This window comes from Pezoporus flaviventris, unplaced genomic scaffold, assembly GCF_033815535.1.
Source record: "Pezoporus flaviventris isolate CSIRO_AGI_PZ_B2104156 unplaced genomic scaffold, CSIRO_AGI_Pfla_v1 ptg000037l, whole genome shotgun sequence".
NCBI lineage: Eukaryota > Metazoa > Chordata > Aves > Psittaciformes > Psittacidae > Pezoporus > Pezoporus flaviventris.
The window spans coordinates 591,827-728,119 of NW_026892585.1; the positions used below are offsets into that span (position 1 = coordinate 591,827).

Consider the following 136,293-nt stretch of genomic DNA (forward strand, 5'->3'; position numbering starts at 1 on the left):
AGAGGCATTGCTGTGGGTACGTTTCCAAGGGAAAATGTTTCTCTTGGATGGGAGAGTGAATACCAGGTCCCACCACTTCCTTGTCACTCCATACAGGAACCCGCACATCACAGCTCAGGATGGAGGCGCATCCATTGCGTGGAAGGCATGGGCCTTGGCACAAGGCTGATGCTAGAAATCACGCCTGTTAGCTCTGCTCCTTTCTCACAGACGGGAAAGCCTCCCTCTGTGGGGAAGAACATCCTTTGGAACACATCCATGACACGTGTCTCAAGCCATGCTGAGCTTGTGCGAGCTACTCCACCTAAAGCTCTTGCTTTCCTGGGCAGCCATCATCTTCTCCTGGCTCCTGAGAGTACAGCACCAAACCTGGGTCAGATACTGCTGCATCTTACTGCGGACCTGCGTCTAACGGGGTGCAGACTCGGCTCCAAACTGAAGGCACCATGTACGTTGTGATGCCAACATGCACCTGACACTGACATGCGGCAAACACGTCCTCCTCTGTCCCTTGAGGACCCAAGCAAGCTATACCGCATGTCAGGGCCCTGGAGAAACCAACTAGCCTCAAGGGCCTGACCAACCTCACCTGGATCACCCCATCCCATGGACCTGGCGTTCTAGGGGCTGTGTTTGACCCTGGTTCTCCTCCCCGGGCCTTATCCTGACTCTCCCCACACGACAGAGTAAGTAAAAGAAATGACACTGGCCATAAATGATGTCTGCAGCTATCACAGGTGTCAGGGCAGAGGTTTGTGGTGTAGGTGTGGTTTCGTGGAGGTACTGGAGCTGCAGTTTCTATCAGGATGATTATAGCAGGATGTTTGCTTGACTTCACAAGCGTACCTCCAAACTGACGTAGTAATGCTGGTGATGGGCTCCTGTTTACCACAGTTTCTTTCTGAGGTCAACAAACAGGTCCCAGAGAAATCAGGTGCTTCAGAATAAGAGCTTTAAAAGAATGTTTAATGGAATCTTCAGCCCATAGGAAGTAAAGGGTAATGCAACATGACTAATGGCATTCTTTATACGCTTAAACCACTTGTGGCACAGCGTGTCCCGAGCAGGGGCTGGAGCCCTGTGACAGCAAGCACTGTGTACGTTGTTAGGAAGGCAATGTAATCTTTTACACCTCCACAAGGCCTGTAGTGCATGGAAAGACTGCTCTAGGGATGTCTCTGAGCTAGACTTTAACCCAGCTATTGACAGCAGCATTAAAGCTGCAGAGGCATGGAACTCATTTAGTATCGCCCAAGTAGTTACCTTCCTTTGCCATCTCCTTTTATGGCTCCTAAACAACTCGGAGTAACTCAGCCAGTTCAAGACTGTTTGCATGAAGTGCAGTCACTGCTGTGAGAGCAGCTCAGTCTTACAGGAGGCAGGGGCTGAGCCAAGCCAGTGATGAAGAATGGGCTGGGAAAGCAACAGGCGCGACCAGGGTAAAGAGACGTACGTGCTCCTTCTGCACCCACCATCTCAACCTGTTTGTTCTGGAGGCAAAACAGCTGAGTGAGGAGGAGTGGGGACAAAGGAAGGAGGAGGAAGGTGAAGAACAATAACTGAACAGTTCTGTATTTAGTAAAATGTGGCTTCATTTATTTCACCTTAGAAAGCTGAGGAATGTAGAGGTCATTGGCTCCAGGCTCAGATGTCCCCCAAGAGCCACCTCATCTACAAAAGGAAAGGTTAAGGTATTGAAACTCCAGCATATGTATCTTGCCATTCTTGTAAGGCCCAATCACGCAATAATCTCAGAAACGTAGTAGAGCCCGGGTTGGAAAGAGCCTCCAAGCATCCTCCTGTGATCCTCTGGTCCAACCTTTGGTGGGAAAGGGAGCCTAGAGAAGATCATCTTGGAAACCTCCAGGGATGGGGGCTTTAGCGCATCCCTGAGGAGCTTTTTGCAGGGGTTGATTGTTCTCACTGCAGAAGATTTCTTTATTACGTATCAAGCTGAGGACAACTGTATATAATTTCAAGTGTTTATTCTTCAGTTTACGTCTATGAGTACATAATAACTCTCTGCAGCTAATAAAGTACCTTTAAGTTTGTCTTAAGCTTTGGCTAACTGAGACTGTGCCAAAAGAACCGGTCTTTCGGAACATACTAAATCCCAGGGGAAAACCCACAGTGACAGATACAAGCAATGCCCTGCACTAGTATTACACCATCATACAGGAGTTACCAGCCAGAGCTCACAGGATGGTTTATAAGGATAAGTCTTACATTCTGCAGAATACACAGTCACACAGGTCACAAAAATGAAGGAGAAAAGGAGGGCTTTTGTGTCACGCTTCCCAACCGGCCAAGAAGGGGTTTTTGTTCCGAAGGGAAAGATAAGCAGACTGTCAGAAAAACCAGCATCACTGGGAACAGGAGCTTGGAAAACTCCGAACGCTGCGGGATAATGACGCAGTTACTGGAAACGGGGAGAAGAAAGAAGTTGGCATAAATTCGATCTCATAAATTCCATCTTTGTATCATTTTGGGAACACGGAGAATGCTGCCTCCGCACCAACGTGTGACTCATTTACATGAGCGTTCTGCTTGTGACAGGTTTTTATGGCAAATGAGAAGAAGACATAACAAGTAAGGCTGTGGTAGGTTTGCAAAGGATGACTATGAATGCCTCACCTACGGCAGTGCCTCCCTAAGAACCAGGGCTTAGTCTGCAGCCAAGTAAAGACCATTTTCACACTGCAAGTGAAAGGCTGAAGGGCTTGCAGTAGCTTGACAATGCAGGGTCTTGTCTGGGTTCTGCTGGCCTAAGGTGATTTGGCCTTATTTTACCAGTGATAGTAATTATCTAGAGGTTAGGCTGGGTTTAGATTAGCCTTAGTTTATAGTGACAAGATGTAACTGTATCTTTGTTGACTGTGGTGCTATCCTAGAACAGAATGGGAGCCACAACACTCAAAAATAGGATGGTACCAGAGGCCCCGGGACATAAACACAAACCACAGTGGTCATCACAGGAGGATAAGCTTGTTCAACCAGCTCAGGCAGGAAAGAAAGAACAGATTACTGTGCCAGTGAGAACCAAAGAAGAGCAAGTTCCCATACACAGGTTGCATTAAGGGAATATGTAAGTATATAGGCGGGCAGTCCCCAAGACCAAGAAGGAAAGGACCCCCACTCCAGCATCCCTGGAGCGTAGCAAGTCTTCACCTTGTACAGCAATTTACTTATTTTTTCCCTAGGAAATGCAACTATGGGCATTTTAAGGTCCATATAAATAAATGCTTGCATTTTAGGCAGACAAGTGATGTTATGGTTAACATACTGGCAAGAAGAATGAACTCTGGTTCCAAATTCTACTAGGTATGCCCTGCAGGGCCTTGCACCAACCCCCTGCTCATCTAGGTGCCCCAGGGTCCTATAAAGTCGACTTAATTCCTTACTTGACAGTGCTGCACACGCAGGGTATGATGAGGGGATATAAATACCTAGCACATGGACTTCAAAGTGATTTTCTCTTCCTGAGCTTTCAGAACCTGCTTTCCTTCAGAACTCATAAAAATGCACTATAAATTAGGGAGAAGAATCTCAATTGGGGCAATATTTTCTAGCAAAACCTCCTCTTGCCATCTGTACCTGCCTGAGGCTGTGTATGTGTGACACGTAGTCTTGAGCAGCTCTTCTACTTGCAGAAGCACATTTTCACCTAGCCCTGGACTGTGAGATACTGACTCAGAGTATAACTACTGCAGCTTCACAAGTGACCCTGTGGCAGGTGAGCAGCAGTAACTGTCTTGAATTATAGATCATATCACATATATATATATATATCTATGATTCTATCATAGAATCATAAAATAGTTATGCTTGGAAAGGACCTTAAGATCATCCAGTTCCACCCCCCCTGCCATGGGCAGGGACACCTCACACTAGACCATGTCACCCAAGGCTCTGCCCAACCTGGCCTTGAACACTGCCAGGGATGGAGCATTCACCACTTCCTTGGGCAGCCTTTTCCAATGTCTCAGCACCCTCACAGTAAAGAACTTCTTCCTCATATCTAACCTGAACTTCCCCTGTTTCAGTTTGAACCCATCACCCCTTGTCCTATCGCTACAGCCCCTGATGAAGAGTCCCTTTCCAGCATCCTTGTAGGCCCCCTTCAGATATGGCATACTTTGATTTCACTGGAACATCAATCCAAAGTTTTTCTGTCTTGGGATAGGAGGCTTTGTGTCATTTTGTTTTTTTCTTTAGGTAGACACTGCATTAACTTAAAGCAGCTTCTTCTCTCTAAGTAAGTTTAGTAATGCATCAGTACCAGCAGTGCTATTGCTTCTGCTGCTGATACACAGCCAGCCACTGAAGCACAGATTTTGTGTTAGTGTTTTCTCCAGCATCCTAAAGCTGCGTGAAATCCACTGCAAGACGAGTGGGGTCTGCACTCAGCCATGCTAAGGGTTCCAAGAACTGCACAGACACTGGGGGTGCTTGCCAGGACAAGCTGAAAACAGCAGAGATCTGTGGATCAAGGTTCTGTGGTCTGCATTCTTGCAGTTATCTCCTTCTAACCAACTGGAGACAGCTTGGAGAAGCTGTCCTAAACTTTGCTGCAGTAAAAACTGTAAGAAGGGTGAAAGATACCATTTCCCATTAACATGCATATCAAGGAGACTTATTTAAGGGTAAATGAGGAGGCCTTTGCAGAGACTGCTGTATCAGCTATGAAAATGCTTTTTCTTACAAAGAGGTCTATAAAGGTACCAGGGTAGGAAAAAACCCAGTTACGTACTGGAATGCTGCTTAGCTTGCTTCTCCTTAAAAACAAACAGAAAATACAGGCTCTTGTTCTCAAGCAATCCCCACCTTTTGAACTCCTATTCTGCTGGAGCTGCAGCCTGAAACCCCAGCAATTTAAACCCTCTGAAGTGATTTCCTCACTCTTCAGTATTTTCCTCCTTGTAGCAGGTCTTTGCCTTTTTGTAGCCTTGCCTCATGTTAGAGGGCATGGTCTCTGCTTCTTGTTTTCTAAAGGAAACTGTCCACCTTCCGGTGATTTCTTAAGCCTTATTTACTATTTCTAAATACCCTCTTTTTAATTGCTCAAGCCAAATAAAGCGATTGTTGACTTTGAATGGGTCACTGACACATTACAACTAAGTTTAAACACTGCTCCATGGGCTTAATACTTTCGAGTTGGAACAGTAAGTACATGCCGCAGATAAGCAGACTTGAAGCTGGTATTCAGGAGAGTAGGTTATCAGACCCCAAACTAAGCAGATCTTTGCATTAAAAAGATCCAAGGATTATAAAACCCAAAGAATTCAAAACTCCTTTACTGGCACTTGGGGCATCTCCTCTCAGCAGCGAGGAGTTTGGTAAGACCGCGGTTCCGCTGCCTTCTCTTCTATTTCTTTTTAATTAACTGGTCCTCAATGTCTCCAAGGGAAAACCTCACCACATTCCTGTGTATTTCCCATGACACCTATGGCCCTGGGGAATTATTTCTAGGGATTAAATCGTTCCTGGTGTTTCCCTTCTTCAACAGATCGTCACCCAAACCAACTCAGTTTAAAACTGAGTGTGTCAGAGCAAAGGAGCAACTAGGAGAGTCTGCTGGTGGCTCTCTGCAGCCGAACAGAGAAACAGACTTATTCACATCAGCTTCAACAGGGAAATGAGGAGCTGGGCACAGATCATGTATGATTTTAAAGCTGCGTGCACCCAGTACGATGAACCCATCTGCGTGACACAAACTGTAACGCAGGTAGAAATGCTGAAAGGTGGAAATTTCCCCCCTGATGCTGGCAGTGCACGCAGGTGTCAGCGGCAACACGGACGAGGAAGAGACGGAACGTGTTCTGTCCCAGGCTGCGTGCTGAGATCCAGCAGATGCCTTCTGCTTTCCCACTCCGGTCACCAGCTGCTCGTGGCAGAGTGCCCAAGGCCACTGAAACCGCATCCCTCCCCAGAGCTCAGATCCTGGGCCAGACCCGGATCCATCTGCTCTGGGACTCCCCATGCTCCTGATGCTCCCCAGGTGGGTGCACAGTCCCTCGCCCCCTCTTTGGGCCTATTAACCCTTTGCTACCTGCCCCGCTCATGCTAACACGGGGACTTGTATCAGGATCCTGAACCTTTCCTGCTGAGGCAAAGCAAACGCACGCAATGGCTCCTGGGTTGTTACTGCAGCCTGGTGCAGGAAGATGGGGCTGGTGAGGAGATTCTCTCCTGCTCTGAGGAGACCCCCCCTGCAGTCCTGATCCAGCATCAGAGGGACGTGGAGCTGTTGGAGCGAGGCCAGAGGAGGCCATGGAGGTGCTGCGAGGGCTGGAGCAGCTCTGCTCTGGAGCCAGGCTGAGAGAGCTGGGCTGGGTCAGCCTGGAGAAGAGAAGGCTCCTGAAGGGGAGACCTGAGAGCAGCTCCAGTGCCTGAAGGGGCTGCAGGAAACCTGGAGAGGGGCTTGGGACAAGGGATGTAGGGACAGGCCAAGGGGAATGGCTTTAACCTGCCCGAGGGGAGACTGAGCTGAGCTCTTAGGCAGAAGCTCTTCCCTGTGAGGGTGCTGAGGCGCTGGCACAGGGTGCCCAGAGAAGCTGTGGCTGCCCCATCCCTGGCAGTGTTCAAGGGCAGGTTGGACACAGGGGCTTGGAGCAAGCTGCTCCAGTGGAAGGGGTCCCTGCCTGTGGCAGGGGTTGGAGCTGGAGGAGCTTTGAGGTCCCCTCCCGCACCACGGAGGCTGTGAGTCCCTGATAACTCTGGCAACGGGAAGTGCCCACAGGAGCCGCCTCGCTCCCGAGTTTTCCCTCAACCCGTGGAGCGCCGCAGCAGTTCCCTTCCCTCCGGACACAGCTCGGCGGCTGCACGGCCCCTCAGGGTTCCCGCCCCCGCCCCATTTAACCCGTTAAGCGGAGCTGCCGCCCCATTTAACTCCTCAGACCCCCCCCCCGCCCCGCTCGGTGGTGGCGGCGGCCGACGGTCCTCCGGCCCGGCAGGGGGCCGCACGCGCGGTCAGCTGACAGCTGCCCGGAACCCCCGCCTCATCCGGGACACGGGGGGGAGGAGGGGGGGGGGGCGGTGCGGCCCCGGTTTCGATTCCCCGCGCTCCCGCGATGACGCGGCGGGGGCGCGCGCGCAGGGGGGCGGAGCCCGGCTGGGCCGTGTGGAGGGGCAGCGGCAGGGGCGGCGGCGGCGGCGGCGGGCAGGTGGGTGCGCGCGCGGCCGGTGGCAGCGACCCGCGGGAGCGCGCGTGGCGAGCGCGGGGGTTGGGGTCTGCGCGAGTCGCGGTCGCGGTGTTTGCAGCAGCCTCCCCCCAACCCCCCCCAACCCTCCCCCCCCCCCCCTCCGTCCGCGGCGGCGGGAGCTGCCCGGGCTGCGCGGGTCCCTGCGCGGGTCTGCGCGGCTCTGTGCGCGGGTCTGCACATCTGTACAGCTCTGTGTGCGGGTCTGCACATCTGCGCGGTTCTGTGCGCGGGTCTGCACATCTGTGCGGTTCTGTGTGCGGGTCTGCACATCTGCGCGGTTCTGTGTGCGGGTCTGCACATCTGTGCGGTTCTGTGCGCGGGTCTGTGCGGTTCTGTGTGCGGGTCTGCACATCTGCACAGCTCTGTGCGCGGGTCTGCACATCTGTGCGGTTCTGTGTGCGGGTCTGCACATCTGTACGGTTCTGTGTGCGGGTCTGCACATCTGCACAGCTCTGTGCGCGGGTCTGCACATCTGCACAGCTCTGTGTGCGGGTCTGCACATCTGTACGGTTCTGTGCGCGGGTCTGCACATCTGCGCGGTTCTGTGTGCGGGTCTGCACATCTGCGCGGTTCTGTGTGCGGGTCTGCACATCTGCGCAGTTCTGTGTGTGGGTCTGCACATCTGTGCGGTTCTGTGTGCGGGTCTGCACATCTGCACAGCTCTGTGTGCGGGTCTGCACATCTGTACAGTTCTGCTTACAGTTCTGCACATCTGCACAGATCTATGGTGCGGGTCTGCACATCTGTGTGCCTGGTTCTGCACACCTGTGTGGTTCTGTGTCCAGTTCTGCAGATCTGCACATCTCTGTGTGTGGTTCTGCGCATCTGCGTGGTTCTGTGTGCGGTTCTGCACATCTGTGTGCGTGGTTCTGCACATCTGCACTGCTCTGCCGTGAGAGATTTGGCCTCTTGGGGTGGTTTCCCACCTGGGGGGAACTCTCCCCATCTCCCTGTGTGCAGGAGCAGGAGGTTCCCTGGAAAGGAACCCGTCAGGAGTGTTGGTTTCGGGGTGCAGGGTGTTTGGTGCTGAGGGTGGCTGTGCTGGCTGGGAAGCTGCCAGGGAAGTTGAGGGAGGAGCAGCAGAGTGCATTCCTGCTCTGCCAGGCAGCTGGGAGCGTGCGTTGCCCTGGTACGGTTTGCACGGGGGAGCTGGGGTTGGAAGAGCGCTTGTGGAGAAGAAAGAGAAACTCCTTTGGCACAGCGCCGAGCTGAGCGGTGTCTGCAGCGGGGCTTGGATCCCTTCCCTGGAAACCAGACCTCTTGTGCGAGGTCGTGGAGTGGTCACTTACCAAAACAGGGCATTCGGAAATGAGCTTGGGCGCAGCTTCAGGAGGAGGAAAGGCAAAAAGAGCTCTCGGCACCCATCGGGTCTTATTCCAGTTCACGTAAATAAGCTCCAGGCTGGTGGGGTTTGTTGCAGAGGGGAAGAGGCTTTGCTTCCCCATGAACACATGCGAGAGGGAGTGTTTCCTCCCCGTGTTTTTATCAACACGCAGTTAATCTTGTCAAGCGCTGGCTGCCAACTGCGCAACCTTGAAAGCCTTCCTGGTCTGGGGTTGTTTGCGTTGTTGTGTTTCAGATGCAAGAACCATCTTGAGCTCATCTCTACAGTAAAGGAAGTACCGAGGCAGTTTGTTGGCATGGTCTTCCTACCCGGCCAGCCCTCTCTGATGACAAGGCTGAGCAAACAACTGCAGCAGTGTAAACATCTTCCTCGAGCTGAGCCAGCTCTTGTATGGCTGAGCTGGACAGGGATTTGCAGATGGTGGTTGGTTCAGAGGAAACAAGGTTAACCTTTTTCTGCTCTTTTATGAGGTTTTGGGTTGGGATTTTTGAGTTGTAAAGCAGTGATGACTCTGGAGATGGAACATTGGACTTGGGTTTGCATCATATATAACATGGGACATGCAAGTCCTGTCTTAGTTTACTGGAAATCATAAGTATATGTGTCAGGGAATCATAGACTTGCAGGTTGGAAGGGATCTCGGGGATCATCTTTGTAGGCAAAACATGATCTAGATCTTAGAGGTATCCAATGTTGGAGCCCACCACTTCCGTGGGGAGATTATTCCAATGGCTGATTGTTACCACTGGGAAAAAAATCCCTTTTGTGTCCAGTCAGGGTCTCCCCAGGAGGAGCTTGTGCCCATCACCCCTTGTCTTCTCCATGTGCCTCCTTGTAAGAAGAGTCTCTATCTTCTTTGTAGCCACCCTTTAAATACTGGCACATGGTGATAAGGCCTCCTCCCCTGCGCCTCCTTTTCTCCAGGCTGGACAAACCCAGTCCTGGGGCTTATCCCACCACGTTTCAGATATTGCTATGGTACCACAGCTTTCTGACTGGGCACAGAGCCTCTTTGTGTCCAGTTGCATTAGTACGCATAGAGTTGGGGTGACTGGCCTTCTGGCTTTCATCTTGGGAGGCAGTTACGGAGCATTTGTGGCTGCCCTGGCTTGTTCCCCAGTTAGTTGCAATGGTGGAAGCAAGGCCACTTTGGATCTCACCCCGCAAGCCCTCCAGTTTAAAGCCACCTCATCAAGTTGGCCAGCCTGCTGCCAAAGATTCCCTTGCCCCTCTAGAGAAGGGAAGGTGGATCCCGTCCCTCCCTAACAGGCTATAGTCATCAAAGAATGTCCTGGTATAAAAGCCAAAACCCTCATGATGGCACCAGCCCTGAAGCCAGTAGTTCATTTGCAAAATATGCCTATTTCTGGCTGCACCCTTCTCTCTAACTGATAAAAAAGAGGAAAAGATCACTTTGGCACCAGTATTTTTCACTTGCACCCCCAGTGCTTTATAGTCTTCCTTGATTTGCCCAGGTTCTGGCATGTGGTATCAGTTGTGCCCATATGAATATGGACCCCACTGGTCCTCCCAGGGGAGGCCACGGGGGTGCTGTAAGGGCTGGATCCAGGCTGAGAGAGCTGGGCTGGGTCAGCCTGGAGAAGAGAAGGCTCCTGAAGGGGAGACCTTGGAGCAGCTCCAGTGCCTGAAGGGGCTGCAGGAAACCTGGAAAGGGGCTTGGGACAAGGGATGTAGGGACAGGTCAAGGGGAATGGCTTTAACCTGCCAGAGGGGAGACTGAGGTGGGACATTAGGAACTGGATGAGCTTTAAGGTCCCATCCAGCAGAAACCATTCCGTGATTCCATGGTGAAAGAGTAGCAGCGGGCAGTAGCAATCTGTGCTCTTGACAAGCTGCAGAACCCTCTTGGCAGCATCTCGGACCGTAGCTCCAGGGAGGCAGCGCTCCCTGTCAGGCTCCTCAGTGCTCCTTAGCAGGGAGTCACCCAGTGTGAGCACTCATCTTTTTGCAGTGTCCACTGTGTGCTGCTGGGGTGGTTCCCCCATGCAGAGCTTGCTCGTAGGTGAATACAGCTGTATTCATGTGCGTAATGCTTCCTGTCTGGTTTGGTTGCAATACCGGAGGGTTGGGATGCAAGTGGCACTCGTGCGACTCCACGCTTGCCTTAACCATCTTATGTGTACCCTGTTAACTGGTAGGTTACAAAGGAAGGTTTGAAACTGAAAGCAGAAAAGGCTGTTTGGTTTCTTAGGAAAACAGGATGTGCTGGGGAAGGAGGCCATAGGTGTCACCGGTGCAAGCTGTGAGGCAGCCTCCAACAAGAGCTTTTGTTGAGCAGCAGTGTAAGTTCAGCTGGCGAGGGGAGGAAGAAAGGTGTTCTGAGATGCCACCTGTCCTGCTTCCAGCTGGGATGGAGTTAATGCTCTTCTCAGCAGCTGGTGCAGTGCCGTGTCTTGGCTTTAGCCTGAGAACAGCGCTGATAACGCACTGTGGGTTTGATGTTGCTAAGCAGTGTTTACACAAAGTCAAGGACTTCGAGGAGCTGGGAGTGATGGGGAGGGAAATGAGGGGAGGCACAGCCAGGAGACCTGACCCAAACTGGCCACAGGGCTATTCCTCAGGGCGAGAGGAATCAACACTTAGCTTTTTAAGCCTCCAAAACCGCTCTGCTTCCGAGGATGCTCTGACTGGAACAGTCCAGTGGGACGCTGACCATCGCAGTAACGTAAGAGTTGGCAACATGTGGAGGAAATGGGAATGTTGCCCACTGGCAGCAGTAGGGGTTGGATCCGATTGTTTCTGACCTAACTGTATCATGTTTTGTTTTAATTCTTGGAGTAGGCGTAAATGTGCTTCATTCTGCTGTCATGGTCATGCTGGTGGCTTTAGGAACCATAAACCATGAGCAGAGGACACCATCCTGTCTTTGGTTTTCTTTGTTGTGGTATCTGTGAAGGACAAGGTCTCAGCAGTGCACTGGGAAGGGTCTGCTCGACCTTAGGGTTACCCCCACGCGTTTGTGTGTTTCCTGGACTCTATCACTCTCCACTGTGTGAGGAGAACATCTCTTTACTGTGCGTGGCTGGGATGGAGCTTGGGAGCTTGGCCTGCATGTGGGACATGGTGGATGTTGCCTTTGCACCTCTTGTTTTCTTTCTCTCTTCTTCCACTTCTCTCTCGCTTATGAAACAGTTCTTATCTTTACACACAAGTTTGCTTGCTTTTACGCTTCCTCTTTCCCTATCCTGCAGGGAGTAGGGGTTAACACACAGCACTCATCACAACCTTCAGCTATATTCAGATGCGGTTGTGACCCACTAGAAGTAACCGACAACAGCATTGTTTAATGCTCACCGTGCTCAGTAGACTTTGTGTATCTCCAGTTAATGCCCTGGTTTGGAGTTAAAGCTGTTTACTCTTCAGGAGGATGTTGGGCAATAGCAAGGCGCGCTGAGCTGAGTCAGCACGGCGGTTTCTCTTGGATCACGAACTTAGATTTGCATGCCTGTGCATCTCCTGGGTCTCCAGACTTGGGTGTAGTTGCTAAAGCTTGCAGCAGGCATCCCAGTTGTTTAAGTGACCTATAGCTTGGAGTTTTGGATGGGAAACTGCAGTGCTGGGAAAGGGTAGGGATCTGTGTTCTGCTCCCTGGAGCGGGAGGGGGATGCCACCTCCTGAGCACAAACAGGGGGTTCAGTTCCAGCATCTCTCAACACAGGACATGTTTGAAAGCCCCTTTAAAACTTACGTTGTAAGTGGGGTCCTTTTGCTCTATCATCCGTCAAATGCCTTGTAAATACCTTTTATTTGTAGTTGTGCTTTCAGCAGAGTCCAAGGAAAAGTGAGGTAAATGCGGTTCTGGGTAACAGTGTCACCTTAAGTGGAAGCATAGCCATCTTAGCAGAAGGAAAAAGCTCAGAGTTCAGCTGTGATGTAGAAAACCACAGGTTCACGTGCATTCCCACCTGAAGAAGCTCCTGCGTAGTTGAACTGGTTGGGTGTTATTCTTGGTGGAAATCATTCATCAAACCTGCTGAAGCCACAAAGTTGAAAGCTGGGAGAATTACAGAACTATGAGGTTGGAACTGTCTCTTAGCACCTGCTTTTTATTCTTTGCTTTGTTGCTCTGTTTTATCCTTTCCTTCTCCTCACTAGTGCTCATACTATGCAGTGTAAGAGCTTACGCGGTGAGTACACTTGATTTGCTGCCTGGAGAAGCAGTGTTTTTAAGGCACATAGTGTACGCACACTGCTCAGTGAAGCGATGATTTAATTTGCCTGGGGTAGACATCATAATTACTCCTCGAATGTGACTGATCGTTGAACTTCGCCGTGTAGGTGGGAGCTATTTTCATTCGGTTTAGTTCGTAGCCTGGAATTCCATCTGGATTTGGCGCTTCCCTGGAATGAGCGAGGTGATGTTTGGGTTGCAGACTTCACCGGGGTGTCTGTTTGTTTAATTGAAGAAGATACAACTTCCGACAGGCCTTTTCCCAGCCAGCCTGAAGCAGTTGGGATGCGAGTGCCTGGTTCTGCTGTTGCCTCTTCACGGTTGTGGGCTGCTGCTTTCCTCTGTGCTTGGTGCAGGTGTCCCTGGATAAAGGAGGGAGGCACTGTGCCATCCATAGCGTGCCTCTTCATACCTCTGTGGTCACAATGCAATCCTGATTCTCAGTGTTTCAGGTTCATTGTGGGGAATACTACACAGTAAGTGCATCAGTAATACTTCTTGGTTCGTCTGGAGGTTCATAGACTTAAAAATATCTAATGTGCTCTGTTGTGAAGTGGTCCTGGGCTGGGATAGAGTTAATGTTCTTCCTGTACTGGACCTAGTAGCTGGTACAGTGCTGTGTTTTATCTTTAAGATGACAATACCCTTGATGACACACTGGTTTAGCTGCCTGCCAGGTTAAACCGTGATGTTCTGTTGGCAGGTTGTAAAGTTTACAGGTCGTTCCTGGCTTTGTTCCAGCCCTACTAATACCAGGATAATGAGTAAATCTGTGCATTCCTTTTGGGCAACTTACCCTCACTTAATAGTACTGAGATTTGTGAGATTCGTGCAGGTTTTTGCAGGTAATGGAAATAGGTTTTGATCATAAAAACCCATCTGGGAAGAGTAATTCTATGCAAGGCTTTAGCAGTGAGTTTCTTTCTCCTTTGTGATTTTGATGTGCTGTTTCTCAACATACATGTAGCTGGGTTTTCCTCTTGTGTTTGTTCCCTTTATCTAACTGCTTCACCAGGTGATTTGTTTGATGTAACAAACCTGATATCACAATTTCAGTGATGAAATATTTCTATTCTTCAAATCTGTTTCAGTCAATGCCTCTTTTCACCTCTGTTTTCTTATGTTCGTTTTCATAGCTGTCCGAAATCTGGTTCAGCGTCTCATGCACTGCTAACATACTTAGGTTGCACTATTGTCATGCAGGAATCAAGTTTCAGAGGTGCTTTGTGTCCACTGGATTCTTGAATGTCCAGGCAGACAGGCTGGGCAAAAGAAGTCATAAATAAAAAGCAAGTTTTGGGTTGGATTAGTTAATAGCTTCATGTATTTCTTAAGCATCATGTATTTCTTTGTTCCCTCTGATATTTCCCTGTGCATTTATTGTGTGTGCATGCCTTTAAATCGTTTGGGATCTTAATTAAAAGGTTTAAGACTTGAGGAAGAAAACTGGGAAAAAAAGCATAGCGGTGGTAGGTCTGGTTCATTAAAACATAGCTGGGAAGTTGGGGCATCAACAGCAAAGATGAGGCTTTCACCTGAGGTGTGTTTTACTGTTCCAACAATAAAAAGAGTGCTTCTTTTGTCCTCCTTTTCAAAGATGCAAAAACTGAGGTGAAAATTTGAGTGGATTTTAGGGAAAGAAGTGTCTCAGAAATCACTGCTTTTGTTTGATTAATGGATTTTTCCCCCCCCTCTTCATTAGCATGGATGCCATGGAATATGCACAGTTCATGAGGCAAGCTGGGAATCAGGATTTCAAAAATGGGAATTACTCTATGGCCATCAGAAAGTATGATCAAGCTCTGCATATGCTCGGTTGTTTAATGCAGTGGGTCCCGTAAGTACTCTTGAATTACAAGATGTAAACCAGTTGTTACATGGGTCGTCTAATTTGCTTTAAAATGATTCATGCAAGTTACTTTGTTCACTTTTGGGGGTCTTTTTTAGTATTCTTTGATTTGTTAAAAATAATTCTTTAGCAAAAATGTTTTTTTTTGTCTTTTCTTTCTAAATGTTAAGTGCTTGATTTCATCAGTTAACAGCTGTTGCTGATGCTACTAATGATTAAATGGTTGGGTATTGTACTAACTGTTAAACATTCCTTACTACCATGTATTAAAACTGCTGTTAACCTAATTTCACATCAGCTATCAGTTTATTTTCCCTCTTAGCCATTTATACCAAGTAGTAAAGCAAGTCTGGAGTATGTGCAGGGAGTGGGAAGGAGCGAGGGCAGATGTCAGAAGGCTACATCCAGTGCCTGCCCCTTGCCTGATCCCTTCATCGTATTGCAGGGATCTGCTCCTGAGCATCAATTTGCCCCTTGCTGTCAGTTGCTTCATCAGGATTTGCTTGCATGCAAGAGAGTGCTCTGAGCATATTCACTGTAGTTGAAACAGCTTTCTTGAGTGTAAGGAGGAGGTAGGAATAAGGTGAAGGATGCAGTGCTGTGGTGTGTGCTGTTTGTTCGAGTGCAGGCAAGACAGGCTGTGCAGGCTCCCCAGTAAAATCCCCCAGCAGATGGTTGGACACTGGAGGAAGAGTTTTCACAATGAGAACAACCAGCCATTGGAATAATCTCCCCAGGTGGACTTCCCCACGCTGGATACTTCTAAGGTGCAGCTGGACAGGATGCTGGGCCATCTAGTCTAGGTCACGATTGCCTGGGAAGGTTGGACCAGATGATCTTTGAGGTCCCTTCCAACCTGGGATTCTGTGATTCACTGCCCTGTGGACTGTAGTTTGTAATTTGTGTGCAGCTCTATCCACAACCTTTCGAGATCCAGCAGCTGCATTATATACTCAGTATGTTCTGTTACGTAAAAGACATTTCTCTGTTTCTTAGCTGATGTAAATGTGGATCATTCTGTTCACTTCATCAACTGGTGATACAGTAAAATGCATTTAAGTTGTTTATTGGTGACTAGAATGTGTTTAGCATTCTTTCCATCTAGTAGCTTCCATTTTTGTGCCTATTTTCTCCCATTATTGGCCACTGGCTTTCGCCAAGCCTTATCTAGGTGTGTTGAGGGGGTCTTAACTCTTTCTAAATCCTCATACTGAGTTATTCCAGTGAGTTGGCTTTCTGCTTCAGAAAAGACCAGGATATCACTAAGATAATAACATTTACAGTGTCTTTGAAGCTGATGTTCAAATGGTCTTTATTTTCTACAGCTCCATTTCTACCTCTAACTTTGTTAAGTGGGTGATGTAGACTTTATTTCTTGTTTCTAAGTATAAAGTACAATGTGTCCTTCTTCAAGTGAATAAACAGTTATGCTAAAAATGTATATTTAGGTGTACCAGGGACATTGCTGTGCTGTACTGCAACAGATCGACTGCCTTGTACAACCTTGGCAAATGGAGGGAAGCAGTGTTTTCAGCCTACCAGAGCTTACACTGGGATCCACAGTACGTTAAGGTATCGAGATGTTTAAGATGGCAGTTTTTGCATGACTGACTTTGTAAAACAAGCATCAATATCTGCTTTTTGTTGTGTTTTAGTTTTGAGGCCCGATAAGCAAATAGAGCAGAAAAGTCCAGAATCAGTGTCTAACTGCACAAAAGCATCAGAATTACTGTTGTGGTAGTACTTCGAATAAAATGAAGTCACTCTCTTTGGCACCAGGAGATGCTGGGTCTTTCTGGCTCCCAACAAGAGAGGCACCAATGCTTTCAAGAAAGAGAACTGTTTTGTTAATATCCCAGACAAGGTGACAGTAATAACATCTTATGTGCCCTTGTGATGCTGGAGACCCAGGGATGATGCAGGTCCCTGGCCAGGCCATGGCACCGTCCGTGGTGAGGTTCACCAGCTCTGTCTTACAGAGCCTGGCTCCCAGTACAGATTCAGCAGTCACTGGCAGCAGTCAGCTCTGGGATGGGGACTTAGCTTTGAAGTCTCCCTTGGGCAGTGTGCCCTGATATTCTTTACATGTTAATAAGCCTGAGGTTCCTGAGAACAGTGTGTGGTGATCGAGGTCATATTGTATTTCCAGTGGACAGAACAATGCACTACGCATACTCTTGTGATTAAATACGCATGGATTAAGTTACACTAAGTTACACATTGACCCAAATATTCATCTGTTAGGAGTAAGCAGTGGTTATACAGTGTTTATGATACAGAAGCATACACTTGGGTTGGCTTTTATGTGCAGTAGTCTTCTGGACCAACAACTACAGCATCCCAGAGACTTCAGGAGAAGGTATTTGGTTTAAACACAGTAAAATAGCATGCAAATGCCAATTTAACTTGTGCTGTATTGCAGCATGTGAGTTATTGGAGCAAGTGGACTCCCCTTGACTCAGGCAGTTCAGTGGCTCAGACTCAGCCGAATTCAGTGGTGACTAGAAACATGTTCAGGTGCCACTGACTGAAGAATAGATGCATTGTGGTAAATACTGCAAACTGCAGTGCCATGGGGACATAAATGTATATTCTAGACTTTGTGAGGGGGTTAAGTTATAGTTACTAATGGTATGTCTTCCAGCTTGTAGTTATTTTCCAGATTTTATGTGTCAGGATTTACCACTTATAGTAGCTGTGATCACATCGGTAGCATACTGTGAATGTCACGGGGTGTTGTAGAACTGTGTGTAAGAAGCTGCAAAACCAGTCCATGTCGTTTTTCTAACATAGAGAATTTAGGAAAGAATTGCAGTGTTTTGTGATAAAGATCTCTGAACGTTTTCTCAGCAGTGGTCTTTTTTGTTCTGTTCTTTTTTTCCTCAGGCTTACTACAGAGCTGGCCACTCACTGATCATGTTGGCAGACTCTTACGAGGCAATTTCTATGTTTCATAAAGGTTTGATTCTCCTGAGTACTTCTGCAGATCGCACTCAGATCGCTGATTTCATAGCAGGAATCTTCATCAGTGTCAACGGTAAACTCAGCTCGAGAGCTTGGTTTGTCTGCTTTCAGTAGCGATCACGAGTCCTTGGGCATCCTTCATGAGATCATTCATTTAGTCCTTAGTGCCTCAGGTCCGTTTGAAGATGATGAACATGGCGAGCGGCCTGACCAAAATCAGTGCGGTCCAGTTTGTGTACGTCAGATGCCAGCCATCACAGAGCACTGTGCAGGGGAGTGTGTTGCCCCATAAGAACACATCAGTTGTGGAATAGGTAGAAGAGGTTAAAATTCAGAGCTAGGGAGGCAGGATTGCATATTTGGAGCTCCAGACCCAAGAGACTTTTCATTGTTTTTTGCCCAAGTGGCTCTGCTTCTCTTTAGCTCGATAGATTTAAAACTAATGAGAAAATACTCAGCTTAAACATGATTTTACAGCCCAGTGTATTGCGGCGTGGGGTTCTCCCTCAGCTACTGATGGCCAGCACAAAAAGGGGGAATTTGGCTTTTCTTTACCATTGTGTGGTGGGTTTTTTTGAGCAATAACCATCTTACCTCTCCCTGGCCTCTCCTCAGTTCCCCTTTCTATTTGCCTGTTTGTCCAGTTCGCAGGCTTTGTATGATGGGGCCTGCAGCCATGCCAGGAGATTCTGGGTTGTGCCCCTGGTGCATTTACTTGCACTTGTAGCCCTGTGTTAAGGACCTTGCTTCACTTTAGCAGTGTCTGTAGCTGGGCTCGCCCACAAGTGGAAGAGCTGCCACAAGCTGCACAACATCTTGGGACTTAGAGGTGTTTCTTGAGGGCAGGGATTAATACCTTTTCACCTTGTTGAAGGAAGACTGGCCATGGGTAACAAGGTGCTGTATCAGTGGGGTGGGAAGGGATGCTTAACCCTCCATTTGGCATTCCTCTGGGTGTAAATCACTGCTAAGTTTGTCACTGTGCAATGAAGTCGTTTAGTTGGAGCCCCCAGCTTTAAAGGGCTGCGTATACTGACTGGTTTTCTCAATTGCTTATTCTTGCAGATGAAAGGGACTTTCCACCAACTTTCCGCCCTGCTTATGATTATATTTTCAGTGCAAGGTTTGATGCACTGATTTGGCAAGGAGTGATAGAAAGGGTGGCCCAGAAAGGGAAGTGGCGGGTAAGTGTTGCTGCATTGCCTACAATGAACCTGAAATCCCACTTGTCTCTTGCTGTTATCTCTCTTGTAATTGTGGTGCCATCTAGAGCCAGTATGGTTAACAGAAATCGCAGGGGAAAACAATACATGTTTATTTGTGGTCCCTTCTGCTTTTTGCTTCTGTGTGCAAGCTGGATTTTTGAAGCTGTCTGTGAAAGATACCCAAATAAAAGAGCATCTCAGGCATCACCTTCCCTTAAGCTCATCAACTGCACCACACAGGTTGGTGCTCTCCGCAGACTTGCCGAGTACAATCCCACTTTTATGTCAGTGATGAAGATATTAAATAGTACTGGTGCCAGGACGGACCCTTGAGAGACAGCACTCATTACTGGTTTCCACTTGAATACGGAGCTGTTGTCTGTAACTCTTTGGATGCAGCCATCCAGCCAATTCCTTGTCCATTCATCAAACCCGTATCTTTCCAAACTGGAGCTAAGAATGTTGGTGGGGACTGTATCAAAGGCCTTACAGAAGTCCAGATAGCTGATATCTGTGTTCTTCCCTTGTCCCCTGGTTAAGCTGTGTGAGTTTTCAAGGAGCAAAGTCGAGTTTTTAAGGAAACTGAAACCACAGAAAGATAGGATGTGCATTCCTAGCTTTCTGCTCAGGATATCAGTGTAGCTGGGGAGTCTCATCCCCGTGAATGCAAAGGTCCATTCCTAAAGCGAAGGGTCACTTCCCAGGTGTATTGGAGGGCCTGACCTTTCTACATGGTTTTTATTTCGGAGGGAACTTCCATCAGTCATATCTTCCCACAGCCCGGTGTTTATTACAGTCATTCAGTTGGAAAGTGGAAAGGGAGGCTCAGTATTTTGTTACAGTCTCAAGCAGAGATCTGTGATGTTGTTGGCCCTCGTTTGCTTTCCTACAAGGTCTTCTGAGGCAGTGAAAAACAAAGTTTCTGAGTGAAACTTGGGGTTTTAGGAATTATGATTTTATTTTTATCAGTTTTCTGAGTGATGCTTAGAAGATCACCATCGTTTTGGGTTTTTTTCCTAGTCTTGTCTCTTGCTGTTGTCTGAGAAGAAAGCATTGCCCCCCAATCTCACGGTCAGCCAGGTCTCACTGAAGAACCTCTTTGAGGTAAAGTAGCATCCTTCTTTTTTGTTTGTCTTGTGTCTGTTGCTTCCTGTTCCCTTTCATGAGAGGGATTTTGCCATCTTGTGTTCAAGGCTAAAACAGACAACAAAAACTGAAATGGAAGATAATACATGAACTTTGTGTGGTTCTGTTAAATCAGCTGCTCTGTGCCTTTTAATGGGAAATTGAAACATCCCAATTCTGCAGAATTTCTGCTTGTAATTTAAGATTTCCTTTAATTTGATCAAAAGAAGACATCTTCCTCTCATGTGTCCATGTCACACTTGTAACCAGGCAATTTAATGCTGAAAAATGACTGACATCAGTTAAGCTGGATATATTCTCCAGCCAGGAGAACTTACGATGTACATAGGATGCAGTATTTCTATACTTTACTAGCACGTCTCTGGACTGCTTTCTGGTGCTGAGCATGATTATAAGGAGCTGAGCTGGACGCAGTGTTGGCATTTTCCCTTCCCTCGGTGCCCCACATTTTTGGTAGGTTACTTTATACCTGGGCAGCAACTGCTAAACTTTCTCCCTAAAGGCTTTGACACCTTCCAAATGACAGAGAGGATTTTAGCAAGATGCAAACAGGCAGTTGTAGACCAAGGAGCCACAGGTCCTAATGCCTTTCACGGAGATGATGGCATCTGCAGACAGCAGATCTTCATGGTGTTCTTCTGCAACTTGCTCTCTTCTTCTCCTTCCCCTGCTGCCACTGCGTTCTCCCTGTAATCTGTTGTATTTCGAGTCTGGAGCTGTGCGCAAACAGTAGTCCTTGCCAGTCAAAATCTGGCACGAGGTGTTAGAATAAAGAGTGTATTTGTGGATGCTGGAAGCGTGTGTGAAGGCTGCTATTTAAAAAGATGACTGGCACAAATGGAGGAATTATGTCTGAACGCTGCTTCCGACCACCCCCTCATGTCCTGATCCTTCTGGCATATTGTCTCAATTTCCTTCTGAGCTTCCTCTGCCCACCTCCCGTTACCCAGACTGCGGTACCCCTTGCAGGCTGTGCTTCGTGTTCATTAAGTCCTCATTAGAACATCCTTTTTCAGTTCAGCTGCTTTCTGCTCAGGTTGCGTGCTTTTAAAGCGGGTCTGTAAACTTCCCCGTGAATGACCTGCTTTTATCTGATCACCTGCTAGGAATTTATCTGCCCAGAAATCTGTCTCCCAAGGTTTGACACCTTTACTTCATGTGAGCAGTTGTATTATCATTGTTGTCTTGATTATGACAGATGTTTTCTTAGCTGGATGAGAGTAGGGCTTTGCCCTTCTCTCCACTCTGGCTTCCTGACTGGTTGCCCGAGTTCCCTATACCTCTTTCTTTCAGTCTCTAACCCCCTTTTCCCAGTTTCAAGTATTTTGCCAGTCTTTTCTTACTTTGAGGCAGCTGCCTGCAAAAGCTGCCTCATCAAAGCTTAATAGGCACAGCATCCAGCCACAGCAGTATGTTCACTCAGATGCAGTACATTTAATAGGCAACTCTAAGGCAGAAAGTTGCAGTCAGTTACAGCAAAGAACTATAGAAATGTGTATTGTAAAATAGACTTTAGGTTCAGTGCTCTTCAGAACCGGCCAAGATGGGTTTTTTTACTCATAGAAGAGTATTTTGTTTTGAGTTTCTATTGGAATTGTTAGATATATAAGTGTTCCATTTTACAGTGGACATGACTGTTACTGTTCCACTGATTCTTGTCATGAAAGACATGAAAATAGGATTAAAAAAGCAATGCCCTTTATGTGTGTAATGTGTTATAATTGTTCTCTTTGTTCTCAGACTTCTGAATTGTATGGCCATGGGGAGAAGATGCAAGAAGTAGCGGAATTAGTCAAGTGGCTAATCTCCATGGGGGCAAAAGTGGAAACCATTGGCACGTGTCTACTTCATGCTGTTATCAGACTGTGTATCAAAGCAAGTGAGTGACATCCACAGCTAAAAAACCCAATGGTGGCCTTCATCAAAGAAGGAAAAAACGAACCAGAGTATTTTGAGAAACTGAGATGAGCTCTTAGGCAGAAGCTGTTCCCTGTGAGGGTGCTGAGGCGCTGGCACAGGGTGCCCAGAGAAGCTGTGGCTGCCCCATCCCTGGCAGTGTTCAAGGGCAGGTTGGACACAGGGGCTTGGAGCAAGCTGCTCTAGTGGAAGGGGTCCCTGCCTGTGGCAGGGGTTGGAACTGGATGAGCTTTAAATTCCCTTCAATCCCAAACCAGGCTGGGATTTTATGATTCTGTCTGTATGTGCTAAGGAGTCATGAGTCAACCTCAAATTTGTGCTTGCTGGTAGTCAGCAAGGACGTAGCATCCTGTCTCCCACAATGCGGCTGGCTCTTACCATCGCTTCGTTCTTCTCCTCCTCACTGTCTTACAGAAGAGGTTTCATACAGATGCATCTTGCCACTCCATAGGGGAGAAACCCAGGATCTGTTTCTGCTGTATCTCTGCTTACCCTTTATAACAAGTGGGGGTTTTATTGTTTCAGGAAAGAACCATCTCTTCAGGTGGTTACTGACTCAGAGGCCAGACTTGAAGGACCGCATCAACCAGAAGGACAGAGATGGATGCACCCTCTTGCATGTTGTGGCATCTTCCAGTGAATATTCCCAGAAACGCAGTAAATACAATGATTATTTTCTTCTCTGCGTGTGCTGGTTTGTTTTCATATAGAAAAATGAGTAATGGAAGAAAGTTTGAAGCCCCGGTGTTTACTACTTCCTGTGCTTCCATTTCCTAATGAATTACAATGAAGAGAAGTGTTTTAATGTTTTGAAGGGGTTTCTTCTGGGGGAAGAACACCCAATAATTCCTCCTCCTTCTGAGACATTAGAAAAATTTAGATTTATATTAAAATTATGCTAGAGAATGTGCCAGGAAATTAAAAAATCAAAGGGAAAACAGAACAAAACCCCTGAACAATGAGAACTCTTCTTCCTCTGATGTTTATTCGTGCAATGTTTTAGGCCAAACAGAAGACGTGATAATGCTCCTGAATTTTGGGGCTGATCCCACTGTTCCAGATGCACGCTCAAGATACGTCTTAGATATCTTGAAGAAGAACAAAAACTTTGATGCTGTAAAAGCGGTCAGCAATCACATTGAGAAACGCACTTCCTCTGAGAAACAGACAGGTACTACATGGATACACGACATGGACTGTGTGGTTTTACTGGTTTAAAATGACATCCTTTAGATGCAAAATTACTTGGGGAATAGTTTTGTGTAACATTTCTTATGTTGTCACCCTGATGTCCTATTACTCAGTGATGAAGACTTTGTCTGTGCCTGAGGGTGACTGTTGTCCAACTGATGATCTTAGTATATCAGCCAATAAGTAACTACAAGTTGCTTAAGGTTACTATAAGCCACTGGTTTTTATTCCTTACCCTTAATATGAGGCTCCTCCTGCCATAGAAACTGCTTCTTTTTGATGCTTTTTCAGTCTTAAGTATTTATCTTCATGGGTTTTGTAAAATGAATGTTAAAATGTTGGTGGCATATTTAGAATATTTTATAACAAAAAATATTGACAAAAAAAGGAGAAGCTCTGAAATGGTGAAAACGTGAGTGAAAGGTTGCTGACACTTGGAAAAACCAAATTGTAGTCAGAGCTCTTTGCTCACAAGGGTTTAGCCATCTTTGATCTATGTCCCTGCCCATGGCAAGGAGTTGGAACTGGATGAGCTTTAACATCCCTTCCAACCCAGACTATTCCAGGATTATGATCACTGCGAGGCAGCAGTGTCCTGCCTGTGTGCAGATCAACTTGTGAACTATTACAGTTTCCAACCTAGTGTATTTCAGTCGAGTGTATTTGATGAGGGTTCCCAGTATCCTGTAGGATTTGAAATCCATCACAGGTCTAGCTATTGCACTGTGAGTTTCAGCCCTCTGATTTTAACTGCCGCTGCACATTTCTTAGAGGCCTGAGATGTGACATCTTCCAGTCGTGCCCTGGAAACATACCAGCGAGGAGCTGGATTTTCAATCTCTAAACTGTTTTGCAGGGGGGAGTGAGAGCAGAGCCGTAGCTGACACAGATTCTCTCCTGGATGTTCTTGAACAGTTTGTCCAGTTCTACAGGTCAGAAGATGGAGCACATCATAAGAATGTATTGAAGGAGGATGCAGTTAAGCGGTTTCTGAAACTGCTGTCTTCTGTGAAAGGTACAGTGAGTTCCCGTTTCTCCTCTTCACAAAACCTAATTGCTGAGAAAGGTGTGTTTGATGCTACCAGACATGTTTTGCCCTTCCTTCTCTTCCCTGTTTCTGCAGCTGGTATTACTGGAACAGAATGGGCTTTCACTTATTTTTCTGTTCTGTTCTGCACTTAGAACCACCACAATAGGCACAAAAATTCAGTGTGATGAACCAAAGTGTTCAGGCTTGTTTAGTGGCCAGCATAAGGACAGAAAGATGCAAGTGTTGCGTTTTGTACTTTGAGTTTAATGGGCTCATTACTCTGAAAGCGGTTTACAGTGTGATGGGTTTTATGATATGGCTTTGAGTGAGTGGTGTTGTCTTCACTGTCTTGCAGAAATCCCTGAAGGGGTGGTTTGCAACATCTCCCAGGCCTGTGCTAGCAGCTTCATAAAGCAGTTGCTGGAGAAGCAAATGTGGCATAAAGTTTTGCTGCTGCTAACAGGGAAAGCCAGTGGGGAAGAGCCATCAGGGGAAGGACTCTTCAGGAGCTGCAGTCTTGCAGATGTTGACATTGGCGACGTTATCCAGCGGTGCGACAGATGGGATAAGCAAGTGCATCTCATAAGATGCTTGATCGAGCGAGGAGGTGAAAAACTGTGGGATATGAATCTGTTATAAGAGATCCAGTGTTTTGTTTGGCATGTTTGGAGCAACGTAGTTTCAGAGATACCATCACATGGCTTTTGTGGTTCTCTGTATGTGCAGCAGCTTGTTGGAGTGCATTGGCTCCGATGCCTGCATCCGTCGTGTGGGACATGGGGAAGCCAATAAGGCTATATGGGATAGAAGATGTTTTCTCAACTGGAATTTGGCTGTTAGGGTTGAAAGGCCAAAGAACCAAAGAATATTGTTGCTCCTTTGTTTGTAGTTTCCTTGGGTTTTAATTCCTCTGTCTTTAGGCACAGTGTTATCCCGATAGAAACTGCAAGCCACAGTCTTTGGGTTTAGTCTGTTACAAGTCATTGACTGCTTCAGTGATCTTAAAGGCATGACCACATGTCTTTGTTTTTTCAGCTAGTACAGACACCATCCTTTTTCTTGGTTTGCATGAGGTTTATTTCTAGGATTACTCTGTCAATGTGCATTTCAGTTTATAACTTGGTGTTCACTATAAATTACGGGCACACAGTCTTCCTCTAGCCTTGTGGGTGCCAGAAATGCAGGGAGGCTCCTTGGGTTGGTCAGTGACTGACTGACTTGAAGAAGGTATGTTCTGGCCTTTCCTATCACAACAGCAGGACTGCTTGCTCAGCTTTATGGGAGAGAGCAGGAGACTTTGAAGATTTTCTTAGTCAAAAGTTCTTCAATGTGTAAAAAGCTGTCAGAAAGATGTTACCTGCTCAGCAATCAGCCTGTGCCTTCATCTGTTTGCAGCTTTCTCTAGTTTGCAGGTCTGATGTATCAGATTTAACCCCTGTACTTTCGTGTTCTTCACCCCAGCTCTGCCGGATGGGATTGGAACCAGCTCTGAAATACCACTGCAGATATGCCTCAAAAAGAATTATTTTGAACTGGTATATTTGCTGCTGACCAAAGGTGCAGATCCTCAAAATGTCTCCATTGCAGGTGGAGATACCCCTCTGCATGCTGCAGTTGCCATCTATTTAGATAATAAAGGTAAGGCTCTTGTGTGCCTGGGCTTGGGGGACATAGAAGCTCCAGCAGATGTGCACTGTTCATTCAACTGTTGGAAACATCCTCATTTCTTACCTGTCCATCCAGCTGCCCCTTCTCCTGCTGTGCAGGTGACCAGAGGGAATCAAGCAGCTGGAATGTCTCCACTAGTTACTGTGTCGTGGATATTTAGAATCACCGAATGGTTTGGGTTGGAAAGGACCTTAAGATCATCCAGTTCCAACCCCCCTGCAGTGGGCAGGGGCAGCTCACGCTATTCTTTACAATGATTTTGGTGTGCCACTGTTTCACCATTAGGAAGGAAACATTTCACATACATTAACCAGTTTAAATCTCATCTCTTACCTGTGTCTATGGAATGTCTTTTCTCTTTTTTTTCCCCCCAAAGAGGTATTGGACTGATCTTATTTTGTAGGAAGTTGCTTTAGGGACAGTTGCAGCGCTAGGCATTTCTAAAGCTTTGCTGCTGTAGTGTTGTTTTCCCTGAGTACTACAACAGCTCAGTTTTGAACCATTTCAAATGAGCAAGTTCTACAAATCTAAAATGGTATTTTTTGTTCTTAGGGAAGCAAATTGATTTTCATTTAATAGCTGCAGGAAATAAAAGCAGTCTTGTAACACAAGTGATGATTTTGGTTGTTCTCTCGCTTTCAGATGGCACTGGTTTGAACATCCTGAACTACCTCCTTGACCTCTTCGCTTCAAGACCTTCCGACTTCCCATGTCTTAATCCAAACATACAAGATGAGAATGGAAATACAGTGATGCATGTTGTTTTTCAGAGAGGCTTTTCAAAACAGACTAAGAGAATAATGGAGTCGTTGGCAAAATTTGACATTAACTTCAATATAAAGAACAAATTAGGAAGAGATGTGAGGCACAGAATTAAAAAAAATGACCCACTGCTGCTTGCCTGGAATAATGCTGTACTGGAGAAGAAGAAGCACCGTCAGGATATAGCAGGGCAATCGGTTAAAGCATCCAAGCTTGTTCCAGCCTCTGAGATTTCACAGCCGAAGAGCACAGGGCGTTCTTCATCTGGGTCCTCAATAAAGGCACCATCTGGCAACATGGTGCATAATGATTTAAAAACCCCGTGTTCTGTGAAGGCAAAAAAAGATCAGCTGGCAAAGCAGGAAACAGAAAGAATAAATAGCCCTTTAACACTCCAGGAGAGTCTAGTGCAGGCAATCACAGCTCTGATTCAGCAGCTGAAATGGGGTGACACCCTGAGAAAGGATCATCCTCTGGTGCAAAAGCCATCTTCAGCCCAAACTAATTTGGAAGAGGGAAGAAGTAAGTTCTTGCAACCTTGTGGTAACATAGCTTATCCTGAAGGAAAAGGGAATGACTGGGAGAAAAAGAAGGGAGTAGGGGATTTTACTACAGCCCTGCCTGATGGAGAGAAGGAGGAACCAGAGGAAGAGAAGGGGAAGATCATGGATATTGAAGCGTATGTGCAGGAGTTTGACAACATGACCTGGGAAATAGAGTGCACTCCTGAGATGCTGAAGACATTGGGCAGCAAAGCTGTGCCTCATTATCTGAAAACTAAAACTATCATGACAATTAAGCAGCTCGGCAATGGGGAATGGACCAGGGGACTTCAGAAGCCACTGAAACACTTGAAAGCTGATATCCAGCTGTATGAAGCCAAGTTGGGTAAAGGTGCAAGGATGCTGTGGGAACTTGCAATTGACTTTTCTCCTCGTTGCAGCGAGAGTGCGGAAAAGATCATGGAGACAGAGCAGGCCAAGAGTCTTCCAGAAAAATCGGGCAGAGTTTACACAGAAATAATCAGAATTTGGGCCATTGTTCTTGACCACTGCAAGCTGAACCGCGTCTTGGATAATATCTGTATTTCCTACAATCGTGGCTTATCCTGCATCTTGAGGAAGAAGCTCAAGGGCATCAACGAAGGGCATCAGAACCACAGTGTGACAACGCAGAGGCGTGTCCCGCGTTGTTACATTGAAGACCTAGAGGCAGAAAGGTCCAAAGAACATACCATACCTGAGTATTTCCCTCCAGCCAGCGCAGCAGAACTGGAATACAATATCATGAAATTCCACAGCTTCAGTACTAACATGGCCCTTAACATTATAAACGATGTCCATTCTTCTGTTGAATACCCTTTCCGAGTTGGGGAGTTGGAGTACGCAGTGATTGATCTCAATCCAAAGCCCATGGAGCCAATCATTTTAATTGGGCGAAGTGGGACAGGGAAGACGACTTGCTGCTTATATAGGCTTTGGAAGAAGTTCTATTCGTACTGGGAAAAATCCGCCTTGGCAAATGGTCCTCTGCTGGAGAGGCAAACATGGCAGCAAAGACAGTGCAGCGAGGCTGAGAAAGCGAGGTTAGAGAAGGAAGAAAGTGAGCTAAAACAGGACAGCGATGATTCAAGTGAGGAGCAGGTGAGCGACGAGCAAGACCAGGACAGCGAGGATGAAGCTGTTCCTGCAGGCACAGCTGGGGCAGAGGTGAACTCCTGCGGTGACCACGAAGAAGACCAAATGTGTAGCGCAGAAGCATCGAACAGGCTGGAGCACCTGCACCAGATCTTTGTGACGAAAAACCCTGTCTTGTGCCAGGAGGTTCAGAAGAATTTCATTGAGCTTAGCAAGTCTTCCAAGGTCACCAGTCACTTCAGGCCTCTGGAGCCAAGTGTGCACAAGCTACAGGATGTTAAAGATGAGAATTTCCCGCTGTTCGTCACCTCCAAGCAGTTGTTGCTGTTACTGGATGCATCCATGCCTGACCCGTTTTTCCCAAGGAACGAAGACGGGAGCCTGAAGAGAATCATTGTTGGCTGGAGTCCTCAGGAAGACGTGGTTGTACCAAATTGGCAAGAGGAGGATGAAGAAGGGAATGTCGAAGCAGAACGTGGTCATGAGGAAGGAGCTGCAGATGCGTACTCTAAGGAGAGCGATCCTCGGACTTTTGTGACTTATGATGTATTTGCGAATGAAATGTGGCCCAAAATGATAAAAGGTAAAAGCTTGTACAATCCAGCGCTGGTCTGGAAGGAGATCAAATCATTTCTGAAAGGGTCTTTTGAGGCCCTGAGCTGCTTTGGGGGTAAACTTACGGAGGAGCAGTACAAAAAGCTAGGCCGAAAGAGATCACCGAACTTCACGGAAGACAGGAGTGAGATCTATCACCTCTTCTGTCTTTACCAGCAGATACGATCGCAGAGAGGTTACTTCGATGAAGAAGATCTGCTGTATAATATATCTCAAAGACTCTCAAAGCTCAGGGAGCTGCCTTGGTCCATCCATGAGTTTTATGGTGATGAGATACAAGATTTCACCCAAGCTGAGCTAGCCCTGTTAATGAAATGTATCAATGACCCTAATGCCATGTTTCTAACTGGTGACACTGCCCAGAGCATCATGAAAGGAGTTGCTTTTCGCTTCAGCGATCTGAGGTCCCTGTTCCATTACGCAAGCAAGAACTCCATCAGCAAGAAGCAGCGTGTTAGAAAACCAAAAAGGATCTACCAGTTGTACCAGAACTACAGGTCCCATTCAGGTAGAGTAACAAATCATAGAATCATAGAATAGTTAGGGTTGGAAAGGACCTTAAGATCATCCAGTTCCAACCCCCCTGCCATGGGCAGGGACACCTCACACTAAACCATCTCACCCAAGGCTCTGTCCAACCTGGTTCTGAACGCTGCCAGGGATGGAGCATTCACAAACCTCCCTGGGCAACCCATTCCAGTGCCTCACCACCCTAACAGGAAAGAATTTCCTCCTTAGATCCAATCTAAACTCCTGTTTAAGTTTTAACCCGTTACCCCTTGTCCTGTCACTACAGTCCCTAATGAAGAGTCCCTCCCCAGCATCCCTATAGGCCCCCTTCAGACACTGGAAGCTGCTCTGAGGTCTCCATGCAGCTTCTCTTCTCCAGGCTGAACAGCCCCAACTTCCTCAGCCTGTCTTCATACAGGAGGTGCTCCAGTCCCTGCTCATCCTCGTGGCCTCCTCTGGACTTGTTCCAACAGTTCCATGTCCTTTTTATGTTGAGGACACCAGAACTGCACACAGTGCTCCAGGTGAGGTCTCACAAGAGCAGAGCAGAGGGGCAGGATCACCTCCTTCGACCTGCTGGTCACGCTCCTTTTGATGCAGCCCAGGACACAGTTGGTTTCTGGGCTGTGAGCGCACACTGAAGCCGGCTCATGTTCATTTTCTCATTGACCAGCACCCCCAAGTCCTTCTCCTTGGGCTGCTCTGAATCTCTTCTCTGCCCAACCTGTAGCTGTGCCTGGGTTTGTTCCCACCCAGGTGTAGGACCTTGCACTTGGCATGGTTAAACTTCATGAGGTTGGCATCAGCCCACCTCACAAGCGTGTCGAGGTCCCTCTGGATGGCATTCCTTCCCTCCTGCATATCAACCAAACCACACAGCTCGGTGTCATCAGCAAACTTGCTGATGTATTTATGATCTGAGTCTTTGCTCTTCAGGTCACTAATGATTGAGGGTTTCTACTGGCCAATTCCAACCATCTTCAGGCAGCCTGTTTTGTTAAAGAGATCAGCTTTGTCACATGCAAATTCTGACAAGATGTGTCTTGTTTCCAGGCTTCTAACAAAGTCTTTTAAAAGTGTGTTTGTGAGAGAGTATGCGACAGACTGAGGTTTAAAACCTGTGTTCTGCTCATGGCAGGTATTCTCCGTTTAGCATCTGGAGTGGTGGATTTGCTGCAGCATTATTTCCCGGAGTCTTTTGATCGGCTTCCTAAGGACTGCGGTCTCTTCGATGGACCAAAGCCTACGGTGTTGGAGTCCTGCAGCGTCAGTGACCTGGCAATTCTGCTGAGGGGCAACAAAAGGAAAACACAGCCCATTGAATTTGGAGCACATCAGGTTTGCTTTCCTTAGGTATACGGGTTTTTGCAGATTCTCCCAGCTCTGATGCCGGGTTATCATTTATGGACTGCCGCAGTTTGAGCCCTTTTATCTCACTGATAAATTATGCTTTTTGAACTTAGAAACCTTTATTGTGTTGGTTTCTGTTTCTTCTTAATATGTCTGGCTTCTGTTATGTTTTTTGCATCAGGGGTTGCCTGTCCTGTTCCTTTCTAATTCCACATTTTCTTACACCAGATCTACAACTGCCTGCACATACCATGCATCTGTCAGTCTTCTAGTGGCAGCTTTGTGAGCTTGTGCTTGAATGTCTGTGTTAAATGTTGCCTGGCTTTGAGAAGGCTCTTGCATTGTCATGGCATGTCTGTGTGCTTTCTCTATGCAGCTGCTACCTATTTTATGTTTCCTTACTAATATGTTCTTTTTTTGTTACTGTATTTTATGGCAGGTGGTTTTAGTGGCAAATGAGACTGCAAAGGAGAAGATACCTGAGGAGCTTAGTTTAGCACTTGTGCTGACAGTTTATGAAGCAAAGGGCTTGGAATTTGATGACGTTCTTCTTTACAACTTTTTCACCGATTCAGAGGTATTTAATTCTTACCCATTTCCTGCATTTTTAGTTAACTCTTCATTTTGCACATGGTCCAATTGGCTTTCCAGCCGGGGAAGGACTCCCTCTCACCTCTGAAGATGGGTGGTTTCACCGCAGCAGAAAATGGGCTTAGGAATTGAGACCATTTTCCCTTGGTGCTGCATTTTCCTTCAGATTGACTGTTGGAATTCAAGGGCGAGCTCTGGGGTTAGCACAGCACAGCAGTGCGTGCATACACACGCTTCTGCTGCATATCAAGAGTGCTCTGCTAGCTGACAGCATGCCCCTTCAGGCTGCTCCCTGTTCAGGTCAGAGGAGGTGGTGAAGGGACACTCTATCACCCGCTCATACTCTTTATCTTATACTGGAGTTCTGGGTCCCCCAGAAGCACCTGAGATCCCCCGCTTTGCATCACCACAGAACTGAAAAACAACTATGTGTAGAATCAAATAGTGTGTGTATGTGTTTGAGGGTGGCAGGAAGAGGGATGCTTTGTAGCCATCCACGGCTTAGCTCCGGAAAACTCAGTCTGGTTTAGCTCAGGAGTTGTCCAGAAACTTAGGAATGTTTCACAGTCTGTAGTGGAGACCATTGCCCATAGAATGGCCTCGGATAAGTAATACGTAGCTTGAAGCCACCTCAAGCCAGTTGCACTCTTCCACATCAGTATGGTTTGCTGCTCAGTCTTTACCCACTCTTGGGCTGAGCCATGTGTTCACTTTCCCCCAGGTTGGTCTGGGTGGCTCAGGGTGCCATTACTCTCTTCTAGCTATTTGGAGGAAAGTTGTTTGTTGGGCTTGATAACAGCCTGGTGCAGACATGTACCTCAAGAGAAGGTTAACCTCCAACCCTGTTTGCATTGGGATGAAGTTCTGCTTTCTTGGAATATTGAATGTTCTTTACATTCTTCCCAGAGATAACTTTTCCCCCCACTCATCTCCTCTGAGCCTTCTTCAGCTGTGGGGGTGAATTTGTCAATCACATCCCAGAATCCCAGACTGGGTTGGGTTGAAGGGACCTTAAAGCTCATCAAGTTCCAACCCCTGCCACGGGCAGGGACCCCTTCCACTAGAGCAGCTTGCTCCAAGCCCCTGTGTCCAATCTGGCCTTGAACACTGCCAGGGATGGGGCAGCCACAGCTTCTCTGGGCACCTTGTGCCAGTGCCTCACCCTTATCCTTTGCATTTGTGGGGAGTAGTGATTGCTGCATACAAGTAAACTTCATTCTCTTGACATTTTAGGCTAGCAAAGAATGGAAGATAATTTCTTCTTATACTCCTGGTTTGGATGTGCAAGTAGGAAACAAATTGCTCATCGAAATGCCTTTAGAGGATGCTGCTGGTGCGCAGAAAAGAACTCCTTTTAATGTAGAAATGTACAAGGTGAGTTTTTTTTGTGACACTGGGATTAAGAAAGATAAACTCAGTTTTTAAATCTTAGAAGTAGGGAAATTTCTTCAAGAAATCCTTTCGGCCTGTATTTCCATGTGTTACTGAGCTTGCTTTTTTTGGTAGTTGTTCACATTTGTATAATCCCTCTTGATTGTAAAAGACGAAGTGTTTTGTAAATGCAGTTTGATATGAGAAGGAAGACTATGGGTAAGAGACTTTCAGGTGTCTTTACGGAGCAGCTGCGGTTAAAGCAAATAACAGATCATCTTGCTGATGTTGTTGGTTTAGTCTGGTTTCAGATCAGCGTCACTGCCTTAAAATGAAGGAAACTTCTTAGAGTTTAATGAGTCAGATATTTTTTACCATGCAGTGTTGAGAATGATTAATTGTGTGTGCAGGTGTTTAGGAGGAGAATGGACTGTCACACCTACAGCTGCCTCAGTTGCAGTAGCTGTACTTTCATGCAAATTATCTGGACAATTGCTTATGTAATTGAAAAAAATGCATATTTAATATTGAGAGTTCCTTGAAGATACTTTCTTCTTGGTTATTTATTATATATATGCACAGTTTTCTTATAACTGCAAAGTACATTTCTTTGTAGGGGTTTAGCTCATCTGGCATTTAATCGATTTTATTTGGTGTGCTGCCTTTTGTTTGGTTCTGCTTCAGATGCTGAATGGAGAGCTGAAGCAGTTGTATACTGCCATTACAAGAGCTCGAGTCAATCTTTGGATCTTCGATGAAGACAGTGATAAACGGGCTCCAGCTTTTAAGTATTTCATCAAAAGAGAATTTGTTCAGGTTGTCAAAACAGATGAAAAGAAAGGTAAAGTTATCCTAAAGCTTTCTTTAAGAGGCTGTCAAACAGAACAGCCTGCTCATGCTTTCTTACTCTGAGGCTGTGTAATAAAGAAGGTTAAACTCCGTGCTCCCTCTAACAGTGCTCATTGATAACAGCCCTTGCAAATTTCCACTGATTTCTTTTGGCTCTAAAGCTCAATCGTATATGTTAATATGTAACTTCATTCATTAGTATGAGTTTTCCTGCTGTCAGAGGAGAAGAGTCAGAGTTCATTCAGGCAGATCTGACCTCGTAATTAGGTCTTTTTGAGTTCGAACCAGTCAATTTAGGTATGTGAAATATTTAATGAGTACAGATGGACTGGCAGTCAGTACTGTTTACTGCACTTAAAGATAGTATGGGATACAAAGATAATTGCTTAAGCTTACTGTACAGACCTTAAATGTTACATGCATGGAAAAGTGCCACTTACCAAGCCATTGATACCTGGTGTCAGGTAGGGGATCTCTCAGCGTCGAGGGGTAACGTTGAGAAGCACCCCTGGTCAATGGGAGATCACCTCCAGATCCACTGCTATGCAGGGAGAGCTCAACGGACCCTGATGGCTAGAGAAATGTATAGCATAAACTGGTTGATTTGTGGTCAGGTTTCTGCTGTGTTTATAGTTTCAGCCACTTGCCAGCCCAGTCTGCAGCCAGACTGTTGGCTGGTTTGGGTTTGGTGCTGTGCTGTCACCAATAACCTCACACAACAGGATTTACTTCAGTAAGGCCTGCTTGATGAGCATCTGCCTGGACCAGAGCTCAGTTAGTTCAAACGAAGGAGTGCATCCATCACACCTGTACAGGAGCAAAGGCTGTTCACGGAAAACCATCCTAGCTAAGAGAGGTTTATCAAATGAAAGCATTCGTTTGATATGGTTATCATTACTGGTGTCATGTTAATTCTTAGCTTTGGGGCATGATAGGTGGTTTCTGTGGGTTCCCCATTCTAACATAAAGTGATTACCCCTGACCTTCTAGACTTTGACGACAGCATGTTTGCCAAGACTTCAACTCCAGAAGAATGGATTGCACAAGGAGACTACTACGCTAAACATCAGTTCTGGGAGGTAGGAGCAAATGTTTATCTGAAGTAATGGTTATTGCCTATTCTGAAACCTCCTGGGCTTTTCCTTTCCATCTCTAAAATTGTCTCTAAGCCTTCGGTTGCTCGTAGCAGCCTATCTCAGTTTGTGCTTTGTAGTTGTGTAGGTGTCTACAGACTACTTGTTAACAAATGGCAAGAAGTAAGCAGGGACAGCGAGCCTGTTGTCTGTAATACTGAATTCACTCCTCCGAAATCTGCGCTTCAGTGAGGGAAAAGCGTTTTAATGTGCACAACTGAAAGATGGTTGAAAACCCCCAGTTGTTAGCAGCGACTGGAATTGACTGGAATTTGTGACTCTAAACCATGTGCAAAGTTAAGATTGGACGTTAGAAAATGGTTCTTGACTAATAGAGAGGTTGGTTGCAGGAACAGGCTCCCCAGGGAAGTGGTCACAGCACCACATCTCTCAGAGTTAAAGAGGAGTCTGGATAATGCTCTTACCCCTCCCTGTGAGGAGCAGGGAGTTGGCCTCAGTGATCCTTAGGAGTTCCTTCCAATTTGAGGTACTCCATGATCCTATGAAATCATATTCTGGACACTGCTTTTGATCCTGGCAGAAGGAAAGATTCCATTTTTGCTGATGGCAATGTGAGGGGTTTTGGGTGGAAAACAGTTATTTATAACAAGGCAAAAATCAAAACAATCAGCTGCCTCTGTACAGTCTTTATCTCCCCTTGGAAAAAAGGCAATTTCCTAAATGGACAGCAGAGTGTTTAGATAAAAACCACACAGCTGGAAAAATCTTGTCTTGTAATCTGAAATGCATTAGCTATATTATCTGCTATTTTGTTTGCTTTATAACCCTCATCTTTGCTTATCATTGCTACATTAAGAAGGAATTATCTGGTGAATCTGGCAGTTCTAAGAGTGGTTTGCAGTGTGCAGTTTCCGAACAGAAGCAAATACTAAATCAGTGGATAGATTAGAGAAATAATGGTGTTGCAGAATGAGTGAGGTGATAAGGAAACAAACCTTGCTAGGAGCATGACAGCTTCTGCTGTTTCTCTTTAGCTTATCACAGAAAGGGCCTGGTGTGGTAAAAGCATGAATAAAGGATCCATGCTTTTTGGTTGACCTTTGAATTGGTTCTCCTATCAGTAATACAATTTATGTGGTAGATGCCTGGTGACTTCCCAGTTAATGGTTGAAGACATCATTCAGATTGCATGTGCTGTTGCTTCTATCAGCCTTCCAGGAGGGTTGCTTTCACTACCTCCATGTAAAGCCTTTTAATTAAAGCTCTAATTGTGATGGTCCCATGTGGACTGACTTCAAAGCTTTTCTTTTTGTCCTACAAATAAGCTGCAGTGTTTCACCTTTTTCTTCCTCCAGGCACCCTGCTAGTCTTTCTGTTTTCCATCACAGTGACTGTAAAATAAAGGCTTCCTTTTATGTGCTAAGCCATGGGCTGGATGCTGGGGTGTGAACGCTGTGTATGCTTTCACCCCAGGTGGCAGCCAAATGTTACCAAAAGGGAGGAGCAGCCGAGAAGTCAAAACTGGCCCTGGCACACGATGCTGTTCTCAAAGTGCGCTCCAAGAAAAGCAGCCCCAGGTAAGTGTCACTGCAGAGGGGTGCCAGTCGCTCTGCAGTGCCAGACCTCATGGGGAGACTCCCACCATGGTTGTGGGACCACACTGGGGACCCACGCAGGTGAGGTGTCTCCACATCTGTGTCTGTGGGTTGCAAAAGAGGTGAAAGGAATTGGGAAGTCTAGCATAGCTCCAACAGGATCTAGGGCACTGCTCCCTTTGGGGAGTACTGAAAGCAGTTGTACTCCATAGGCTGTCCAAAGAAAAAGTGGCCTTTGAAAGTGCTTATTGGTTATGTGAGAGAAAAGCAACAGGTTTTGCATTGCCTCAAGAGGCTTTATATTCTTAGACCTAGGTAGAGGAGCGTATGTCATCAGCAGTGCTCAACTCCAGTTACTCCCACTCCATATTCACTTAACAAAGAAGAAGGAGTGGTGTAGTACATTGCTTCCGCTAACAAAAAGTGGGCTTTGAGGTAAAATTCATGTTAGCCAGGGGAGAAAGTTTGCAGTTTCCTGAAGAGGCTGAAAAACTGCCTGGGACTTGTCTCAGATAAGACAGGAAAACACTTCATGGGGAGGACTGTAAGTGAAGTACTTCCTTTTCATGCTGGGGAGGTTGAAAACTGGCAGTGACAGCAGGAATAACTAGAGCAGAGCAAGGTAGCACTGAAGGGGGAAGGTCTGGAGAAGTGTTATTACTGGATAAAATGAAAGGTTTATCATTTTAATTGCCTGTTCTATATTAGTGGTCCTAACTACAAGTAGGATATCCATAGCATTTCGTGATCATAGAGAATTTGTTGATGGGATTGAAAAAAACCTTCAGTTGGCTGTAAACTGGGGTGCTTGTCAATTAGATACGATCTGAGGAGAAGAAATGGGTTATCTTAAGTTGACAGAACATATGTCATGATGAAGCTGTGAAAGTGGCAGCTTTCTTTAGCAGAGGTATTAATGCCAGTGTACGAAGCATAGGTAAGATTCCTGTGAGCTCTATAATACTAACTGCTCTGTACAGTTCTGATACTCCGGTCTGAAGGATGATGAATTCAGACTTGGTCTGGCAATGATACCAGAAAGGATGGGCTTAGGAACAAATTTGATTGCTGTCTTTAATGGCATTGAGGCTAAACAGCAGGTAGGAAGAAGGAACAAGTTCAGCTAGAAAAGAGAAGCAGCGTAGAACCACACTAAGTGTACCTAAGTTTGAGAACTTAAAGCTTTTTACTGTCAGAGCAGTGAGATTCTGGAACAGGCTTCTGGACAGAACAGTGATAGCCCAAAATGCAAGTACTTGCAAGGTCGTACCTCATCACTGTATGTATGAAAAAGAACGCATGATGTCAGTGTTGATTGGATTCAGTGACAGATCATGTGTTCCTAAATGTAATTTGGATGTAGTTAGTGATTTTCTCTTTATTTTCCACAGGGAAAAGCAGATGGAATATATGACATTGGCTAAAACTTACTTGGAATGTGGAGAACCAAAATTATCACTCAAATGTCTGTTTCAATCAAAGGAGTTCCGGCTTTGTGCAGAACTGTGTAAGAAGTTAGGAAAGGTATGAAGTCCTCTAAACTATCCTCTCCTTATCCCTTTCCTTTTCCTACAGTTTTTTTTGGTGACATGGTAGTAGCTGGATTAAACCAGGTCTTTAAGCTGGACTGCTCAAGGGAAAGCACTTGTCACAGGATAGCCAGAAGAGGAATGAAGAGGACAAGGATGCACTTACGCAGTCGAGGTCCATTTCTTCGCCTTTCCTCGAATGTCACCACCAGTCACTTCTGCTTTGCAGTCGAAAGTTAATAGTGACTGATTTCCTGAAACTGTGAAGAGCTGACCTGTTACTTCATCCAGGACTGTGACCGTAGTGAAACTTCACTGGTGACAGCCATCTCCATGGAATCATGAAACTTGTGAGGGCTGACAGTGATTTTCCAAGTGCGGGAGCTATTCAGCGTTTTTATTTGCAGTGCATTCCTGCTAAAAGGAAGTGAAGTGATTGCTCCCAAATATGTAAAGTTCCAGAAACAAAGTTAGTTCTGCATCCGTAACTGTTTCAACTTAATCCTGATGATTCTGAGTTAATTTGCAAGTGAACAGAAGCATCTGTGGTGGTTGTTAACAACAGGCAGAGCTGGGTGAATGAAAAGTACTTTGGAAATCCTGTATAATACCTTTAATTTTACATTCTGGGTTTTTTTCAGACGCAGGTATTTTGAAGGCTTCAGTTCAGTTTTAGTGGTGGTTATTTAATGTGTATTTAGTTACATTCAGATACTTTAATTGCATTTTATTAAAGTGTGTTTCTCCATGAGACACCTACATGATGGAATTAGTAAATTCATTCTATTTGTGTAGTTTTGACTCCTTCCGTTTCATTATTGACTTCTGCGTTGCAGATGAAAGATGCTGCACTTTACTATCAGAAATGCCAGTGCTACAAAGAGGCATCCGAATGTTATGAACAAATTGAGGAGTTTGATCTGGCAATTAAAATGTATTGTCGGGAAGAGCTCTATGAAGAAGCAGCAAAGGCAGTTGAGAGGTATGCCTTCCAAGCTGGTTTTGGAATACAGTTCTTTTTTCCATTTCCAGATTCCAGATGACACAGTTGGCTCACCTCAGATTGTCACAAGAGTTCTGGCTGGTGACTTTGTTGTGTAGGAAGTTAAATTAACTTGGTCAGAATTCTCTCTTGGGTAATGATAACCCAGTGGGAGCATCCACTGTATTCTACTGCAGCATTCTACTGCATCCACAGATGGAGCGGTGACTAGCTTCGTTTTCCTGGGATTTTTTTCCAGTCTCTATTTACTAGTTGTGCAAGTTCTCCTGCAGCCAATCCTCTGAACTAGGTTCTTACGTTAAATGCAACAAACACATTGATTTGAAGTATTAAACACTTCCCTTTTAAGACTGAAATAGTAACAGATTTAGCTTAGTGCCACCTACTGCCACTTAGGCAGTATATACCATTAGATGTATGGTATATAATGCAGCGGTTGTTGTGGCAAATGAACTATTTGTCTATCAAAATCCATGTAGGGAGCAAAGAACAGTAATTTAAATGAGCAGCTTGGGCTGCCTGTCCGACACATTCTTGGTCCCAGTCTCTAAGGTGAACTTTTCCATACCATCTCCCCTGTGCTGGCCAAGGGCAGTTAAGAACTGCCTCTCGCTGTGCTTGATAAACTGATTTTATGAGTATCCCTGTGACAGAACTTTGCATCTGGCACTGTCCCTGTGACCTCCTTAGCACATTCTTGCAGAAAGAGTACATTTATTGGCTGCACCTCTCATTAATTCCACCTAAATTGCACTTTTAAAGCATATATACACCAATTAGAATTCTAGCAAGGCCTGTAGTTATGCACCTTAACTGAGAGCCTTTGTGATGTCCTTTTAATAATGACAGCTGGTTTTTGAAGGATTAAAGCTTGTTTCATATGTAAAGATAGTTTGATCCAAGAATTCAAGCATTAGAGGCACCAAATAACCATGTTTTAAATCAGCCTCCCCAAATCATTCCTGCGAATTCATCAGCAAAGGTACCAAAATTTGCACTCCCACATTCGTCATGAAAATATGATAATGAAAGGCTAATGATAATTTACTCACCCATCAGGAGAAAAATTACTCATTCTCAGCATGCAGGAGAAAATAGTCTTGCAAGAATGGCTTAGGGGATATCTTAATAATTTCACAGCAGCCAGTGATAAGAACTGAGTGGTTTAAAGTGCTTGTTTTGAGAGATGCAACCAGGTACTTTGCTCAGGCACTCGATAAGCAGCGCAGTATATATAGGTGCGTGTGACAGAATTGAAAGAGTCCTCTAAACTGAGTGGTTTATGTAAATTTTACAGGCTGTTACCTATATTAGCCTTGAGGAATTCATGGAAATTTGCATTTATTCCATTCTGGCTTTTGTTCCTGTAAACAACCATTCTAGCTTGAGGTTTACTTTAATAAAGAGAAGGTTACCACTGGCAAAATGTGGTTAAAATAATTTGTACAGTGATTTGACAGCGTGGAGAAAGATCCCCTAATGCTGTAAAACACCTCGTGGTCCCCTTTGTACCAGAAGTTGTCATGATCTTGGTTCAGACAGCCTTGCGTTGTAACTCGGTTTCTTCAGTAGATCTTTTAAGATGATGTGATTGTTTTTCTTGCATGACAGACATCACTTAAATTACTTGGCCTTTTGGAAGAAAGAGCTTCTGGGGACAGCTATTTCCTAGCATCATAGAATGGTTGAGGTTGGAAAAGACCTTTAAGATCTTTGGGTCCAACTGTTAACTCAGCACTGCCAAGGCCACCACTAAACCCTGTCCCTAAGTGCCCCATCGACAGGTCTTTTAAATACCTCCAGGGATGGTGGCTGTTTAATGCTTCAGGGGCTTTTTAAAACTGAAACGGGATGGTTTTTTTTTTGCCTAGGTTAGTCACGTATGGTATTAAATTGATGCATCTGTTATTTCAGATATGAAGAGATGTTGAACACAAAAGGACAGATGGTTTCCAAACTCTCCTGTACGGCAAATCAGTTGTATTTGGAAGCAGCTGCGAAGTACCTGAGTATGAACAGAACGGAGGAGATGATGCGAGTCCTCTCAAAACTTGACGTAGAGGATCAGCTCGAGTTCCTGAAGTCTCGTGGCTGCCTGCGCCAAACAGCAGACTTACTCAAAAGGGAAGGTCGTGAGGAGGAAGCTGCCAAGCTGATGAAGCAGCATGGCTTTGCTCTGGAAGCAGCTAACCTCACGGCTGTAAAAGAGTTCCGTGCATCGTGTTTGCTTGCTGCAGCTCGCGCCGGTATCGCTCGCTGTTCGGAATCGGACCCGGTGGGAATGGAGCTCATCCTTAAAGAAGCCCTCGAGCTGTATGAACAAACGAAGCAGACGTCAGGCATTGCTGAGGCTGTGTTCTTGCAGGGGGTTCTGAAGGGAGACTTCACGAAGCTGAGCAGCGCCTACTGTCAGTTCCTGTCTCTGAATCACGCCGCTGGTGCCGTGGAGGCTCTCTTTGCGTTGTCTCGCTGCAGCGCTCCTTGCCAGAACGTCCTCTTTATGGCAATACGTGGCTTGATGGCTCTGCTGAGTCTGGTTAGGAGTTTGAAGAAAGCAGCCACCAATGCAGAGAAAGATATGGTGAAGTTATGCTTTGCTTACTTTGGGATTGTCCCAACAGGTGACAGTTGCCTGGTGTCCCAAAATGAAGGTGAACCCATTCTCAGGTTTTTGTTAGGCAAACCATGTCTAAAAGAGACAAAGACAAAAGGTGGCTTCTCAGTAAGCACAGAGGAGGTAAAATCAGCTTTGAAGTGGCACTTGTTAAGCAGATTGTGCTCAATCACCCATGAGTTACTGAACAAGCATTACCCTGATATTTGTCTGAAGTTCATTGTTGGCCTGAACTGTGAAGATAAAGCCTGTAAGGATTACCATAAGCCCTTGTTGCGCCATGAAGCAAAGACAATAATTCAGTGTAAAATGCACCTGGTGGCAATAAATGGCCTGCTATTGGAAGCCGCCTGTGTTTTCCCTAAAGAGCTACTTAACCAGTACAAAGGCTTTGCAGACGTTTTGACTGCTGACAAACATGCATCGTGTAAAGCCCTCCTGGATATGTTTTTTCCTAGCCATTTCCATTTGAGAATACTGTCTGAGAACCCAAAGGCATGCAAAGAAATCCTGGAGGTCAGTAACGTTATTTCCAAACCCTGCAGAGCAATGTTGAAGGCGTACCTCACGTTTAAGTTTAAAAATGAAGAGACTGCAGCCAGAAGAGAATCGACTGACTTGTGGCTACACATCATGCAAGTCCTCATCTTATCCTCGGGGTATCCCGAGGAGTTTGAGAAACTGCTTTTTAAGGAAGAGGACGATTATAACAAAGAGCTCAACCTTGCTTTGGCAAAGGCAAAAAACTCCCCAAAGGGGAAAGGCCAAGGAGGAAAGACCAAAGGAATAGAGGGCAGATACGGTATGTTGCTGCCTGACAAAAATGCTGAGCACGGAGGGAGAACACACTTGTGCTTCATTCGCCTCCTTGAAAACTCACTGGAGCAATTCTACGTTCACAAGAACCCGGAAAACTGTAAAAGGTTTTTTTTCCGGTTTATGAATGTCCTGGTCAAGAAGTGCACGAGATACCTGATTCCAAGCATAGGAAACACGGTGATGTTGTTGGAATTCCAGTATATTCTCTGTTGCGCTGTCCTGATGCGTCTCTCCAAGAACATTACTCTCTGCTTTCCAAAGAGCTACATTGCTCTCATCCATTACTGGGAGTTCTTGTTCAAAAGCAAGGACCGTAACAAAGAACCTAGAGACACATTTTCTATTATACAGGAGTACAGGCCGAAGGACACCTATGTGGCTGTACAGAAGTTCATGTTTCACCTCTATTATCTGGCAGAGGTTTTGTGTGGAGTTCATGGAAGGTTCAATGTCCTTCTGGATGCTTTTGAGGACCCTGACTGTATAACTTCAGGGGAGGCTGAGCGGACTGTCGTGCTGTGCTTAGTGATGCTACTGAATGCTGACCAGGTGCAGAGCTTGAAATACAAATCCCTTTTACACCACCACTTCCCTGAAATCAAGGCGATGCTGAAATCTCAGCACTCGCCCTCTAAAGTGCCTAGAAGGTTGCTGAGGGTTGTGGAACAAGTGAGTGATGCTACACACGTCAGAGAAATCGCTGTGGGCCTGCAAGAGCTGCTGACAGAGCGAGATGAAGAGTACTTGGTGGACTGCCGATGGAGGTGGGACTCTGCGTACACTCAGGGGCATCCACCCATACGGGGCATCCTGTACGAAAACATAAACCTCGACAGGTTTGTGACCTCTTTGGATAAGACGGAGTATGCTGATGAGCTAGAAAAGGAGCTTGAAAGGGTTCATTGCCTAGAGGACCAGAAGGATCCCCTGGAAGTCATTGCACTCAGCAAGCAGCAGAAGCAGGAGCAGAAAGCATCTGCGCAGCGCCATCTGCGTCGTGTGTTCCACGTCGTTTACCTGTGTGTGAAGTGGAAGAGGAGGGCCTGCTCCAAAGCTGAGCCTGTTGCGATGGAAGGGGAGGAGTTTTTATCAGAGATCTTCAAAAGAGCAGATATCGACCAAACCCAGTGTGACCTCTGCGGGGTCAGGTTTATCCAGAGCAGCGAGAGCTATTTCAGCCGGTCAGAAAGCATGGAGGCAGACACTGCTGAACCTGTGACACCAGCAGACATCAGCGGAGAAGAAAAGCTGCATGCAGAAGGAGATGCGAGTTCTGTGGCCAGTGAGGCTTACATAGAGCACAGGAACACAGAGGAACACAGGAGTAACAGCGCTGCCTACAAATACTACGCCGACTTTTTCAGGAGGAAGATAGATCCGATGATACGTGATGGACTGGAAGTAGTGGAGGCCATTATGGAAAAGAGTTACACCCAAGGCCATTTGGCGTATAAAGAAGGTTCCAACTTACGCCAGAGAAAAATCAAAGAGAATATTAAGAAGATTTCAGATGCAGTAGAGGAAATCTATGAGAGAAAAGCCTGGGCTAAAGGTAGGAACTTTGATGAGACATTTGTGGCCAAACTGAGGATCTTAATGGGGTCAAGAGAAAGGTATTTCAGGTAGCTGAGGAAAAAAGAACTGAGACAGCTGAGTGTATCAAATGCATTCTGACCTCTTCCAAAGACAAAGTAATCCATCCGATAGTACAAGTCAAGTGAATAGTGATGAATTTTAGTAAAGTGAGTTTTACCACATGAGCAGATGTGCTGTGTGCTCTGACTTTATCCAGCCTTACAGCAGTGTGTTACGTTAGCCCAGGTAGTCTTTGCTTCTTTTTCTACTGTTCTCTGCTCATTTTGTTCTGCCAGCCGTAATAATTGGGATATGCAGGGGCAGAGCATTGGAGTCTTTGGTGAAGGATACCTCTGAGTAGTCTGCCCTTGGACTTGTAATTTTGCTAGGGCTGAACAGAAGTGGATACTTGACTACAGATCTGTGGGCTGTCAGACACTCAAAGGCAACCCTGGTGCTCAGTCCACATGGCACTCAGGAGACACACATTTTGAGTATCCTTTTTTTCACCCATATACTTGAGCATTCATCTAAGCTGATTTTTGCAAGCAGATTTGAATGAGCAGCCTAGGAGCACAATTGTTTGGAGTATTTGCTGTGGGAAAGTGACATCTTAAATCAAAACATTGTTACTGGCTTTAGTTGTGGAAATCTACCAACCCCATCACGTTATCACTTTGCCTGTGATGTCTGACAGGAGTAAAAAGCTGTAATCCTTGATACGTTCATCAGCTCTGATCAGTGAGCCATGGTAAATTTGTACCTAAGCGTTCGGTTGCGATCTTCCTGTGTAAGCTTTACCTTTACTCCTAGTGGAAAGCTTTACCACAGGGATGAATTCCATGAAGTTTTGCTTATTATTTAGTTGGCTTTCTTCTCAGTGAACCACGCTAGCGAGGAATGTGATGGATGCAGTAAGCTTAATTAAGTAATAGTTGATTTTGTTATGACAATTGCTTGATGAATGTTACCTTGCTCTTCCACTTGGTGAAAATATATTTACAGCAATTATTTGCCTTTGAGGTTACTTTTTCCTCACTTTATAACAAGCGTTTTACAAGTCCCTGATGGTGCAGTTAATGAAAGGCTGCAGCATCTTGGGGCGATGTTTGACTTGTGTAATGGAAATCAGGAACTTTCATACCCCCAAAACAGATAAGCCAGGATATTTTCAGGAGTTTCTGGTGTACCTTAAAAGGGACAACACAAGGATGCAGAGCTTCTCTTCTGCTAGTGCTAGTGAGGTTAATTGGAATGGGGAGGAATGCATCCAGCACCTTCATCCCCGCTAGTGAATTTCCCTGCATGTGAGATCAGTGGTGACTGAGACTTCTTCCTTTGCAGCAGCATCACAAAGGCATCTCTGAGTAACTCTGCTTTGTGCTTGGCTTTGAGCTGCTGTCCATCTCTCGGCTAGTTCTTACACAGTGTTAATTGTGCTCCATTTCAGCTGAAGAGGCAATAACCAAACACACCAGCAAATTGGTTGCCACCATTGATGAGGCTCATAAGTGGCTGAAGAAAATGGACTCTCATCAGATAAAAGAAGAAGGTATGTGTTCGAATTGCACAGGTTTCCAACAGGTTTTCTATGTAAAAATTAATTATTAGTGCAGCGAGTGGCTTGGCAGTCCCTGCTTCCTCGCAGAGCTCTTAAATACTTGTCATATTAAGCCCAATACTTCTTAAACATGATTATATATTATATATGAAGCTATATTGCCGACATAAAAGAGCAATGACATAACTTGGCATGCTATCAAGAGGAAAAGGTGTTGGGGTTTTCCATACTTCATTCCTTTCTTGTTCTTAATACAGGCTTTGTGCATGATAGAGACTTGGAAAATGAAGTGGAAGATGAAAGCATGGCTTTTGAAGAGCTCGTCTATAAAAAACCCTCCAGAAAAAAAGGAAGATGTGGGAAATGGTGATGAGAAGCAGCATGCAGGTGGCTGTTCTCTCCTCCTAACAGTCTAGTGTTAGAATTAAGAAGCAAAATAGAGGGATGGAGCCAGAAATGGGAAGAGTCTGAAAAAAAAAGAGCAATTTACGCTATTGTGTTTATGTCACTTGTATTCTGTCAGAATAATTACCTATGTGCTGATGATGTAGTTGTTGAGACAAATTTCCTTTCAAACCTCTATGGTAGCTTGAAAGTAGTGAAAAGCCAAAGAAGCAGCAAGTAGGAAGAAATAAGAACGTTTCTGCCTTACCTCAGGGTATTTTCCCACTCTCTCTTCTTTTCCTTCTTCCCTCTTACCTTACATCATCATTCTTCTGAGTTGGAACACTCAGAACAATAGGGTAGTTTCTCTGATTTTAAGAGGTTTTAATCAGTGTTCTTAGGTTACCATTGTAAACCAGGTGTGTTCTGAGTCTTTCTATGTCTGGAAACTCTTGAGTCTTCAGGTGAGATGCTTGCAGTATCTCTCTTCTATTTTTATAGGCAAAACCAGTGATTTCTTAACACATTCCTATTTTTGTCAGTGTACATACTTCTAACTGGCTTAGTATGACCATTACGGATTGTCTTTCATTTCATCAAGTTTTGATATAAACTGTTCCCTGTACATATTGAAATACAGATAATCTGCCTTTAAAAGAATATTGGCATTTTAAGTGTTTTGTAAGGTTTAATTGATAAAAGGCTTTTTGTAATGTATAATAATGTTTTTATAAAACCTGTAAGATTTTTGGAATCACTTGAATCTTGTCTTCTGTTTTCAATGCTTCCTGAAAGCTGTATGTGACTGCCTGCATCAGTGAGCGCACAGGCTGGGTCCAGAGTATCACGTCGTACTGATGCTGGTTTACTTCTGGGATTTTGGTGGCTCCAGCATAATGGTTTGGGCTGGGATAGACTTAATTTTCTTCCTAGTAGCTGGTACAGTGCTGTGTTTGGGATTTAATAAGAGAGTGATGCTGATAACACCCTGATGTTTCAGTTGTTGCTGAGTGGTGTTTATCCTCATGAAGGACTTTTCAGTCTCTCATGCTCTTCCTAAGAAGCCAAGAGGGAGCACAGCTGACCCCAGCTACCCAAAGGGATATTCCATATCATAGAACATCATCTTGGTAGCGGGGGGGTGACTGGAAGGCACTGAGAGCCCCGGGAAGTGGTGAATGCCCCATCCCTGGCAGTGTTCAAGGCCAGGTTGGACACAGGGGCTTGGAGCAAGCTGCTCTAGTGGAAGGGGTCCCTGCCCGTGGCAGGGGTTGGAGCTGGGTGAGCTTTGAGGTCCCGTCCAGCACAAACCAGTCTGGGATTCTATGAAATGGGAACTCTAGTTGGATCTCCAGGCCAATATGAGTACTTAAAGGTTTTTTTCCCCTATCATGATATCCATAAACAAACATAAACCTTTCTTTTCCGTGGCAGTCTCTTCAGATCCTGACCCTCTGTGTGCATTAATCCTATTGGAATATTTATTTAGCAAGAAGCGGTTGTCCAGATACACCCTTGGGAGTGGTTTTGTGTTTGTTTAAAAGCCTTTCTCACCCTGGTGGAAGCTCCAGTGTTTTGGCATAGGCAGAGCCTTTGACTTGGAGGGCTTAAGAGCCTTGGTACATGTGAGATGCGTATTGCACCGAGACCTTGGAACTGAGTAGTGGTGGCTGCAGGCTGTCGAGCCCATCCATCCACCTTCTGCCTGTCTAAGCCATGCTGAGTTCAAAAGAATTAAGAAGAGGCTTCAAAATCACAGGAACTGGTGACTTAAAATCTCTCTCCCTGGTGGTACAAAAGTGACCCCTAAATGAAAAAGAAGACTGAACTATTTGCTGTAGTTGGAAGATGGGGATATGCTCTAAAAGACACTTGATCCTCCTGTGAATAGGAAGGACTGTGTGGTAAGTGGTGGGGGTAAGTGATGGGTATTTTCCACCTTTTCACCCTTACTTCTCTTAACAGCATTGTTTCATAATACTGTTCACTTTGATTCCAGAGTGCTTCCCTGACAATGAGCTGTTCTAAACTGACCCAGCAAAACATTTCAACACTTGCTGGTTTTTAGGTGTTTGCTTTCATTCCTAAAGGGAAGCCTTTGATCTTGATGCTCACTGAAAACACGAGGGAAGAAATTCTCTTGTCTCAGTGTAAATAAAGCCAGCTGTCCCCATGATGTGATTTGGTGACAGCCAGTTTTGAAGCACCCTTCCCTATATGAAAGGGGACCACGGATGTTGCTGCGGAGCTTCTGCCTTTGCTGTTGGAGCCTTGAGTTTTGGTGAAAACTTTCACACCTGCACTTAGTGAGTGTCTCAGCAGGAGAGTGCACTCTGTGGGGATGCCGATCGTGTGCAGGAACCCTGGGGAGAGGTTTACTGGGCTAAGGCAGATCATCATAGAATCACAGAGGGGTTTGGGGATGGAAGGGACCTTAAAGCTCATCCAGTTCCAATCCCCTGACAGGGAAGAGCTTCTGCCTAAGAGCTCACCTCAGTCTCCCCTCTGGCAGGTTAAAGCCATTCCCCTTGGCCTGTCCCTACATCCCTTGTCCCAAGCCCCTCTCCAGGTTTCCTGCAGCCCTTTCAGGCACTGGAGCTGCTCTCAGGTCCAGGCTGCCCCAGCCCAGCTCTCCCAGCCTGGCTCCAGAGCAGAGCTGCTCCAGCCCTCGCAGCATCTCCGTGGTCTCCTCTGGCCTCACTAAGTGAAAGAGTTGCCTGTTCTCTGGATCCTGGTTGCACTCACAGGTAGGTAACACACCGAGCTGCTCAAGCGTGTCAAAATACAGCAGCTCTGGGTGGATAACAGAGGTAAGCAGATACTGGCTCAGAGCCGGGGTGGTGCAGCCGGGTATCTTGGTATTGGCCAGTTGCTACTATTCCCACCCATTTTCTTCTGAAGCCTCTTCCTTCCCCCCCCCCAGTCTGCTCAATTGCACGGTCAAGTTCAAAGTGACATGACCTTCAAGGCAAGGAGCGCTGTTTCCCAGGCTACCTCCGTGCTGGTAAGGCTGCTTCTGCTCTTGTGTCCATCAAATGCAGCTATCAGTACTGCTTAGATAACTCCATCCGTTTTTAGAGCTGGGAGATTTTAGGACAACTGGTGCTTTGTGCTCTTGTGGGGTGATTCTGCACTGTATGGTGTGTTCTTGTGTTCTGCACTGTGTGGTAATCAGTGCTGGGGTGAGTTAGCAGTGCTGTCGTATTTATTTGAACCATGATTATTGGGCACATACAAAGCATTCAAGTACTTGACCAAATCATGCAGAACCACGTTTTCCACAGCTCTTACATAAACCATGGTCAGGTTTCCTCAAAGATACACTTGGAGCACTTCACAAGGAGCTCTTGGCTGGAGACCTGCATAAGGAAGAGAGGCGTCAAGCTGAAGTGAATGAGTAAGTAACAGAAAAAGCTGTCAGCTTCCAAGCTGCTTTGCCTGTCTCTGTAAATAACATGCGTTGGGAACCTCACTTCTTCCTGACCCTGTCGCTCCCAATGCGTCTGCTCTTCAATCCGGTGCTGCTCAGACAAGATTAAACACCGCCTCACGGGAAGGAATTGCCCAATGTTGCATTCAGTTTCTCACCTCCCTTCACTTAGGCTGGAGGAGCCTGATGTTTAACAAGGGGGTAAACTCTGAGTGCCATAAGCTGTACCTGTGTCATGGGGTACTTACAGCTCCCTGCTCTGCAGCAGTCTGGGTGGAGGGGGAGAGAAAAGACTTTGATTGCTCTGTGGAATAGGTTTTGTGTTGGGAATGAAGATTAGGTTTTAATAGATTAAACTGGCTGTTTGTTACTGAACAGTGACCATGGGTGTGGAAGGGAGCTTGTTGCCTGTTTCCCCCAGGTTTTGCCTCAATGATAAATGAGGCAATATCTGCCTTTTTCATCTCATTACTCTTGTGCTTTCTCTTCGAGCAGTATCTCAAGCCCAGACCTTGAGATCTGGCCTAGAATACTGTCTGGACCCAGGTTTTTATAGTCCCTGTAGTTCCATGCGGTGGACAGCCTTGTATTCGTAAGCACGGGTTTTCCCTGCTCCTCATAGTGCTGGTTCCACAGATGTAGAAGTGTTGCACCCCGGCTTAAAACCAAAAGATTGCATTGTGTGTTTAATGATTTTTGATGCTTTCTGCCTTTATTTCCTGAGTCGTTTCGAGTGTCTTCAGCAAAACCTGATTTTCCTCCCAAGCCAGGAGTGCTTGACTTACAAAGAGACAGCAAATCTCAGGCGAGCACTTCTTTCTAGGAGCCAGGTATGAAAGGGAAATACCAATGGGTCACGAGACTTGGGATTAAACCTCAAAACTGGGGAGTATGGCTGAGTTGGACTGCTTGTGACAGGGGAAAGAGAATCAGCCTTTAGTGTCGGGTATCCCCTGTTCCATTCCATCCCCAGGAGTCGGGGTGGCGGGGATCAGCAGTGAGCATCATGTGGATTTGGGGGCAGCGCCTAATGAAGAGCGCTGGAGAAGCCTCTTCTTACCCAGGGTGCTGGTGAAGAGATGTCATAGCTCAGCATGAAGCACTTGGGCGGTGGGTGTGTGTGGAGGAGAGAGTGGGATCGCGCTGTAAAAAGTGCTCACATTTTTAGCCAGACAGCACTTGTGCAGCAAATAAAATCCCTCCCTCCGACAGATGGAGGAGAGGGGAGTGGGAGGGAGCTTTGGAAGCGCACGTTGTCATTTCTGCCTCGGCTGCAAGGGAGGGAGCACCAAATACCAGCCGACAACAGAGGGTGGATTAAAAAGTGCATCGAGGAGGGAGAGGCGACTCCCCGTGGAGCAGCTTCCATCTGGGCCTGTCAGAATGCTGTGCAAACATTAGGCAGCCAAGCTTTGCGGTCGCCCAGTGGACGTGTATTGATCATTCCTGTTTAGAGATGGGGAAATTCAGGAAGAGAGAGTGCAGGATGAAGGATATTGCTTGTAGGGCTGGAACTAATGCTGCCAGCATCTTCTGCTCCCAGTCCCTATATGTTGTTCAGGCTTGGACCAGCTCCCTGGCATTGACGTGGATAATCCCGTACATGTCTGACCCAGCCTTCCCCTGGAATACACTCTCATTTACTTTCCTTGATCAGGATTAATTTACCTGTCGCTTCCATTAGATCTGATGAAATTGAAAGCTCACCTGGAAAAATTCCCATCTGAGAATGACAGGGAAAGGATCACAAAGTGAGAGTATCTGCTTCCACCTGCAAAACCCTACTGATTACCTCAATACTTGCTTTTAAATGAGAAAAGAAGCATCTCCGATGGTTTCTTGCAATATAAATAAATGAGCTTCCCACATCTCCTCAGGAAAGGGCTGCTGGTTTAAAGCCACACTTCCATGAGGTACTTGGGTGAGGCGTTTAAACCTGAGCTCACAGAGATCTGTAAGTTCTGCTGTCCGTGCCCTGCAAGTGAGGCTGTGAGTGTATCTGCACCCAGCACAACTGCCTCAAGACACCTTTTCATCTTTACCCATGTGGGAAAGGGAAATAAATCTGGTAAAAATCAGATTCATTTCATCAGTATAAAAGGAAACCAAGCAAAACCAGAGTCAGATCCTTCAGTTCTTACTGCAGGGCAGGCAGGTCTCGGTGTACAAGCTAAGTTCAAGTGGACCTCCTGAACTCCTCTGACTTGTTCACCCAGTAGGAAATCAAAGAAAGGCTGTTCTTTGGGCAGTTCAAGTGGATGTTGGTAGCACTGACCTGCTGATGAAGGCTACAGGGCACTGAACCTCTTGCTTTCCCTCTTGGGCTCTAGACAGTGTTTCTGTGGCTGAGAGGACTGCTGGAGCCAAGGTTCTGGAATGCTGGGCTCCTTGGCTGCTCTTTGGGAGGTGTTCTGGGTGCCTGATCAGGGATCCAAGCCGTGGATTCATCTCCTGGGTTTGTGCTTTTGAACGGTGGTGTCTCAGACCAACCAGTCCTGTTTGTCCCTGCTGTGCTAAACCAGGCAGCAAAACGCATTCTGTAAGGAGCTGGTGTTCATCATTCAGCTATTTTTATAATTGCAGTTTATTTGTGCCTTCAGTGCTGACTCATAAAGCAAGGTATTGCACTGGAGCCGGGAGGGAAATGACCCTGCCTCTTCTACTGCTGCTTTGGAATCTGACTTCTTTGTCCCTCTTTGGGGATCTCTGTCCTACTTGCTGTCACACATCGGCTGATTGACAGGAAGGCATCAAGAGCCTTGGGCAAAACCAGCTTTATAAGCAAAGCTGGAGAATCCTTCTGCTCCATTTAGAAGAAAAGTCTCTTACGTAGAATGCAAGAGCATGAAGTGACCCATTTCTAGACTAACTTAGGGGTAGATGAACAAAGAAACTCACATGAAAGTCTGATGGTTTATTTTGCTGTGTGAATCCACAGAATACAACAGTGGTGGCTTCAGGACACACAACTGGGCCCACTGTCAGGGGTGTTTCCTACTAAAATGCCTTTACAGCTCCTGACCTGACCATTGCCATGAGAATGTACCCTGCAGGTCAGATTTAGGTATGAAATACTCATCAATGACCTGGGTGAAGAAAACGTATGAGCTAATTTAGTGTGAGGTGTCCCTGCCCGTGGCAGGGGGGTTGGAACTGGATGATCTTAAGGTCCTTTCCAACCCAAACCATTCTATGATTCTAATGACAAAACCTTGAAGAGGAGGAGTTCAACCTCCTCTGCTTCCAGGTGTCTTGAAAGACAGAGAGATGGCCACATAGAACTCCTGAGTCAGACAGTTTTAACTCCAAATTAAATGTTTTGTGACTACTCAGAGTGTTCCATGTAATTACGTTTAATTGATTAAAGCGCAGCGAGTGTTTGCCTTTTATATGTAATTGAAATTTCCATCCAAATTAGCTTAACTCCAATCATGACTAAAAAGGAATCCCCTTAGAAACAAGAAACATTATCTGCGTTTCTCTATTAGAATAGCCTAAAAATTCAGTAACCTCATTACCCGTTCTGCTGGTTCCCAAAGCAAAAGTACCAGATTTAGTAAGCCCACCTCACTTACTTGCAAAACAGTAAGTCTTAATAACTGCTAAAAGCGAGGCTCAATCTCCAGCAAAATAACTAAGTATAACAAATGTGAGATAAGAATAAAGCTACATTTTGAATCAGGATGTGTTCTTTGCTGAGCTAAAGCATGTTAAAATTAGCTTTTCCAGCCTTACCCATATGTTACCTTTCTCTTTGAGCTCTTGGAGGCTTTGAGTGCATTTGCTGATAGCTGTGTCTGTGAATTTGACTTTTTCTTTAGCTTTTCTTTCTGGTACCAGTTGAGGAACGAACAATTAATAGATGACCTCAAACCATGCGGTGACCTCAAAGGTACATCTTTCTCTCCCTTCTATTTAGTGCAAGCACATTAAAGCAAATGTGTCCAGTAAAAGTGCTATGCACTCATATGCAATACTAGGTGCTTGGCTCCCCAGTGAAATCCAAAATCCTCTGTTCAGAAATGCATGCGGTTCATGTAGAGAATAAAACTCTCTGGGATGTGATCCAGTGCAGCCATTACACTGATTTATGAGACCAGCTCAAATGCGCAGCTGCCTCAAGCCAGGCATATGGAAACAGCAGAGAGAAGGATGAGTCTCTCTCTCTCTGAGGTGCCCTGGTGTCTACATGAGATCCATCCCCCCAAAGTGTTTCCTGAAGCTCCTGCCTGAAGCCAGCACTGAAATGGTGGGAGCTTTTGGACACAGAATGGGAGCGTCAGCCTCTTCCTTATCCAGAATACTCAGACCAACCTCTCCCACCTTGAGACCATGAGACAAAGCTGAGCTGGAGGCAAGGTTCCCCCTTGGATCTGGCCCTTTCATGCAAACAGTCATTAAGAGACTTACTGGGTAAGAAAGGGAGGTGGTGCAGGGACCAACATCTCACAGCCTAGCAGCGGGGTCGCTGGGTGATAAAGCCTGCTCTCCTCTTGATGGTTGTGCATTGCACACGAGATAACTTCTGGCTAAACCAAAGGCACAGAGAGCATTCAGAGGTGGGCAAGAGGAAGGTGACACGCTCAAGAATGTGTGTTTGGTTTGATGAACTGAAGCGTCGCTTGTGTGGCCTTTAAACTCTTCCTTAAATCTAGCTCTTGGTCACTCCTCCGAGAGCTCAGGAGTGAAAGAGCCAGCGCTGCTTGTCTCTCAGCACAGGGATCCTAATTGTTTCCCTTTGGATTTATGCCACGTCAGTTAAAGCAATGCGCAGTGAATAAACAAAGCTGTAAGTCATGTGCAGTCATCCCCAACCTACTGGCGTTATTAACAGCACCCACTCCTTGACTTCATAACAGCGAGATTCAGCTTCCCTTTGAATTCTCCCCTGGAAAAGTAGCCATAAAAAACCACAGGAGGCTCAAGCAGGCTCTGTTCTGAAGGAATTCTGATTGAAAACTGATTGTCAGTATTTACCACAGCGTGATTCTCTCTCAATGGTCCTCCTTTGGGGCGCTCACTGAACATTCAAACCAGATAAGCTTCTAATCTTGCCTCCAGATATTCCCTATGCCCTTGCACTGACGATGCGTGCTTTACTGGAACACAGAAATTCACTGGAGATTTATTCTTTTAAATGTCTGAAACAAGTAAATTCCCATTCCTGCCTTAAAAAGAGAAGTTCAGAGCACGAATCTGTTCACGTGGTGCTTTTCCTTCCCTTATCAACTGGTTGGAGCGGCAATCTTCACTTACAGTCTTGCTTTTCAAGTTCAGGTCATGCTTTTACAGCAGGACACGGAGCCTTGAGTAGAGCAAAATAATGAGCGCAGCCTCCTTAGATCTCCCAGTGGAAAGGGCAAGGAACAGCAAAGCCGCACGCTTCTCAGAACATACTGCTCAAGACAGCTGTGCACAGGCTGCATGCAGTTCCCCAGCTCCTGCTCTGGGCACTGTGTTACACACTGGGCAGTGTCGATGTATGACCAGCGCGCATCGGCACATGTATGACTTATGTATTTAATACGTTTTGTATTTAAAGATACCTGAAACTCCAGATAGCTCCAGTCAATTACTTAAAGCAGGTGAAATCTGTGCAGAAAGCACACATTTTAAAGAGGGGAGTCTTTGTGTTTGCCCCTAAACGAGCAAAGTTACCTATCAAAGCATCTCATCCGCTTGGTTTCAAAGGGCCTAGGAGGTTTTGCAGCTCCGGTTAAGGCTGACTCGCTCTTCTGTTCATCTTTGCTGGCACAACTCAACAGCTCGTTCTGATTACTCCCCGGTACAAAGATGGTGTTTTGAATTGCACCTTCAGTTTTACACAGGTCTAAGGCGTGCCGCATTTCAACACCAGCTTCGCCTAAGGGAAATGCATCACTAGAGTGAGTTTGACACTTACGGTGATCTTTAGCACAGGCTAAAGGGAGGATAAAGCACTGGCTGACACCCACGATCAAGTTATCATTGTAAACTTCACCCATTTCTTTACAGAAACCACCAGACAGCTGCTGTATTTGTACCTTGTTAAGTAAATCCATGACACAGCTGTGGGGACGCAGGACTCTTCATTCACATTAGTTTACAGACACTATCCACAGGGCTTTACTGATGATGTGAATAAGTTGCCTGGGTAGCAAACTATCATCCCCAGGCTCCCAGGCTGTAAGCAAACACTCCACTCAGGCCTGTTCCTAACAAGTGTAGAGGGATTAGAAATCACTTGCTTACTTTGAACTGTTTTGCTCCTGCTTCCTTACCTGAGACTGATTTATGGATCATTTAAAGGAGGGGAAAGTGCTGTTTGAGGGGGCATTTTTGAAGCGAGCTTATATTTTTGGGTGCCTCATTTTCCAGGCAAATACATGGGGTTTTGGGGAGTGGATCTGCAATGGATTTAAGATGAGTTTGAAGAGAACAGCCTTTGAAACTGCCACCTCTTTTTCTTTTCTCACCTTTTGCCATTGAGATGTCAAGTCTGGTTTTCCTTGGTTTAGACAGACACTGTGGGGAACACTGGCAAATGAGAGAAGTATAAGTGAAAGGCTGTAGTCATCAGTCTCCATAACAGTAAATAGCATCGTCTGTAAGCTTAATACTTCATCCATGATCTGACTGAGCTGGGAGGGGGAATGAGGGATTGTGCCCATACCATTTGATGTGTAACATGAATGGGTAGAAGCAGGGAAAGGGGATTGTTTCCCTCTAAAGGAGCTTACTGCTGTGTCTGAAGGACACACAGCAGAGGAAAGGATATACTAGGCACATTCCTCTTGGCTGAGTAGCCATGGTTTGGGAGACCCCTCAACTTCTCCCCTTTCTCCACACCATGAAGTGAAGGGCAAAACCAGAAAATAACTGGCTTGCTGACATGTGGCTGTGTGCTCAAACACCACCTCCATCCAAATCCTAATAAAGCACTTCATTGCCTGCTCTTGCCTTTTACAGCTTTCTCCTTCACTTGGATAGAGGTAGATTGGCAGCTATATAGAAGTACTTTCATCACGTCAGCTTCCCCTTGTGTTCCCTGGGGTTGAGCAAAGTTCATCAGGGCCAGTGGAAAACCGTGTAGTTTCTCGTGAGTTTCTGCCTTGCCCAGTTACGTGCATCTCTTGCGCTCTGGTTTCGCAAGGCTAAGTCAGGGAAGCAACGAAATCAATGCATGAAGAGCTCAGAAGCTTGCAAACCGTGTAATACTGCATATTGGCACAGGAAGCGAAGGGAAGCGCTGTCACAGAAAGGTGGCAAGGCTTTTCAAGTGCTTCCCTGAGGGGCCGAAATGAATGCCATGTGCCCATTGTACTGTGCTCTTTTACAACTGACAGAGTCTGTGCTGCGGCCCCTGTCTTAAAACCAGTGATATTTAAGCAAGTCCTTCTGGTTTCCTATGACTTGTCCTTTGCCTCCAGCTTTTTATCTGCCCCTTTGCACATTCTTCTGATGATAATAATGTCAGCTCCGCACCATGAGCTGTTGCAGCAGCAGCTACTGATGTTAGCCGAAAAACAGGGCTAATGTGAAGCTATCCGTGGATGACTACCCATGTGCAACTGCCAGTTGGTTGTCATCAGCTGCATATGTGAAGAGCAGTTCCATCCTAGCTGCTTTGCCCTCATAAGAGAATATAATTTGGCTTCTTGTGTGCTTTAAGCTTTCTATACAAGAGAGTTACGTTTCAAATGCCCACCCTCTTGTCAGTTTTGGTAGAAATCAGGCAGTGGTTTCAAAGCTACTAGGTGAGCTTATTGGTCTTTCTTGCTTGGGAATTCAGGCTTGAAGCAGTTTATTGCGTATTTGCCTGCTCCTTCTTCAAGCTGTAAGGTTGATACTTTCAAGATCACCCTTTCTCAATCAGCAGGACTGAATATTCTCTTCTGGTAGCACAAACGCCCATATGACTGGAACTAGGGCTTCGAAAAATCACTGCTACATCGTGGGATGAACTCTAAAAAGAATAAAACCAAAGTCACCAGAACAGGTTCTCCCATTTTGGCTCTCTTGCTGATTTGGTGTCACGTCCATCACAGTCCAGTATAAATAGCTGATTTAACCAGTGGCACCAGTTGTCCTAAGCATGCAGCAAAGGAACAGCTGCTGACTGTTTTTAAACACCATCTTCCTCTATATATTAGAGGGTGTTTGGCAGTGTAATATTATTATTCATACTCCAGTAATACCGAGCTGAAAGTGGAGCCTGAAGTTGCTATGTTTTCTATCTACATGCTGTAGGAGATAATCCTGTCCCCAGTTCCCCTCTATCCCTCCCCACCAAAATATCATAGCAAAGAGGGGAAGAGGAAGGGCTGGCGCCATGAAATGAGGTGCCTTGTGCCTGGCTCCCCAGCAGATCAGTGTTGTCTGTGCTGAGAATAGAGCTCAGTCTCCTGCCTGCCCATTGGAATCTCTTCCCTGAACTCCCCGGCCATATCCCAGGGTCCCAAATAAGAGATTGCTTTTTTTAATGTGGTGTTATAAAACTCCAAAGTTTTAAGGCAACATTATAGATAATTCATAAAGAGAGGAAACTGTGCAAAACACTCGAAGTTCGCTGTGTCTTAGTGTATTGCTGGGCAGTATTCATTTGTTTTCATGCAAGGTTGTTAGGATCCTCATTGAGACAAGGGCTAAAAAGGGGAGAAAAACCTAATTTGGTTTCAAGGTTTCATCACAGGCTTTTCAGACACTCATGAATGGTCAGGAGAATTATATTCCCTATAAATATTCTTGTGTTTGCATTATCTTTAGCATAAATGCAGGAGCACTCCATGCTGTTGCCGTGCACAGGCTTGTCCTGGCTCTTGGCCTTGTCAATGTGGTACAATATTCTTCCCCACAACATTCTTTTATTTAATAGGCTTTTCTCTCTTGTAGGACTTTTCTTTCTTTGTCGCTGACTTGGATCCCAATGGTCTTTATTTCCCTGTTCTTCTGGGCTAAATAGCTAAACGCAGGTTCCTGGGGATATAAAAGGAAGGTTTGTATGAGTCATACAAACAAAAATATGTTAACTTCTTGTGTGGGTTGTGATCCATTAGAAACATTCTCATTCCATATGCTTTAACCTTGTCCTTTTTTCCTATTATACCTGTCAAACCACAGCTAATGAAAGTGTCATTTTGGACCCGGTTCATGAGCCCGGTAGACCTGCGTATCACAAAGCATTCATGTAATTCCAGGTGCAAAGATATGCCACATTACATCATTGCCTCTCAGTATTACTGTGGTGGGAAAGGGTTCAGTAACTGTCAGTCTTTTGGGGGTAAGGGTAGTACAAGTGAAGGCAAGTTACATGCTCTGAATTCTCCTCCCTATTGTGTACAAAGCAGCAGATAACCTCCTGCTGCAGGAGCTTCGTCTTCCTCTGTAAAGACCTGGCTCTTTCCAGCTCCCATGAGGATAAACTAAGAGCAGGCTGGTCCCATAGCCTGTCTTCCCAGATGGTTTGACCAGCCTGCTGTGATCGCTGAGGGGTCCCACTGAAGTCCCTGCCTATGGAGGCTTATCCCTTGTGTTCTCCTTGGGGAGAGCTGGTGGAATGCTGAATCCCTGTGTGCCTCCGTTCCCTTTGTGTCATACATGCTGCTTACGGAGAAGGCCATCAGGAATTCCGCTGTGGTCAGCACTGCAACAGCACAGGGAAGCAACAAGTTCTGTCCTGGGGAAGAAATGGGAAAATGCTACTGCAAGCAAGCACAAAGCAACCACTATAGTGCCCTGTTTGCTGTCTGCGTTTTAACTGCAGTGGAATGCATTCATGAATGAAGTGGAAAAGATGGATTCCTCATGCCTCTTCGCTAAGAATCATAACCTAAGTCATCACTTATGATTTAGACCGGATCTTGAGCAAAGGACAGGTTTCAAGTGTTCTTAATGCAGGCACAGAAACTGGGGTGTTTCTTGTGATGGTGCTAAAGCCCAAGTTTTGAATTATTTAGGAGGTTTCTCAGATCAAATCTTCATTTTTCAAAGTCCTGCTTTTCCCACCCGCCGTGAGCCAGGGCATTGTCTGTGTGACAAGTCCTTATTACAAAAGATAAGCTTTAAGTGAGAATAAATTTAAGGTCTGCAGAAGTCTGACTCAATCAATGAGTCCCTTCCTTTTGCATGTATGAACATCAGAGGCTGTGGCCTTGGACCCCAAAGATGCAGCAGAGGTAGGGCAATTTAGCCCTGTTCACTTTCCTTGTTCCAGCCTTTTCATTCAATGCAGCAGTGAGGAGTTGAATTCATTTAGCTGCTGAACATGGGGAGAGGAACACATATTGCCCATTGAGTTACCTGAAGAGGCACCCAGAAAACCAGTGATGCTTCTCTTACCTTGTCAGCAGCGGCTGCCTTGCTCTGGCAGCACTCAGAAGCCAGGCTCGTTCATTAGCACTGACCTCTGTTAGATTAAATGACCTTGAGGTCTCACACTGTTTGCAGTTAAATTCTCTGTTGTCTGAGCCATTACTGGCAATGCAAATCAGTGTCTCCCATCAGCTAAGGTTCCTATTCACTTTACATGACGCATGAAATAAGCTGATGCGTAGCGAATAGAAGTTTTCACAGCAGGGAGAATGTTCAAAGCATCTAAGGAAGGAAGGGAGGGAGCATGTATTTAAAGCTATGCTGTCAACTAGGGAATTCAGTTCCTTAAAAATCCACAAGGAGCTTATGTGTGTCTGTAGGTGTCTGAATACCTTTCAAGAAATGCACCCAGCACCAAATATTGTGATATCAACGGTAAATAAGTCTGGGTTGAAGCCTGGGTTCTATTTCCATTTGTATTCCTATTTCTGTGACTAGCTATGTGACTCTTACTGAGTCTCTTTGTGCCCCAACCTTCTCACTTCGAATATTTATATAAGCTGCTAAAATAAAATGAAGTGTCTGTACACGAACTGTTTTCTCTCCAGCTCTAGGCTTTGATCTGGTCACCTACTCATGAAGATCCTACGTGCCTTAGACTGTGGCGTGAGGTTTCGCTGAATTTTGATGAGCTTTGAGATACTTGAATGGAAGGCGATATTAATATATTAATATCAATATAATATATATGAAAGGCATAATTAATATAATTTATATTAATATACAAAAAGTCTCCTTTGAGAAGTGCCTTAATGACAAGCATTCCCTTCTGTGAGTCTTCCTAGAAGGCAAGAGTCATAAAGGAATACAAATACCTGTGTATTAGCACAGGTAAAGCATGAATCTGGCCTGTCAGGGGCTATCAGGCAATCATCATTTCTAGTCATTGGATACAAATGAGTGTCTCTTAAAACAACACATTAACAGTCTAAAACAAGTCATTAAGGATTACCGCACACCACCAAAACATTGCCATTTATAACACACCTATTATCAATGCCCTTCTCCATTGCAGCTTCTAATTATCTGAGTTTGACACTGATTAAGTGCATTTATGGCTTAGAAACTGAAATAAGGCAGTATGTTAGAGGAAGATAACACAACTTACCCCGGTAAAACCGTAGTGGGTTTTTTAGACCTAAATTTGTCCTTTGAATACTGGTTTGAATAATGCCTGTCATTTTTATTTTACTGATGGCTTTTGCCTTCTTTTTGAGGCCATCTGAAACATTTCCTCCTGGAGTTCCAGCACAGATGACTGTTACCTACTATTACCTTTATTCAGATTAATTCCTTAATCTTTTTCCCCTTGTATTTCATATACTCAAGCCATAGAACATAGGAAAGAAACACGGTTTGGAGAGAACTCAGTCTTATTTTTAGTCCTCTGTAAAGGTCAGGAGTTTTGTCTTTATTTCTATATTAAATGCATTTGGTTTCTTTTTTTAAAGGGAGCCATATTAAGTGCTGTCTTATTTACAGCATCACTGCTTGCAATATCCCAGTGACGTGGGGTATTCAGATTCATCTGAGATGGAGATGCACTTTTCTTTATAGACTAAGGACAGATTATGTTATAGTGCTGGGCTTTGAGACTTTAAACCTAATTTGCCTCCTCAAGGACTGTGAGCAAGCTGGAAGCTCACTGGGTATGAATGACTTCCACATACAAATGACGAGCTAACATTTTTGTTATTGAAACCACATTACACAACTGCTACCTTTATGCAGATTCCTTCAATATTCTTGATTATATTTCTGGGCATTAGGAAGACAGCTCTCGTCAGACTTTGCGAATAAACTGATTGAGGTTAAAGCAGCTGTTTGTTTCTTGCCAACGGGCAATCATAATGTCTTTTACGTAAAACAGAGCCAAACAGATACAGCTTAGTTGTTCCTTTGCTCTTCCTACTTTACCCTCACTTGATATGGTAAATGTGTACAGGTGATTTATCATTTTCAACACAATGAGTTGTGGCGTTGGAAGGGATGGTGGTACCTGCGGTACAACTTCATAGATCCATCCTGGAAAAATGTGGATCCTATTTTCATGATATTTTCTAAAGAAGGTGAGAAGAAGTACACAAAATGCATGATCATATAAGAGAATAATTTCCCAAGAGTATCAGTAGGATCTTTTGTTCTACACATCTCCTTTAATGTAAGTACAGTCCTTGAAAGCAAGCAGGTGCCAGCAGAATCCTGGGTCTCAAGGGAAGGGGAAAGCAAGAGAAAGAACAGATGATTTCTAAGGCAGAAAGAAATCACTGAGTTTAAGACAAGGTCAAAAGAAACCAGGCTTTCTTCCTACAAGATGCTGAACATTCATTTCCAGTGGTGTACCAACAGACCTCTTGTCAGCTGTGGACATATGCAGATGCTACTTTTGACCTTGGTGTGCAACACATGGAGATGTGTATCTGACAAGTCTCCACTAATCAGTCATTAGCCTGTGATCTCAGGCTGTGAAATTAAGTGTTCTCACAGGTTTAAAGGTTATTATTGAGAAGCAAATCTTGTGGCTCTTGTTTGTGCTTAGTAAGAAATAGTAAGGAAGTTGCGGATGGTTAAGTAGAGGAATGGGATGGCTGAGATCACCGGCTGGTGGAGAAGTGGATTAAAGGGAAACCAGCTTCACTCACTGTTTAAAAGAGAGGTGACAAATCTCCAGAGGCAAGTAGGAAGGAGATGTCTTCAGACATCTGCATCCACTCTTCATCTGTTCTTCATTCTACGGGAAGAGATGTGAGGACTACCAATCTAGTGTTGACTTTTGAATCGTGTTACAGTCTCATTTTGGAAACCAACTGCAGGGAGTAATACCAGATAATCAGGGCTGCTACTTAGCTCTCCTAAGGGTTTTGCATCCGTGGACGGCAAATCGCTTTAATTGGTGTCATTATCCACATTTCACAGGTGGAAAAGGTCACACAGAGAAATGTGGAGTAACCTGACAGAGGAGGCACAGAGACAGGAACCAAGCACAGCACCTTAATTCTTAAGACCGTGTTAAGTCATCGAGATGCCAAGAACTGCAGGAATTAGTTGCAGCGTTATTCAAAGAGCATGTGAAGGATGGGGTATAGCAGAAGATGCCTTCCACTGCCTTCAGTGAAGCTGAGATTTTACATGGGCATTGGGTGTGGTAGAAGCAGTAGCCTTTTATACCATACAAGCTGCACGTGTTAAACATGACTTTAGTTACGCTCCTCCAGGCAGTTCTAATCCTGAGAACCTATGATATGAAAACATCGGGCAGACAGATAATGGTGACTGTAGGATTAACAAACTCTACACAATGGGGAGAGGCAAAAATAGGAAAATAAATGTGGAATTAGAGAGTTTCGAAATTTTAAACAAACTGGAAGGTTTCGGACAGTGTTGCCTGAAAAGTGATGAAATACTCTGGAAGTGAAATCACAGAAGATAGTTGAATGGACAAAGCTATCAGTAAACGGGCCTGTTTAGCATGTTCTGCTTTGTCCTGTTTATACACAGTTTGAGGACAGAATGATGGAACACCGGCTGTTTTAGTCTGACTTACTACATATCCCTGGCCAGTAGATTTTATCCAGTTATACCTATGGTAAACCCAACCACTTCCATTGGGATGCAGTATATTTTCCACAAAGACATCTTGGTTGGAGATTTCCAGAGAATAAAGCACACCTTCCCTCCGTCATTTGTGCCAAAGATCACTGGCTCCCATTGATAACAGTTATAGTTTGAATTTCTCCAACTTCAGCTTCTAGACATTGACTCTATATTATTCTTTTCCTTTACAAAATTAAAGGACCTTTTAACTCCTGGTGTTTTCCCTATGAAGATATGTACATGCTGTTAGCAAACTGCACCTCCTTTGTAGTATGGTGAGCAGTCTGACTTCTTGTTATAGAATCCTCCAACCAGCTCTATGGCTTGATGCTTCACTCTCACATCTTTTTCAGTGTGCTCCTCCTGTGTGCGCCAGCTGTGTAGCCAGCATCCCATGGGCAGCCTGGACACTGCAGCACAGGGAAGATAAAATGAACTGCTCGTCCCTCCTTTCCTTCTCACACTTTACAAAGACATTGGGCAACCAGTTGTTCATGTGCCCAGCTTGTGCTTTGTTTATGTCTTTTTTAATCCAAGACAAACCGAATGATTTCATTCACTCAGCATTCTCCTGGAGGAGCTGCAGCGTCCTGGCCTGTATCAGCACCAGTGCGGCAGCAGGGCCAGGCAGTGGTTGTGCCCCTGCACTGGGCACTGGTGAGGATGCACCTTGAATCCTGTGTTCAGTTCTGGGCCCCTCACTACAAGAGAGACATTGAGGTGCTGGAGCGGGGCCAGAGAAGGGAATGGAGCTGGTGCAGGGCCTGGAGCACAGGGGTGATGGGGAACGGCTGAGGGACCTGGGGGTTCAGTCTGGAGAAGAGAAGGCTCGGGGGGGACCTGATTTCTCCCTACAAGTGGCTGACAGGAGGATGGAGCCAGGAGGGGCTGGGCTCTGCTCCCAAGGGATGGGACAAGAGGAAACGGCCTCAAGCTGCACCAGGGCAGGTTTAGATGGAGCTGAGGAACAATTCCTGCCCCAGAGGGTGCTCAGGCATTGGAACAGGCTGCCCAGGGCAGGGCTGCAGTCACCGTCCCTGCAAGTGTTCACACAGCGTGGAGGGGAGGCCTCAGTGCCACGGGTTAGGGGTGGCCTCGGCGGTGTCTGGTTGACGGCTGGATTTGAAGATCCTGAAGGTTTTTCCCACCTATGTGATCTGAGATTTACCAAGTCTGCTCAGCACGGAGGGGAGTCCTCACTGCGGCTGGGTCCCACACCCCATCACCCACGGGTCCATGAAGCCCCCAGCACACAACCGACCCCCGGCTGCTGGGGACACAGGGACTGCCGGCTGGGGGGGAGCGCGGCGCAGACAGAAGGGGGGACCGGTGCCAGGCGGGTGATGGCCGCGGGGCTGCCCCGGGCTGGGCGGGCTGTGGAGGGGGTGTGACCGCCGGGGTGGCCGCTCCGCAGCGCCGCCTCCCCGCCCGCTCACTGCCCCGGCAGCCGGGAGGCGGCGCGGAGGTTCCGCGCCTGCGGTGGGGCGCGGTGCGGGCAGCCCCCGAGCCCAGCCCCGAGCGATGCCGGCCGCCGCGCCACCGCCGCTGCACCCCGCCGCGGGCTCCTGCTGCCCCTATGGCCACTGCGCGGGTAAGTGCCGGTCCCTCGGTACCCCCATCCCTAAACGGGGTCTCGTTGGGATCGAAGGGGGGTGTGAGGCGGCTCCATCGAAACTTCCTTCCCCCCCCGTCCTTGAGTGTGTGTGGGTCTGGTGGCGTTTGGGCTTGAGATGCGGGTGGGGAGAGACGGGGAAAGGAGCGGTTCCCGGTGGGAGAGGGGTTTGGGAGGCTCGGTCGGGCTGCCTGTGCTCCTTCCCACCTCGGCAGCCCTGCGAGGTACGAGAGAGCAAGCTGTGAAGCCTGAGGGTGCAGGAGGTGTTTGTTACTCCGAACGGCAGGCTCAGTGTCCCTTCCGATATCGGTTGAAGGTTAGAAGTAACTTGCGCTCTTAGTGTAGTCTGTGCGAGCGTGGATCGCTTGGAACGGATGCTCGTGTGCTGCTCGGAGAGCACCGATGCTCTGCAAAGAAAGTAAACGGCACCCGGTGTAAGGAGCTTGAGTTGCAGAGCCGTGTGTTAAACGCACTTAAAAGGGGGTGAATTTTCCTTCAGCTCGGAAATTGCTGCAGCTGGAGCTACGCGGGGTACGGGCTGGGACGCAGGGTCCCATGAGGATGCTGGCAGCCAAACCTCTCTGTGGGAAAATGCTGGTTGTGCCCTTGTATCTCCTGACTTTTGTAGTTAGGCTGCTCATGTTTGCTCCTGTTTAATAGCTGGTACTTATAGGAAAGCTGTGCCCTAACTTTTCGCTGCACAGCGTTATTTCCTGCCTTCCTTAGGGGACATTCAGTGCACAGCGTCAAGGGAACTGGACAGGCAACTGGGGGTGGTTTTCAGGTTGTCAGACACTGTTTGGACACCCCAAACTGAAACTTCTGTACTGAAAGGTTTCCTTTTAAAGCAAACCAACCAACCAACCCTTTGCAACAGTATGACAAAACTCTGCCTTCCTTCCTTCCTGGGCATTTGCATTGCAACCTGTGTTGTGTGAGGCGATAAAGAGTTTATTGCCAAGCCTTGCAGTGAATCATGCATGCTTTTACTGCTAGCTTTATGCAGAAATAGAAATCTACATCTATGCTTGTTTGCATGCAAGTTTGTCTTCCCACCTGCTGGTCTCCTTTCCCCATAGCCACCCTCTTTCCTCTTGACGCCTCTTGGGTGCTTGTTGTATTTTTTATATGGTCTAAATGCAGTTCTGATTCTTCGAAGCGTTGAGAATCAGCAGAGTCCCAAAACAGCCAGCAAGTGAAACCGAGCTTACAAAACATATTACAGCTACGTGGTGTGGTAGGAGTGCAGTTATTATAGCAACTCCGTCATGCTCTTCTCAGGAGGTGGCTGAGTTTTGTGTCTCAGGGAGGCATCCTGCAGCTCTCTGGATAAAAAGGATATTGCAGGCTTAGAGTCTCTTTCTTGTAGGGTAATGGGTGTGGTGAAAGGGCATGGATGGCCCTTGCCGTGAGCATTTGGGTGAGATGTTAGGACACATCAGCTGGGAACTGCTTCTAGGAAATCTCATCTGTGGTTCGTTAACCTGAATTGGTTAATTGGACTGTAACTGTCAGCAAAGATAAACTTGGTTTTAATTCAAGATACTGGCAGCAGTTCAAGCCTGTGAATTTCAGCTGGGCTAAACTTACCTTGTCTTTATTGTGGGGGTTTCTTTTGAGGGGGAATTTATACTCAAGTTAGTTACCTGGGGCGTGCTAACCCGAGTTGTGGCTGTATCTTTACCTGGTAGTGTCACTGTGTGCTTTGTATCTGTCTGCACTGCTGCTTTTTCTGTTCCTGTTCTGCAGAGCGTCACAGCTTTGGCATCTGTGGGACTTGGAGCATGTGGTGACGAAGGGAAGTTGTGTGGGATTCATTTCCCCATTTCTGAGATTGCTTGGCTTAGTTTGTTTTTTTTCTTGCAGAAATATCTATAGTTGTGTAGAGATCAGGGAAGCCGGTGGTCCTTCCTTCTCTTCCCGCAGCTCCAGGGTGAATTGGGTTGGTTTCTGTCGCTGCTTTTCCTCCTTTCCTTTGACTCGATTCCTGACCATTTAACAACACTGGGAATCGGAGTTATATGGATTTTCTTGTCAATATAGTCAGCATCAGAACATTATGGTGGCTTTAGCAGCCTCTGTTAAATCAGATCCAGGTCTCAGTGAAAGTAATGTGAATCTTTTAACTAGCTTCAGCGCAACTTGGTTCAGAGCTGAAAAAGTTGTAGTTGAAAGAGCTGAATGTGACACTTCACAGTATCCCCTTTTCCAGTTTTTCCTCATTTTCAGGGTATGGGGTCTCTCCTTTTGGAGCATGCAGTAGATACTGGAAGCAATGAAAAAAAGGAAAGGGAGCTACTGCCTTCATTGTCTTTAATGCAGATTTGGAGTTTTGGTAGTGCTTGCATATTGTCCATCTCGCCTAGCAGCAGTTTGTCTTCACCGCAAAGGAAAGCCAGGCTCCTTTGCCATCTTCCCTCCGTTCCTGGTGTGATTTGCTCAGTCTAATTGTTGTAAGAATGCAAAACAAGCATTTGTGTCAGATATTCTCAGCAGAAGCACTCGGCAATCATTCCGAGAACACCCTCTCCCACTCAATCAGTATTGCTAGCCTGCACATACACTCCAATTTTTCACTTGTCACCCCAAATAGTGTTGTTAATGGAGACGCTGAGAAGTGTCTGCTGATATGAAAATCCTGATCTTTGCGCTTGTCATCGTGCTTTTAAGCCTAATTAGCACTGGCTTAGAGTTTTCCCTGAGAAACCCATTCCCTTTTATAAGTTCCCCAAACCAAGTTATTTTGCGGTGTAGACTTTAATACATGAGTCTCTTCTGCAAAAGTGGTTCTGTAATAACGGGCTGGGAATTCTACATTTGCATCCGAGTTAACATCTCTTCAATGTACTAAATTTCCAAAGAAAACTTTGGGGTAATTGCCCCTTTTTTTTGCAAACCAGATGGAGAATCAGACTCTGGCTGGGTCTTGTCTTTAGTTATGCAACAAGTTTATTGGTAATGGAGGATCTGAAAGCCTAATTAAACCCTCAGTGACACCTCTGCAAGCTCTCTTATTTGCAGTGGGTTTGCTCAGTTGCAACTGATTAGTCATCAAGCTGAGATTTGGGAAGCGATGCAAATAAAATCTCCCACAAGAAGAAACAGAATCCTGCTCCTTTGACTGAGGCACCGTCGGCTAACGGGGTTAGAAAGCAGTGAAAGCTTACTTTGTGCTGAATCATGAATAATTGATCTAAAATGTATGGTGGGTCAGGAGGCAAGAGCATCAACGCGAAAGCATACACTGAGCCTCGAGAAACACATGGAGGATTTGCCAGATGGATCCTGGCAAATAGCATAGTTGTGTAAGATGTTTTTGACTCCCTTTGTCAGTTCTGCCCCTCTCCTGAAGGATTATTGATGGAAGGTCCTGGACTGACAAGCTCGCTTCCCTGGTTGCTGGGGCAGACCCTAAAGCTGTCAAGCTGCAGAAAGCAGGCATGGCTGTTCCCAACAAGACACACAGCCTGTCATCTTTGAGAGGAATGAAACAAATGAGCAGTTTCATAATACCCTTTTTTTGGTTTTATGCAGGGTAACAACTTAAAACTGAGCCTCACACCTCCAAAGGCACTGATTCATTTCACGTGCACTCTTACATTGCGCTTAGTCTTTACAGATTATGCAGCTGTATACTTCTTCAGAGGGCTTTCTTTATGCTCGCTTCTTGATTTGCTGCCCTTAAAATGTCAAAAGATAATGAAAGTGGGGTTCTGCTCTTAAAAAAAGCCCAGAAGAAGTAAAAACAATGACACTTGTGACTCATTGCAAGACTACATAAAAGCTTTACCTTCATCTGCTGCTCTGGGGGTGATCCAGCTCAGTTGAGCGCTGCCACATGGCAATAGCCATCTGTGTTTGCTGTAAATATTTGATTTTTTAATTACAAATGGCTTGATTTAGAAGACTTTAAACCATGCAGTGGGGTGGCTGTGGGCCCACAGGGGCGGGTGGGGAGCTCCTGAGAAGGTAGTTTTTGCCCAACCACTGTTGCCAGGTCAGAAAAGGGAGCGTAATGCTGAGAGAGCAAACCAGGCTGCCTTGCAGCAGTCTGGACGCTGCTGCTTCATCCATGGACATGAGAGTGCCAGGGAACGCTGCAGGGGGGCTCTGAACATGAAGCAAAGGAAAAGGGTTAAGAAAAGAGGCAAGGAAAAGCCAGGGTTTATCTTTGAGGAGAAAGAAGGAAAGGGGGCTGCTAAATGTCATTTATCCCTCATGGTTTTCATACAGTAAATAATGTCAAGCGTTGCTACATGGTGAGAGTCCTACACGTATCTCACTGCAGGATGGCACCCACTGTGGAGCTGGAGGTGACACAGAGGTGCAATACATCCTCAGGTGGAAAAATCCAGAGCTTATTGGTCCATAGTGGAGGATCCAGTGTGGGCATCCCATAGGCTCCTGCCCTCTGCTGAAGTCCAGCCAGTTTTCCACCCAGGCTGTCCCTCCTGCCAGTGCTGCTCATCTGCCTACCTTTCAGCTGCTCCGGTACTATTTGCTCTCTAAGATCTCCCATAAACTCAGAGGTCTGTGTCCCAAAACTGGCAGTGAAAAGGGAGCAAGAGAAATAGTCAGGGAGAAGAGAGTCAAGCCCCTTTTTCTTTCTTTCTGCAATGAAAGACTGGGGCACAATGGCAATGGGCAATTGTGGAACTTAAAGAATTTGGAGATCTCCAGTTTCCATGATAGAATGCATGTTCACTTTATTCTTAAAGTAAAAAGCAGGCATGTTGAAGATGCAGTGCATGATGCAAAGCTGTGAAGTCTCCTTGCCTGCCTTTGTGGGGGCAGGGAGTGAGTACAAAGGTGTGTATCTCTTGTACTCTAGAAGAAGCCACCAAGGCCATTTACTTTCCTCACAGCTGATGCTTTGGCACTCACTTAATGGGACCAGATGCCTTTGGCCAGGAGAAACTTTAGTCCCGTTGATGACCTGTGGGATAGAAGGAACGGACCTTGGCACACAGCTGAGTTTGCAGGGCTCGCAGTCAAATTCATATGCAATGTTCAGTTTTCCTTTAAGCTTGCTTGATGTGAACGTGTGAATGATAATGAACTTGGAATCTCCATTATGGCTGGAGATGCCCAGTAGGGTAGCAGAAATAATGTTATAGATCTTAAACTGATCCCCCCCTCCCTGTGACAGTGTTAAAACTGCCCTTAGGTGATGGTTTGGTTTGCCTTCTGCACCATTAGCTAGTGCAGATAAGAATTCTTGTAAATACCATGATGTTGGTTTTTAATGTGATTGGATAAAACACACTTTGGTCTTCTAAAAATACTTGGATTGTGTTTATTTCATTTTGTTCAGTAATACTTATAATGCCACAGGGTTTACATTAGTATTTTATTGCATAGTATGTTCCATAACTGCCTTGCCATCAGATGTATTCTAGCCACATAAAATTTGTTCAATGTTTTTGTTCAATGTATTAAAATACTGTATTTCTATGAGGCCAGGTACTTAGAATCTAACATTATTGAGGTTACAAACTCGGGCCTTTATGGCTATTGATTAACAACACTCCCCCCCCCCCCCAGTGCATGTTCCTGTACACTAATATATGAACATTAATTACACTATCAGATGCTGCTGTTTTCTCCCAGGGTCTCTGGCTCCATCAGTGCATATGATGGACAAAGCGTACCTAATGAGCATCTATTTACTGTTTACCCCGTTGCTCCTGGCCTTCCAGGCATGCTTTTTGAGCCCTGCTGTTAACACAGGCTTATTAACTCATGGGCTTTTCTGTCACGGTTATTGCTAGAGCAACAAACATGGACTGGCATCTCTGTGATACCTGTAAAGAGAGCACGTGAACTGCGGTCAGTGGGAGTCCAGGTCTAAAAGGTAAAGTCAAAAGGACTTTGACTTGGGGAAGAATGTAACTAGAGATGCCCGGGTCCTGACTTTTGGGAGGATCTTTGTGTTGCGTTGTATTACCTTGTGTCTGAAGTACCTCTTCCAGTGCATTCTCTTGCAGCTGTGAGCAGTGAGCAGGTTTGCAGATCAGGTCTTAGGGTATTGTTTTGGCCACCAGCATGTGATCCTGTCTGAGAAATACAGATTGACTGCCATTAAACCCTGTGCAATTGGTTGAGAGAAAACCCAGTTCTTCAGGTCGACATTGCCTTATGCAGAGAAACCATTCTTCTTCCTATATTCTTTTACTGCCCGCTTTTCAGCTTTCACAGTTATAGATTTTTTTATGGCACAGTCCTGATTCCAGTTTATCTGCAAAAGAGACTCCACTGTACCTTGGTGTAGACACAAAAACAAACTGTATGCACTTCTAAACTGCCTTGTGTGCAGGGAGGAATTGAATTCAAGTCATGCTGATAGCTTCTGATTTTTGTATTGTCTAGATGATGACCTTGGTGATGTTCTGCAATAGTCACCTGTTCATGTGCATGTAGTTTTTCCTGCTCTTAAAAAAAAAACATCAAGGTGAACTGATATGGGGACAACAAAATCAAGTAGGTTTCCTTTGTAAAGAACAGCAAAGGAGCAGACCATGGAATGGTAGAATCAACTTGGTTGGAAAAGACCTTTAAGATCACCAAGTCCAACCATCCCCAGCGCTGCCAAGGCCACCACTAACCCATGGCATTGAGGACCTCATCTACACAATGTGTGAACACTTGCAAGGACGGTGACTCCAGTCCTGCCCTGGGCAGCCTGTTCCAATGCCTGAGCACCCTCTGGGGAAGGAATTGTTCCTAATATCCAATCTAACCCTCCCCTGGTGCAGCTTAAGGCCGTTCCCCTTGTCCTGTCCCTACAGGCCCTTGTCCAAAGCCCCTCTACAAGTTTCTTGGTTGAAACGTTTTGGTTGGAAACCTGGAGAGGGGCCTGGGACAAGGGGTGTAGGGACAGGCCAACGGGAATGGCTTTAACCTGCCAGAGGGGAGACTGAGATGAGCTCTTAGGCAGAAGCTCTTCCCTGTGAGGGTGCTGAGGCGCTGGCACAGGGTGCCCAGAGGAGCTGTGGCTGCCCCATCCCTGGCAGTGTTCAGGGCCAGGTTGGACACAGGAGCTTGGAGCAAGCTGCTCCAGTGGAAGTGGTCCCTGCCCATGGCAGGGGTTGGAGCTGGAGGAGCTTTTAGGTCCCTTCCAACCTAAACCATTCTATGTATATCTGTGCAGTAAAACACTCTAAAGCATGGTGGGAGGCAAGGATGAGCAGCAGGGAAGGAAGGAGAGGGTCCTACAGCTCTTGAGAGAGAAGTTCACCAGTGGTGTTTTCCAACAGTAGAGCTGTAAGCAATGCTCATGCAAAATTTACTTGCTGTAAAAGGATGCCTGTGATCATATTTTGTTTCCATGTAAGTAGAGGACTCAGACTGCATCCTGAACTGAGCTGCTGGTGCACACTGATAACCCTGTGTGAGCTACACACCTGGCTGCTCTGAGTTGAAGGCCAGATGTATTCTTCACCCTCAACTTTAAGATACTTGTTGATAACTTTGGCATGAACTTACTGGTTTGGGCTCCAATTAAGGTTATTTTTATTCCCTATGGTCATTATTTTCCATGCCCTCAGCAGAAATTGCTGGGGCTATGATAAAACCAGACAGTTTTAGTTCCCTTCTTTTCCTTCCCTTTTGAAAGTGTTCTGCTTACCCTGCATGGGCACCAATACGTAACGAAACCTCCCAGATGCACAGTTTCTGTCGTGCGCAACTTTAGTTGCCTGAAGAATGCTGCTGGTGTTCTAGGGAGTTCTCACACTTGATTTTGTAAGTGGAGGCTTTCGTATCGATCCAGGGTCCTCTAAGGAAATTGCAGGGCTTAAATAACACCACCTTATTCACAGAAAGCAATGCCAGAACTGGACCCTGTTTTAGTGTTGCCTTCTGTGTGGGAATACTCCCTGTAAAAGTTTAATGCCGCTGCAACCTGTGACTTGAGAGCAGAGCCGGCTGCTGGGTAAACCATTCAGTTAATTACTGCGACTGCCATCACTCATTAGAGCCAAGGAGGATGCAGGATGAGCAGCAGTGGTTTAATGAAGGAACAAAGACTGGTCAAGGGAAGGGAGAAGTTCTGAAGGACAAATGGCAGCAGTCCGTTTTTGATTGCCAGAATAGGTCGCCTCTGGGAAGCCCTGTTATTCTGGTGCTGTAGGGGGAATAGCGAGGCAAGTCCCTCACTGTGAAGATGAGGATTGGTTGAAGCTCTGTATGCACGCCTTATTCAGAGCTTAAGTCTTCTCAGTTCCCTTTATTTCACTCCAGGTCCAGATACTGAGCTAAACCGCACAAGGAGAAGTCTTCTTTTGCTGTTTCCCTGCTATGCCTTCCTCTCCCCAGCACAGTGGGACTGACTGTGACTATCACTCAATCACACATGGTTTGTGAATTGGCTTTTAAAAATGAATCACAAAAGCTGTCCTCCCTGCAGCAACCATTTTCTCTCCATGGACCACTGATGCTTTGGTCAGTAGATGCTAAATTTTGTGATCCTGCTACCTGTTTGAGCCCCCAGATCCCTGATTGTCCCATCCTTCCTGCTTCCTGAGGACTTGCTGTGATCGTTTACCTTACAAGACCATCACGTCTTTACCACCTGGAGCTCTGTATCACTCTGTAAATCCCAGTTCTATCTTGTTTGGGTGCCCAAGTGCGCAGCTTAGATGGCATACATGATGCCTGTGACCAGCTGTGCTGTGGTTGCCCTACCCCTGGCCATGCTCAAGGCCAGGTTAGACACAGGGGCTTGGAGCAAGCTGCTCTAGTGGAAGGGGTCCCTGCCTGTGGCAGGGGTTGGAGCTGGATGAGCTTTAAGCTCCCTTCACCTCAAACCGTTCTATGATTAGCTTTCAGTAAGACAGTAAAAGAATAAACACATTTTATTCCCCGAGGTATAGTTTGCTAGGACTTAGACTCATTGAAGTGTGTTTCTGATCCCACCTCCCTCTCCCACTTGTATATAAATATGGAAGCAACATTTTGAAGCAATATAAATTGTAGCTGGAGCATTCGTGTATGTGTGTGACCTTTGAAAGCTTTCCAGAAACGCTTGTTACTGCTTTAAGGGTGTGCACTTTCCTGACAGATTGAGGCTTGCTTGATGGGAATCAGTTCAATTAAATATAGCATCAATGGAAAATAACACAAACCCTATGTAATGTATAGTCATTGTGGCCACCACTTTAACAGGATTTGACACTTCCCCTTTCTCAGGAAAAGGAGATTCCTTTCCACATGAATTTAAGCATTCATGTAACTTCCCCTTTCATCTTAGAAAAATATACAATATTGTTATTATTATTCCTAAAACGATTACATATTAACTTATGGCTTGTGTCAAACTTCCTCTTTGGCTAGGAATGTAGCCAGTTTAAAAAGGACAAAAGCACATTCCTATATTGTTCTTAATAATTGCACACAACTGCTCTTATTCCCTTAATTATAGAATTAATAACTAAATTTGGTTTCTGTTTAGAGCTTAGCCCGTTTAGTGAAGAAAGAAAACATAATTGATGTTTGGGAAATTGAAACGGTCAGCAGTGCAGCCAGGCACTTGAAATGAATGGTTTATAGCAAGGTGTGCCAATGGCTGGGGGACACAAAGGGAAGTCATTATTTAGTGCAGCGCAGGTTTTATGTAGCACCAAGATTGTGAGCAGTACAAATGTCACGTGCTGTTCTGGTAAGCAAGATGGTGCTTTGGTGACAGTGGGCATCCAGTTGATTAAATTCAGGGCTTCAACAGTTCCTGGTAACCAGGAACATTCTGGACTTGATTCAGATCTCAGAGGACTATTATTAATCTAAATATGTTTTTACCAGCCCATTCACAGTAGGCTTTCTTCTGAATAGAATGTAAATATCTGCAGCAGAATCACTAGCACGCATGTAGTCATCTTTTGATAACAAAGAGCTCATCCTCAAAAAGCAGAATGAAGACAGAAATAACTTGTACAACCACAAAGTATTAGTCACATGTAGCTTTTATATAATGCTTACGTCTTCAATCCCTGTGCTGGCAGTTGGGCTTCTTCGTAATATTTATTTGGAGAGAAGTTTCTTTCTCACTTGGCAGGGGGAATAAAATGAAGCCAAGAGTTAAAGGACATACTGGGGGCACACAGTGCTTAATGGGGAGAGTATTGCAACTAAGAAGCATCCATCATAGAATCACAGACTGGTTTGTGTCGGAAGGGATGTGAAAGCTCACACAGCTTCTCTGGGCACCCTGTGCCAGCGCCTCAGCACCCTCCCAGGGAAGAGCTTCTGCCTGAGAGCTCAGCTCAGTCTCCCCTCGGGCAGGTTAAAGCCATTCCCCTTGGCCTGTCCCTACATCCCTTGTCCCAAGCCCCTCTCCAGGTTTCCTGCAGCCCCTTCAGGCACTGGAGCTGCTCTCAGGTCCCCCCTTCAGGAGCCTTCTCTTGTCCAGGCTGACCCAGCCCAGCTCTCTCAGCCTGGCTCCAGAGCAGAGCTGCTCCAGCCCTCGCAGCATCCCTCTGGGCTTGTTTGAGCAGGTCCACATCCTTCCTGTGCTAGCGGTCCCAGAGCTGGATGCAGTACACAGAGCAAAGCCAGCAGCAGAATGGAGGTCTGTAGTGGTGTCTTCTTATGTGCTTTCCCCACTCAGCCACTGGCCTTTTGGATGCGCTCTTTTGGCAGCAGCTTGAGTGAATGCTGCAGCATTTGTTGTGTTCTCCCTCCTGTTTGTTTTTCTAGGTGAGGAGGTGTATTTCCTCTTCGTTCTATTATGCCTTGGTGAAAAGGACAAAGAAAAACGCATAGCTTGAAATACTGAAAATAGCTTTTCAGCTGCTGAAATCCAAACTGTAGTAGGCTTAAGCCTGCCAGAATGCTTGAACGGGTATGTGTTAAGCCTAGAGCCCAGGGGAAGGCTCACATGTGCAGATTTTCCTTTGTGGCTTTGTCCATGGCACGCACTGTGACTATGTAATCATAGGAATATAGGAAAATGGGTGGGATGCTCTGGGAGATAAGCCGTTTGTTATGGTCATTACCCAATTCTAGCTGCTTTCTTTTGTCTTGGTCCTGTTCATACCTGTTGAATATTTGTTCCTAACTGAACTGCAAGAGTGTCAAATGGAGTTGGAAGCACTCTGTGATCTCAACCTGAAAGTTTATTTCTCAAGGCTGAAAAGAACTGCATTATAATCAAGTTTTAATCTCAATATGTACAAGAAATCAGAGTATTTAAGGGGACATTTTTATTCTTACCTTATTGTTGTGTTTATAGACAGTGAATTATGTTAAAGCTTGGTTTGTCCATAACCATATGTGATGTTCTCAGTTCTGTTCAGAATTACCAGTAACAAATGGTGCTGTTTTCTTTGGTTGGTGTTCTAAGATGAAATATGGGATGGAAAATGTTTAATGTCGCTGGAGGACACTCAGGACTTTGTGTCGTTTTACGTAAGTTTTAGACTAAAAAAGTCAAACCAAAATATTGGGCTCCAGTCATCAAACAAACAAGGAAAAAAAAAAGGATGTCTTTCCTTTAAGAGAAAAAAAAAGAAACTTCATCACTCTTAAATGTGCTATAAAATTCCTGTAAAATTAGAGCGAAAGTAATGCTTTTTAAAATGAATCTCATGTACTTAATTTGTTGTAGAAGTCTAGAAAATTAATGAATGGTCTGAGGAAAGTGGAGGCAGTTATTTATAGGAATATAAGGCTGCACACACATTGCCATCTGGTAGCAATTTTGAACCAGAAGTAATTCATCTCTTTTACTTCGTGCGATGTAATTGTGGAACTTGTTGCTGCAGGGTGTACAGAGGCCAAACTTGTAATTGGGTTCAGAAAGGAAGTGAGTGTGCTCGTGGTAGGTGGATTTGTAAGAGAATGCTGAACAATCTGGATGCAATCCTGGCACAAGTAACCCCATGGTTTTTTGTGGATTTCTGGAAGTTGGGAAGGATTTAGGAGAAGGATTTGTTTCCAGTATTATTTGTCACAAAGTGCGTTTACGTTTTCTCCCAAACTTGAACGTGTTTGTAGTTGCGTGCACATGGAGTTACTCCTTAGTGGCAGTTCTTTATAAGCACTGAATGCACCTACCCCTACTCTTTTTGGTCACATGCATTGCCATGTAGAAAGCTTTTACTCAGAAATAATATGCCTGCTCTTTGTTTGCTTTAGGGCGCCAGGCCTTGTTTGACCATTCGCCACACAACTCGAGCTCAAAAGTAAAAGAGAGGAAGCTACAAGGGACGTGTCCTCCTCTTGGTCGTAGAAGCTATGGAAAAGCTTGTTTGCACGAAAGCAGTCAGAGGTCCCCGCTTTTTAATCCCCGCAATGGTTTTCACACTTTACATTCAGAGCACAGTCCTGTGAAGCCACGGATTATCACAGTGGTGAAACCTGGTGGCCACACGCTCAGGAGGATAACCTTGCTTCTCAACAGGAGGTCGGTCCAGACCTTCGAGCAGCTGATGGCCGACATTTCAGAGGCTCTGGGATTTCCACGCTGGAAGAATGACCGTGTGCGAAAGCTTTACAATCTGAGAGGCAGAGAAATCCAAAGTGTTTCTGACTTCTTCAGGGAAGGTGATGCATTCATAGCGATGGGCAGAGAGCCCCTCACCTTGAAGGACCTGGAAGTGGTGTTACAAGAACTTTACCCTGAAAACCCATACGCTGCCAGTGCCGTCATTCAGCAGAATGAGGAGCAGTCCCAGAAGCTGATGAGCAGGCTGTATGACAAGGCTTCCAAAGTGGACGGTGGCTTTGATGAAACAGAAATTGCCAAGAACTGCAGCAATGGCATGTCTCCCAAACTGGCAGCCGGACATAAAGGGAAAAGTCAAGCCAAGGCAAAGCAAGAGGAAAAGATGAGAACAAAAAAGAAGTGGAGTAGGGAGGGCTGGGATGGAGAGCAAGGGGCGAAGCCTTCTAGGAAGATCCGAGAAAGCGAGAGGTACTTCAGCCGTGAGAGGAGCCCTGAGGATGGGTTAGAAGAGAGCTCGGAGGAGGTGGTGAGATGTGAGAAGTGCGAACAGGAAAGGCAGGCCAGGCAGAAGTTAGAACGGGAAAGGCGGGCTGAGGCCTCATTAGAGAGCAGAGACCTGACCGCGGGTGCGTGTCAGAGGTACCACATAGAGAGAAATGCAAAAATCAGGAACTGCCGGAAATCCTCAGAAACCTGTCTGGAAGGTGAGGAAGTTGGTTGGAAGGATAATAGCTGTAGGAGGACGTGGAAGCCCCTGCTTAGGAATGTTAGTGAAGGGCTGGAGAAACAAAAAAGGAGCATCGAGAAGGAAAGGGATGTGGAGAAACATGAAAGCCATGGGAAGGAAGTAGTGAAAATCAAGAAGAATGCTGTAGAAGGGCTGCAGCTAACTCGGGAAGCGAAGGAAGAGAATGGAAGTAGCTGCATAATGAACCAAAGTGGTTGGCTAAAGAAAGACACTCCGAGGGATGCTGAGAAACCATCTAAAACACATAGAGAGGGACAAAGAGCTAAAGAGGAGGGTGCCAGAAGAGAGGGGAATATCGCATGTAGAGAGAGTGACCTGACGCGACGAGAGAAAACAGGGGAGCGCAGAGCCAATAAGGAAGAAAGCAAGGCTCAGGGGTTGGAAGGCACAAGCCGGAGGCATGCCATTAAAAACAGAACTGATGTGGAAAAACACTACGAGATTGGCAGAACTATTGGGGATGGGAACTTTGCAGTGGTGAAGGAATGTCGCCACTGTGACTCCAACCAGATCTATGCCATGAAAATCGTTGATAAATCCAAGTTGAAGGGGAAAGAGGACATGATGGAGAGTGAAATTCTGATCATCAGGAGTCTCTCTCATCCCAATATAGTAAGCTTAATTGAAGTGTATGAGACAGAAGCGGAGATCTACCTAATCCTAGAGTACGTCCCAGGAGGGGACTTATTTGATGCCATCATAGAAAGTGTGAAATTCACAGAGCATGATGCTGCTGTCATGATCACTGACCTGTGTGAAGCGCTGGTTTATATCCACAGCAAGAACATTGTCCACAGGGACCTCAAACCAGAGAATCTTTTGGTAAGTACTGGTAAACTCATTCCACGTGAGCAGGAGCTGAATTCATTTTCCTTTTAGTTGCGGACCTTTGACTATTTAGAAGCAAATACTTTGTAGAGAGAATGTGCTGTGGCAGCTCTGTTTGCAAAAACAGGTATAATTGCGAAGTGAAATTACCATTACAGTTCACCTCACGTAGCTCTCCTGTGCATTGCAGATAGCAGTGCTTGCAGATAGAAACGCAAATAAAAATGACCTCGCTTCCAGGGGTAGGGAGCATTTGTGTCTTTCTGGAAGTCTGGTTTCAGGTGTGAAGGATGACTTTTCTTGTATGAAGCACACCCTGAACCATGAGGCCTTGCAGACCAAAATTTATCACAGTTGCTAATTTAGCTCATTTATTTGATGGACTTCTTTTTGTCCACTACTGCAGTGATTTTTGTCTTGTGACCATTGTTTAGGAGCAGAAGGACGATGCAGCTGATTAAAATAACCTGGCAATAAAACGTGTTGTGGTGCAAACCAGCACTAAAGCCAGCTCAAATACTAGCTTCATGCCAAAGAGAAAAGCTCTTTTTTCCACTGCATTTCTGAGGCTGCATTCTCTGCATCCGGCGCTGAAATCAATAGGATTACTCACATGTGTGAACATGCAAAGAAATGTTTGCAGTGCTGGCACAAGACACTCATTGTAGAACACTAACAGCAAGCAGCTCTCCCTTGCTAATTGTGTGTTCGAGGGTTCCAGATTTCCTGATGGATACCAAGTATTTGCCAGTCTCTAATGAGTGCAGCCTTTAGGGCATGCAGAGGTTGCACAAGGACCTCAACTTCTTGCTCTCAGACCTTTTGACTAAGCGATTGCACTTGTACAAGACCTTGCTGCGTATCCTGCTTAGTCTGATGGCAATGCTTGGTATGTGGTCTGTGTGTAAATAAAAGCTGGGGAGTGCAAATGGCTGATTTCCATTAAAAAGTGGGATTGTAGGCCCTGTTTTCATGCCTTGCTTTGCCAAAACTTCAATTCAAACCACAGGGCTTTCTCCAGAAGCTGATTTTTCCATCATAATGGAAAAGCTCTGCGCCTTCCTATTTGCTGAAAATAAGGCAGTGCCTTTGAAACACCTGAAACCAGATGTTTCATTTCCCTCTGCAATATGTAATCATTGCGGTGATGCAGGTAAGCCAAGAGAAGCAAGATAACAGGTCCATTCTGGTTGTTCTCACATTTAGCTCACAGCACTGCGAACCGGAGATTGCTGGGCAGTGACAATGTTGTGTAGCACTGAAATGATCATGTTGCCTGTTCTGACAGTCAGAAAACACTTGTCAAGGACAGGCTGGCCCCAAGCCTGTAGGTATTTTGACATAGGAGGCTGGTGCTCCCCAAATGCTGGTTCCACTTTCACTGTGGGCAGGGAAATTGTACCTGTTCCAGTTTCACCTTTTGCTGCCTGTTAGTGAGTGTGATGTTTTGCTGCCTGTTTCAACAAGCCAAATGAGTTTATAAGCTCTCGATAGTGTTGGATAGCTGATGTGCCATCTAAAACAGGCCATTTGGGCAAGAGTCTGCCTTTTCTGACTTTTCAGTGTGTTCTCTCTGACTCCTCTGAGTGACTGGACCAGCAGCAGCAGAGTAGGAAGGAGACCTGCCACCCATTTTAACATCAGCCAGTGCTCCACAATAACAAACAGTATTGAAGCAAGTTTCAGGGGTTGTTCTGCTGCTGTTGGTGGGTCAGGGGCTGGGGGGAGCCTTTTGGGAGGAAGCAGAGTGCTGAAAGTGCCAGCATCCCACAGGCATGTCCTTGGGTGTGGGATACCTCTTGCTTCACTGCAGATGTTTAAGTCTGAATTAGTGTCCCCAGACTTCCTCTGTAAGCAGAGGACAGAAATAGGGATGTACTTTCAGGCTGCTGACTTGTTTGTTCTCCTTTGAGATATTCTTTTAGTCAGGGTGAATCTTGTCCTTTATATTTGTGGTCAACAGTTTTCTCCCTCTTTCCAGCAAATGGGAAATGGAAGGAAACAGACCCTTGGGCTGTTTTAGTAAGGAAATGAGTTTGTCTACTGTAAACCTGCTTTGTGTGAGAATCCAACCCTGTTCATGATGACACTTGAACGTAGTAATTTCCATGGCGAATGGCTCATCTCCATCTGAGTTTCCAGAGAAGCAGCAAACTGGGGAAAATGAAAACTGGGGGGAGAAGGAAAACCATTTCTATCCCTGCAGAAGAAAAGGTGGAAATGCACTTTGATGTCCAGCAAAATTATTGGTGCAGGAGAGAGTTGGAAACTGGGGTTAATCATTAGTTCACTGCACTACTGCTCCTCTTATGGAACTGTCCTCTAGTTCTAAGCTTCTGTAGCAGTCCATCCTCATTGGTTTTAGTTTCCCTCCATCCCTCTTTTACTGCTGTGTCTGCCCACAGCGATCAGAGTGGTCGCAGCATTGCTGTGGGGCAGAGGGATGGTGACTTGCAGTGCAAGACCAAAACCTGTTGGACTGCTGGTGTAAAGCCAGCTGCTCGCACTCCCTCCTGTCTGCTAACTGAATCACCTCATTTAGGACGAGGTGTTCAGCAGCGAGAGCTTTGCCACCAAGGATGAGCAATGGGATGATTTTGGTCCCATGAAAGAAGCCAGTCATTTCTTTAATGCTACCTGGAGGAGCAGAATTTGCTGGCAAGGTTTTTGTGGAAGGGATGGTTAATTCTGCAGGTGCTGGCATTCCCTGGCTTGTGAGAAGTTAATTTCAAAGTGTAGTGGTGTTTTTGCAGGGTATGGGATGTAAATGGCACAAAGTCACCTCCTTGCTCCATTGTAGGGGGAAGGGACAGGGTTATATTCGTGACTGTATGCTCATCTCTTTGTACACTTCTGAAGCATACTTACATGGCAGTTGTTTAACACTTGGCTTCATAAACAAGGGTTATAACTGTTTGTGTGTTTGGGTTTCTTTTTCTAAGTTCAACACTTGGCTTCATAAACAAGGGTTATAACTGTTTGTGAGTTTGGGTTTCTTTTTGTAAGTTCAAGTACTTCCTTTTTGTCCTTTAACCTTGCTTTTGTGACACTATTTACGTCTGCACAACGCACTGTTAGAGGTTTCTGAGTACATTTCAGTTAAACCAGTTTGCTAGTTTCCTGTCAGGAGCTTTCAGTCTGATAGAGATTCTTCTAGCTAGCAGCAAGGGCTGTCTGAAACTTAGACATGTAAGCAGTACCTTTTCTTAAGTGCTTCTATTTCTAATATACAAAACAGCCCATGGGCTAACTTGCTGTAAGAAGAATCTGTGCTACCATATGTACGTGCATACAGAGAAATAGTGATGCTATAAATCATCATCTGCTGATCTGCATGATCTGAAATCTGGTGGATTTCACAAGGTAGATAGGAAACCAAACAGGAACATGAAGTACTGGAAATCATCAATATACAGGACAAAAGGAGATCAATCTGTCCTTTATTTGAAGATTAACTTGGCTTTGAACTAGTGTATTATTATCTTCTGGATGTATGGCTGGGATAGCTAGAAATCCTCAGGCAATATTCTGACATCCTTCTATAGCATCTGTATTGGAGAGAGCAGTGAGCAGTTCTGACTGCCTTTAGTCCAAGACTACCAGATACTGGCTTCTCTTGCAGCTGAAGGACACGGGTAGTTGTATGGCCCAAGCTGGCTGGCTACAGAAAGTGTACTGAATTCTGGTCTTACCTCAACTCCAGGCAGCTAAGACAAGGCAACAGTTTTAAATGGACTTTTGGAACCATTCTTTTTAGTCTTGAATGTAGACACAGAAAAAGCTGTCCTGTGGGTGTTACAGCAAGGCTGGTATGTTTGTTTAATGTTCCCATTTTTCCTTTGTTCTCCCATATTCACAGAGCACGTACTGTAGATGGCAGAGGCTGGATTTCTCTGGAGCAGGTTGTCTGTTTCTGTGGTAGTGCTGTGAGTAAGTAATCTGGCTTCAGAAAGCTGAGGAAGCTTTTGTTTCTGTAGTGGAGCGTTATTTGCATGCTCAAGGTGATGGGAAGGTAGACTGGAGAGTACCAAGCTGAGGATGAAGGGAATGCTCCCTCTGCCTGAGCTGACTTTGAGTTGTTCTGAGCATAGCGTTAGTGAGGATGCTGAGGAGTTCTGGGCTGGCGCTTTCAGGTGTGCTGGCAGGTTACATGCTGTCTTGAAAATGACTGTTACAAAGCTGTGAAGATACACCCTCAGTGCATGCTCTTCCTACCTGTCCCGTTCATATAGAATGAAAGCTCGGTGGGTTTGTCCTGGAACAATAGATGGTGCAGTGTTGCCACCTTGTGCTGTGATGAGAGATTAGGAGCCTGGCATGGAAGAGAATGGCCTGGGAGGGACCTTAAAGCTCATCTAGTTCCAATCCCCTGCCATGGGCAGAGACAAGGTTGCCCCAAGCCCTGTCCAAGCCTGTATTTTTCATGTTAGTACAGTAGCATGCAGGGTATTAATTGAAATTCCATGTGACATGATTTTCTTGTATAATTGTAAAAGCTTTATTTATAAAAAAGGAAAATATGAATTCTCCTATTTCATATGCTCAGTGATATAAAATTGAGCATTTCACCCGTGAAGTGCTGTAGCATTGTGCCACTATTACCTCTATTGTTAGACATAGATGCTGCTCTAAGAAGTAACTGGTAACTTTGCAATTGAATTTTCATTTCTGTCAGCTATTGTGCCTGCAGCACATCATGGCAGAACATCATCATGAAGCTGGCTAATGTCATAGACTCATAGAATAGTTAGGGTTGGAAAGGACCTTAAGATCATCCAGTTCCAACCCCCCTGCCATGGGCAGGGACACCTCACACTAAACCATCTCACCCAAGGCCTTGTCCAACCTGGTCTTGAACACTGCCAGGGATGGAGCACTCACAACCTCCCTGGGCAACCCATTCCAGTGCCTCACCACCCTCACAGGAAAGAATTTCCTCCTTAGATCCAATCGAAACTTCCCCTGTTTCAGTTTGAACCCGTTACCCCTTGTCCTGTCACTATAGTCCCTAATGAAGAGTCCCTCTCCAGCATCCCTATAGGCCCCCTTCAGACACTGCAAGGCTGCTCTGAGGTCTCCACACAGCTTCTCTTCTCCAGGCTGAACAGCCCCAACTTTCTCAGCCTGTCTTCATACGGGAGGTGCTCCAGCCCCTGAGCATCCTCGTGGCCTCCTCTGGACTTGTTCCAACAGTTCCATGTCCTTTTTATGTTGAGGACACCAGAACTGCACACAATGCTCCAGGTGAGGTCTCACAAGAGCAGAGTAGAGGGGCAGGATCACCTCCTTCGCCCTGCTGGTCACGCTGCCTTTGATGCAGCCCAGGATACGGTTGCTTTCTGGGCTGCGAGCGCACACTGAAGCTGGCTCATGTTCATTTTCTCATCAAGCAACACCCCCAAGTCACAGGGAAAATGGCTGTGGCATTGTAGCTGTCTCCTGCAGTTTCAACTGAATGTTTGTAGTAAACTTGATTTTCAATTTCATACTGAAAAATGTTTTTCCTAGAAAAACACCCCCCCGAATGGTTTGCTTAATCAGCAGTAGAAGGCTGCTTATATTTTCTATAAAGAAGATGAAAAGGGATTAGCAGGCTGTAACGTATGCCCACAGTGCTTTCCCAGAACTCCCAGAAGAGTTTCCCAAGGAAAAATGACAACATTTAATTGATTCTTGATCATTTTCCCTTCCTCCTTTTCATTCCTTGGAAATTGCAGCGTGCCAGGCTTTGTAAAGCAGCGTTTCCTTTTCCCATGATTGCTTGTCCTCTTAAATATATGCACCCTCTTGGAATATGGGGGGAAAAGCCACTTTCTGAGCACTGTCTATCAGCATACTGTTTCCATGTGGTGTTGCTCTATTTGAAGGCACTGTTATTAGAACTTTTATAACTTTTACAGCGTTTATAAACTCTTCTATGAACTCTTCCTGTTTATTATTAACTACTCAATCTTTTTCTGTCTCAAAATGCATCTGGACTAAAGGTATGTATTTTTTGTTGAGCGTAGGTTCAGCATAATGCCGATAAATCTACTACACTGAAACTAGCGGATTTTGGCCTTGCAAAGCAGGTGACGAAACCCATATTTACTGTGTGTGGAACACCGACGTATGTTGCCCCTGAAATCCTTGCTGAGAAGGGTAAGTGTCCCATAAATAATACAGTTGTTCTGAACTTTCTAATCCTGGAAATACCCCAAAGTGTTCCAACCTACTGATCTGTCTTTGCAGGGTAGGAGGGTGGAGGAAGGAAGCCTTTTAGCTTTTGACAGACACGAGCATGGCATCAGCCATGTTTGCGTTATTCATGTCCATGATAATATAACACAGATTTCCAAGCAGAGAAGCCATAAAATAGCATAGATGGTAACTGCTGAATTTAGGAGATGAGCTAAAGTTCATGTTACAACCTGAGGGTAGTCAGCCCTGTTTCTTGACGGTACCCCAAGAACCTTTCAAGGCCCCTAATGATGTGAAAACACCGTGTGTATGTTAAACTTGGATAACAAGCTGAAACATACTTCCCATTAGAAGGTATTTTGGAGATTTCCTACCCAAAAAGTTTCAGACCTGCAAGGGAGTCAGTTTTGTTGGTGAATAAAGCAAAGCTATTTCTGTCTTTTGTTGCGTGGAGCTGGGTTGCACGTCTCCAGTTATACCCAGTTTCAATGGAAACTTGGCACTTTCTCCGTGCTTTCTTGAAGGGAATCTGAGGAGGACTGTGTTTGGAATATATGCTGTGTTTTCTCAATGAGTTTCCAGTTGACACTGGCCTTGCGAGACACTGTTTGTGAAACACGAAGAAGAAGAAGAGGCACTCTGTGAAAGCTGTAATTATCGCCAGGCAGAGCAGCTCATTTTGCAAGCGTGATGCACCAGCCACCATTCTTCTGCTGACCTCTTCTCTTTGAGAAACTGAGCAGAGCTTCTGTGTCCCTTGGAAAAGAGAATGAACAAGAAACAGCTCCCTACCAGTTGTGAGTTTTCTCTCTAAACCAGGCCTTTCGGTTTGTCTTGTCTTCCTTAGGCTATGGGCTGGAAGTAGATATGTGGGCAGCTGGTGTGATCCTTTACATTCTGCTCTGCGGTTTTCCCCCTTTTCGCAGTCAGGACCGTGACCAAGAGGAGCTGTTCCAGATCATACAGCTGGGTCACTATGAGTTCCTTTCCCCATACTGGGACAATATTTCTGCAGGTAAGATTCAGCATGGGCAGCAGGTCTGAGAAGTGACAGACGTCATCCCAGTAGTGAGAACTCCCTTTTGTTCAGGACAGTGAGCTCAACGAACCCTGGGGGTGTCTTACAGGTCTTTTATGTGATCCTGTGTTTGCTTTAGATGGGGATTTAGTCTGCTATTACTATCAATGACTGTGGATCTGAATATTAGGTCTGATTGATTTAATGAATTGCTCCCTTTCTGAGGTAAGAGCAAGCATCTGCTTAACCGTGCTTACAAGGGGAAGAAAAAGGTACCAAAAGAATCTCCAGGTTTCTGTTAGGTCGAACACAAACCTCTCAAAAGCTGAGTAATGAAATCCTTGCTCTGCAGAGTGCGGTGTGGATTCCCTCATGAGATCAGTGGGGTCTGCACGAAGTAGTTTCCTCCTCCTTGCAGGCTAGCAGCGTCTTCTGTGCACTCTTGAAAATCAGAAACCCTAACACCCTTCTCTCCATATAAAGTCTTTTAAAGAACATGCTCAACAGCACTCTATGACTTTTATGCTCCTTGACGGATGAGGTATGAAATGCTAATTCCCATGAATATGGTGCCTACAGCATGCTTTCAAGTTGAAATTCCCTTTGCTTTCCCCTCCCTTTCTGACGGGGAGAATGAAATCAGTATAGCATATGCTGGAGTTCTAACATCTCATGTCACTAATTCTATATCCAGTTGTTAGAATATCTCTTGGGGATAGTCACAAAAGGCATTCTGGTAACACAATAAATCGTAATAAGAAGGATGTTTTGTGTGGGTAAAACTGTCAGCATCAGCACATCACTGTTCTTTTCCCCCTCTCCTTTTCTTTCTTTCCTAATAGCAGCAAAAGACCTCATAACCAGGCTGTTGATAGTGGATCCCCAGAAGCGCTACACAGCACGCCAAGTACTGCAGCACCCTTGGATCAGAACAGCTGGGAAAACCAACAGCAGGAATTTGCAGAAGGAAGTGACCATAAACATTGAGCGTCATTTCCGGGCCCAGCGCCGGAGGGAAGCTGCTGCTGAGGACACCTGAAACCCCTTCAAGCTTCTTTAGTCTTCTTTCTATCATTAAGCAATTATTTATGTTTTCTTTTCTAAATGAATCGGGCCTTTAGTGTATAGCTGTTGCTAGCTATCACCATGCCTTTGGGGGTTGTGATTCTGAAGAAGGACAGAGATTGATTGCATCCATCTCCTTTCATATTATTTGTGAGTCCCTCTATTGGCAAGTGGAGACTGGATGTTTCCTGGAGGGTGCCTAATGGTTTTCTTTACTGATTTGGGCTTTTACATTACAAAATGTGTTATCTGTTGTAGAAGACAAATGTTTGCTTCTGAGGCTGACACTAGTGATGACTCTTGTCTCTTTTTGTCTGGTATCTTCCAGGAGTTTTATGTTTATAATGTTGTGTGTTTATAATGTTTTCAAACTAGCTGTCTGCATATACCTCCTGCACTAATTCTATCATCTGTCTCTTCACCAATTCCTGCTAGCAGTGGAGAAGGTGAAGGAATAAAATAGAAGTAAATCTATCCTTTAGCTTTAGGATATGTTAAACAAGCAGCAAGATACTATTTATTAAGTCGTGAGGGAAGCCTTCTAGAGTAAATCAGATGTTTTAATGATATATCCCTCGGCAACATCTTTAATTGGATGCTCTTGGGACAGGTTAATAGGTGGTACAGTGTTTCTGCTGAACGATGGTGGTGCTGTGTAATGTGGTAGTTTCATTTGGTTTGGAGAAGAAGTGGGAAGATCTCTTGACAGCTACCTTCTCATGACTGTAATAATAACTAGCAAAGAGCTTTTCTTTCTGTTCTAGGAAGTCAGAAGTTGAGCAGCTCTAAGGGAGCTTTGGTTCTTTTCCCAAAGATGTATTTATGGAATGATAACCCATAGAAGGAGCCATCATTGTACATCTGTCATTGTTCCGTGCTGAGGGAGAAGAGAAAGCTGGGAAGCTGCTTTTGTGACTTAAGTTAACCGTTGCCTTCATGGTTCCCCTTCCATCAACACACTTCACAGTTAAATCACTTTTCCATGCTTTTCCAGTGTAGGTTAGCAATTGTTTGGTTTTTTTTTCCCTGTTGTCTTCCCTGGGGACTCTTTCTCCCTACTTCCATGAGAATGGGCAATGGGATGAAATTACATTAAAATGCAGCTTGGGGAAAAACAACAGCTTGTTGGCTATGGGAAGGTCTCCCAGGGGAAGTGTCAGATGCTTCGCTGCATGTGTTTTTATAATGTGATTTGATGCAGTTTTAAAGAAATCCTGTGGGGGAGAAAGGTCCTGAGAAGGTCCATGACCTGGAGCAGCATTTGAGCCTCAGGATTTTGGGTTAACTAGTCAAGTCCCAAAAGCACTTGAGTTGTCCATTTGATAGTGCTTTGTCCATGAGTTCCATGTGCTGGCAACTAATATTGATGTTAAAATATCAGTAATATAAGCCTTGAATTTGTAGCTTATAGAAATAAGTGAGGGTATTTTCTATTTGCAGAGCTGCTGCTCTGCCTAGGTATTTCACACTGGAAGTGTCAGAAGCATTTTGGAATCAGTCGAACATTTTCACACCTGTATGAACCAGAATGTTATATTTGGGGAGTGCTAATAACTTGTGTGAACCTTCTGAATGACCCCAGAGTGTGGGATACTGTCATCCTGCCTGTTTCTGTTTCAATGCGTGGCTGTTTTGCTGCAAGAATGATGTGTGAAAGTCGAGACAACTTGGCTCTTAAATGGGAATTGCACTTTCAGTTGAACCGGCTTATTTTTAATACACACTGGACTAAGACTGGCTGTGGAATTTAAGGATTTGTGAAACAAACCACTCAAATCTCTGCTCTCTGGCCAAGTATGATGTATCATACCTCTGCTTCGGAGGTCCTGAGTCGGGAATATTTGCCCTTTTCCTGAAAAGAGGAATAGATTTAAGTGCTTTTCTGAGTTAAGTCTATGTGCGACCTAATATTCTAAGAGCATTACGTGGTCTTTGAGTTCTAGTAATGACCTCTCTGTTAAGTATGTTTTGGATAGGAAACGGTTGGCAAATAGCCTCTGACTTGCCACATTGTATTTTGTAATTATCTTATTTTTAATATATTAACTTAGGAATAAAGTTTGAAGTGACAAAAGAAAAAGAACATTTTTATCAGCCACAATCTGAGTTTTGCAATTGATTTGCCTTTTTCCCTTTAAGAACTGTCTATAGCCTTATAGTGCAGAAGGTAGAGAATTTGCTTGTCAGTACAGACACTGCTCTGGCAGCACTGAGGAACTTCTATGTTGGCATTACTAACAGATATGTGGCTTTAGGCCCTCTTTCTTCAGATTGGAGGCTGAAAAAAGCTTCCAGGTGCTTCTCAGGGTTTTTCCTCTTTCCTTCTTGCATAGATACTCCTATTCTCTCACTGCTTCCAGCATTCTTGCTCTGCCTTTGTGTTGCCCTAAGGAGTTCAGGTCCCCGGTCACTGCATGAAGCAATAGGAATTTGGTCCTTCTGGATAGCTTTAGTCCCTTAATATTTAAACCTGTGTGCCCAGGAAGTCTCTTGTGAGAGGGAGGGCAGTGATTGAAGGGCAGTATAGCAGAGACTCTGTTTCCTCTGAGACACAGGCACTTGAATTCTTTTATTCAGGGACTCCTTCACTGAAGATTGTTGAGCTACTCTGTGGAATAGCTGAATCCAAACCCCATGAAGTCTGCCATCTCTGTTAAGACTGACATTATAGGTGGGTTTCCCATATCTCTATTACTGGAATCTTTGGCTGCAGGGTGAAAGAGGGATAGTGGGATGTTGTCCTCTGAGCTTGGGCCTTTTGGGTTGTGGTCCTACCATGCCAGCAGTAGCAGCAAGAAGTTACTGGAGCTGACTGCTTGCTTCTGCGTGAGTATCCAGATGTGGGGCAGTATTCACCCTGCCTGAGAATACAGTAAATTTGCTGTGCTTCTAAACTGATCTCCCCAAAGACAAGTAAGTATCAGCCTGAAATCTTTCTCCTACCATTTCTTCTGTTGCCTAGATTTCTCTTCATTTAAGCAACGTGTGGAAAACGCTTTTTATGTTGCTGGGCATGCGTTTTTCCGTCCTCTCTCAGCCCACCAGCACTATTTTTTACTGTTGACATTCTTGTTCCTGGAAGGAATATGGGGACATTAACTGGGCTAACAGTGTGTATTGGCACTGCTTGTTCTGCAAGTGAGGTTTATTTGCAACTAGGCTGAAAGTGTCCTTTTCTGAATTAGAATACATGATAGACTTCAGCAGGACAGTGTTTGTTCTGTCTGTCCCCTCAGTAGAGGCAAACTCTATAGTGGACATTATATTTCAATGTTCTTTCCAATAAACTGGAAAACGATTGTGTTGTATTTTGAGGTTTTATTTAAAATTGAGGTTTTCCTGGCAATTTAACTGTTTGGGAAATGCTGGATTTGGAAGGTTTGCGGTAAGCGCCGTGTGTACCCTCATTTTCATGTAGACCTGTCCCAGTGCAGCAGTCCTTTGAACACTTCCAGATGGTTTTCTTTGCTTCTGTGTGATCCTATTAAAAACAACACTATGCAAGACCAAAGCTAGCACTCTCCAACACCATTTTTCTCCTTGCACTGCATCATGTCTGCTATGATGTTAAAGTAATAGTGATGAGCAGAGCTAGCTTCACTGAAGCTTAATGCCCCACAGACTGAATTCTCCCATCGTTAATTCTCACCCTGTAAAATCCAAGTTTGTTTAGAGAAAGGTTTGCTTTGTTTGTGGAAGCAGGCATTGAGAATGAATTGATTCCAGAAGTGGCTGCTCAAAGGACGCAGTGTGTTAGGAGCTTGTGTATATTTCAGTTCTGGTATTAAAGGCAGTATTTCCCTGCAGTATCAGCTGCAGCAGTGGAAATCAAACCGCATCTTATCTGTTGAGGATGTTGTCAAAGAAGCTACTTTCTCTGGATGCGAGCACATGTGATTAAGTGGCTGCTAGTGAGGATCAGTACAGACTCCCATTTATTGGTGCTTAAAGAGACCTCAGCCTCCTCACTCCTGCTAGAATAACTGTTAGAAAGAAATAGGTTTTATGATAATCACACAAATTCATTGCATTGTATTTTAATGGTACGTATATGCAGGGAATTAAACCGGATTTAATGCTTTGCTGGTAGGAGTGGGATTCACTCGTGTTTCCTCCATCACTGGTAGTTGAAGCCAGAGCCCAGCAATGTCTTTTTTAAGAGATGGGCCATTAAAGCTGTCACTGCTACATGCTGTTCCTTTAGAAAAGAAGAGATGACCCCATGTATCATTCAGTTTGCTGATTTATTCTGTTGCCTTGAGCTAGAGACAGATGTTGTATTCCTGCAGAACTTTACCATTTTAAATGAGGGCTGTTTTGATAACGTAGCAATTGGAGAAAGACAAAATAGAAAACTAAAGCTGATACCTTACGTTGTCACTGGAAGTGTATTGAGTTGTCTGAAACTGAAACAAAAACCTGGAACAGTCTGAGAGTTTAGAGAAGTGCAGGATTGTTCCTGTAGAAGATGCTTCAGGAACTCAAGCAATAAGAGCACTTACAGTGAGGGTGCTGAGGTGCTGGCACAGGGTGCCCAGAGAAGCTGTGGCTGCCCCATCCCTGGCAGTGTTCAAGGCCAGGTTGGACACAGGGGCTTGGGGCAAGCTGCTCTAGTGGAAGGGGTTGGAACTGGATGAGCTTTAAGGTTCTTTTCAACCCAACCCATTTCATGACATGATATATTTGATAGCAAGAACACTGAGCCATGCAGGACATTGCTAGGGATAAATAGGTGGTGCAAGAGTCAACTTCTGGGGGTGTTAGAGATTGCTGCGTTGGATAAGGTGCAGGACTGAATAAGGGGTATTCCTAACCACTGTGAAACAGCGATGCATCATGGACAGAAGGTTATTCTGTGTTGTCATTGCTGTGTTAGTTGGTAGAGCTTTCTAGATTTCAGGGGCAACCACTGTATTGTAAGAAGGCACTTATCACAAAGAGTCTCAGTCTCAAACGGTTTAGGCGATGTTTAATGTCAAGGATTTCAGCAATGAAGACAATTTGCCTACAAAACTGGAGTGTGTGGTTGTTAACTGCAGTGGAAAGATGGCAAGGAAACCTTATTGCTGGATTTTCAGATCACAAAATTGCACTCTCTGAAGCGCTTGCAACTACCCAGCTTGCAAAGCTGGCAGTTAATGACCCTGTACTGCTTCAGCATACAACCATACTTACCAGGCTGAGAAGAAACCTGTGTGCCCAGGGCAAGGATGGAGCTAAATGGGTTGCAAACATGTGTTTCATATCAGCTTGTCTGGGAGCTTACTGGCCTGAGTAATGTTCGGGGGGTGACTGGTGTGTGAAAGCTGTGTTACTGATGGGTATTCCAAATGGATGTTAATGGGGGTGTCCTTCAAACCGTGAGCCTGTTGGCTGTTCGGTTGAAGGCTGGCACGTGTCCTGACAGGGTGTTATTTCTATGTGCTTTAAACAAAGAGAGATGCTGTGTGAATAACCCCTCACCACTGGAAAGAAGAAAAGGTTCTGAAAGAAAAATGTGGGGGAAAAATAAAAAAAAAGAGGAGGAAAAGCTGAAAAAAAATGTAACTTTTTCCAAAATGCTTTATTTTCTGACGTAAATCAATGCTGTGGACAAATCTAAAAAAGTTTTATGAGTGAAATAAAACCAATATCTCTTCCTTTACTGGTGTGTAACATTCCTGTGATGGTTCCCCAGTTATTCCTGTGTGCGTGGAGATTCCAAGCAGGTACTATAGCAACGACTAGCATTATCCCACCGGCATCCTAATTCCATAACAACAGGGAAGGAGGAGAATCCCTTAAAAGACATTGAAGCCAAACTGCTGCACCGTATAAATAACCAAGCAATTATTCAGCCGCAGGAGTTTGATGGAAGATTACTTTTAAATGCTTTTATAACCCATGCAGTTCAAGGAACAAGCAGTTGGAGCTGGATGTTAGAACGTGACAGCAGTAACTCCCTCCTGGCAGATGAAGCCTCGCATAAATGAATAGCAAATGACTGGTAAGGATGTAACATCAGAAGCTTCCAAAGCCTGTGTTTAGGTGCACAGTTCACCTGGGGAAAGCCTGAACGAAGGCATGCAGGTAAGATCTTTGTAAGCAGGAAAAGGAGCGTGTTCTCTAATTGCCAACACAGAGCACCGAGTACAATGGTCACTGAAGATGACCCGGTGTTTCCTTTATGATGACATATTTCTTCTGTTAATTTGAAGCTCTGAGGGTGGGCTCTTAAAAGCCCTAAACAAGGGGTTTCTTTTATCCCTCTCTGTGGAATGACGAGTACAATTGATGCTTCTGCAGCAATCGGCTTTGAAATTCCCACCCTTCATTTAAAATGCTTTCTGCTTGTTGCTAATCCAGTTAGTGAGAAAAACAGGTTTCTCTGACATTAAGCTTTGCCCTCTATGCACTTGCTATCAGCAAAGTTTCCTTCACAAATGTCTTCCAAAAGGAATACTTAAAACACTATCAAAAACACTGTTAAATCATTGTCCTAATGAAGCAGTGATGGGGTTGCTATAAATTATACCAACAGCTACAGAGCCTTTACCAGGAGGATGCTTTGGGTAGGCTCTTGGACAGATCCTTTATGACGGATCCTGGGAAGTGAATAAGCAGAGATTCAGCAGCTTCATTCTGGCGAGGAACCTGGATTTGCTGTCACTCAATTTGTTTTCAGCATCAAACAGACTGATACAGGGAAGGGTAAGGATGGCACAGCTTAGTTTTTGGAAGTGGGAGCCTCCTTGTTGGCAGGCTACAAGGGTTTGGATTCTGTGGAATACTTTCTGTGGAATACAGTCCGACCTGTATTTAATGAGTCCTGAACTAGAAGCTTTTCAGTGCACGTATGCAGATGGATTTGCACTTTTGGGTAGACTGGTTCAGTGTGGGCTGAAAGAAGCAATCTTTATCTTCCTTGGAATGTCAGCATTATGCTTATGGGTTTTCAGGTGTGGTCTTTTTCAGTGAAAAAATACAGCTTGCAAATTAGGATTTCTGTTTAACCCCATATAACCGCAGATACTTGGAGGTGACACTTTCTATGTTCTTTGGAAAGAGATCCTTTGCATCGATGCAGTGTGTGAGTATTTTTTGTTAGCATTAAACTTTGCTGTATCTGTGTTAACTGATCATAGCAGCGATGCTTCTGGAGATCCTCAGAGGCCTGAATGTACTTGAGCTCTTGATTGTTTGTTAGGCATTAGTGCCTGGTGCCTCAGTGAATAGGCCTTCTATAAGAGCACAGCAACCTGAATTCCTTCCTGGGAGGGATGCTGGAGCATGAGGCGCAGGGCAGCTGGATTCCAGGATTCATTCCTGTTCTGCCAACCAAGCTGATCCTGGTGTGGGGAAAAGGGCTGATGTGGAGGGTTGGGGGTCAGGGGTTTCTGCCATCCAGCTGAGGGGCAAGAGGGGCTTCATGAGTGCAGAAAGGTGTTAGAGCAAAGCCCTGCCTGTCGTAGGATCATGGAATGGTTTGGGACGGAACAGACCTTAAAGCTCATCCGTTTCCAACCCCTGCCACAGGCAGGGACACCTTCCACTAGAGCAGCTTGCTCCAAGCCCCTGTGTCCAACCTGGCCTTGAACACTGCCAGGGATGGGGCACCCCAGGATGGCACAGACATCCATCTGTCCTCTTGCTCCTGCAGCTGTGGTCCCCAGCAGCCTCAGTCAGGGTCACTTCTGTCCTTGAAATCCTCTCACCTCACCTTTGCTGTATCCAACTTTGAAGGCTCCATTACCAGCAATGGTGAGGATAGCACCTAGTGTTCATACAGCACTTTGTGTGTTCAAAGCTCTCCACAAACATGAACTCATTCACCCTCAGAAGTCCTTACAAGGCTGGTACTTATTCCAGTGTTTGCATTCACAATTAAGATTATGCTAGGCATAATCCTGCTGTCAATCAGCCTAATTGACTTACATGTCTAATTGGGTAGATTCCCCCAAGTAAGTTCAGTTTAAAAGGTGTTAACCTGGGGAGGGGAATTATGCAGTGCAGAGGAACCACAAGAGCACTTCCTCAGGCAGGGAAAGGTTCGGGAGGCTGTCAGTGATGGGTTTAGAAGCAGCCAGGGAGAAGGAAGCTGTTTTGTCATTGCTGCAGAGCATCTTCACAGAGGCTTGAATTAACTTGGGTTCAAAAAGTCAGTCCTCACAACCGGGTTGGTTTCGACAGGAGGAATGCAAACAGTAAAACCCTAGCAGCAGAGAGGAGGAGGAGGAGGAGAAGCAAGGGACTGAGGGAAGCTGCTTTGTGAGTAAGCCTGGGTTCAGGGTCTCTCATCTGGACTTTAGTTCTGTTAGAGAATGACAGCTTCCCTTCAAGTCTTACAGGAGGCCAGTGTGCAACCTGCTTGAGGCTGACAGGTTGGAACTAGATGATCTTTAAGGTCCCTTCTGACCTAAACCATTCCGTGATTCTCACCTAAACATTTCTTACTGTGGCATTGAAGGGTAAGTCGTATCTAAAGTGCTGCTAGATGGTAACCAAAAGATGAAATATCATCTCTTTGGGACTGAATGAGTTCAAACGCAGTTGGAGATTAAACATAAGTAGCATTTTTCAGTTATAACCACATACAGTAATGCATATTATAAGCATGATGTATATGATGGATGCAGTGGACAGGTACGATTATCACCTTCCTAGCCCTCCAGCTCCAGTGGTGAGTTCAGGTCTTAAGACTTCTTTACTGGTCAGGCTCATCAGTACTCTGTGCAATGAGTGTGGGTCTCATGTACTCAGCTCCCTCCTTGGCACTCCCATAGCCATGCATGGTCACTGCGCACCCGCACGATGCCACAGGCCCAGGTCACACCGTGGAGCAGGGAATAAAGGTCACGAATAGGAGATCTGAGCTGGGAAGTGAGCACCCCAGGCTCAAAGGGCTGGGTTATCTGCTGCAGTGTCCCCTCATGACTCTCCAGGGAGCTAGAAGCCATTCCAGGAGGTCACCACTCCCTATCTTCCCATGTAAGATGCCTGTGGCATTCCTGATTCACACTGGCTATCCTGTTCTTCAAAAGCTGAAGAAAAAGATCCCAAGCTCAAACAAAAGGATCTCATTTGCTTTCCAAGCAATCTGCAGTAGTGTTTTGCTCTGCTTACTGCCAGAAAGCATTTCCTAATTCTCCCTCTTGCCAAGTGAGTCTCCCTTGCCAAAACCTTAGCTCATTCTTCTGCTCATGGCCAGAATGGGTTTGAAGAACAGCTTTCTCCTTCTGCACCTCAAGGTTGCTCACTCCACAGTCAGTGCCCTAGAGGTGGGACAGGGCTGGCTCATGCTGTCAGCTGGGTAGAAAATGCTTTGGAGATGGGTACAAGCTTTGGCATTCTCAGGTCTGATTGCCAATGGGCTCGCTGTCATTTTCTCAGGTATTAACACCTTAGACTCATCAAGCTTACAGTGGGATCGATATCCATGCTTAAGTGCATGTTTCAGCTGATTTCACTGCCTATACCCTGTGCTGTGCGTAAGCTACAAGCACTTTCCAGCTTGGGTCTTGCTTCCCTCTTTGCACCAGCCTCATTCCCTTGTGTGTGGCCGCAGCACATACAGACCTTTATAGCTTGGGACTTGCAGCTGGAGAAATGCTTTTGAGAGCTGAGATTCGGTGGTACTTCATGTGAAGACTTTAAGTACTTAGGTCCCTATTGTGAGCTTTAAGGAAAAGGAGGTCTACAAAGGCTGCTTAAAGTACCCTCTGTGGGGCAGCATCCAGGGACCCTCCAGGGTGGACCCTTGTTGTGCCAGAGGGAGTGTAAGGAGGGCGTAAAGAGCAGCTCACAAACAAATCCTATGCCTCTCTTCAGAATGTTACTACTAGAAGCAATCCCTATGGAAATTCCCAGGGAAAGGGAGCAGCAAGCCATGTTTTTGCAGTTGCTGCAGGGAAACCATCCTCTTGCCTGTATCCTTTGCTGGAATCTGCAAACTTGGCTTTGGAAAACAGATGCGGCTGTGGATTCAAGCTGACAAGTGTTACAGCATGCTGTGTATCTCAGAGGGGACAACATGAAGAAGGATGCAGCTGGGGAGACTGCAGTAACCTGTTGAAAATGTTGTTTCATGCATGGTGACATCAAGAACGTTTACGTGAAAGGAAAATCCAATCCTGTTATTGTGTTCTAAAAGCAAATGCTGCTGTTGTGATCACCCATTTCTTACGGACAAAGGAATGGTGCTTTGAAACAAAACCATCTGAATCAATTCCCAAAGAGCTTTGAGCATGAGAGGGATAATTTGGGCTTCATCCTTTTGGTTTTGTGTTCTGATGAGATTTCTGTGCTGATGCTCATTGAATGGCTGCTAAAACCTGGACAAGGCCCGTACTCAGGTCATGCTGCTCTGTGTTTTGAGTTAGCGCAGGCTTCTCTTTTCAGTGCCTTTCTGTAAGATTGGGCCCTTGCAGTTTTAGGGAACTAAAGCTTGACACTACATTTTGTTACACAGCAGGAGCCTGCATGTGTGTGTTGACTCTAATGATCCTATCTGTTTGTATTAACAATCCTATGTGTTTGTACTAATGATTGTATGTGTTTGTACTAACGGTCCTATGTGTTTGTACTAGTGAACGTATGTGTTTGTACTAATGATCGTATATGTTTGTACTAATGATTGTATGTGTTTGTACTAATGGTCCTATGTGTTTGTACTGGTGAACGTATGTGTTTGTACTAGTGAACATATGTGTTTGTACTAATGATCATATATGTTTGTACTAATGATCGTACGTGTTTGTACTAATGATCCTATGTGTTTGTACTGGTGAACGTATGTGTTTGTACTAATGATCGTATGTGTACTGATGATCGTATGTATTTGTACTAATGATCATATGTGTTTGTACTAATGATTGTATGTGTTTGTGCTAGCGATCCTATGTGTTTGTACTAGAGAACATATGTGTTTGTACTAATGATCGTGTGTGTTTGTACTAATGATCCTATGTGTTTGTACTAGAGAACATATGTGTTTGTACTAATGATCGTGTGTGTTTGTACTAATGATCGTATGTGTTTGTACTAGAGAGCATATGTGTTTGTACTAACGATCCTATGTTTTCGTACTGGTGAACGTATGTGTTTGTACTGGTGAACGTATGTGTTTGTACTAGTGAACGTATGTGATCCTATGTGTGCTAATGGTCATACGTGTTTGTATTAATGATTGTAGGTGTTTGTGCTTCACTCATATTTGCCAGTGGTGCTGCCTTGCCCCAGAAGCTAAACTGCTCTTGGTGCCAAGCACTTGAGAGGACTTTCCAATTACCTGAAATGCTGGAAGTTTACAGAGCTGCAGTGTCCTGAAGGGCCTCTCCAAGAGAAGAGCCTTTTAGGTGATTCTGACTTTACTAAAGTATTATAGCAGAACCCCCTCGGGTTTCTTGTGATGTGGTTGTGCTCAGGCAAAGTGACATCCAGGAGATAAACAAGACCAGGGCACGCTGGATGGGTTTATCAGACGTCTGTAGTGTTTGTCACGCTGGGGCTGCTCACAGGCTATAGAAACCATCTTCTCTAAACTCATAGAATCACACAGTCCCAGACTGGGTTGGGTTGGAAGGGACCTTAAAGCTCATCCAGTCCCATCCCCTTGCCACAGGCAGGGACACCTTCCACTAGAGCAGCTTGCTCCAAGCCCCATCCAACCTGGCCTTGAGCACTGCCAGGGATGGGGGAACTCATATTGAAAATGGAAGTGGAAAGGAAAGAGAAATGAGAGGGGGGGAAAGGGAGGTGGAGGGCTGCATTAGCTGACTGAATGCTTCAGCTGAGCATTAAGCTGTGCCCTTGTGAGCTAAAGCATGTTGTGTGAGTCGGTGCAGTGCTGCCAGGATGAGCATGCTGGTGTTTGGTGTAGGTTGCTCGCTCCCAAAGTAGCCCTGTCAAACCCTTTCCTCCTCCATGTTCATACTCATGAGAGGTCTTTGTATTTCTCATTACTCCAAGCGAGGTCACTTGCCTGTTTAGTGGGGTCTCCTGTGCCAGAGCATGGCTTGCTCATACTCATTTTGGATCCATTCAGCTTATGGAAACTCCTCAGAGCACTGCATTCAAATGGGAAGGTGAGTGCTCATCCCTGTACTGGACCTGCCTTGGTTTGCTGATGGCACCCTGCTGTGCAGCACAGCACCTTTAACACGATGGTACTTGCCCACCAGGAGCAGCAAGGATGCTCTCCGGGGGGGTGAGGTGATGGAGGAGAGGAGGCAAGTGCCTGTCATAAGTGGGACCAGAGCTTGCTCTCTCAAAGCCTCCGCAGCTCTGCACATTCAGCCTGGTCCCAGCACCTCTTCCCTCTCCCACGGGACACCTGTAACACAGGATCGTGTTCGTTGCTCGTGTAGTGCCTGGGTTTCATCCAGTGAACAGGACGTTTGCCCAGCTCTGTCCATGCAGCTCCAGGCACAGCCCCAAGCTTCTGATTTGTTTTACTTCAATATTCCAGTTTTATGATGGTTCTAAGGGAGAAAGCCACGGCTGGGGAGGCCACCGGGTGGAGCTCTTGGCACAGAAATGGGGGGACTCTGGGGGCTGCTCTGCAGGGGAACTAGCGCCGCATGAAGAGCTAATGTGGACAAGTACAGGGTGCCCAGAGAAGCTGCGGCTGCCCCATCCCTGGCAGTGTTCAAGGCCAGGTTGGACACAGGGGCTTGGAGCAAGCTGCTCCAGTGGAAGGGGTCCCTGCCCGTGGCAGGGGTTGGAGCTGGAGGAGCTTTAAGGTTCCTTCAACCCAAACCAGTCTGGGATCTATGATTTCACTGGTGCAAACAGTGCCTGTAACAAGCAGCAACCACCACCTTGTGGGTTTCTATGGTCTGAAGGCTGTTTTGGCCACTGCTTTTCCCTCGCCTCCTCTTGTCTGTTCTGGAGATAAACACCTGGATTTGTGCCTGCTGCTGTGCCTGACATGAGCAGAAGAGCTGTCAGCAATGTGCCATCTGACACCATCAGATAGCAAGGAGGATTCAGGCAGGCTCGTGTCCCTGAGTGATAAACAGGTGGAGATGCCAGGGATGAAGCATGCTGTTTTGTGCTGTATCTTACTAAGCAATGTGGGCTGTTTTCTCTGAGTCAGAGCTGAGGAGCTTTGTCCCTGTGCTGACCTGTGCTGATGGAGCTTGGACACCATGGTCCTGGACCAGCCATTCCCAAGCAGCCAAAAGGACTGGGGTAGGCAGGAGGCAGCTGAAAGGGGGGTTCTCAGCAACCTCTGTTTCCCCAGTGTTTTTCCCTGATGTCTTCTTCCTGCTTCTTCAAGTTCCCATGCTCAGCTTCCCCCCATAGGCTTCAGCATCCTCATGGGAAGATGAGGCAGCTGGCATAGAAAAGGCCTTTGAGGTGCTGGTGAGCAATCTCCTGCCCACCACAGGAGGCAGCAGCCTGGTAGGTGGTCCCTCAGCAGCTTTTATGTTGGGCACAGCTCAGGTGCTGGGATGGTGCTGAGCTTTCCAAGTTACTGCCTGGAAGCAGCTGCCCGCATATAGCAAACACTGACCACCGGTGCTACTGCTGTAAATGAACCGACAGGAGAGCAATGGCCAGGGAGACAATTGCAGCCACCTCTGGTCCCTGATTCCTTGGGCCATGTCAGGAATTCTGCTGGGGTTATCTTCAGCCCAAGTCTTGAGACCCGACCTGTCAAGTGATGGGTTTAAGCCATCCCAGTGCTGCTGCCACCCCAGCAAGGCAGCGGTGAGGCACCAGCTGCAGGTCCTTTGTGCCCACTGGCTGCTGGGGCTGAGCCTGGGAGTTCATTGTGATCGCTGCTGTTGAATTAGCCTTGCCTTGTAATGCCTTCTGAAGAGGAAGGCTCTGGTGGGAATGAGCTGTTCTTAGTGTTGTGTCAGGGTACACGAGCTCTTGGAGCACCAAGGCTCAGACAACCCTCCTGGTGTTGTCACAGCATCCTATTTACTATCCTAGTTACGAAGTGTGCGTGCACAGAGATCCTCCACAGAAGCCACATCCACACATACGCTGTACTCTGTTTCAACCACTTTTCACTGTTAGTGTGCAATATACCCAGCTCTGCAAGCAACCAAATGGAGCCGTAGGATACAGAAAAGCTTCTCATTGTAAAATAAGTTTCCATACATCATGTTTGGGTTTTTGGTGTCTGTTTTGTGTCAGAACAGCTTTGTTTTCCTCCACCGGCTCTGAATTATTTGTAATCTCACATTCTTGCTTCCTTAGGAGCGAAAAATTAGGGAAGAAAACTTCCAGGTGCTTGGGTGTTTTCTTCCCACCGTGATGCTGGTGCCTGAAATGAAATCCGTGGGGAAGATCCAGTGGGGATGTCCACTAAGGAGCCCTGTAGTATGGAAAGAGGGACAAGACAAGGAAGGTACCCAGGAGGTGGGGTATGTGTGCTTGCAGTACCTGGTTCCTCCACAAGAGGTCTCTGTCGCCTGCCACAGCTCCTTTGCTAACGAAAGGAGCAATTACGACTTATTTATTGCTGCTTCGGATGCTTAAAACGGTACCAAAGGAGGAGGTCACTGATGCTGGATACACACCCCTCTGACCTTTCTTTGGTTCTCATAGCCAGTCCCTTTTAGCAACATGTACGGATAGAATCTGTAGTGTTTAAAATCAAATGGAATGAAGGTGATTGTGCTTGGAAAGGAAATAGGTTATGGGATCTGGTATTGATCCCCTTCGTATCAGTACTTGCTGGTCCTTGAGCTTGAATGCACTGCTCAGTTGCAACTGAAAACTCTAATCTTAAATACTTGTTTTATTCTCAAAAGCTTGCCCTATGAAACCGTGTTGCTGGATCCGCAGAGCTCAAACTACCTTGGGCTGTGGCCAGTGCTTGCTGTTTCCATGCATCTCTTCCATGTGTATCGCTACCAGTTGTAGCATATGCCCAAAAGCAGGACCCAAGACCCTGAACAGTCAGCATCGCGGGTGAAGACCCTGCATGGGGAGTGATGAAGTCAGAGGCAGGGATTTGCTGCCTGAGGTGGTCCATGAGCTGTAAGGCTCCTCACAATTAGTCCTTGTTCTTCTGAAAATGCTCCTCGCAGAGATGCAGGTGAGGGGAGACAGAATTCTGTGAACATAACAAGTAGAATGGGGATTACTTAATTGCCTAAAGAAGCTGTGGCTGCCCCATCCCTGGCAGTGCTCAAGGCCAGGTTGGACACAGGGGCTTGGAGCAAGCTGCTCTAGTGGAAGGCATCCTTGCCTGTGGCAGGGGTTGGAGCTGGATGAGCTTTCAGTTCCCTTCAATCCAAACCAGGCTGGGATTGGGAAGTTTAAAAGGCATTTCCCTTCTCAAGCACACTTTTAATGAGAAACGGTGCTGTGCTGATCTCCTGAAGGAGTCACAGAAGGTCTGCAGCTGCACAGCATGGCACAAAGCTATGTGTACGTGTGATTTGCTTTGCACACCTGAAGGTGAAAGTGGCCCCAGAGCTCTACCACACCATGAAGGAAATACCTGTGTTTGTGCTCAGGCGGTTCCTGCCTGGTCTTGATGTCCGAGCCAAGAGAATGATGAGGGTGAATTTCCTGGACCTGCTGTGCAAATCTTACCTGAAGTTGGTTCACTGCAGCTCCTGGAGGTCCATTGGTAGCTGTGAGGCATCAATCACATCCTTATGCCAGGACTGCGGTGCCAGTGACGAGGGGCAGGGATTATGTGGTTTTCCTTAGGTTGTTTAAGAAAGAGTTTGGGGAATAAAAATGTTTTGCTCTGTTCCATTCCCTGGAGCCTGGTTGCACCCTTGGAGAACATGGAGGAACTTCAGAAGACAGATCAGAGATGCCTCTGCTTCCTCAGCCTCTCTTCCCATCCCTGTGCTGCAGGCACGGCTTTGAGCTAAGTTTCTCCAGCTGTTTGTTTCCTACGTAGAAATAAACTCCAAATCATGGAATCATAGAATGGTTTGGGTTGGAATCTTGCTGAATCCCATCATATTTCAAATCCTGGTGGACACCTGGTTGATGCACTAGCCTATGTGTACAAACACTTAGCCTATGTGTGCAAATCTCTGTCTTCCTGGGCCTTTTCCTCACCTTTAGCTTTATAAATCCCTCGGAAAACCAGACCAACCAAACCACAGCGGGTCTATGGACCTTACTGAAGGAAAAGGGTCTCCACACATAACCACAAGGGCTGAGATCAGCCACGCTCACAAGTTCACGAGAACAAACACTTCAGGATTGGGTCCTTTAATCTGTACACATAAAGCTGTTGTGGGGAAAGCAAGGGCTGCTGAATTGTCTCTGTTAGAGACAGCTGACTGCACAGGTCCAGAAAGTGCCTGGCTTATAGCAGACATCTTCATTATCCAGGCACATATGGGCTTAGGGCTACATCTGTCTTGCCTTGAATGGAGCACAAATGGCAACACGGCTCTGCTTGAAACTACAGAAACCCCTAAGGTTTAGGTAGGCTTTAAACGTTGAGCTCTATCTGTTCCCATTTGAAAAGGCACCAGAGTTTCAATGCTGACTTGTTTCACCTCTTAACAAAGTAATACAGCAAAATGGGTTTGAAAGGGAATCAAATACAACGTTTGAAGAGGAAAATCCTCCTGGTGGCTTCTGGTTGTGCTCTTGCTGATTTGCTGGATAAGCCCTTAAGCTCTGCTGGGGTGGATTCATGGCTAAGTTGTAATGTGTTGTCCCCTCTGTGTCTCTGATTATCCTTTAGGAGATGGGATGTCACACCTGCCAAAGTGTTAAACATAAACTGCTTTTATATGGCACCTTTTATCTCAAAGCCCTGAATGACGCACTGGAACGCTGCTCTGAACTTCCAGATGATGGGGACCATTGCTGCTGTGTGAGTCATCTTTGCAGAGATAAGGGGAGGATTTCGGATTTGGATCCATAAGCCTGATCCTCCTCTTATGTTCTCCCCTGCAGTTAGGAAAACTTCTGGTGTGTCGCAGGGAAAAACTGCTTGGCTCACATGGTTTAAATCAAATAAGGATTAAAGCACTTTGTTGATCCATTATGGGCATAGTGAACCAGCAAGTGGGGAACTGCTTGCTCAGTATTAGTATTAGCAATGCAACAGATAAACCATGGGACTAGATACTTACAAGGTATGAACTAATGCCTATAAGTGCCTAAATTCCCTGTATAAAAAACCCTCCTAACTTTATGGCACTGCTGGACTGAGGTTTGTCTGCTGCTGGTACCACTTTTCCCCTGTCTGCTGCAAGTTTTCAGGCATCTTTCAGCTGACACCCTTCCTCAAGCCTCTTGGGAATTCCCCATCCATTCCTGTTTAATCCATCTGATTGTTCTCTGAGGTAAACTGTGCCATTGCTCATTGGCTTCTGGCAATGTGGATTTTGGGACCTTAGCAGCAGCTATATCTCAGGTCTTTGTCTGCAAGCACTGTTGACTCCTGCATCCCTCCCGCACCATTGCTTGTTATCCAGGTGCAGGTATCCCCATGTTGCTGTTAACTCCTGCTTCTTCATAGACTTGAAAGCTAAAAACCATCCATTGATGGAGTATTTTGCAGCACCAGAGCGGCTCAGACACCAAATGGTGTCACTTTGTGAAGCTGGGACTCAGGTTCCCAAGGTGCTATTGAGAGCCGTGCACTGTGATTTTAGTAAGGGCCCTTGCAGCAAAGAGCACCTCGACTGAAAAGTGCTGTGAACCCTTCAGCCCTGGTGCCCTGTGTGATTCAGCTGCTCAAGAATACAGAAACAAACAGGCCAGGGACCATAAAACCTGACTTCCCTCTCAGATTCAAGTGGCAGGATTGAGGATGTGTGCTCCGTGTCAGCTTGCCATGCGCAACTGCTCTCTGAGAATATCCATGGGTGCTTGAGGGCAAGTCTAGTGCTTCTGCTCTAGACAAGTCATAAGAGATACCCATTAGAAAGACCCAGTACTGATAAAGGTGTTCAGTCACCAGTTCAATAAACATCAGACCGATCTGAAGGGAGTGTATGTCCCATGAATAAATATGCCCAAACTCATTAATTCCTGTGGTACAGTTATCTATTTGTCTTGGAGCTGCTTAGGTTTTTTGTGTGTGCTTGAGCAAATCCTTTTCTTAAGTCAATGCCTGAGATGATGCTAAGCTTCCTTAATATCTTCACAAAGAAACCCAACTGAAATCACGCAGGCACTGTGGTCCAGAGAGCAGCTATATTTATCCTGCAACGAACTGCTCTGGCACTACTCGGTGTTATGTAGGTGTGATAAGGCCCTTCCTAATGATGGTTTCCCATAATGTCTGCTCAGAGCTCAGAGGGGAGCTGCAGGGGATGAGAAACCTCCCTGGTCTCAATGTTTTCTCGTCCTGCCTTGAACCCATGGCCTCTCCCATGGAGGGAGCTCCTTGTGCTTCATCTTCCACCTTTGTTTTTCCCATTGCAGAGCGAAGTGCACAGCTCCACTTCTTTCTTAGGTACAACAAGAGCTGAGATCCTCGTGAGTGACAGAGGGGCTGTTTGCCTCCAGCTGTGCAAAGACCTTCTCCATTCCCTCCTCTCCCCTCCCAGTGTCTTGCTGTGGGATTGACACTGTAGGATCTGCTTGTGCAGCCTTCTGGGGTTCATTGCAATCCCACCGCTGCAGGGTGTTGCGTACTGGTGGCGATGCTGCTTGGGAAGTACAAAGAACTTGCTGGCTAATTCTCTTTTCTAACAGAACCCTATGGAAAGTGTCACATGGGACTGGGGGAGGAACGCTGATACGTGTGAGATACAGCATAAACCCGAAAAGCAGACCATCTGTTTTGTCTGCATTGAGTAGGTGAGAACCAGCGTGTCCATCCCGAGCCTGAGCAGAGCCTAAAGATGGTGACTGGCAGCGCGAGTGAGCAGCTCAAGCATGCTGCAGCCTTTTTGCTGCTAAATTGCTTTGCACCCCCCAGCCTAAGTTAGAAGCAATTAAGAGCCCAATTTAAAAGCCCATGGAAATCAATGAACATTTCCTGTTGCTAAAGGAGAGGTCCTTCCAGAAGACTGTATCTACTTTTTCACTCATCCGTAGCCCAGGGGAAATGAGGTGTGCTTGCATGGGCTGCTGTGGGATGGAGACCTTATCTCTGGGGTGCCTAATATCCTCCCTGACCGCAACAAGAGCCATCTCTGCCCATCTTTCTCCTTTCAGGACCTAAATAAACCTGCCTTGTGACATAGCCTTTAAAGCAGGCTGGGTGAGGGGTGATAACGTGCTTTGCCTGCAGCTGAAGTCACAATGTGCTCTCAGCACTGACTCAGTGCAGCTTTCTGGGGCTGTTAGAGGATTTTAGGCTGACCTGCCTAGAAAGAAAACACTCTCATTATATCTGTGCTTTAAGGAGATAGTGGGCTTAAGAGCAGGCTGGAGCAGATTATTTGCTGGCTGTAGTTCTTACTCAGAGCATGTACTCTGTGCGAAGGAAGAGTCAGACAAGGGGTTAGGCTACTCCTGTGTCTGGTGAGGTTTAGTCATATCTTTGCCCAATTTTTGTCCCCAGCAGGACTGTTTCATAGGTGGATAAAAGCAGTACAATTCCCTTTTCTCAGCAGGGCAGAGGGGAGCAGAGCCCAAAGTCCTCAGTAAAGTGAGTGGCAGAGCCAGAGATAAACCCCAGCAGTTGGACCTGCAGGACCAGATAAGCATCTCTGCTGTGGGAGGCTCCCAGAAATCCACCCTTTCTCTGTCCCCTTGGGGGTTTAGCCATCACTAACACATAGCGAATGCTTCTATCTGCAGGGATGCCAGCTTGCTGCCCATTGACAGAGCAACGTAACTGGTAGGGAAATCTGTATTTGCTGGGTAGCCTGTTTATTTGATCTGTTAAAATGAGCGCTTGCAGCACATGCAATGGCTTGAATTTTGACCTTGCTATAGATGGTAATTTATTACAATGTGAGAGTATACCTGAGCTGGGAATGCTCCTTCATGATCGCTTCTCCTGGGAGGCAGGGATTCTCAATGTATTCTTTTCATGGCAGTCGATACCCTATTAAAGTGATGACAAACCTTAGTGGCTGTAATTTAGCACTGAGTCTGAAGTGAGGTAACCAATTTGCTTACCTAATGATATAATCAATAGGCACAGAACCGGAGCAAGGGCGAGTCTGTGTTTTGCTGCTTGCTGCTGGCAAGGAAGAGGCAATGTAGCTGAATGAATTACGTGACCTGCCTGTTGCATGGCTTGGGAGTCATTAAAGATTAGCGAAAATAAATCACATCTCTTTTGGGAGGGCTGCCAAAGTGTTTTGGAGGGCAGAGCAGTGTCTAATCGCTTCTCATTGACAAAATACCATGTTGCACTTCTTATGATAGTTTTGTGAGGTATATAGATATATATATTTATTTATTCATTCGCTATCAGTTTTGTTGTCAGTGAGAGCCCTGCAGGAAACTAACCAGGGTGTCTCAATGTTAAGAATCTTCCCTGTAGCAGCTAAGCTAAGCTGACAGTCAGGGCTTTTACTGCATTTCAGGGATGTTCCTGTTCATTTGAAAGCATTAGCCACATTGTTCACAAGGAACTAAAGATATCAAAAGCCTTTTAATCTCTTTCTCTGCTAAGCTGGAAGGAGCAAATGACATTTTCTCCCTGTCCAGGCCATAGTAGTCATACCCATCTTCACTGGGGAAGACCTTGCCCACCTCGGTTGCATGTGGTAGCACTGCTAGTGGTGTTCTTTAGTTCCACTGTTTTACCACCCATTTTACCAAGCCAGTCTTACCAGTTAATGACTGCCTCTGCTAGGAGAAGCAGGGAAAGCGAATAAGCTTGGAGTACCCACAGCATCACACCAAGACAGCTGGCCCACGCAGGGGAAAACCAGCCTTGTGCATTTGTCCTTGTCCAAATTAAGGCAGTGGAAAGGCAGAGGAGCTTTGGAGGATGCCAGCAAAAGCCCAGGCCTTTGACATTGAGTTCTTCTGTCCTCCCACACGTAAATGACAGCAGTGGAGCTCAGGGCACCAGTAGCAATTTCTCCTTGATTTCTTTGTAATATGCCTAGGAGGGAAGCGAGATGCTAGCACCTTGCATGGAGGAGCTGGTTAATGATTGTGCACTAAAGGCAGTTCTTTAAGAGGTTTAAGAGGTGATAGACGCTTAATGGAGTTGCTCCATCCCCATGGCTGCAGGGAGGTGACGGCGTCTTGGCTGCCCGCTGTGGCTGTGCATGGGACATGGTTTGTATCTGGGTTTTGAGCCCTTGGCTCCCAAAGCAGCAAAGCGAGGCTCTCGGGTCACACTGCCCGACGTGCAGAACCACCTCCTGTGTGTGAGAAGGGTTCTGATGTGCTGGTACAGAGCCAGGCCGTGCTGACTACACCGAGTGCTTGCGCTGCTTAGGAACATCTGCTGAGGAATCTGCACTTCAACCCGCTTAAGCAGGTGCCGCTGCTTATCCTGGGAGTTACAACAGTGCAATTAGCCTGATCTGAACCGGATTTGGGCATATCAATGCAGGCTGTCTGCCTTTTGTCTCAGTTCAAAGCAGATGCATGCTGATGAAACACTGCTTTTGCTACTGTGCTGGTTTTGGATGGGGAAGAGTTGATTTTCTTCTCACTAGCTGATACAGGGCTCTCATGGAGAGGGTTGTGCGCCTGCCTGCCCATGGGAAGGGGTGAACTGACTCCACTGACTCCTTGTTTTGCTTTGCTTGTGTGCATGGCTTTTGGTTTACCTCTAAGAATGTCTTTATCTCGACTCATATGTTTTCTCCCTTTTACCTTTCCAGTTCTCTCCCCCATCCTGCCATGGGGGACAAAGCGAGTGGCTGTGTGGGGCTTAGCTGCTGGCTGGGGTTAAACCGTGGCACCTATCTTCACCAGGGTCATCACGAGACTTCAGCTGACATTATGGAGACATGAGCTCCAATTGCCTTGATCTGAGCAGTGTGGAAGGCTGGACCATGCTGACACTCCTGTCTTCCTAAACCCAACAGGTAACCAACCAGCTGATCTTCCTGGGGTAACAACTATAGAGTTAGACTCTGCCTGGTTGAAAACTAACAGCAGGGAAAGAACAAGGTCAAAACCAGGAGTATTAACCAGAAGAAGCGGTGTCACTTTGGCATCAGATCTTCACAAGAGATGCAGTGAAAGTACTTGGAAAGATTCCCTGTTTCGTCTTTTCCAGACCAAGCTGGGGGTTTCACAATGAATGGCTCAGAGTATTTGTCTGGGGAGCAAACAGTCACCTGCAGCCTGCTTTGTGACTCTTCCTAATCTGTTCTGTAGTTGCCTGCTAGCTGTCATGCCAGCCTGCACTCCCATCTGGCTAAACTTGGTTGAGTCTGCAGCTATATTTATACCGCTCCCTTGAGGTACCCAGTCGGAAGCTGCCTGTTTGCCTCGTGTTAATGGAAGTCAGGCCCAATTATATGCATGTGGGGTTAAGCTGTTTCCTCTTACTCATAATGAATCCTGACCTTTCCCAGGGTCTGGCTTGTCTGTTTATTCAATAACACGCTACCCATCACACTCAGGAGAGAAATGGAAATATCCCTGAACTCGCTCAATGGCAGCCATCTGCCTTCTGTTGAAGCAGCAAAGGATAACGGAGCCCATGCATGATGCCTGCCTGAGTGGGCAGGTTTGACCCGGTGGCAGAAGGAACGCTTGAGCTGCAGGAGTTGGTTGGAGCGTGCCCAAGCGAGCTCCCACGCTCAGCACGCAGAGGCAGCAGCGGGCATGGGGTGTCCTGCTCGCACTGATGTACCTCTCCAGGCTGAGACGAGCCCAGCCTTCGGGGGAGCACTTCGAGGTGCTGGTGCAGTATGGCTGTGGGTGGGGATGTCCCGTTGCCTTTGTGCCTTGTGCCTGCAGCATCGCCAGGGTTTCTACGTGATGGTTTTGCCAGGAGAAGTGTCATGGAAATCCAAAGCTTGTGCTCTTGGGTGGGAGGTGAGCGCATGACTCACACAGGGTCTTTTGAAAGCCTTACCCTCTGGCCTTTGGCTGCGGCAGCTTCAAGCCCCACTTTTCTCTTGTTTTAATCCCTCTGTGTGTGTGCCTGAAGATGAGGCAGCTGCCAGCTGCTGAATTACTGGAACAAAGGCGAGTTTTCTAAAGCACTTTATATAACACTTGTTCCCTTTCATTTGATGAATGATTCATTAATGTCTCTGTTTGAGATAATTATTACGAAGGCTATAACCTTTCTCATTATTTGAACGAACACAAAACATTACAAAGAAAAACTCTGGAAGGACCTAATTCATGCCCAGCAAATGCGGTGCTGCTCTCAGCAAGTTGTCTACATGTGTGTTAAACACCAAAATCGTATTTACCTCCTGGGCTGCAGAGCACCAACATATCCCTCAGTGATTGCTTAAGAAGCAGATGTATTTCTGTTGATGGTCAGGAAATCTCTGCAGCCATTGCTTCCTTGCTGATGTTTGTCCAGCCCTGGATTTTCCTGGCTCTGCTTGGCACAAGTCTGAACAAGCCAATGCAGTTAAACCATAGAATTACAGAATCACAGCATCATTTGGGTTGGAAGAGACCTTAAAGATCATCTAGTTCCTATCCCCCTGCCCAAAGCTGGCTTGGAGGTGGTGGGGTGTGTGTGTGAAAAGGGACTGACTGCACACAAAAGAGGAGAGAAGGGGGAAAAATGGGATGAGCAGGAAGAGTAAAGGAGCTCTTACAACCAAGCGTGCTGCAGTGTTCTCCCACCACCCTGCACGGTGCATCCAAAGGTCGCGAGGTGCTACTTATGGCCAAAAGCAGCATGATCCTCCTTTAGAGGATGGTTTGCTCTGCTTATAATATCTGAGCTCAGCAGGAAAATGGTCTCGGAGCTGGTAAATCTGAGCTGGGCCTCTTTACTTTTAGTCTTGGTTTTGTCTGATGGCTTCTGTGCCTCCCCAGGAATCTCAGAGGGCGCACAGCCACTTGCTTCTGACAGTGTTCCCTCCGGTGTCCTGGGTACTTCCTGACAGTTCAGGTTTAATTTTACTGTGTGTATTAATGGTTAGAAATGTTTTGAAACATTTCCAGCCAGCTGGAAAAATGGGAGATGACAGCGTCACCATCCAAAACCTCAGTTGAGAACAGTGCTTTCTAACCTGCTGTACACTTACATTTGTTTGGATTTCTTCCTCTTGCTTTCCAATGAATTTCTTAGCTACTCCCTGTTCTGATTCACAGCTTAGAAGGCCAGAAGGGCCATTAGATTGCCTAAAAAAAGTCCAGTTTCAATGAAATATCCTTGAAAACAGTATTTCTGAGTACTGAAGCAACAGAATTTTCCCCAAACCAGATTTTTTTATCAGCATTTCTAAACTTTTACTGGTTTTTGCAACCAAATTTTCCAGAATTTTCCCAGATAATCCATGTGTCCAACAGATTGGTTTTCATCGTTTCATAGAAAGCCCTGCTGCTAAAGTGTCAGGAAGTGATAGTTTAATAAGAGTATCTCCATGAGTCGCTCGTCACCTTGCCCTGTAACTGTGCAGTAGTAACTGATACGGTACTGAAACAACATCTCTTTAGAACGTCTGTAGGTGATTTTAACAATTTATGAATGGAAACTTGGTGTTAGATGTAACCTTACTGCATTTTGTGTCATGAAAACTGCAGAGAATAAATAGTATTGCTTCATTTTAAGGGGTGTGCTCTGCACTAGGGATGACCACTGCTACTGCAGGTGAGTGGGAGCTGGGGGTCACTACTATGGGCTTTTAATGCTACATATACCACTGAAATGTTCCATGGGTGTCATTCAGTACCTTTTATTTACTCAGCAAATGGAGCAACTGAAGGTTAGAAATCATGCATGTGCATTTTGTGTTTCCAAACTGAAATGCTTCAGCCTAAACACAAAACATCCCTGCAATACCACTCTTCTACATCAGAGCCATCATCACTCCAAACTCTCTTCAGCACCATGGTTTTCCTCTGTCTCCCAAAGATGCTGTGCAATTACTATGATCCCAAGTCCCCCTAGACCAGCAAGAAATACTGCAGTGAACCAGGGGAGCTGTAGCTTGAGAGTAGCAAGCACAGGAGAAAGTAAGGATGCAAGGCATCCAAAGCACAGCTTCTCGTAGGCGTTGTGTGGCATTTCAACTTGTAGTTTAAAAAAAGGCAGAACCACACCTGCTCCCTTCCCCTTTTAGACTGACCCAGTATCTTTGTTCTTTCCTCCTTAAAGGTAAAAAGGAGGCACTTTTGAAGAACACGCTGGGACGAATCTCTAAACCAGATGGCATGAACTGTGATATGGGGACAACTCTGTCCAGGATGGAGGGCGACCAGAAAGCTGCCTTAAAATAGGTGCCTACATTTGAGATCTTAAAAGTCAGGAGAGATGACACCTTCTTGTAGAGTTGTATGTCAGCTGCTCTTCTTTTTAATGGCAGGGGGAGATCTAGCACTGGTCCAAGACCTAGGCTGCATCAGTGCTACAGTTTACAATATGTAAAGGGTATGCCACTGAAAGCATGGTTATCCTGGATCTGTCTGGGAAGTTCTGCTCGCTCCTTGCATTGTGTCAAGTATTGCTCTTGCCTCAAGGCTGAACTTTGCTAAACCAAAGTAATGTGTCCTTGGGTGCATCTCATCTGTAATGCCATCCAGCGAATGTCAGTGAGAGGTCGATGCTTATTTATTACGCTTTGGGAAATTGCCTGGGCTAATTTATGTGGGGAGCTTGGCTAGATGGGTAAGCATGGCAATCCCATCAGGGTTAGCAGACAGCTTCATCTGCCATGACAAAACTTCTCTCTGACATCTGGGCCATTAAAGTAAATGACAGGTTTTACTGCAGTGTCCGTCTCACGGAGGGACATTGACAATTTGCTGCTTAAAACCCAAGTCACAGCAGAGCACTTAGGTGACAACTGAAACCTTGGCATCAGCAGCCAATATTGATAATATACAGCAAAAACACCACAGGAAGGGTGGAAAACATCACTCAGAATGCCTTGCTGGAGTAGGTCAACAAATAAAGCTTTCTTCTCCGTTATGGTCCAGGGAGAGAATCTTTCTGCTCAGTGATAAAGACAGAAGGTACCAACTTGGGTTCTGTTTTTGTATATCCCTGACAAACATGATTTATGAAACAGAATACTTGTTTCATTACTGAAAGGATCTATCTGCTCAGTGCCCTCTCCCTCACAATGATTTCCTTCTAAGATTTTCTGCCCACGCATTTCCTAGCCCCATTTGTACACTGTCTTGTCAGTTCCATAAATCATTAGAGATAAGTAAATCCTTCTCTTAACCTTTTGGGGTGATAGCATTACTAATATTTTCTGAACATATTGCCTACAGCCCTTCTAGAAGAGAAGGCACATTGCTTTCCTGTGAGCGCAGTAAACACAAAAGCGTTCTTGCTCTTTTTGGTCACATTGGTAGAGTTTAAACCCTTCTCATTGCTTGCACACAGTCTTAGAAGCAAGAAGTGCTCCATCAAAGCTTTGAAACTGTTTCAGATGTTCGTGTGTGCATCAACATATTTGGGTATTTTGCCTGTGAAGGCAGATACCGAACATTGCACAAAGCTCCTCAGCAACTCCAGAAATTAAAGAAGTCTCTATTTGTACAGCCTTTGAACTCTTCTCTCTGCTAGCGAGGTAATTTGGTGTACGGTAGCATGGGATTCAAATTGCTTTAGCTTTATCGTAGTCCTCTGCCATATTGAAGGTCTGCACTGTGATTCGATTCATTTGACTTAGAATAAGTAAAGCCTGGAGCTCAATGGAGATTCTTGTGGGAAAAAAAAAGGAATGGAGAAAAACTGGACTGTAGGAAAATTGCAGCAGAGTTAAAACATTTCTATATGGAAAAAAGAATCAAGAAAGAAATATCATGTCTAAATAGCATCATAGAGTCATAGAATCAACCAGGTTGGAAGAGGCTTTTAAGATCATCAAGTCCAACCTTTACCCCCGGACTGCCAAGACCACCACTAACCCATGTGGGTAAAGATAAAACAGCAAGGAAGGGTGCTGATCCTTAGCTCACTGACAGGTAGGAACAAATTTCCTTCTCTGCCCAGAAACGAGATAACTTGGTTTCATTTCATTCCCATTACCTTTAGCAAAGATGCAAGAGGAATATCTCTCGCCCACCTTTCACAGTGATGTCTCATCCCCACTTCAAAGCTTCATGTCCCCTTTGATGTCTGTGAGTAGCCGGCTAACTAAGCTGTCTGTGACATGGATTTATTCACGGAGATGAAAACAAGCCGGGAATACAGATATTCCTTTAAGGATCAGCACAACAGCAGAAAAGCAACCAAGAGTGCATCCCTGACATGAGGAAAGACCATGGGCATGTCGACCTTCTCTTTTGTTATGGTTTTTCAGACCTCAGATAGGTCATGTATAGCCCACACAGAGATGTGTTGCTGCCCTGTTTTCCATTACAGCTCTAAGTCCTTGCTAGTGGAAATCTTTGGGGGCAGGATGGCTGCATAGCAAAGTTCTGCTGTGCTTGAAAGGGGCGAGAGCTTGAATTCATTTCTCTGGCTCTCTCCGGTAACAAGGGACCACTCATTGCGAGCAGAGGTCGCCCATAATGAGAGCAGTTGCTATAATTAACTGTCATCATTCTGAAACGGCAAGCACCAAAGAAAGCTCTCCGGGTGGGTTTCTAATTTCGGGTTGGGATTTTGTTTTATCCCTTGTTGCCTTTGCCCTTTCAGGATGAATAGGTCTTGCCTGAAATCTGTCAAAGGACTGTCTGTCTGTGCTTCACAAGGTGATGCAGCAGGTTTCTAATTGTACTGGACTTTTGTAACAGTGGATCTTTCAACCCAACGCATTTTTCAAGGCTATGACACATCATCTTGTCTTTTCTCTTTCAAGTTATCACATCCATATTTAACATCCCCTGGAGCTTCATCCATATCCAATTTCCTGCACATGTCTTGGTGTAAATAGTGGTCATGTAGCTGCCATTCAGGGGAGTTTTATCCTATTATTTGCTGGATTTTCCAGTGTTCGGTGTGATAATTCTCGCATTTAGGAGCAAAACTAACGCAGTGGTCTCCATAAATGTTACAGAAATGATGGTTGCTATATCTCTGCTCTCCTAATCTAGTCACCTAAAGATGAGCGATGAAGACAAAATATACAATGTTCATATTTTAGAGACAATTTGAAATGGAGGATGGATATACTTCCAATAAAAAATGTGGATGTCTGATGCCTTATTGCATAAGCATTATCCTGTTCAGAGCTCATTGGACTATGGGGCATGGAGACTGGTAACATGTGGAAGCTGCTAAGGCTATGATGTTGCTGTTTCCCTGTGGTCTGTCTAGAGGGAGGAAATAAGCATTGGGTGTTCCAGGTATGTCACAAGTTTTAGCCTCAGATTTGATGCTATGGCTGCTGATTGTCAGATAATGATTAGCTAGAGCAGGGGAGATGTTTGATGCTATGAGCCGTACCTTTGGGCTGTAAGTGTGCATTTAATTTTCCAGGGGTTGATGAGATGGCCTGTTAGAGTGAATGCAGGGGAAGTCAGGAAGATGTTGCGAGGGCTGGAGCAGCTCTGCTCTGCAGCCAGGCTGAGAGAGCTGGGCTGGGTCATCCTGGAGAAGAGAAGGCTCCTGAAGGGGAGACCTGAGAGCAGCTCCAGTGCCTGAAGGGCTTGGGACAAGGGATGTAGGGACAGGCCAAGGGGAATGGCTTTAACCTGCCAGAGGGGAGGCTGAGCTGAGCTCTTAGGCAGAAGCTCTTCCCTGTGAGGGTGCTGAGGCGCTGGCACAGGGTGCCCAGAGAAGCTGTGGCTGCCCCATCCCTGGCAGTGTTCAAGGCCAGGTTGGACACAGGGGCTTGGAGCAAGCTGCTCCAGTGGAAGGGGTCCCTGCCCGTGGCAGGGCTTGGAGCTGGAGGAGCTTTAAGGTCCCTGCCAATCCAAACCATCCTATGAATTTCCATTGAAAACAGGTATTTGCTAATCTTAAGGAAATTGCAGTAGGCAGAAGTCTGAATGCAGTGTAAAAAATGGTCTTTGCAAGTGATTAGCAACTCTTTCTATCCTTAACCATAGCAACTTGTTGCTGGTGTTTTTCCCTTTGAAAAGGAAAGATAAAATGAATGACAACAGGATCTGATTTTGTAAGCTCTAATGCATGAAGATACGTGTGTGGGAGTCCTTGAACTGCATTTGACTGAAAACAAAGGCAAAAATATGGTAAGGCAGAAGTTAATCTGTGGGAGAATTGAATCAGTGCCGTCCTGTGGAGGTTACTCCTTACTACTTTCATTGCCAAAGGACAAATGAAGAAGAGATCTGTTAAAGTCTAGCTTTCTTTTAAGAGCATTAAACTTCATCACCATTTAACTCACAGCGATGGTTTTAGCTGATATCTTGTTTTGATGCTGGTATCCTAGGTGTCTATCAACAAGATGAATTTCTCTCTAGAAGTACCAAACTCCAAACCATCACATTGTCCCATCACTAGCAGCACTCTGGTTAATCACTAACATTACAGTATCTGCTGTTAAGCAGATCATATATGCACTGTAGTAACTATTACGTCTGTCACTGCAACTCAAGGCACACTGTGCTTATGCTGGAGCCCAGTAATAAGGTTAAAGGATACTCAAGTCATTCGGAGCAGACATTTTGTACTAGCTGCAGAGGAATTTCTAATGAACTGTTTTCTGATGAGACTTGAAGGCTTCCAACAAACAGAACCTGACATTCCCGCTCTCTGACACAGTTCTAAAACTCTCCCTTTACCAAGGATCCTTTTCTGTCATCAATGGAGAGCACTGCTGTGGGAACGTTTGTATTCTTGACTCCTCTCCTAAGTGAGTCTTCTGGTTTCTGCCTTCTTCCAGCTCTTCACTTTTTCTGGTACATGAATGGAGCCGTCCAGGAAAGCCCTGGACAAGGATGTTTGGTCAAGCACATGCTCTGACAATTCTGGTGCCATCAGCAGCAATGTGAACCATTTCCCACCAATCCATCCTAACTCACCTCTTGATTGACTTGAATGCCTACTCTGCACCCTCTGTTGAGGTTGTCAGTAGGACTCTTGAACACTGATTTTATTCTTACCCTCTTGGCAAAGTCTAAAGCTTTAGAAGATTTCCTTTTGGTTTGTAGTGGTAGAAAACCCCACTCTAATAACAGGGCTGCAGAACCAGAGTGTGTGACAATGTGCAACAACACAGACAAGATATTTCTTGTTGCTCTAACAACATCTGAGCTTCTGTTTCTTCCTTCCAGCCTGCCTGCATGGTCTCACATGGCATTTCTGTCTTGCTCATTCCTACCAGAGGCCAAAGATCAGACATATTTCTCTATTGCAAAGCATCTGGTACCCTTGGGAAACCAGCTCAGGGGACTCATTTGGACGCTGAACAAGGAACTTAGAGCTGTCCAGAGGGACCATTAGGCCAATGTGTCCACAGCACTCCATGGAACCTAAAATCCAGCAAAGATGGTGCAGAAGGAATGAGAAAAGATAAGTAAGTCTCACTCTTTCTTTAACTGGACTCAATGTTTTTGTACTTTTGATACGCAGATAGACTCCACAACTCCTTACAGTTGTAAAGTAGGTATGCTTTATTCAGCGCTGAGGCGTATGGGGGATTGCTCCTCCAAAGAAATGCGCACCTCAGGGTTGTTTCCCTCTACATTTATCCTCTAAAGCTATACATATGCATGAGGTTACACAACACGCCTGTACATATTGACGTCCAATCCCCGCTTCGTATTATAATGAGCTAAAAAGTCCTTTGCGCTTGCGCAGTGCCTCCTGGTGGTCGTGGGCAAGGGTCTCAAGGTGAAGTAAACGATTCTTCCCTGAGCCTGAACTTTTCACCCCTAGTCATTGCACGTATTTCTTGGTGACTTGGTCATTGTCCAAAATGCAGAGCCAGTTTTGGCTGGTCTGGATGCCCAAAGAATGGGAACCAAGTCACGGTCTCCTCCTCTTATCAATAGCCATGTTCTTACATCCTGTTCTAGCACAGTATCTAGTATGATAAGCATGAACAAGCAGTAACATTGTCAGGCAAGTTGCTTAACCTACCCCTCTGTACATCAGTTACCCCTTCGCATCACTTTCTGTCACCAGATTCTACATTCAAAGAAAGGAAGAAACAGTAATGTGGGTGCAGAGAGAACTCCACATTTCCTTCTGATGCAGTGATTGAGTACTCAGGCCTGTTTAAGTCAAGGATTGTTCTACATAGCATTGTTATGTGCTCCAACAATAGAGCAAATATAGCTGCACTAGTCTGGTCCTTTGCCTGGGTGAAATAGTCCTGTCAAGATTAGCCCAGGATCACAGAAATTCGATTTAGAGCATGGTTTTACTGAGCCTGGGATGGAGCTGGGAGATTACTGCTTCATTGCATTGTAAAGCCATTGTGTTGGGCTCTAGCTCCAAGCTATAGCATCTTCAGGCTGTAATCTTTTCTCCTGCCCCTGCTTGACTAAAGCTTGGCCCTAATTTAAGCAAGGCAAAGCATCTGTTTACTGATGCTGATGACATGAGTCGTTTATTCATGGCATTCAGAGTGGCACTGAGGTTTGCACTGTTTTCAGCATCCCATCCATCAGCTGAGCACGGCATAAGCAATGCTCTGGCACTTACTAAACTTGGAGTTGTTGGGGTTTTTTTGACAAGTTCACTGGGTTTGGTGGCTCACAGACAGCATGGGCTTTCCCTCCTGCCAAGAGAACAAACACTCCGTTTTTGTTTATTCGCACCTCTTTGGGAAGGGGAAAGGGCAGGACAGGATTGCATTCTGAGGCAGAAATACACAGCCCATGTGAGAAAGATAGGAACCTGCTCAGTGGACCTTATAGATGTTTGTCCTACAGCTGCAGACATGTGGGGTAGCACTTTTAGAAGGTCTGGATATGTCTGTCTCTTGTTGACTTGTATTCAAGGTGATAGAGGAGTTTCTAAAAGCCTGCAGAAGGGAAATACTTGTAACCAGGCTATAGAGCTGTAGCTTGCTAAGCAAGGGAGAAGGGGATCAGAGCATCATTGCCTTCCCTGTGACTTAGGAAGGGGTTGAGCTGGGTCCTCTGGGGGATGAAGACATCCAAGTTACTCAATGACTGCTAAAGCAAACAACCAAATCATTGTTCCTTCTGCCTCCTCAGCATTTTCTGCCCCTTTAGTACATATTCTGTGGGTTCCCCAAGCTGTTGACCACGTTCAGGTTTGTATCCTGATGGGATGGCATCACAGCCTGGCTGAAAGTGCCTCCCATTTCATGGTGTTTCCTCTTCAGTTTGGTTCCCTGTGGAAATCAGGCTGTGTGACCACACTCGCTAAGTATGTGTCCCCCACCTTTGTCAGCATCAGTCATACCTGGTAAAGGGGTATCTGTCTCAAAGACTAAGATTCCATAAGAGGTTTATGAAAGGAAGTGTCTGCGTGAAGAAAAGAGGTGCATCCACAGAGAAGAAGTAAGCATAAGGTTACTGCCTCTTCTGATGCCTCTTACACAGGCATCAGAAAGGGAAAGAGACTCTGGAAACCCTGTTCATGGGAATTACTTTAAGAGGGGAATCATTGCCACCGAGACAAGAGAGGGAATTTCCTAAAGAGATTCTTATTTTCTTCTGCATTTATATATAATATTGGTTATAGCAGTTGTTTTTGTTTCGGTGTTGCAAAGTGGCAAAGATGAAAGCACACGTTTTCAGTGCTGTTCAAAACCAAACACTGAAAGCAGAGCAAGCAAGGGCTAAAGCAACACAGCCCTTGCACAGCTCCCTGCAAAGGACCCCACAGACTGAGATGTGTGTATCAGCAGGATCAGCTTGAATTCAAAAGCTTGTTGGTGGCCTCTGTTATCTGACAATTCACTAACCAGCAAATTTTACCTTTCCTTTAAAGCATAAAGTGATTTACTACGTTGTGGGTTGGTATCTCTGCGACCTTTCAGGTCATCAAAGATCACTACCATCATCTTTGGATTATACAGATGAACCGGGGAGCGTATGAGGCTCCTGATGGCTGGTTCTGCAGCACAGTCATGTATTAAATGCAGGATTAATGTGGGTTCCCATAATCTGGATCAACACACAAGAATGTAAAGCTGGCTTTCTCTCTGAGTGCTTTGTGCATTCTGAGCTGTCATTAGTTTCTCCATCTGCCTGAGCTACCCTCCTGGGACACGCAGCTCCCTGGCCCTCTTCCCTGCTGTTCTGCTGCTCTCTGGCCAAGCACTGCTTCCCAGGCTGTGCCGTGCAGGATGATATCTACCATGGATTACACGCACTCAGACCCAGCACCAGGGTGTGAAGGTGAGGAGATGAGAGCAGGGTGGGAGGTTGTGCTTCACAGATGAGCTGTGCCTCCAGCGCCACAGTTTCACCCTTGTCTCGCTGCATCAGCAGCATCTCTGGGAAGGCTGATGTGGCTCCAGGGATCTCTGATCCAGCTGTGGCCCAGGACCCACTGGGAAACTGAGCACAATGGGGAGATGAGCTCCAGCAGTGCTCCTTAGCAGCTGAAAAGCAGCAGATTTTCCTTTTCATGCAGCTGCAGGCGCAGTGTATCATAGAATCGTAGAATCATAGAACAGTTTGGGTTGGAAAGCACCTTCAGATCATCCAGTTCCAACCCCCCTGCCATGGGCAGGGACACCTCACACTAAACCATGGCACCCAAGGCCTTGTCCAACCTGGCCTTGAACACCACCAGGGATGGAGCATTCACAACCTCCCTGGGCAACCCATTCCAGTGCCTCACCACCCTCACAGGAAAGAATTTCCTCCTTAGATCCAATCTAAACTTCCCATCTTTCAGTTTGAACCCATTACCCCTTGTCCTATCACTACAGTCCCTAATGAAGAGTCCCTCCCCACCATCCCTATAGGCCCCCTTCAGACACTGGAAGCTGCTCTGAGGTCTCCACGCAGCTTCTCTTCTCCAGGCTGAACAGCCCCAACTTTCTCAGCCTGTCTCCATAGAGGAGGTGCTCCAGTCCCCTGATCATCCTCGTGGCCTCCTCTGGACTTGTTCCAACAGTTCCATGTCCTTTTGATGTTGAGGACACCAGAACTGCACACAATGCTCCAGGTGAGGTCTTTCCTTTGGTAACAGTAAAATAATCAGAGAAACAACCAAACATTGGCGATGTCACTGTTTCCCAGTTCAACAAAATCCCATTTTTGCAGTGGAAGAACATGTAATCCCTGGAATTTTCAGCCGGCTGTGCTGCTGCCTCTATTGCCAGTTCCCTTCCCGAGATGCCGTGCGCACCCGTGGTGCATCCTGAAAATGTGCTTTCATCAACTCTTTCATACAGCTGAATGCACCTCTCTGTAAATTACCCAGGCCATCCGCAGTCTGCCTTTTGGAAATGACCTCTATGGTTTTTTGCATGTGGCCCTCAGCTGTAAAACCCTCTTAAATCTTTGTAATAATGAAGCGAGTACATTTCTATGCAGCGTGGACCTTCTGACTGTAATCTCTTACTCTTCAATGTTCTTGCAGTAGATTGAGCTGCCAGTCATCAAATGACCTGAAGAGAAAAGAGGAGACAAAGAAGCTGAAGAAAATTCTGGTACTTGAGTGAAAATATCTACGTTTAGCCAACAATAATGTCTCATATCCTAGTGAAGATGAATGCAAAACGTGCTGAATGGCAAACTAAATTAGCAATATCTGATAAATTTGGGTCTGGTAAAACTGATGTTTATTCAGAAGACTTGACCCTGCACTGAAAAATTCACATGCAGCAGAATCTCCCTTTCAAACTGTCTACAGAGGTGCACCCACACACCTGTACCCTTATCCATTGTACATCCTCAGTGTCTTCCTATGGCTGGATAGCAGCCAGTAGATGTGTGCTGTGCACATCTGCACAGGGGTCTGGGCACCAAATCCATGCACCAGTGTTGCCTTCACCTGCAGATGTTGCAGATGAAGGGGGCACTGGAGGGGATGGCAGCAGTGAGACTATTCCTTGGTGTTAACTAGCTGCTGGCTACCCAGGACTGCAGCTGAGGGCTGTGTTAGTGTGTACTGGGGCTTTAGAAAGAACGTGAAGCAGCCAGAAGCTTACAAGGAATCGATAAGAGCTGACATGAATGTGCCTCTTTCTGACAGAGGGCAGAATTTTAGAGGTATTGCGTTTTAGAGGTATTGTCATTTTAGAGGTATTGCATTTTAGAGGTATTGTAATATCTGCATTTCCAAGCACCAACCTAAAGACAGTCTTTGTGCTGTCCAAGAAGGGCTTTTGCAGCACTGATTTTGACCAGTGAGTGAGGCAACTGTGAAACATCACTTACAGGCTGTTGGTCTTGGCTCAAGCAGTAGTCAGGGTGTCCTACTGTGAGTATGAAGTATGTCCACATCTTTCACATCCTATTGAGAACAACATTGAAGCAGCCGTGCTTCTGTGAAGGTGGTCTTATCACAGAGCACTCTGGACCCCATCTGGTGATGGATGAGCCTTCCCTGAGCATCCACAGGAGTCAAAGGACCTCTATGTCCCAAGTGCAAGTCCTGCATTGAAAGAAATTACCCTCTGTTATCTAAACCAGGCTGATGCCCTCTTGTCAGGCTCTAGAGGCAACTTTCAAGTCATATTGCAGATGTGGCCAGTAGAAAGGAAGATGGGTAGTTTTGGTCTGCCAGTCAGACCTCATTTATCTCTATTCCAAGTGCCATATAGAATGTGTGTTACTTACGTGCAATACCTAACTCATTGTTTGTATATGTACCTCAATAACCCTTTGGATTCCCGCAACTGAAATACATCTTGGTTTTCTGCAAGCGTGTGCTGCTTCCAGTGCTGTGTTTTTGTGTTGCAGGATGCCTCTGGAGGCTTAGGGCTGTGGAAAATCTGATTTCTGTGTTAGAATAAGAAATCACGGAAGCAAGTGATGTGAAAGTGCACACATTATTGCACAGGCATGGAACCAGGGAGGGAAAATATCAGCTTCCATTTTGAGCCTTGCAGAGCAGTTTGCCTGTGATTTCCTTCTCTTTTCTTGTGTACCTGACTCATCTGTAATACAAAGTTAATTACTGTCTTTATATGGACAAGCCTTAGATCAATCTCTCTGTTCCAGACCCATCTGCTTGTGTCCAAATGAGATCCCAGCCTGTCTGCCTGGCATTTCCTCTTGATGTGTCATCCCCAGCTCCAGTTCAAGAAACCTAAACCTCAGCTGTTCATCTTTCCACACAACTCTTAGCTGTTAACCAACAACCTTTCCCTGTTTTGGGGCAGCACCGCTGGTCTTAAGGTTGCCCATTTCTTATCTGTTTCCAAGCAGGCTTCTGCTCATCCACATTCAGGCAATCCTCCTCAAGCATCCGGAAAAAGTGGTTTCTAATATTTTGTTGAATTCCCCCAAAACCCCCATTTTGATGGGAGGCCAAAAAAACCCTTCAATAAAAACCAGCAAACTCCTTATGAATACCCCAAATATCCCTTACTTGTGCTTGTTCTTCTAAGCTGAGCCTTAGATTATTAAGACTTTTTCTGCGATCTGCTCGTATTGCTATTTGAGCAAGAAGCTGGCTCTTGTAAGAGCAGCGTGATTTGGCATGGAGAACGGTCCTATGATTTTGACTCTGAATTCACCTGCTGTTGTTAGAATAACAATACATTCAATTCTTCCCCCATAGGACTCCCATGGCAAGAGTCCAACGGCAACAACAGCAAAATCAGAGCGGACAAAACACCAGTCCCCCGTCTGAAATCAGTCCTTCAGATCCCTGCCTATGGCTGTGACTTGGCACCCTTCTCTGGCTGGGCAAGGGAGCAGTTAGCTGTGTGTTGTGAGCCTCTGAATTAGTATGTTCTTTCCCTTGTATGGGGCTTTGTGGCTAAAGCTACAATTTGCTAAGATCAGTGTTTTCTAATTCATTAATTTGCTTGTGGCTGTTACCATGGTGCTGTTATTTGGCAGGCAGGGAGCACTCCTAACAAGTGCACTGAAGTCAAGCTGGAATTCATTTCTCCTTTCTCTCTCTGTTCCTCTCCCCTACAGCGGGGACGTGTGGAAGGACACAGCCAGGAGGATTCCTTCCAGCGTGATGGGAAATCATTGAAGATGGAAAAGGGACACCTACTGTCATCAAGACATCCTGTCCCCCATCCCACACCGTGGGGCAAGGAGGACGATGAACCTTCTTGTGCACTGAAACCAATCCTGATGAACTGTGGTGATGGAGAGGGAAGGCACAGCAGAGGGAGCAGACACATCCATGAGGCTGGGCAGGAAAGGGAGAGGTGCCCCAGTAAGTGCTGGCCCAGGTGGGAGGTAGATGAAAGCCCTTGCCACCAGTGTCCATGCAGCTTTCAGGTGGTTCCCTATGGCTCTATGGGAAGGTGACCAGACAACCTGCCTAAAGAACCCTTTTCCTTTCCATTCCCAACGTCAGGGCATTTCCAAATGTTATTTTGCTAAAGTGCAGACTAAAATCCTGACATTGCCAGTTACAGAACTAAGATGTGATGCTGGGATACCAGCAGAGCTGAACTGCCCATTGGCAAGTACGCTGCAACAGGTCTAAATGCTGCACCAGATGTTTGCAAACGGTGTGTATTATGCCTGGGAGCTGTGACTTGCAGGAGAGACAGCTATTGTTGTTTCTTGGGTTGGATTTCAGCCTAATTAGAGCTACCGCAGGATAAGGGTTGTGGATCATGTCTCCAGAGCCGGTCTGTTTGTACCGCTATGAGCTGTATGTGTGATTTCAGTGCCTGGTCAGAGTGGGCCTGTGGTTGCCCTGAACCCCAACCAGCAGACAGGGATCTGGAGTTGATTTCATGGCAGGGCCATGTCTATAAACTGTGCTGTAAGCCCTGGGGCCTGATCCCCAGGAGCATGATGGCAGCTGGGGGGGGAGCCCTTAGCTATTGCTATCTCCATTCTGCAGCTTCCTTCATAGGCAAAACAGTTTTGGGATGTGGAGATGGGCCAGTGAACGACAACGCTGAAAAACATGTTCACTTTAATGTGCTGCTGAAATGAGGGTTGTGAAATGATGCGATCCTCAGTTAACAATCTGGGTTCTCCAGTGACACTCTGTTAGTAGTGGGGTCTGTCACCTAGCCAAGGTAATCAGCTCTATGTGCAGGGAGTGAAAACGAACCTTGGAAATCCAAGCCCTAAGCAGAGTGCAAGATCGTTGGGAAAGGAGCGATGGGGATATAGTGTTTCACTGGGCTGCATTACTTCAAATAGCATTGAATATGTTGGCTGATGGTGAGAAACACAAAACTTCACATGGGGCAGCCCCAGGGTCTGCAGTGTTCAGATGGGGCAGAGCAGGTGCCTTGCCTTGTTTGCTTTGTGTCTTCAGGATTGCTCAAATCCTTGGTTCCTCTTTCAGATGAAATTCTGGTATCCCTTTTAAAGTGAGTCTTCTCCAGCCCTGTGGTTATTAAAGGACTGCATGGCCGTGTGCAGGAAAACAGGGAAGATCTACTTTCTTCTGCTTTCTGCCCACCGTTCCTGAACTGGATTCTTCCAATCCAGCAAGCCAAGTTTCTGCACTGTGGAAGAAGATAACTCATAGCCCCAGGCAGAGCAAGCTCCCTTCCCCTATTGGGTTTGATTGCCTTCCTCTATAGGTCTGCTCAAGGTCCATCAAACGCAGGACCTGTTGAACAGGGTGTACAGTGCAGTGCAGTGATTTAAATCCAACAGCCATGGTGCTTGAGAAGATTCAGTGTGAAAGCTTTACCAGGATTTTGTCTGAGCTGAAGAATGTGAAATGGAAAGGGAGGGCTCATAATGGAGGTCAGGGTTATTACAGTAAGAATTAGGATTATTGGAAGCCCCATGCAAAAGAAATGAATTCACACTTATGCCAAAGATTGCTTTTGAATCATTTTTAACCATTTTAATTAATGGGTTTGAATTATCAATGATCAAAAAAGTACCATAAAGCAAAATGAGTGAATCTGATCATTGTATAAGTACCATAAATAACTTTCAGTTGTTGGAAGCTGCCAAATTTCCTTAAGATTCAAGTATTCACAGCTTATTTCAGGGAAATAAAGTTTGCAATTTGACCTGAGGTTTGGGTGTGACTGAGTGACTTAAAGTGATTGAGTTTTAAACCACCAAATATTCATGCAAAGGAGGCAGCCAATGAGCCCTAAATTGATCCTTGCCTGAGATCTGGCATGTCAAGATTCATCTTTGAGCAAATATTTATTGGCCCCTCACTGTTTTAAGCCACATGTGCTTCCTCTGAAGGGGAAGAAGCCAATAACACTGTGTTTGGCTCCCTGCAGGGGTCCAGGAAACTGGAGACTTGGAAACTTGAAGGTGAATTGCCAGGTTTTTTTCATTGTCTTGGTCATTGGAGACACCGCTTTATCTCCCTTACTTTTGTAATTTCCTCTGGTCTCCCTCAATTGCTCTTACATAAAAGCAAAGGAAAAGGATGACAAAGGGCCTCAGCTCAGGTTCTCCATGAGGCGTGTGAGATTAACGGAAGAAAGGAAAGCTCTGTGCCTTGTTCGTCCTCTTCAGCTGAAAATAAAATCACACCTATCCTTGGTTTTCAATAGCCACAACCGCAACAGCAGCTTTCCATCGTGCCTACTTTGTTTACTGATGCACAGGCAGCAGTGCATGGAGGTCATGTTGCAAACAGGCTTTTCCTTGAAACGGAGGAGTATCGCGCGTCTGCTGCTTCTTCACAGTTGAGAGATGGAAAATCAGTATTTGAATTGAAGAATGTCTTGTATTTCACGTAACCCTGCCCTGCAAAGAGATTCTTCTCCGTGTGGCAACAGGTCTGATTATTGCTACTGGAGGCTGCCAATGCAATTGTTAGTGGATGGGTGCCTGCTTGCCAGAATGAAAGAGGAGGACTGTGTTCAGCTTCCATTAGCCCACATGGTCATGGTCTGACTGATGTTAATCTGGGGTCTCAAAGTCTAGAGAATAAAACAGGCTAAGTATATGTTGTGGTTTAAGCCCAGCCACTAACCCAGAACCACGCAGCCGCTCGCTCACTCCCCCCACTTCCTCCCCCAGCTCCTGGAGGGATGGGGAGGAGAAGGGAAAGAATGTGACTCCCACGGGTTGAGATAAGAGCAGCCCAGTAACTAAGGTGTAACACAAATCACTGCTGCTGCCACCATTGATAATAATGATAAGGGAAATAACAGGGAAGAGAATACAGCCGCTCACCACCCACCGACCGATACCCAGCCCAACCGAGCAGTGATCTAACCCTTCCAAGTAACCCCCCAGTTTATAGAGTGGGCATGACGTGCTGTGGTATGGAATACCTCTTTGGTCAGTTTGGGTCAGGTGTCCTGTCTCTGCTTCCTCCCTGCTTCCCCTCCTCCCTGGCAGAGCATGAGGCTCACAAAGTCCTTGGTCAGACTAAACATTACTGAGCAGCAACTGAAACCATCGGTGTTATCAGCGCTGTTCCCAGGCTGAAAGTCAAAACCACAGCACTGCACCAGCTACTGAGAAGGAGAAAAATGACTGCTGCTGCTGAAACCAGGACAGTATAATTTCTGCTAAAGGTTTTTCTTGTTGCTCCATGAAGTAGCCTCTAACAGCCACTGGGCTAATTTGTTCTATCTCCTATGACTGACAGTGAAGTTTATTTATGGGTAGAAAAGCAATCATAGGCTGGCTTGCCTTCTCTGCTTCATGGTCTGTGATATTCATTCTTCCTTCCTTGCAGGAGTTAAGAACAGTGGCTCCTTGGGCTCATGTTGGAGTTTACAGTGGTTATGTCTGCAGAGCAGCAAGGAAATAGTTTCGCCCCATTTGCACAAATAAAGATAAATCCCAACTACTAAGCAAGGGCAAGTTAATGAAAGGTATTGTGATCTGGGTTAACATAAGGGAGATACGAGCTATGATAAGCATGGTAACTCACGGTCATGCTGTTTTCAGTTGTGTTTCAAAGATGTCTGTCACTGTGAACCTGAAAGGAAACATCTCCCATTTCAAAGGCTTTGGATAAGGTCTGGTCATGATGGATGTCAGAAACGCACGGGTGTTCAGGGAACCAACACAATTCAAAGGACAGACATTAAACCACATTTTTAACTATGTGGGACCTGCTTCCCCACTCCATATGTTTAGTAGATCAATATTAGCTCCTCTACAGTCAATAGAGCTCACTGATGTAAAACTGCTGTGTGCATGTTCTTAATGATTCATAGTTTTGAAGCCTGGCCAGTTCTATAATTCAACCCTCGCAAAGGCAAACAGCCTCCTGCCAATCTGCCCTTTTCTTCTCTCATCCTGTTGTTTGTTAGGCGTCTGTAGCCCATTAGCTGGCTTACTATGGTATTAATATGTGGCATCATTATTCATAGCCAGATCTGCCGATAAGAAATCGAATGCTCTGGTAAACAACTGACTGGCTTTTTTTTCCATGACATCAACAACAAAGTCAAATGGGGTGCTGGAAAAAGGATAATTCCCAGGATCATGTTAAAAGATTCCATAGTTATGCAGAGGAGGGGGAAAGCTGCTTTCAGAGCACTGATCAGGGATGGTCTGTGTCATTCCCAGCAGACACATGCTAGCACCTCTTCTGCTCACACTTAAGCTGTCCACCTGAAAGAAACAGATGGGACTTCATGGTGTAGTTTTCAAAATGACTTCTTTCCCAACCTTCCCCACCAGGTGGCCAATGTATCTCTGGAAGAACCAGGGTCAGACTTCTTTGTGTGAAGAAGGGCACAGTGTTGGCCAATAAGGGGACAACCCTAAGCCCACCGTCTCTTTTCACCCATAAAACCAGTGCCTCAGGGTACAGGAGAGCACAAGTGGCTATAGGTTAATTTTTGGTACTTCCCTTCCATGCTACTTTTACAAGTGCTTTGTGCCCCTCGTCATCTAGGAGAGTGGCTTTTGGGGGAGCTCTTTGCATGTTACAGGCCTGGTTGAGCAGGCACGCATCTGCACACAGGGATGCTTCGCACGTACCAGTCACGTTGGCATGGGTGCAGTCCCCAGAGTTAGCATATATGTGGTTTACATTATATATGTGGTTTGCATTCTTGTGATTCGCCTGGTTTTGTTAGGATTGCTTTGCATTGACATCTGTTTGACACCAGCACCTTCCCCTTCCCTTCCCAGTGGCTGGCTGAGTAATAACTGGTTTTGAGGCTGAGATTAACTGTGATTAGGCAGCTGAAAACTCTGACTAATGCTGCAAACACTTGGGCAACACTTATGAAAAGGTAAGTGCCATTTTTAAAGCTTAAAATCATTTCCACTCCTTGCTCCTGGATAGCACAATTGCACCTTTTTGTTTCTCTGAAGTACATGCAGTAACTTGGTGCAAGGGTACTTATAATGAAAGGCCTCTCAAAGATTTCCAGTGATTCATTCCCATTTTATGTTTCAGGTTAACAACAATGATTTTCAATAATAGTTCAGAGAGGGTAAGGTCAGACACGACCCTTACACCATCTCCTGTGTTTCCTGGGTTATTCCTGGTCTTGCAGGGTTACTGCTGTCTTGAGGCTAGCAGCTTCAGTGCAGAATGAACATTATTTTCTAAGTAAGCCATTCCTTTCTCATGCTGAAACTCTGCCATTCCTCTGGCGTCTCTTCCAACCGGTCACTTATCCTTGCTCCTCAAAACATGGGCTTTATTTCTGGTCTGAGCTTGACTCATTCATCTTTGAGTCCTTGGTGCTTTTTTATGTCTTTCTTAGATGAAAGAGCTTGTCACTGCCCTTGGCCTTGCTCTCTGAAAGTAATAACACCAGGTGAACAAATTGCTCAGAAAGCATCCTCTTGATGAGCTTCTGATTAACAACCTACCTGGAAGGCTTTTTTTATGTGTCTGGCATCAGTTTTGATGCCTTTTCCAGCACCGGGGTTTTCAGCATCTAGACTGCCAACTAATGCTGTAGCTGATGTTCATTTTATCCATGTTGTCTGCACAGTTAATACAACCTCCCTTACAGCAGACCACATATTTCTTTTCTTTTTAATGTACCTTAAGGTCTTTTTAAATCCCTACAGCTGAAGCTTCTTTTGCACTGGTGGGAGCTTATAACCTTTTCAGTGAGTTTCAGGATGTGACTGTCCTGATCTGAAGGTCTATGGTTTCTTTATGTTATAGGAAAAACTGTCTCTCTTCATCACCTGGAAGAGATTTTGTGTCTGCAGGTGCCGGCACACAGTGTGTTTGAATGGGTCAGCTCTTTGCGAGTACCTTTTGCCATGATTTTCCCGAAAGATTGGAGCTGTGTTTGTTTAGTTCTGAATTGGAACCATAACATTGACATTGGCAGCTCTTAAAACAACTTCTGCTGTACTGAACATGAACTGAAAACTCCTCTCTCACAGTCCTGGCAGCCCTAGATCTTTCCCTGCTATCTTCAGCATGAGCTCCAAGTTTTAACGTGTAGAACATGAAAAAAAAGGAAACTTAAAGGCAATAAGGAAAAATCTAGAATCCGTTTTTAAGCATTTGATATTTTTTATTCTATATTGATTTCATTGTTTTCTACTCCTCTTTCTTGTCTTCAGTATCAACAATTGCATCCTTTATTGGAGAACTAGGGAGAGTGTTTAACACTGAATTGTTTTCACGTTGTTGCACTAGAAAAGTGCAACTCCATAGACAGAGACAGGGATTTGATTGCATCTTTGGGCTAGCATCTTTTTGCCTAGGATGTATCACCTCACACAGAAGTGACTTGGAAACTCATTCTCCTCTACTGACAGCATTATCCTCACCCTGGCTGTAGCATCTCCTTAGGTGGGCATAGATGAGCTTCACTGGATCCAGGATGCTTTTCTTTAAGGAATATGTATGTTGGCATTCAACTTAAAATTTCTAATTATTAACAATTATATTTCAGTCACGTATCACTTGTTGCCTTGAAATTTAGGTTTTCTCCCAAATACATCAATCTCTGCCCCTTCCTTTTCTCCCTCTTCACTCGGGATGAAGGGCATCATTTATAAGCAAGGATGAAGCATAGATATTTCATTTACTCCTCTAGGATTCCACTGTTTTCTTCAGGAAAACAGAGGCCATTGGCAGTGTTATCTGCCTCCCAGATGCTTCAAGGGTGATCGACGCTGAAGTGCTACATGCACTATCACTCACAAAGAATGACATCATGTCTCCCGTTGGCTTTTCTGGGCTCTGTCAAGTGGGAGGATGAGCCAATACAGGATGACTTTCCTGGGCACGTATGTCCCAGCATTTCCGAGAAGTGTTTCAGCTGCCCGCCTCTGAATCTGCAAAGGCAGAACAAAAGGGCATGCACAGTACAAGGCTAATAAAGCTAAGAATAACAGCCATGGGCTGCATGGGTTGCGTTTGCAGTGTTGTGGCGATTTGGGTGTGGAAGCTTATCAGCTCTTATAATAACATCAGATTAATTTTTTGCTGGAAGGACGCTTATGATCTGGAAAAGCCATTATGAAGTTATTGTCTTCTTTAAATTTAATTTAAAAGCATCCTCCCTTTTAGAACATCGGCCTCTGCATGTTAGTACTGAGATGTTCATCTGGGGGGAGGGAAAAAAGGCCCAATAATGGAATTAAATGTGTTTATCTCCACAGCCAGAACAGCAGCAAGAGGTGATTGATTGTAGAGGACTGGTCCTCCTCCTTGCTCACTGATATCTCTCTGATCTCTCTGTCTCCTCTTTGTTTTCCTTCCAGTTGTCACACGTGCCATCTTTTCTGTTCATAGAATCATAGAATAGTTAAGGTTGGAAAGGACCTTAAGATCATCAAGTTCCAACCCCCCTGCCATGCCCAAAAGGAAGCAGCAGAGGAGGTAAGGTGCTTTGCTCATCTCGTGCACTAGGCTCAGCATATAGGTATGGAGGAGTATGAAATACTGGAAGGAACAAGTAGGCTTTTCCTTAAATCAAAGCAAAAAAGAGATGTAGCAGTTAAAAGTAGCTCTTGAAATCATGTGGCACCACGGAAGACACCACCTGACAAATACAAAACACATAGGAAGAACTGAAAGATATGTTTTCAAGCCTAAAATTTTCATTCCTCTTTATCAGAGGACTAAAACCAAGGGAATAGTGGAAAATACACAAACCTCTGTCCCTCAGGTACCAGGACTTGGTAGCAGAAAGCCTCATGCTTCACTCCTGTTAATTATCCCACACTTCCCTTAGGGTGATAGGAAGATAAAGCATGTCCATAGCCCACTACCACTATGACAGGCCAAACCATCTTCTGAGACATCTCATTTGTACGCTCCAGCCCTGTCTATTGTGTTATTTATTCCTGTGCCTTTCCCCCTTTAATCTCAGCTTTCAGAAGCTCAATTTTCTCTAGCTATCACTCCGTGTTGTAACGTATCATGAGTCATGCCCCATATTCTGCACAGTAAAGTATACTGCATGCAAAGAGGATTGTCCCAGCCAGCCTATCTGAAGAAAACATCATGTTTGAAAGCTGGATCTGGCCTGTTGCAGCAGAGCCGGTTTCAAGTTTGCAATTTTAATGAAGCAGCACCTGAAACTTTTCTTATTTTCTTCTTTTTTAGATTTATTCTCAATTATTTTTTGAGGTTTGTTCTCAATCCATGTGATTACGACAGCTTTAGTGTCCTAAAAATCAGCAGAACAATTCTTCTCTGTAATTAGTATAATGTCCATTAAATGACAGGCCAGTGTAGGAACTTCAGCCGCAGCTGCTCTGGGTGTTATCAGTCTTTCAGGACTTAGACTGAACAAAGTCATGCAGAAATGGTGTTAATCTTGCATTGCAAATGTGACTGAGAGCCTATTAAAAGCTCCTCCAATTTCCCCAAGATTGATGGTTTAGATCGATGCTTTAGATCAACCTGCTCCTGGGTGCTCCAGCCCGCAGCTGAATAGGGTATTTATGAAAAAAACCCCATAAAAATCATTGCACCAAATACTGAACTTTGATTTGAAGGCATCGGAGATTAATTAAAATTGGCCTTTGATTCAGCAGCAATGAAAACGTCATAACTGGATGCTCCCGCATGTGGCGCAGGCATCGGTTGTCAGTTCCAGGAGGTGACGCTGTTTTATTTTGCCAGCTATCACAAACCCTTGCAGAACTACCTTTTCTTTTGGGAGGGGTGATGAAGGTGAAAGGGAAAGTGATGACTGGAAGCCACCATTCTAGGACAAAAGTCTATTCAGAGGGGTAGCATCCAAGAGGCTCCAACCTTTGGTGTTTGAATATCAGGATTCACTAGGAAATGGGCATTCTTGGCACAGAGAAGCTGAAAACTCAGTCCTGGCTGCCTCTGCCCCAGTTTAAAGACTTTGAGTTGTTAGTTACAGCCAGGATATGAATTTTGACTGCTAAATGCATGACTGTCTCTGATATGCAATTTAGTCCCATTTCCTCCTTCCTTCTAGAGAGTAACAATTCATACCCGGCTGATGATAAAAGTAAATTGAATTCATTTTTCCTTCTGGAAACCTTTCCCTTCCTCAGGTTTTCTCCTAGCTCAAGGCTTTCTTTGACAGCTGCTCCAACAGCAAACTGGGATTCTGCCTGCTCTGTGGTGTGTTTTTACCAGACCTTAGCTGAAAACCCAGATAGGCTCAAGAGGGAAGGATGGAAGACCCTGCCAGTAGACACCACAGCACCTGTAGCCCACCTGCATCTTTACAACACCTTAGTATATAAGAAGCAGCACCCATTGCCATGTTAATTTCTTCCTAATGCCCTTTCCTTATGGGAATGGCAAGTTGTAGGAATCTGTTGATTTGAGATTTTACTGATGCAATTCCAGCTCCTAATATGCCACAGAGAAATTCTTTTTGCATGTGTATGGGACAATGAATTTCTTTATTAGAGAATATATTGAGCTTAACAAAGAAGTAGAAGCAACCCACTTGTTAACTTGTTCAAAGATTGCATGTGGATCAAATCGTATCAAAGATATAATGAGAGCTTGTGCAACTCAGTGGCTTATATATGGCCTTATATATATATATATATAGCCTTCCAGGATACATATCCCTGTGGTGTTCCTGGAGCCTAACTGGGGGAGAAACCTGGTCACAGAGATGCATAATGCAGTCACTGTCTGAGGCATTCTTCTGGAGCCTCAGGGGTGGCTGATGTTTGGCTTGCACTGCTTTGTCGGTGTAGTACTGACATGGCTAACATAATTAGGAGCAAAGGCAGAGGTTTCCAGATGAATAATTTAAGACAATAAATAAACTGGGATTATCACTATAAACCTTTTTCTCCATTCATTTACTGCTTTCTCTTTTTCCCTTATAACTCGTTTTCTACTTATCTTTGTCAGCCAAGATCCCTCACTCAATTTTTCTTAATATCAGTCCAAATCTGTTGCCTATCACCTGCTACTTACTTCTGAATAAAGAATCAGTCCCTATATTACTCATTTCAATTAATTGCCATGCTTAAATGACCTTTTCCAATCCTCTCTAACCCTAAGGCAGCTCTTACGTGCCATCTTGATAGGTGATTAATGACTTTCCATTCCTGGAACCAACGTGAAAGACAAAAGAGAAATAAGACAACCCAGAAAAGACTCTCCTTCTAACCTTTCTTTCATCTCAATCATGACAGGAAGGGAGACAAGAAGGGTAAGAAATGTTCCACTCTTCTTTAAGGAACTCTGCTGGTGCCCAGTGTTAAGTACCTGAAAAATACTGGAATGAGTGAGCACAACTTGAAAAGGAAAGCCCCTTTTCTCTTGTCAAGTTGGGCTGGTGGCAAAAAAAGTGCCTGCTGACACTGTTAACACCCTCTCTCTTTGAGTAAGGTCTTTATGTTGCTCCCCTCAATCCGGCCAAGCCTAAGAGCAAGAGCACATTTCATGGGTGTGATTTTAGACCTATGCACTTGTAGCCTTGGAGTTAATCTTGATTCAATCTACAGTGGTTTACAGAGCACTGGGTCCTGCCAGAGGTTTGTGTTGTGGTAGCACCTCTGGCTCCGGTGGTACAAGATTCTCAAAGCACTTTACAGTCTTAACTCACCTTGTCCCTTGTTTAATGGATTTCTATCATCGCCCTTGTCCACTTGTTCTTAGTCCTCAGCAGCAAGGATGAATATGGATCCAAGCATCACATGCATACAATTGTTATTATGCCATTGCATTCAGCTGCAGGGGTTTAAATAGATCCACAAAGTCCACCTTCCCTAAGGCAAAGCCAAGTTTCCTAAGACATCCTGCCTATTTGAGTGCTGATCTGTCACATCAGACCTTATTGCAAGTGCCTGACTGCGATTTGACCCACAACAGTGGGTTTTTACATACTCCAAGTCTCCCTGTGCCACTCACACCATGGTGGGAGCTGCCTCCATTCCTCAGCCCCACTTGAACGTGATCAGGTGAATGTCAGCTGGACCCTCCTTCCCACAACAGCCTCAAACCCATGGTTAACTAGCTTATTTCTCAGCCTGTAGATGAGCAGAGTCACCATTCCTGTGCAGAGCTGATGATTCTGGTTTGGGAAGAAGGGACCTGTGGTGGGGTACAAGGCTGGAGACCAGTTCTCAAGAAGCAGGAAGAGCACATTTACTTTATTTAAGAGTAATTTATGGCCCTATTTTCAGTTCTTGCTGGGACTTCCACTGTTTAAAGGCAGCCTTGAGTATGGCTTTGATATTACCTAGAGTGTTTTGGTTTTACTCAAAGCAGTTCATTTCATATGGCTGTATCATCCAGGGTGGCTGGGGGGGTATCATGTAAGCTGGTTACCTGGTGGAGCTAATAAAGTAATGAACCCTGAAAGCAACATCTGTCTCATCCTACTCAGGCTCTCAGATGATAATTACATCACCTGCTCTATATCTCATTAGTACTGACAGTCCTTCCTTCCCTTGCTCCCAAGACAGTGGGGGGAAGGCACTTCCCCGTCTGTGTTTGGTTTTCCACTAAGCAGGTGCTGAATCTTCATCTTCAGTGGACTGCAACATTTCATTAGATGCTGCTCTTTCCTTGACTGCTCTGACACCAAAGCCACAGTGATGCTGCTTCAAAAAGGGCATGCCCTTATAAGTGTAGGATTTGCCCTTGTAGGAGAGCGAATCTTAGCTGGCTATGAGACTGGTATTACCTGCGAAGCCCATGGTGATGCCTGACTGCAAAAACGACTCTAAGTTGAGGATGACCTGACTGAGCCTGGACATGGAACCGGGAACAAGAGTCAAAAAGACCCTTCCTATTTCCTCCACTACCCATGGCTGCACTGGTCTGGTGGGCAGAGGAGTTCGGTCACAGAGGCAGCAGTGCAGGCAAGAGGCTGCTTTGATACCTCTGGTCTGCTGCAGACCGTTTCATTACTTGCTAGTGTTAACTGAGTGCTAATTCTGGGGGGGGTTAACTGGGGCACTGAAGCAGGAAGTGCTCTTAAACTGCAGAAATTATGGCACCTCCTTCCCAATGAGCAGGTTTTGTGTAACCAGAGTCTAAGGGGTAAGTACAGTGCTGTCAGATGAAGAACTGTGTGATCCCTCAGCTCTTGCCTGATGTTAATTGGGATTGGGGGGGTTAATTGGAGTATGCAGAGATTTTTACAACCCTTACTAATGTCCCACAAGCCAACATAAAGGCTGCTGGGGTTTTGGAGGAATCAAGCTAGAGCATCATTATCT

General features: G+C 45.6%; 2 protein-coding genes across 3 annotated transcripts; both read left to right on the plus strand.

Annotated features, from left to right (window-relative positions):
- The first annotated feature begins 5,963 nt into the window (after positions 1–5,963).
- On the plus strand, positions 5,964–46,331 carry TRANK1 (tetratricopeptide repeat and ankyrin repeat containing 1). Its single transcript, XM_061464321.1, has 24 exons — positions 5,964–5,998; positions 14,442–14,576; positions 16,037–16,160; positions 17,475–17,625; positions 18,618–18,736; positions 19,778–19,861; positions 21,644–21,782; positions 22,346–22,477; positions 22,824–22,991; positions 23,868–24,026; positions 24,397–24,648; positions 25,503–25,679; positions 26,352–29,231; positions 30,372–30,571; positions 31,023–31,160; positions 32,408–32,548; positions 33,230–33,386; positions 34,385–34,473; positions 35,962–36,065; positions 37,475–37,607; positions 38,449–38,594; positions 40,530–43,600; positions 45,074–45,175; positions 45,442–46,331. Exons 1-24 carry the CDS (start codon positions 5,979–5,981, stop codon positions 45,552–45,554), a joined length of 8,934 nt encoding a protein of 2,977 aa, XP_061320305.1. The 5' UTR covers positions 5,964–5,978; the 3' UTR covers positions 45,555–46,331.
- An 18,046-nt stretch (positions 46,332–64,377) lies between these two features.
- Positions 64,378–86,966, plus strand: DCLK3 (doublecortin like kinase 3). 2 transcript variants are annotated; one of them, XM_061464322.1, is made up of 5 exons: positions 64,378–64,533; positions 76,687–78,566; positions 84,581–84,713; positions 85,600–85,767; positions 86,613–86,966. In XM_061464322.1, exons 1-5 carry the CDS (start codon positions 64,464–64,466, stop codon positions 86,807–86,809), a joined length of 2,448 nt encoding a protein of 815 aa, XP_061320306.1. In that variant the 5' UTR covers positions 64,378–64,463; the 3' UTR covers positions 86,810–86,966. The 2 variants fall into 2 exon arrangements, with proteins under 2 accessions (XP_061320306.1, XP_061320307.1); XM_061464323.1 differs by having other exon boundaries at positions 86,616–86,966.
- Positions 86,967–136,293: the final 49,327 nt, after the last annotated feature.

What these genes read in the sequence shown, in the direction of transcription:
- TRANK1 (XM_061464321.1), top strand. Translation starts at nt 5,979, where the DNA reads ATGCTCCTGATGCTCCCCAG. An exon ending in CACTGAAGAACCTCTTTGAG is followed by an intron (nt 19,862 to 21,643) that starts GTAAAGTAGCAT and finishes CTTTGTTCTCAG; the next exon opens with ACTTCTGAATTGTATGGCCA. An exon ending in GAGAAAAGCCTGGGCTAAAG is followed by an intron (nt 43,601 to 45,073) that starts GTAGGAACTTTG and finishes GCTCCATTTCAG; the next exon opens with CTGAAGAGGCAATAACCAAA.
- DCLK3 (XM_061464322.1), top strand. Translation starts at nt 64,464, where the DNA reads ATGCCGGCCGCCGCGCCACCGCCGCTGCACCCCGCCGCGGGCTCCTGC. An exon ending in CCCCTATGGCCACTGCGCGG is followed by an intron (nt 64,534 to 76,686) that starts GTAAGTGCCGGT and finishes TGTTTGCTTTAG; the next exon opens with GGCGCCAGGCCTTGTTTGAC. An exon ending in TGAAATCCTTGCTGAGAAGG is followed by an intron (nt 84,714 to 85,599) that starts GTAAGTGTCCCA and finishes TGTCTTCCTTAG; the next exon opens with GCTATGGGCTGGAAGTAGAT.